Raw genomic sequence first — 141,819 nt, 5'->3', positions numbered from 1 at the left:
ATAACTATATGGCCTTGATCAAGTAAAGATACCCAATAAATTCTAGAGTTTGTACTAGACTATGGGTAGGAAACACTATATTAATGTGCACCCTAGAAACAAACTTGACAGGAAATCAAATTACTTATTGCCACTATCACTCTTAATTTTGGGTGGCAAATTGTCCTTTTATCATCTGCGATATGGAAAAAAAAGTAAAATTACTTGTCTAATGCAACAGTTATTTTTACAGGATGGAGTTACAACATTGCGTCAGTTAACTGAGGTTTGTGGGCATTTGTTTACAGTATGTACCGGTCCCTTTAGATCCCACCACGGCATTTCAATTTGGTTGAGGTCTGGACTTTTAATGGGCCACTGCAACACCTTGATTCTCTTTTTTTTTTTTTTTAACCATTCTGTTGTAGATTTTGTGCTGTGCTCCTCTTCCTGTTGCACGATCCAATTTGACTAAGTTGTAGTTGTGGGACAGATGGCCTCATGTTTCATTCTAGAATACTTTGCTATACAGAGGAGTTCATGGTCAACCCACTGATTGCAAGGTGCCCAAGGCCCTGTGGCTGAAAAACAAGCCCAAAAGATCATCTCCCCTCCACCTACTGACAGTTGAAATGAGGTATGTTTGCTAATCTCTTGTGGTTTGGTTTATAAAAGAGAGGTGCAGCCAAACATCTCTTGCACGTCCACAGGACATTTTGTTCTCACCACCATGGGTATGTTAGCAAATCTGAATTGTTGGAACCAATAACCTGTGGAATTTCCATACAATTTGCTAACTATCCGCATGCTGGCCTTACCCAATTTCTCTATATAAGGAAATGCATACATGCATACCTCCTGGTAAAGCTGAGAAACTGGTGATGATGTTGTAAGAAAGAAGACTGCACATCTAAGGCTAGTAATAAGGAGACAGTCTGGCGGTAGAAAATGCAATAATATTGTCTGAGGTCCAAGGAGGAAGTCAGAAGAGGCACAAGTTTCCAAAGTATCTCCACAGGAATGGAAACAAAACAAAATGAATAAATAGAAACTTTCAGGCTAAAATAACAGGAGTTCTGAATATCATTTCCCCTTAGACACTCAATCTCAAGTTTTAAAAAATTGAATCAAAGATGATATGAAAAACACTAACAGACTAAAAGAAAAAGAAGAATATATGTATATAATATATATATGTAGTCTGTTATCTCTGTTAGCTCCACATGAGAAACTACATGCAATTAAAAAAAAAAAGAAAAACGAAAAAAAAATAATCCAGATTCTCAAGCATCAATGCGATGAAGCCAAAAAATTATACCACAGATAACAACATCTAGCAATGACAGTCATTTTTACATGTAAGATACAATGATATGAGATATGGAATAACAGAATATGTTTAAACTGACTGGGGCTGCAATGTAAACGCTGCACACTAGTCAAACAAGATAAAGAGATGGTAAAGAGAGAGTTTATCGTTAAACAGAAGTGTTTGATGTTCCACCAGATAAGCTTCAGGAAGTTGCTGGGGAGAGGGTCATTTGGGCTTCTGGGCTTATGCTGCTGCCCTCACAACCTGGTCCCGGATAAGCGGATAAAAATGGACAGAGGGAGGTTAAAGCCTACTCCTTTCCGTTTAGTATTTTGTTTTCCCTACGTGCATTTTTTATCGTAATTCTGAGCATTTCGTGTGTTATGATGCCTTGCAAAACTGTAAATGATGACCAAAAAGCAAAATTAAGCATAATTACGCAAAAATATTTAAAAACACATTTTTCTGTGAAACACTCGTGCGGACAATTTACGCATAGAGTTGTGCATACCCACCGTTAGTAATTCCTAAAGTTTTGTGGTTTGTTCAAATGCAACTTTGAAAACTGAAGTTATCGTTCAGTTTTCCAGAGAAAAGGCTGAGAAAAAGCACCTGAATATTCCAGACAATTAAACTGTTTTTATAACAGACACACATTTTAAATGTGTTTAGTCAGTTATTAAAGACTAAATCAAGTGCATTTAATTAACAGTATCTGACAGCTACTTAACCTCCTAATTCCTATAGAAGCTTAAAGGGTGTATTTAGTTTTCCTGTTACTGCACAGAGTCAAAAGCTAACGAAAAATGATCATTCCTACAACTGCTCCATCTGGTGAAAGAGAAATACCAAACAGATGGATATAATTTCATTATGTAATGCACTTGACAATAATTGATCAGCACACCCAGGCTAAAGACAGAAAGTTACCATTTTCATCACATTACCTGACTGATAATTGGAATATCTTCCAATGTGAATTTAAAATGTGGCATGACCGAGCAAGGCAGAGGAGTGCAGAATCATTGCGGAGGCAATTTTTGAAAGCCAGTTGAAAGAAGAAAAAAAAGACAGAGAGAAATGATTGTGGCTGAAAAACTAAGAGTCCTCAAATTGAACCACCATAGAAATATAACCTTGTTGCATACTGCATTAAATTGCACACAAATGATGTGTGTAATGACATGCTCAGCTGAGCGAGGAATACATCAAGAGACAATTGAATTGGTCCAGAAAAATACGTAATTACAGGAAACATTACTGACACACTGCGGGAATGGGAGGTTGCAGGGAACCCCATGAACACAAAACAGATATTACCAAGTTCTTACTAAACTACGGGAAGGAAAGAATAATTTAGAGAAATCCATTGTTAATTGAGTGTCAGTCTGAAATACTACCTAAGTGCAGGTCTGTGCATATAGATCTAATTCTGACAGCGCATGGAAGTCAAGTAAAAGCAGCAGCAGCCTTTTCTAGACAGCTCTGGTTTGGCAGTCTGTCAGCATTTCCATGAGATCTTACAGGTAAAGGCCAAGAAGGCAGGGAATTGCTGACAGTTTAGCACTGCAAGACCAACAAATAAGAGTTAAATGATGATAAGACAGGTGCAATGTATATGGCAAGTCCCCAAGTGCCCCTTATTTCACCTTACAAAGGGCTTTCCCAGTCTCTCATATTTAGTACTTTCTCCACAGTCCACACCCTATACTCTCTCTCCTTCTCTCTCACACTAACACACGCAATTACGTCCCTCTGTTCATTCTCTCCGCTATCCTCCACTCCTCTGGCTGTAATGAGCTCTCCACTCTAGCCCAGGAGGCTCTAACTGAGGTCTTCATCAAAAACGCAGATATTTTAAAGGTGGCAAGGACAGGTAAGAGTCATTCTTTTGCAGTTCCATTGTGGAGCAGAAGGGAGGGGGAGAAAGCTACAGTTCAGCTGTGCTACAAGACCATGTACCATAGACTGATTCCTGCATTCTGTTTGCAAAAATGAGAGTGGACCTTGTAAAAAGGCTCTGATTGCAATAATTACAACTGTACTTAATGAGAAGAATCTTTTAGCATTTTAACAGCTTCCCCTTTACTCAAACTATAAAGTGGGTCACCAGACGGAGAGAAGTGCCTGCATGTTGTGTTACGCTGCTGTGCATTTCCAATACATTATAGCAGTGATCACTCTGAAATGACTGCAATTAGTCAAATGTCAGGCTTGGTTTGTCAGTGAGCCACCATGAGTGCACAAAGTAGCTCAGAGGTATGTCAAAAGATTAATAGCTGAGGGATTTTATTAAATAAGGTGCTAGAAGGAAACTGAAGGAATAAACAAAATTAATTACAACTTCAGTGCTTTCGTGTAAGTTTAGTCCATAATTAAGCACACAGATTTTTTTTTTTGATTTTTTTTTTAGGCTTAGCCAATTATTTTGTTGGCCTGCCATACTTTACAGTCATAACTCATTAAAGCTCATTACTACTCTTATAATACCATGCAATTATTGTTATATTTACTGGACAAAAAAGCTAGTTACTGTTAGATTACAAAGGTGAATAAAACACACAAAACAGTAAAAATGTTTTTACCAACGTTTCTTGAGCTGTAAAATTGGATGGGTCTTAGCATTCATCGGGCTACTTCTATCAGCAAGTCACATCATCAGATTGCTGATTTAGCCAGTCCTAATGTTTTTGCTATAGCTCTGATAAGTTTCATTTTAATTTTAGACCAGTGATAACCACTTGCAATCATTTGCATTAGCATGTTTTTTGGATGTCATTTTCAGAATTCCAGTCAACAGCTACCATGTGCAAGTTCAAAACTTAGAATGAACTCTGAATTATAATAGAATATGATTCACCTGGCCATAAAATTGCTTGTCAGTCAAATGTCCTATTATTTTTGAGCCTTGTTAAATGGCTCCAATTCCAAAGCAGTTAATGCAAATCTTTAGTTAAACCTGCTGAATTAAAGAGCAAAGTCTGCATTTCAATCAAACCTGATTGTATGATTGCTAATGTACAGAGTCAAAATCAATACAAAAATTAGTTATGTTGAAAATACATCTGGCCCTCTTTATAGATACTAATTTGAAATTATTAAATAATTTAAATTTTATACATTTAAAAAAAATGTTAAATGAAGCGGAATAAGTGATGTAGCACAACTGGTGACCTGCCAAAGATCTACTGCTTTTCTATTAAAATTGATCCTAAGGAAGCAATAGGCTTGTAATGCAACTTGGATAAAAATCAATCAGTCGGAAGTTTGAAGTTATGGCATCTTGGCCTTGTCCAGCTGGCCAATCAATGTTCTCTTTTGCTTGTGTCCTCAGTGCATCACCATGGACTATAAAGCCTAGAAGGCCAGCTGTAAAATAGCTGTGTGGGCCCTTTGCTGGCCTGGTGTTTGGCAATCTGGCAAGAGTTTCTGGCATCCTTGCAGTCAAACCAGGACATTAAGAGCATGTAAAATGTAAATCTTGCAGCTGACAGACTTATCTCTGCTGTCTCCAGACTGAATTTACCACCTTGCACAGAGCTATAAAAAGCTAGCTGTATCAACATCTTATTCCCAAGGGAAATGTACAAATTATGAATACCTTTTTGCATACGCTAGTAGTGGGTGCTCTGTAAGTTTGAGCACTATCTATATTTTTCATACATTCATATCTAAATGACATTTCACCAGGGTATATAGTGGCAAAAAATAAATAAATAAATAAGTAAAGAGTAAAGAGAAAAAGTAAAAGCTAAGATACTGATTGGTTTTATGCACTGCTCAGCTGATATTAGTTCACGTATGTTCACTCGTTGCTATAGATGAACAAGGTAAAGCCTTATTTGATGATCCCTTGGCTAGTATAGCCTAATTTGTGTTCCAGCTTCATCCAAGGTGGTTTAACATTAATTAAAGAATCTGATTTACAGAGTCTCCTGATCTGAAATGTGTTGTTATCATGCAATTCCTGCTGAGTATAGCAACTTTTGTAGCACAAATCCTGACATAATAAGCATCCTGAGACTACTGAAGGAACTACTACACTTCCTACTGCAATACATAGGGCATAAGTGGCCTGGCCAGATATGATATGCAAATGATGGTGCTAACAAATAGTTTTTACATTGACCCTAATTTACTCCAAAACCGGTTCAGAGGTCTTTTTTTCTGTTCCATGAGTCCTGTTATCTTGTCCATACCATTCACAGTTGAATACGTGCATTGCACTATAATAAATCACTTCAATACAGCTCCTTAGCTAATCAGTTTCAACTATAAGCTTAATTAACTAAATAGTCAGTTATGCAGTAATAACTGTCAAAGATTTCTACCCCCAATACTACAGCTCAGCAAGTGTGCATAAGAAAAGTCTTCCATGAAGACAAAAGTTCTAGTCTGAAGGGTAATGTTGCCTCTGTACACGACTACACTGGATTTTATGTGGTGGCGTACAGTCTGTAGATGTCCAAATACTTATGGACCTTATTATACTGTTTCATTGATAACTGAAAACTTCCAAATAGCAAACAGCTATCAAATGAGTTTTGCTCTTGTGTGGAGAGTTTAATCAACGCCTGTACCAGATCAATGTTATGTTGTCTTAATATGCACAGGATGGAATAGAAGCGCTGTTTAACTGGTAATTCACTCCACACTGAATTATCGTCAAGCAAACATTAAACTGTATACTATATATAGCTATAACTTATGTTGTCATCATAATAGGCACAGGAAGACATACTCCTGAACAAGAAATTTAAGGCGCATCCAGCTACAGCTCATTTTCATACAAACAAAAACTGAACCAATAACAATGGAGAACTAGATCAAAATCTAACTCAGCTATGCCACCGAGTGCATAATATCTTTCCTCATACAAAGCAGATTACAGCCACTAAACTTTACATGCTAAATATGTAGCTATTCTGGGAAACAACACTGACCAAAATTTGTACTTTTTATGTTACATGACTTTTAAAAGCAACAACTTTCTTTAATTACAGGATTTATATGACAGCCGATTGTGTTGATAATGTTGCACCACATCATGTTTGTCACAGCCATTGGCCTATTAGTATTGCAATTAAAAACACAATGCTCCAGGCACTGTATGAGAAACTGTCAAATAATGAATGTGGTAGCTGCTAACTTTTAATGAGGGGCAGACAAATTATTCACAGTATGATACACACACAACACTCATCTTGATTTTGTTTCTTACACACATACTGGCATACTTCAGTGTTAACGCGGTTAGCCAATACAGACCTTGAACATCTAGATATTCTACTCGTTATCAACTTATTAGATAGAAATCTTTAGGGGAAAATATATTCCCACTGCTCTGACTTATGGTAAAAGTTTTGAAAAAGAGCAGTGAAAGCTGAACTCTTTTTTTTTCTTCGCTAGCAGCTGTTTTAGACATTTCGAAACAAACAAATAAACAAAAAAAAAATAAACTGCTTGAAAAACTCCAAAGAAGTTTTTAAAGTAGTTTTAAAAAGGTGTCAAGTATTGTACCTTCATACTTTTTTCACCCGTTCAGCTGATATTGGTCTTCTTATTTCCACTACAGATTCCATTATAGATTATGGTAGGCTGGGTAATTCTTTACCATACGGTAAGAACATTTCCCACAGTTTTGTTACAATTAGCATTATAGTGGGTAGAGTTACATTAATTTAGTGCAACACTTAACTGTCACACTAACCTTTGCCACAAATAAGGCGTAAATAACATGAACTCATCCAGACTGACAGGTAACTCACTAACTGGGCTCTTGGTGATCAGAGCATCTTAAGGAAACATATGTAGCTTATTTCTTCACAATTCTTTTAGTTGAATTTATAAATTGATAAACTACACAAAGGTTACACCATACAATATGGTCTTGTGTACGTATGTGTGTGTTTAACCTCCTAGGACCTGGCGTCCACATATGTGGACATCACATTCTGGGTTATTTAGACCACAATACTCAATTTTGCTCTACAAGGGCCTGATATCCACTTACAAGGACATTATAATGCTACTGTTCTAACGCAATTTCAAACGAATATCCTTATATGTTGCTCTCATTTCTCTTAGAAACAGAAAATCAGGTTAAAAAAAAAAAAATCTGGTAATTCTTTGTTTTTACATTCATCAGGCCCTAATGTGCCCAATAATCAAAGAGAAATTAAAAATGCATGCTGTGGAAGAGTTTGGGTCTTAGGAGGTTAAATAACCTTTTTAGGCTATATCATTCAAACAGTATAAATAACTGAGAACCCCAGTAGCCTCAAGTTCAAACACTATTTAGGTGTTAAATGCATTTTAAACAAGCATCTGTAGTGTTTCATAATTCACCCTAAAATAGGGGTGATGGTGCATCTAGTGCTGTGGTTATGAAATGCTTGCTGTTGGTATGAAGCGTGAATACCACTCACTCATGTGACAGTATGTGGCCGTCATGTGACTAGACAGGTTCAGTTCAATTCAATTTTATTTATGTATGTAAATCAAAACAACAGTGGCCTCGAAGCACTTTATATTGTGAGGTAAAATAATGCAGAAGGACCCCATGTGTATTATTATATTATAACAGCACACTGTTTTGTTTTATTTTGTTGGGTTTTTTTTTTAAACAATTTGTATTATTTCAGTGCCCTAATCATTTATATGTCTAGTACACTATATATAATGATATAATACATTATAAGCCATTATGGATTTTTTATTCAGTAGTCATAGATTTGAGGGGAACAGTTGTGCAGTCATAAATCCTATGCCTTCGAAACTTAATTTTTTTCCCCTATGCCCTCCATTTTATAGAGGCAGCTGCTCATGCACTTATTCATTCATTCAGTCACCCAAAAAAAAAAGTACTGAATTGAGAAAAGGAGATCCCTTTCTCAGGCCATTACCAGCTATTTCCCTGAGGTGCAAACCCCATCACATAGTGTTTTTACAGACTGTGAGAAAGAGACTTGGCAGAGTAGAAGAATACATTTCTGCTTAATTAATCCCATTCCTTACTTTAGGTATTAAAAGGCAATGGTCTGTTTAACAACTTTCGGCGACACTAAACGGGTAATTAGTCACAGCCTAATCATTTTTCATACATTTTATGGGCATGTCCGGGATGGGGTGTGCTCCCTGAAGTGTCATACCACTAGCCACCTTCCCTATCCCACGCCCTCTTCACAGCTCCCTACCTCACTAGATTAAGTCATTTTGTTTCTTCTCAGCCAGTCTGTCATTAAGCAAGTCTTGCTCTCTGATGAGATGAACACACCAAGGTAGTCCTTTCCTGCAGATCCAAACACCTGCTCCTGATAGCACTGGAGATCAGCTTGCATTTCCTCAATGGAAGGCTGCTAGAGGGAAGTGGTATAATGTAGAAACAATTTTCCTCAATATGAAAAGGAGAATAAAAAAAAAGGAGTAGGAGCCCGGGCACAATCAGCTATGGCACACAGACTACCAGCTCGTGCCAGCTGTTGCAGGCAGCCAATCCCAAAGCTGAATACCATATTTGTGACATTCGAATGGTTGGGAAATTAAAATAATTTAAATGGCGACAGCCACCCGCTGCCCAGGTGGAAATATAACTTCAATAATGGTTCTGTTAAGATTTACAAAAAAATGTTTTCAGGAGCAGGACAAAATATTATTTTTCTTAAAGAACAGACTAATACTTTAATACCCCATTAAAGAGCCCTGATAATAAGCTTTAGCAGCTAAATAATTAAAAGACCACATCTTCACAGCCATCTCTAAAAATAGGAGATTTACAGATTATGTGCACACATTTAGAATACTGATAAAGGTTATAAAATATTCCATAGAGCAGAACCGTTCATATGTGATTTTTACGTTATCCACCCAGAAGCAAAACTTGGTAACCTCGGTAAAGACCATGCAAGCCAGGCAGTTTCATTATGTTAGGAAATGAAAAATAAATACACAACATACAACTTTTAACTTAGACCATAAATTATTAACCCCTCAAACACTGAGATAATCTGTGAGCCAATCATACATTCATGTATGATTCATACATTTCACACTACCTGTACTTTTCCAGCAACTAGGTTTTCATTTGTCCACAGCTCTCCATGACATTTGTCTACAAATCAGTGACCATGACGAACCGTGTACAGCAGTAAAAGCTACAGGGTGGTGTGTCCACAAAAGCATCTATGGCGCTATACTCATCGTTAACCTTTAAACACCCAATAGACCACTTTCTCATGGCAGACAGGAAAAGCACAACGAACAACATTAATGCTGACCGTGCATTTCGGTGTGTGAGTAAACATAACCATGAACCAGGATTCCCATACTTCACTGAATCTATCAAACCCTTTTTGACATGTCTCTTAACCAGTGCTGGTCAAGTTACTTGAAAAAAGTAATCAGTAACTAATTACTTGTTTTATTAGTTTTAATCTTGTAACTTTATGCATCAAGCAAACATTAAATTATATGCAACATTCTCTGACTGGAAGAAATTTGTTTAACATTTAAACCCTATTTTCTGCATGTTCCAGCATATAAAATAAAATAGTTTTTTGTGTTTACACTCACTCTTTCAAATAGATGCAAGTAAAACACAGCAGAAAAATAAATAAAACCAAAGACTCAGTGGTCCTGTTGCTCTGTTTTCACCTGTATAGCAGGAGTGGGGCAGGCGGAGATTTGCCCTGGTGCAGGTGTGTCGTAGTGGTCAGTGGAAGGATCTGGGAGTATCTCTGTGAATTTCACATCCCCGTGGTAGGGTACTCGTTGCTTGCTGGGAAGTTTAGGGGATTTTTTCGCTGTAAAAAGAAGTTTTCTTCCCGCGCAGTGAAGAGCGGACGCTAATGATTTTGTCACTTTTTACGGAATCAAACTCAAAGTAAAGTCAGTACTTCCACACTAAAAAACGCTGCATGGTCATACTCTCTCCCGCACTCGATATATTATCCATTGTTGATCTGCACACAGCTGTTGCCACGAAAGTCGCACTTGCTTATGTCATTGTCATGAGAAACTCTCACAAAAAAAAAAATCAAAAAAAAAAATCACGGTTTTAGTAACGCATTAATGCAGCATGATTACGGGAAAGTAACAGTAATCACATTACCTTTTGTATATGTATATGGCCAAAAATATTTATCACGATATACATTTGAAAATTTGCGAAAACGATATAACTGACAATATAATTGACACTAGACAAAATACTTTACAACTCCTCAACTTTATTAGTGCAAAAAAAAAAAAAAAAAAACATCAATGTATTTTCACTTAAACAAGCAGCTGTTTTTTATGTGCATTAAAGTTATATAAAAATTTAACAGTGCAAATGCAAATTCCTTGTTGACAGTTTAACCAAAAGGCATTTTACAGTAGAAATTGGCCGACATATCCTCAGCATAACCATGTATAATATCCACAAAACTTAAAAAGAGGTTATACACACACAATACGGTAATATTATGTTGAAGCACAGTACGTAACACTCCGCCAGGCTCCTGCCTATGATGCTCCGACAATCAAGCGGTGCGGGTTCGTAGCTTAGCAAAGTCGTACTAAAACATTTGACAGATTTTTCGAGCGCCGTGTACATAAAATCGTTTCGAGATCAGTAGTCAACCAGAATTCAAACATAAGGCACACGGCATTATAGGAGGCACTGTCAATTTTCAGAAAAATCAAAGGATTGATTTTAAGTGTGCAGTATTTTCCCAAAAACATGGTAATAACGACGGTCCGCTAGCATGCGTTACCAAAAATAGTGCTTTGTTGTGTATCTGATGGACAAAAGCTAAACCAGTGAACCGCTGAAGTTGCAGCATTTTTACAAACCAATTCTGGTTCATCCGTTTCCTTCAACGATCCGTTTTCGCCCTTTTCATTCTCCGTTGCCGCCATGCTTTTTCCACCATGTGCGTATGAAAACAAAGGCACTGCGCATGCGCGTTTTACCCATATTCTATCACGATATTTCATTTTCTTATCGTTGCCCAACATTATACCAGTATTACCGTGAACGGTATGATATGGCCCAGCCCTACCCTCAACAGACTGGTTCAAACAAATACTGACCTTCTATATGAATAAAAAGCTGTTAAAGGTCAAAGCAACACAGTTTTTAAACTATTATTTACCTTTAATAACACTTAAAAAAAGTGAAATTATATTTAAAAAATGATGTCACAAATTACAAGGAAAAAATAGCACATTTGCCACAGCTGCAAATCTGAATTTTAAGAAGGAGAGCACTGTGAGAGCAATCTCAGGTAGTTATGATAATTATGTTTAGTTTGCGTGCTCTAGGTGTTAAAGGTGTTCATTTACAAAAGTAGAGGGGTAAGAAGAAGAATGTTGGTATGCCATTTTTTTTTTAAACAGCAAGAGTATTGCTGAAGTTTTATTGCATTAAAATGTTTAAAATGTGTGTGGACAGTCATATTTAAATTTTATAGGAGATTACACTGTATACATAGCAGGTCACAGGGATAAATATGGGATAAATATATTAATACCAATAATCTTCTCATTAAGACATCCAGGACAAACATAAATAATGAAACATAGTGTTGACAGTGCTATATTTTTCCACAGTAGAAATGGTGTATGTATAAACCTGAATGGGGAAACGGTTTGAATGGCAAAGAGCAAAGAGCAGCTCAGACAGGCTGGCACAGCTGCAGGTTACAGTAGTGGGCTGATTAGCAGCCTCACTAATGGGTTGTAATCATTTTCTTACTTAATGAACATAATTTATTTCAGAGTCCCAAACTATATGTGATCGGGGACTGCAGTTTCCTCTTTGACACTTGAAAACAAACAAATTACACTACTTCTATTGAATAAATTAAGCAAACTATTGGTTTTCCTTAATGCAACATTAAGAATTCAACTTTATTTATTGTAATTGCATATGTCACAAGTACGAGGCAATGAAATGCAGTTTGCATCCATCCAGAAAGTGCTTTAGCAATTGATATATTACAAAAGAATATATTAGCAATGCACAGATACATACAGTTATTGTTTCACAAAAATGCATTTCATGGCCAGGTTTTTTTTTTTTCCAGATAATCATCTTGGAAACAAAAAATATCTATGAACTTAATATTCTTAATCTAATGGCAGCATTGTATTTATTTTCATATTTTAAATAACAAACAATGAGTAAATAAATGAAAAAGAAAACATAAAAGTTGAATGAGGTGTTTGAGATTAGTTGAGACTGTTAAGAATCTCTTCAGGAGAGACAAGTAGAACTTTTTTTTTTATTTAAACCTCTAAAAGTGTATGTGGTTCCGTTTTCCACTGTATAGTGTTCTCCAAGTTCTCTGAGGCCTTGCATAACAAATACGTTGGGTACTATGAGTCTTCCAAAGGAGTTAAAAAGATCTTCAGACAATTTGAGATCAGTCATATTAGTATAAGAGATATCATCAGGGGGTGGTGTACATTTCAAGCAGTCAGTAAATTCAGAAAAGAACATCCGATGCAGCAAAAAGGTTCAAGGCACCTACAATTGTCATCACAGGATCTGCAGTTATGTATGCGTTCTTATGGAAATATATACTTATAACTGATTATTTTGTCCAAACTTGAGATTACAAATATGTAATCCTGTTACTTGCTGACTTTGGAAAATCAGGCATGCACTGAATGTAAAAATAACATTTTGAGACATCTGGTAATCCAAACCATTTGTCCTTCCTAGTTAAACTCCTTTAAAACAACATGTTTCTTAACACCTTAATTGGTTTACCTCTCTTGCTAACATTGAGTTGAACTACACAGCAAACAGCTAGATCGAGAGCAATGGCTCTGAGCTTTTTTGGAAGAGAAAAAGCGCACTGCAGTAAAGGAAAGGGGGCGCTGAAATTATGAATAAACAAGGGCACCATTGATTGCAAAATGGAATTGGGTAAGTGAATAAAGAAAGCTTCAACAGACTACATTTTTCAAAGAAGACACTTGACAGTGTATATAGATAAAAAACAAGTACATTAATTAATATCACAAGTCAAAATGTCTGCTCTACACCTACTTAACAAAGATAAATGTTAGCACACGTTACATTTAATTTTGTTGTTTAGTGCATTTCACTAAATTTTATCATATATTTTCATACTGCAATGATGCTAAAAACAAAAATAATCAGTTGAGTAGTATTAATATCGTTCTTCATATACAGGGGTGAGCGTGGCATATGGATGCTTGGGTCACCTCACAACAGGAAAGCTCCAGCTAGAGCTTCTTAGTCAACTTTGCATGTTCTCCCTGTGCATACTCTTATGATGGTTCTCTGATGAAAGTCTACTGCACTTGCAACATCAGCACACTATTGCATGGTGGCACCAGGCTCAACACCTTCCACTTCTACTGCCTCTGTTGCATCTCGGCCTCTGTCCCACACCAGCCTGTACACGCTGCTCAGGCAATACAGATGCTGGCTTAGTCATGTCCACCACATGGACAACAGTCACATCCCCAAAGATTTCCTCTATAGCCACCTGGCACTGTGCAAGAACAGCAAGCTGCACATAGCTATTGTACCGGCACATATGCAAGAGGGACATGGAGGCCCTGGAGATCAACTCTGAGTCCTTAAAGACCTCACCATTAATTGTCCAAAGAGGAGGAACACCTTGAAGCAACACCTCAAGTTCAGACACATTCCAGAAAGCAGCAGAAGACAACCAAGCCTACAGAAAGCAATGCAGCTCCATAGACAAAGCCTAGACCTCACAAGTACAAACACTGCAAAACAGATTATCTTCTCTGCCAACAAATGACAATTTTTTTTGTTTTCTTGTTATTATTTTAAATCAAAATTTGCTCTCATCAGTTGTACATTTACAGCACTTACAGCCTTGAAGACTATTTTCTGTCAGTTGTTTAAAGTAAATGAAGACATTTCCCCCATGTTTCCTTCAAAAGCTTCCTGGCAATGAAAGTTGGTTTCATTGCCATTTTTTTTGCATATCATACGATCAAGCTCTTCCCACAAGCGGGACAACATTAGGACTGTGATTTGGTGACTGCTTTGGCCACACCATTATAGACAAAATACAAGCTGTTAGCAGTTTGTCTTATCAGTTTACAGCAGAGTATGGAGATGTGAGATGTGGGTCATTGTAGAAGGAAATTGCCTCCAGTAAAGTGACATCCAAAGGCTTTGACACAGCAATGCAAATTGGAATGATGGCCTTCTTTGATCAAAATTAATTTTATCCTGTAGAAATCTTCATTTTTACAACCAATAAAACGTATCTGCCATGCTTGACAGATGGCATTAAGAACTCTGTATCTTCATTTGTTCTGTCTTAAGTTCTTTATTTTTACTGAAAAAATCCCAAGGTTTAAGATGTGTATATTGGGAATGCAGAGACTGGTGTAATTATGAATCCAACAATATTTAGATTTAGATCTTTTTGGATCATTTTCAAAATCCACATAGTCTGATGCTCCAGATACCTAAACAGCCAAATCTATTGCATTACAATATTGCATTACAACAGGTTTCAGATGTATAAGAAAGTCTTTAACAATATCTTTAAACATTAAAAAAAAAGTGGTTACAGAAAGCGAGTATCTGAATGTTTTCTGTATAGACAGGGCAATATTATTTATTATTAATCTTTAACTGTAATTTATAACATTTCTCATCAATTTCTTAATTTTTATTAAAATTAATGTTTTTCTTTACAAATTAACAACTTATCTCAGTAGCTGCTGACTTTTGACCAGCAGTGCACACTACTAATGCTACACTTTTACACACCACAGAATTCAAACTCCAACTGCCCCTCAAGACAAGTGAGAAGTGTTATTTATTTATTTAATTTTTTCATGTTTTATCCCCCCAATTCCCCTACAGTTTGTTTGATCACAGCATGGACCAAATTCATTTATTATTATAAATGTTTTTGGAAAAATGTCAGAGTCCCTGTCTGTTTATTTCTTTACAAGGCTCCTGTGTTGTTGCTAATCCTCTTGCCTTTAATTAACATAACAAAATCATTAATGTTTCCTTTTTATCTTTATTATCGTGTCTTAAATCCCTTTAGTGGCTGAGAAGCATGGCTAATCGCAAAGAAATGGGTTGTGATATGTGTTATTTCAGCTTGTTTTCTGACTTCCAGCTGCAGATGAATAAAATAAACCCGTATTTACCTACCGTCTTAGAGTAGGGAATTATTCCTAACTGGCAAAAAACCCCACTGTGGTCACATATTTGCCCTTACCTTTAGACATCTGAATAAAAGGATTTTAGATACTTTTCCCCTAATAACTTCAATCTTTTCCAGGATTTAGGACAGAACATTTAAAGATAACAATCTCGGCATATTCTTAGGTGTATGGTTATGAGTTTTGTTGTAACCAGCTTTGTCTAGAATAACTGCTTCATCTACTGCATTATACATTCAAGGTCAACTTGTCAGTTGCTGGGTGCACTCTGAAAAATATGAGGAAAACATTTATTGCACTGTATTGCTACAGTATGATGCCATCTTCAACAATACAAGAGGTACAACTATTGTTCCATGAAAAACATAACAAATTACAATGAAATGCACATCTAGCTACGTTATTTAAATGTTCCTTTTGACGTGTGTTTCTTTTTCAAGACAGCTGAACTGAAGTTTTTCAACAAGGCCCAAATCACAGCTAACTATAACTGCAAGGTTGAATACAATTAAGTGAAAATGAAACAATACAACCAGCTAGTGAGTTGCCCGAACATCTATGGAGCTTAAAAATGTGTGGTCACATGTGAGATTTGTTCAAGTAGGACACACAAATGTAATTATTTTCAGTATCATTTTCTCTATATTCATAACAGTACTTAATCTCCTGTTATTTTAATATACATGGTGTTCTATCAAATTACCAATGAGGATGTATCAACATGCTTTTACTTTATTTATTGAGAAATATTTGTTGTATTTTTTAAAGACGTGCTTTTTGAGATGTATGCTTCTGCCACTTTTTTTTTTTTTTATTCTTCTCAAAATATTGAGCTTCCTAAGCTTGTTTTACTAACTGAGCCTTTGTCACACTCAGCCATATTCATATCCAACTGACGCACAAACGTTCAAACCTTCTGTTTATATCACTCAGGGTACTAGCGATAAAGATCAATAAAAGAATGTTTAAAAAGGAAACGGGGGGATCTAGGGATCTGCAAGGCAGTAATACAGTGGAGGAGAAACTTGTGAAAATAAAGCCAATATTGTAGTTGCTTTAAAATGATTTTCGTGTAAAGATAAGGATGAGGTGAGGACTTGCAGTTTAAAAAGCATGCAAGTGTGTGTGTGCATCCGTGACTCAGATATGTAAGCCTGATGAGAGAAAGTTACATACAGGGCGGTATACCCGCTACTGATAAGAAAATTTAATGATAACCTATAGTGTGCACTGCACCGCTATTTCTAAATCTTATAGTTAAAGCCTGGGGGAACAGCTTTAAAATTTGGTTCTAAGACTTTGGTCTTTATGTATCATTTGAAAAGACAAAAAAATGTTAACAAATGAATAAGAAACTAGTGTAGTCCCTGCTTTTAATTGTTTTTGCAGAACCTAGAGAATGCACACAGAGGATGAAGGCAGCCATCCTGTCTAAGTGCCTTATAAATAACCTCAAAATCTACTGATGCATGCCCTTGTTATTTATTTTTCTTTTCTTACAGATACAGTTACAGGATAATTTGCTCATAATAATTTCTTCAGTAGGTCTTGCACTCAAAGGTTTTGAAAAACTCACATTTTGAATACAGAGGATATTCCACAGGTTACAGTCACCGAGCCCGTGGAGTTACTGACAGAGTGTGGTTATAAGCACTTTTATACAGTTTTACATCGGCTCCAGAAATACTACTTTATTCGTAAGCAGTCTTCATGCAGCTTTGCAACCTGCATATATCATAGGGTTACAACCCAACTATAACTTTACACTGGGTCTATTCATCAGGTGCTGTGATGCATAGTGTGATTTTCAGTATCAGCACAATGTGTACAAAGCAGTAAATCAGAAAGGCTTTATGCATACGTACGTGTGTGTGTGTGTGTGTGTGTGTCTGAAGAGTATCTTGTTACTTTGCACCAATAGGACCCACTACTGACATTAAGTTGAAAGCGACAGTGCAATTACAGTTGATTAAAAGTTCCCTTACTTCATTCTCTGCTGCATGTTAATTGGATTTGGTTGGAAATAACGTGCACTTAAAAGTTTTTTTTAATGCAGGCCCATAAGAACTAGATTTTTTTGTGTCCACTATTTTGATAGTACATTTTTTGTTTCTTTTTTTGTTGCAGTGACATTGTTACAAAAAATAAAAAATAGAACTATTTCTTACGTTACGCTAAAATCATTAACACCATTTTCACACATTTTATGTTTGTGAAACCTTTTAATTACATTTTAAACAAGTACTTGAGATTTTTAAAGCCTAAAGCTGTATTACCTTATGCTTGGCTCTATATATGTTTAGCTTCATAATAGCCTTTTACTGAATTAAAAATAATGATGATTAGCTCTTTTGAAGCAGTCCTGTGTTGATGGAAAATAGTGATTTATAGCAGTGCTGCCCTCAGCAGTTCAGGTGCTGAAATGCTGATCTATCAGTTTGCTAGGTTTATCTTAAATATCAGTCCTCCAAGTTAATTCCATAAACCTGAAGTCCAATACTTTACATTCTCAGTATTTTGCTAAATTAGACTCTTCCGAGTTATTTAAAAACAAAAAATTACTATGTACTTTACTGATGATAATGCATAAATATATATACCACAGAACTTTGGGAGAACATGCTGTACTACTACTAAATACTCAGCGCTTTACAAGGACTCTGTGGGTCCTTGTAAAGCAATACTATGCATACCCAAAGACAGTCAATACTGGAAAAACAGCAAATGATAAAAAAGCGCCTTGGTATATGGTGATACATACTGATGCAATATTATCATATCGAAAGTAGCTTCACTTAACATTTACTCATGCACCATTGAGTAAAATTAGCCTACTTTAGGTCACAGCAACACAGTCAATTCACTGCGAAAGCTGCTTCCCAAGAAGTCAATAGAAAGTATTGTATTACATGCTGGCAATGATGAGAGGAGCAGTCCAGAGGGATAATACAGACTGAAATGCTGCATACATAGAGGGTTGCACTGAAATCTGAAGTATAATATGGGCAAGCAGAAAAATAACAGCCCCACTCTGTGGAGTGGAACCAGAGGATTCAGAGATCAAATAGATAAGCCACTTCAGACCTTTCCATTTTAGTGCATGATAGAGCTCACATCACTAAATTCTTGCTTGGCACATCATCCCTTCCCTATTTGATCTCTGCTACTTATGCTTAGACTACAAGACTTGACTGTGTTAGAAAATAGGGATCCAAACTGAAGTTTAATTAAATTCTTAATTATTCAATTGACCCAGCAGCTGGTGATCAGTGGAAATGAGGCATGAATAGGGTGTTTTATTAAAACCCGTAATCTCAAATTATAAAAGCAATGTCAATTCAAATTTGTCAATTCAAGTTTGCATTAGTCGGTTTCTGCGTGATGCTAATTGGAACAGTACACATCTTATTCAAAATCAGAGTCAACTTCTCAAACGTGTATGGCGAGTAAACTCCAGCACTGATATCACTAAACAAACAGATGCGCTAAAGACTGGTAATGAAATCAGAGAAAAGATTATATGTGGTAGAGATCCAGCGTAAACTCACGGAGGGGAAAAAAGAATATCAGCCTTTCACAGCGGTCCATACACTTCACCCTTCATCATTTGGCAACACAGTACCTTAGCTACACAACCATTAAGAATATGACATGAAAGGAGGAAACACTTAAGTTGATACTTACTCCTTTTTAAAATCTTCATCGTACATTACACTCCCTGCCAGTGTCCCCATTTAGTGGCCTCTCTTCTGTTTGTCGGCACATATTTTGAGAGCTGTTGAGAGAAAAACCTGATTACAGAAACCCAAATTGTGCTTTCACAGTAAGGACACTGTTTTGATTTTGCTGTATCATTTCACAGTAGAGGTAACACATGGAACACACGAAAGGCCAAGAGCATTCCTCAGCTGTCAAACGAAAATTTCCCTCCTAATTCTTGAGGACTTAAAGCCCTTAGATTCTAAACACACTAGTAAAAGTCATCCCACTCCCAGCTTAGTTTTACTTTACGAGGTTCTCTCGGTTTAACACATTTACAACAGCTCTCACTTTAGTTCTGGGCCTTTGGGGGTATTTGATCCAGTCATCCACAACTCACTTTTGTAAAAATAAAAAAAAACATAATATTACTCTTTAGTGCTAAATTTTTGCAAGTATAAAATGGATTTTGACAGACTTCTTGCACTGAAATGGGACTTTGAGAAATGACGCAGGTTTCACAAAAAACCTGATCAATGAAAAAGGCCAGATGTTTACTTCAGCAGAGCGTGGTGAAAATCCCTCTAAAATAACACTGCTCATTATCCTGTCTGATTGGACGCTATTGTGACACAGAAGTCCATAAGTGGCACATTTTATTTGTATCATCAACAGTAATTACGTTCCCACCAGCATGGTAAGAAGAGATGAACAGATTGCAAGTATTGTCCCCATACCCACTCACAGATAAGTTTACAAAGTGAACCTATGTCCTCTCTTGGCATTCTGAACTTCATGTCCAACTCATCAACGGAATGCCGCTCACTTTGATGTGTTTTCAGTCAAACACTTGTAATTATCTTGTTTGTGAAGTATTACAGTTTGTTATCTTGAAAAAGCCCCTTGATCATCCTAAGCCATTATACAGCAGGTCTGCATGCCAGTACTAACATGTAATAATGACACATATTGTTAGATTTCCTGCATTTCAGTTACTCGTGTTTCGAAGACAAACTTGCAGCATTTTACAAAGGTCTGCAGCCTGCATGTTTCCTCAAGCTTGGGTGTCAAATAATATCTTAAGCCCCTCACTGAGTGGTAACAGATGGAACCAAATCAAAACAGTGGAAAATAAAGGCAATGCATTTGAGTCGCATGGGCTGACAGAACTGGATGTGAGCCATACAAGCTACAATACAGTGGAAGCTGTGTGAGACATATGTGCTGCTATTTCAGTGTTCCAGAAGGGTGCATTTGTCATGACCCACATGGCCCAATATCCCACACGCAGATTGGAATTTTAGAAACCTTGTGGCATTTGACAGGAGACTTAAGAGCAACCAAAGTACCATCAATTCTCTGTAATCAAAGCTTTAAAAAAATCACATGAAATGAAAAAATAATAAGGCCTGTCTGAGGCATTTCTATACTCCTCTGTTATTAAATTTGATTACCTCGTCATGCAAATATTAGGTGGTAAACAAAGCTATGTCTGCAATCAAACCTTAGTTGACTGTAATCAAACAAAAGCTAGAGCCAGTAATTGGTGTTTACCAAGAGAGAACCAACATATCAGTTATGCTTTTTTTTAATCTTTCACTAATTCCAACCGGTAAACAGCTATAATCAATGGAATGCAATGTTTTATATAAGTACCAGTTTGTTCATGCCAAGCACCCAAAGACCAGAATAGACAGAAAACTCTATCAGTAAACACATGCATGGACTCAAAATCCTTCCAGAGTTTATTATAGAGTCAAAAACAAAAATGTCCTTCACTTTTTGCTTTTGTTCACTTAAAGATGCACTCTAATATTTTAAGTTAATAGAAAAATATTAGGTCATAGACCACTAATAGACTAAAATAGACCACTTCTGGGTAGGAAAACTTAAGTAAATAGAGAAGTGTCATTAACCTGCTTTGTTTGATAATGATTTATAGATAAAGATTTACAGAAAAACACTCTCAGTTCCTTTGACCTTAGACCCTTTCCTGATGAGTTTTTGGTCTCAATTGCTTGTTTCAAAATGTAATCATTCTAAAATGATGTTTATATGGCTCCTATTATAGTAGAAAAGAATAAAGCAGGGAATGCGTTTGAGGGGGTGGGGTGCTGTCTATCTTGTCGTTGATCATACGAGCATGCATTGCGCCTCTTAATAAGATCAACCACTCACTTATCCCATCCAGTTATCCAAACAGCAACAAAGAGCTAAAATGCTCAGCTCAAGGAACACAACAGAACCTCACTAACCAAGCACAAGGCAATATATTAATAAATAAATTTGGGGCATCACCAATTTATTGTGAATGGTGATGACTTTGTGGAGCCAGAAATTACAATATTTGGATATATTTGCAGTTAAAGTACCAAGTCACCAGCTAACTCTGGAAAGCACATAGCTGCTAATTAGTACTAAGTAACACTGGAGTTTAACACACCAAAGTTGGAGCAGGTGTTAATACAAGTTAGAATTCCATAAATAATAGTGTAAAAGAAAAAGAGAAAGTTTTAACAACACCCCTTTTAAACCTTAATGTAATTAAAGACTTGATTTATATATTGAAAAAACAAAAAAACATTTGGAGTCAATAAGTGTTTTTTACACCACAGGCTACACATTTATGGGGACTATGAGTCTATTCAAGGAAACTTGGTTTTGGCACTTCTATGTCGGCACGCTTAAATTTCTCAATAATTTATTTTTGCCCTTAAAAACAGCATTTTTCTGTAAGTATTTGTATTTTCAGGCAAATCTGGAAAGAATGGACTGCCTTTACTGAAATGTTACTAAATATACTACAGAACCTTTAAAGGAACAATAAACATATATTTCTTTTTTAACGCGCCAGAAGGGCTTGCTCATAGGGGGTCATATGATTGTTGGGTTTATCTTTGTAACTATTATTGTACGATCTACTGTGCAATATAAAGCGCCTTGAGGCGACTGTTGTTGTGATTTGGCGCTTTATAAATAAAACTGAATTGAATTGAATATTTCTCAAATATTTCTATTATGGAAATTCTGCTCATCATACAATTTTAAAGTGCCCATTTTTGTATGAAGATAATGTCATAGATACGAATGTGTAGACATCCCTCAGGTGGATTTAAAGTAAAGCACTCTTGACAGTACAGGAGGAGAGGCCACAGCTTGACCCCTACTACTGTAGACCCACTCCTTCTCCTAAAGGCTTTTAGTTTGGTTAAGTGGGCTGGGCTGTGGGGCAGATGGTTGTAGGTAAGTGGGGGATGCACAGAAAACAACTGCGAATTCGCTGACCTCTGTCTCTCTCTTTCTAACGGCTGATTTGAGAGAGATCTGAGATTTCCCTCAGAGCCATGCCTTGGTCTCAGAGTGACATATTTATTGGCTGCTATCTCAGAAAGGAGGCCAGAGGAGGTAAGACTTTGGACACACACACACACACACACACACACACACACACACACACACACACACACACAGCAATTTTAGAAAAGCTATAGTAAATCTGGCAACATATACTTTATATATCTGCACAAAAGCTTCATCTACTTGCAGCCAGACCAAAGACAGTTATGATAGCAATTCATATTTCTGCAATTTCTACAAGAGTAAAATAAATGTAATCAGTTAAACACCACCCAACTCCAGAAGCTATGCAGTTGATATTAAATAACAGCAGGTTGTAGGTGCAGGAACTAACAGAGGAGAACTAGCAGTTGTGTTATTTGGAAGAGGAGAAAACTTGGCTTAATGTAAAAAATGAGGATTAGGCTGAGTTTTGCTTTTTTTGGCCTTATCATTACATTTTTAGGCACAGCTATTACAGTCCTCCTGGACAAGGTAATAAGGACATTAGACCTCTGTTGACACTGGGCTCCCACAACAAAGTCAGGATAAACACAGAATCTCATTAATAAAACAAAAGGTGGTTCTCATGCTTAAAATCTCATTAACCATAATCATGTCTCCTGTTCTTCACACATAGGGTACATTAAAAAAAACACTATATATTCAACAGTTCTCTTGAGTCATAAAATTTATTCTGTTATTAAAAAATAAAGCCTTACAACCAAGAGTGACTACTTAAGCAGTTTTTAGATAGTAGTCACTTTAGTCTCTTCACGGTATTTGTTGTTCATGGTATGTTCTATGAACTAAATGTGTGGATAAACAACATTGAGCAGGGAAGTGTGCACACTTGTCTTAGCTTAAGGGAGTTATCATAACAGCACTAGAGTGATGTTTATTGCATGAAACAATTATTACTCCCAACAATATCCAAGGTGTACTCTCAGTGGCAGGTGAACAATATAAGAACAACCCCACCAAGGCTGGAGATGGAGCAATACTGGAAAAGTGTATGGGAAAAGGATGCAACCCATAGCAACAATGCTCAGTGGCTAGTGGAGCCAAGATCAGTCACAGTCCAGTAACCATCACAGTGGCAGACATCCAAGGAAGGGTCTCAAACATGAAGGGCTGGACAGCACCAGACCCCGACATGATTCACACAGAAACTAAATGCTTCTTGAGCCAAAAAAGAAGCTACTGGTGGACAGAGTGGTAGACTGAACAGACTAACCAATCTGTGCATTGCCTGGATTGATTACGAGAAAGCCTATGGCTTAATGCCCCCTGGAATCCCTAGAACTGTACAAGATCAACAGGACCCTAACAGCCTTCATCATGAATTGGATGGCGATGTGCCAAACACTTGAGGCCAGCTTCAAGCCAGTTGCACAAATCATCAAGTGCAGGATCTACCAAGGAGATGCCCTGTCCACACTACACACCTGTTTCTGCATAGGCCTGTACCTACTCAGTCAGATCATCAACAAGATTGGCAACAGGTACCAACTACAAAATGGAGCAATCGTTAGCCACTTCCCCTACATTGAGCTGTATGCCAAGAGTAAACGAGACATCAGTTCACTGATTGATACTACTAGGATCTACACCAATGACATCAGAATGTCATTCAGAATTGCAGAAGTGTAGTCGGATGATAAGAAAGAGAAGGAAATTAGTCAGAACTGAGGGGAATGCGCTACCATCATGCTTTTTATTTGTTCTTGTTTCTAATGTCTCTGTAAAGCACTTTGAATCACCTTGTTGTTGAATTGTGCTATACAAATAAACTTGCCTTGCCTATACAAATAAACTTGCCTACCATTGCAGATATCGAGGAAAGCTAAAAGCACAAGAGGAGCAAGGAGAGGAACCATCATGGAATGACACGCTCCTGTACAGCATATACCACCAGCAGATAGAAGTAGTTGATACTGAGAGTTCAGCTTTGTCCAACCACTGAAAGACACTACAGAGGTACTAATCATGGCAACACAGGAACAAACTTTAAGCACAAGATTCATAAAGGCCGGGGTCAACACCAGGCAAGATGCACCTGAGACAATCCAGCACATAACAGCAGGGTGCTGTTACAAGATGCCAGCAGGCAGGGCATACATGGAATACCATAACTAAGTGGATGGCAAATATACAGGAACATCTGTGCCGAATATGGCATGGCAGTCCGAAAGTCAAAATGGGATATGCCCCCTAGGGTGGTTGAGAATAACCATGGTAAGATCATGTGGGACTTCCAGATACAGACAGAAAAGCTGGTGATAGCCAACCATCCAAACATAGTATTGGTGGAGAAGCAGAGGAAGATGGCCGTAGTGATACATGTATCTCTACCAAGTGATAGCAACGTCAGGAGGAAGGAACACGAGAATACTCAGGGCAGAGAGAGCTGCTCTGGGGTCCTCTTGGTAATCGGAGCACACGAGGGGGGTGACCCTCAAACTGGGCGAGTGGCTCTAGCAGATCCCAGGAATCTGCAGTCCTATGAACAGCAAAGATACTACACGGGATACATATACATACACACAAACTGATCCCAGTAAAGTAGGTTAAAAGCTGAAGCTTATTCAGAGAGCTAAACTGCTTGGCTGATCAACACAGATGTTACTAGGAGTGTTTTTTTCTTATTTTTTTTCCTTTATCAGCAACTGTCTTTCATGCAGAACTGATGTGTGGAGATTGCTGAGTTGTCTTGTGCATTTGTAGTCAGTCATATATCAAATGGTTGTCATGGAAAAGTACTTTTCCATGACCATGACTTGTACCAATTAACTGTAAATTGACCTTCAAAACTGAGACTGAAAGGAAAAATGGTTAATGAACGACATGCCAAAACATTTTTAGATATTTATTTTAAAAAAAAAAACAACAAGGCCCCAGAAAGGGAAAAGACCCTCACATTCAGGTTTGTCATCTTAAAAATGGATGTGAAATATGAAAGAGATGAAGGATGACAAGGTTAACTGAGGCTTCTCGCACTGCTGTGAAGTTGTAGCACATTTTTTGGACAAAGAACCATAACGTGTAGTCTTGCAAAATCAAAGACAAAGCTCAAAACTTGCCTGAAGGAATTTTGTTATGAGATCCCTAAGAAATGTATTTGATACTTTAAGATGCTCTTTTATGAGGTCCCCATTAGAAGATAAGACACGAATAAGGCACACTTGCTTACAGTGGTCATTTAAAGTAAAATACATAAATTAGAAATGCAAAACTAATTCCACACGTGAATCATTACTCTGCTCGTTAAAATTTAACTACTGAAAGAGCACCGGGACTTCAGAAGGAGAATAATACATAAATACTGCAAAAACGCAACCCTTCAACATAAGAAAATGGCCATTAATGTGCTCACTGTACAGTAAAATCATAATTGCATCACTTCACTATTTAACACATTCAGGCTCCAACACATAAAATCCTGGACAGGAATGTGCACATGCATTTTTGCTTTGGCTTTAAAAAGCCATGAGTAAAAATAAGCACCCTTTATAAAACCCAATCATTGTGAAATGTTACACATGTGCAAGAGCTTGATTTTCAATCCCATCTTTACCCATGGATGCCGATTTTCCTCACTTTATTCTTCATTTGCATTTAAAAATTGCTCTTTATGCCACAAATCATTTCAAGCAGCAATTAATACAGCAGCAAAGAATCAGCATATTTTCAGTGAATATTAAACCGTGACACTGTTTGAAGAGGTGGTGAAAAATAAATGATGGTTTCGGGTCTACATTTTTGATCACAAACATTTTTTTTAAAAAAGCAGCGAATGAGAGCCAGTAAAACTACATCCACACACGGAACATATCATTAGCCACTGCTGGAGCCACTTAGAGCACCCCCAATTACAAAAAAAGCAATATTAACAGGGGAAAAAAAGAGGCCTGAGAAAATTTAGACTAATTTAGATTTGGATTGAACATATTCCTGTTTGCGCAAAGAGAAAGAAAAATATTTTAATATATGTTGTTAAATGTGAACTCTGAAACTGGCTTTCAGTGAACAGGGCTTGGAATTCATTTCATTTTTCAAAATCGAAATGGGTACACTTCAAGAGCTGGGTTTTTTCTAGCCTGTGATGCAATGGTGGGCAGCTAAGTTTCAGTTGCACATTAGCAACCCTGTAGGTCGCTGGTTTGAGTCCCTGTTCATATAGCAGCATCCCCGCAAATTGCCTGCGTGGTGTGTAAAGGCCTTTAGATGATTCATTTTGTAAATGACCTAGAGGAAGAAGGGGAGAGGGAAAAAACACAAAACAAACAAAAAAAGAAAACCATAATGCGCAAAAACCTCACCAAACCAATATTAAGAACCAGGTGTTCCACACCGGTGCTACCACTGGGCTTAATTAGATTGGTATAACTGTGTGTGGAAATTTATGGGAATTTAGGTACTTAATTTGTGGGCATCAGTTGAGTTTTACACAATCCTACACTGAATTTTACGCACTGATTAAATACCATGTTGTTTAATTTCTTCCACTTCATCATATCAGACTTGACTAGACAAAAACAGGTGTATGCATGGTGTGATGCATCCGTGTGTGTGATAGCGAGACAGCAACATTCTCACCAGACATCTCTATAAGTAACAGTTTTTGTAAATGGTAAATGGACTGGTTCTCATATGGTGCTTTTCTACTCTGAGCACTCAAAGTGTTTTACAGAATTTGCCTCACTCACCCATTCACACAAGAAGCAGGTCATTTTTTTGTATACACATTGTTTATACGTTCGGCCTTTGGTTTTGAGGATTGAGGTGTTAACTGATAATGCATCTGAAAGAATGGCTTTTGTATTTCATGTACAAGAATAATGACTTTAATACAAGAACTGATCATTTAGTATAAAGCACTTGCCATTACACAGTGGATATCCTCATTCCATTGTTTGAAAACTCTCCTCAGCAGAGTGCAACAACAGTTGTTGTACATCACCAAGAAAAATTGCAGATTACAACTTTCACAAGATTTTCTTTTTAAACTGATGAGGCAACATGTTGGTAAGTCTGACAAACTGACCATAGGCCCTCCATAAAGAAACACGTGGTGAGAGCTGAGAATTGTTAAATAGACCTCACATATATTGAAAAAAAATGTTGCTTACGGAGAAATGTGCTAGATTATAAATTATATTGTGCTCTACACAGAGTGTGGGTTAGGAGTGATTATTCTACATTTTCCCAGCGATTCCATCTATGCAATGCATAAAAAACGTAGACGTATTAGTAGACAATTTGCATTCTGGAATGAGGAGCTATAGGGCAGCAATCTCTGCCTGCTCTCTTAATTTGTCTCACTGTCATTTCTCCTCTCAATCACAGAGATGCTACAAACATTACAGGCAGGCCATGGACCCTGCTGGGAGTGCAAACAGTGATGGGTATCAGTATTGACATTGGTCTAAAAGGATCAGTTAGTCTTCTCTTTACCCTGCAGGCCTCATGATTCCCTATTCATACAAAAACAGCCTGCAAATGCACTCCTCCCCCAATGCTTTCTCTCCAGGGCGCTCTGAGAAAACACAAGGAGCACTACTGCCTAATGCCCCATAAAATTCTGACATCACCTTTCCACAGGAGAGGAGGACACACTCGATTTGATAGGCTAATTGTGTGTGGCATAATTAATCAATGTCTCCTGAACGAAAAATTCCCACAAGTAGACTCCCAATGTCGCATGAATGCCGACAAAAGCATAGAGGGTAATTAAATTTACATTTATTTTTTCTCCTTTATCATGTGATTTAGCTGTTAATGGAAAATATTTGTCATTTCCCCTCACAGGAATCTAAATGTGGCTGACAGCTGTGCAAGATGGGTTAACATTACGTCAGCAGGGCAAGACTTGATTGCAGAGATAGCCTTTGCATTAGGGTAGTTTTTTTATACATATAAAGTAATTTTTGCTCTGTTTCTCACACAGGAAATTGCCATACTTAGAAACGTATGCCGCTGATGTTGCTGCTGAATAACTGGTGATGTCAACATAAGAACTGCTGCAACATAACAAAAAAGGATTTAAATAATGCACAACTGTTTTAAGAAATTGAGATCTTTATAAATGTGTTGAGGGGCAGCACAGATGTACAGTGGTTAGCACTGCTGCCTCACAGCAAGAACGCCCTGAGTTTGCCTCCACCATCTGGAGAACATGCAAACTCCTTTCTGCGTGGAGTTTGCATGTTCTCCCTCTTTGCGTGAGTTCTCTCTGGGTACTCTGGCTTCTGCCCCCAGTCCAGAGACATGGGGTTTGGTTAACTGGTAACCCTGAAATGCGAGTGAATGTAAAGACGCTACTGTGGTCTCTGGTGGGTCTTCAGAAGTCTGTAAATGTGAATCTGCCCATTCACATTTTAGCCCATTCTTCAAAAGGAGAAGTATGACAGCTACTACATTTTGTAGCTTTACCATCAGGAATTGTGACCAAAACAATCAAAACAATAACCTGAAAATTACATTACGTAAAAAGCAATAAATAAGTATTTAAATAAGTCAAAATGACATATAGGTGATGGTGAATGGTAAAAGCTTAGCTTAACTATCAACACATTAACAAAGTTAACAAATTGAATCCTGCAGTGGCTCTGCAAACAGATCAATTGTAAATGTCTCTTCACTTCGTTGTCTCTTCCCGGTTATGAAACAAACAAGTAATCAGTGTCTACAATTCATACTGTGTACAATTACCAGCCGCCTGTAGCAAATATCTTGAGAAAGCTGCAAAACAACATTTGAATAAATCTCACAAACAGAAGACAGGTCGGTGGTTGTTGTGGGTGCGCAGAGATTGTATTGTGGATGTTGAACTTCACTGTGTTAAATTACAAATCTTGGTTGAGCTAAAGGGTTACCCATTGTCTTCAGAATTTCAATGACTGCCTGCAAATCAGCTAAATGAAGAGCAACGCAGGGGATGAAAAAATACTAATTTTAAACTCGCTCTTCAAACGCCCCACATTAAATAAGCTGCAGAGACAAATTAAGAAGAAGTTGCATAAATCCCACACACAGTATCTAAAGGCATAATAACTTTTAAGTTTATGTTTAGAGATACTGCTCCTCTGAGTGAATCACTGTATGGGAAACAGTCAAATAAGCTTAATTTCCTGGAGCAATCGCAGGGAAGGAGTCATTTCAGCAGCAAGGAGTGCAAGCCACAGATTAACAGCTCCCTGGTGGCAAAAGTGTAAATATTGTTCTGACCCTAAAAAGCTTATGTGTGGAAAAATATGCTCGGGTGAAGGTAAAGAAAAGTTTAAATACTTTTGTCACTTTGACAAGACAAAAATAACTTACAACCACCAGCCTCCAGTCCAGCAAATTAGTAGTGGGGAAAATAACAATTTAATAGTGCACATGCCTGTTTAATGCATTTTTATTTTGGGAAAGGCATGTTTAATTAAAAGCCATTGCTATTAGAGCATAATGAAAAATTGGTTAATTTAGGATTGAGACCTTTTTTTCCCCGACTATTTACAGAACGTGTTTGAAGGAACAGCTTTTCAATTTGCTTGGCAAAGGCAAACAGCACACCACATTAATGCAAATGAAGTTTAAATGGATAAGGAAAACTTATCTTTACCTACAGTGAAGAGACTTATCTTTATCATACATTTAATTGTATTCCTACTTGAAAATTGTGTGCACAAATATTTGTGATTGGTGCAGCATATGTACAGAAATCATATTTGAGTGATTGTTTTAGGAGGTTACTTTGTCTGTTTTGGTCGAGACCTGCACCACAGAAAAGCAGAACAAGTGTGGATATTGCATAAATCTAACAAGTTAGACATACACTAGAAAATCATACACCAGGACACAACACATTGGCTAAGTTTGGCAGGATATTTACACAATATGATGAAGTATAATCGTCATGGTCTCCACTGGGAAAATACGGTGTTCCAGCAGTAACTTGTAAAAATAATGTGTGACCAAAGAGTTACAAGAATTAGCCAATAAAAATGAAACGTATACTTGGATTTAAATTTGGTCCATCTACCTTTGAAGTTCATCTTCATGAGCACGTTCAGAGAGGGTTTCCAGCACAGTGGCTATATTTAGATCACTCAGAGTAGGTCTTGTTCTGTCCCCTTGCACTTGTGCCTCTGTTGTGTGCACTAGATTTCCTCCAGTGTGTCAAAACAGTGAACCATCAGCTTGACTTTTATTCTGGAGAAGTGAAAGAACTTGCTAACAGCCAAGTGGGCTGGTGGTTAGCAAAGATTGTGTTGGTATGACCAAAAAAAACATTGTTCTTCTAATGCACAGTGTGCTGGCACACAATAGCATGTGTCACAGATAAGGTCTTTCCTCAGATACGTTAGGATGTTACGTGTTTAAGTAGACAGTTTTACCTCGGAGGATGAAATAAAGTTGCACATCCTTGTGAATGTTTTTGAGAACTGAAGCTGAAAACTGCTGGACCACAGCCAAAGACCTCACTTTTACCACCAGTGGTGATTTACCAAATGAAAATGGATTGAGTTTCCGAGACAGTTGATGACTACTATCTATGTTTAGTTTGATTAAAATATAGACATGATCACAATACTTTATAATTTAGCATTCTAAAAACTGAATTTGCACTGGAAGCCACCCAGATATGCACAAGAAGAGTACCCTAAAACAGCGGTCCCCAACGTTTTTTGCACCATGGACCGGTTCATGCCCGACAATATTTTCAAGGACCCGCCTTTAAGGTGTCCCGGATAAATACAACAAAATAAAACTAGTACCGGTACCAATTCATAACACAAGTGAAAAGACCCAGGAAAACCGAGTTAACGATAAAAACGATAACAAAATAACGCTAAAGCCGATAAAAATCCTGAAAACCATACATTTCACACCTGAGCCTCAAGTCTCGCGGCCCGGTACCAAACGACTCACAGGACCGGTACCAGTCCGAGGCCCAGTGGTTGGGGACCGCTGCCCTAAAAGGAAGATTGTATATAGTTTTTGATTTTTAAGTGCCTAATTCTTAGCACACCTTGTCAGACAACACCAAAGAAAAAACACAAATCTAACCATCTCAATCCCAGAGATTTAAAAGCAGTAATTACTAATGTGAAGCAAAAAGCTACGGTAGTTTGATCAAGCATTCCATTCTACTCCATTCAATTAAAGCAAATGGGTATTTTTACTACAAAGGATTACTGTCATAAGAGTGTAAGAAAAGATCAAACTGGGCCATACAATAACTGAATTGGTTTTTTTGTTTGTTTTTTTACACTCACTGCTACATGTAGTAGTTCGCCTTTACATTTGTTATTGTGCTAAGTATGTGCTAGCAGCTGGCAGTTTATTATCTATGCAGTCTCATAGTATTTCTTTTACAGAGATTACTGACCAGCAAGGGAGAAATGAAGAGATGCTGTTTGACGTTCTCTCAAAGCATATGAAATTCAGCACTGCATGTTGCTGGCTGTCTGACTTTGGGAGGTCGGATCTCTTTGATGGTTACAAAGATCAAAGGCAGAAGATTTGCTACTACTATCTGCAGTAATTTACACACACACACACACACACACACACACACTTAAACCAACTATTCAAAACAATTCATTATCATCAGAAGAATATCAGTATGGTTAACATGGCTCTTGTTTCTCAGTGACAGAAAAAAAAATGAAAGAGTTTCATTATTATATATGAATTTAAAAAAATATTACTAAAATCCATTCATTCATAGGGAACTGACTGTTTTTCATCTCTTTCTCTCAAAGAACACATAATAGCAGAGGTAGATACAGAACAGCTAGATCATGCACTGCTATAAAACATTTATGAGCCATTAGATTGCCGTGCCAGAGGATGCTGCTGCCGATTACGAGGTCTGAGAGACACAGGCAGGTGGAATGGGTGCACAAAGGTGAATTTAGACAGCCACCAAAGCCCGTCTGGTCCTTTTCCATCATTAGGCTTTTATAAATTTTGCTTTTTTCAAGAGCATATATTTACACAACTATGCACTGAATATAGTTTTTTTTTTTTTTTTTTTTTTTTAAGCGGCAACATTAAATTTCTCAGTGCTTTAAGAGATGAAAAATTTCTTCTCATCTGTAAGACTGCACTATAAGTAGATATCACACAGCCCTCTTCACTGCATCATGTCAGCTGAGAGACCAGTGTAGATATGGAAGCTAAAGCCCTTCTTCTAAGGGATTTCTCTGTAAGAAGGTGATTTTGTTCTCTTGGTGTCCGTTATATTACTTTCAGCATTTCTGCAGCTAAGACGAGATCTCATTTCAGCATCGTGCCTGAAAGAAGAGCCTTAGAGGAGATGACAGGCCTCTGTCAGAGCCTCCGTGCCAGGAAAATTAGGGTTACACAATTACATACAGTTCCACAAGCATCACCAAAAAGCCCTCTTCGTAATTGGATCCATTTTAGGGGGTTTAAAGCCCGCTTCTTTGAGATATACAGTCAGAGCAACCCTAAGAAGAGAATTCATCATCCTTTCTCAGTCTGCATCTCTTTTGCATTTAGACTGGCCTGGAAGAAAAACAAAACAGCATTGCAGTTAGTCCTGTCACATTGAGTTGTAGAGCACAGATGCAACATGTCATTCTAAATCTCAATAATTCTTTCAGCTTCTATTCATACTTTGGTTTTTTGGTTTGTTTTTTTACAGGAAACGAAAGGTAACTCATATTATTAGCCCCGTCTGGAGAATTTTGACTGATGGCACAATATGATGCAAAACACTGCATATGTTGTGAGTTTTATTTTTGAGCATTAATTGCTTCTCAAAAAAAGAATGGATAGATGGAGGTTGGATTACAACAGCAAGTTGTTCTTGTGCCAGGCCTGATCGGCAGCAATTTCAAAGACAGGGGTAGTATAGCATAAAAACTATATTTTCAGTCTCATAAATCTTATGTTTGTGATATTCTAATAATACTATCACTGAAAACAAGAGGAAAGGATGCAGTCAGATACATCATCGTCGTATTGAATCATACTGGACTGAGCCAAGCTGAGCACTGCACTGCCATTAGGCTTCTTGTATTCTTGAGTAAATGACAGATGAGCCAGAAATAGTAACTACACTATGAAAATCACTGTACATGAAATTTCATTTTACTACAGTTTATTTATATAAAAACAAGGAGGTGACATGTAGTCATCAGCTTTCAAAAGGGCAATTTAGTGGTTGAAAGAGCAGAAAAATTTGTATGTTTATATATACTGTACGAAAACTTAACCAGTACCCACTGCAGCTTACATACTAATTAGATCCTTCAATCTATCAATTGAAGGAAATACATTCATGGCAATGTAAGCTATCACTTCTCACTTATCACATAACGGCAACTGTGTTGTCACCTCATATTCCCATGGGTGTTTATTACAGCCCCTGAGGATCAAACTGTCTGGGGCAGACTATAAAGGTGATTGCAGTGTTTATGAGAACTGATGTTCAATCAGGCAAATGCAGTAGAGTGACTTTCCTCTTGAGCACAATTCAGCCCTTAACATGCTGAGTGATAATTGCAGCTCATCTGTAAAGGCTGTTTTAATGCTCTCTCTCAAGGTGTATCCTCACCATTTTGGATCGGTTTCGTAACTCTGCACGGTTTGAGGAAGTCGTGAAACAGAATAAGATAAAAGTTACTGGAGCACAATGTCATTCCCCTCAGGCAAGGGTAACTTAAACTTTATCAAAAGCTCAACTGTAAACTGTAGTTTTGTTCTTGGCAAGGTTAAATGATTTGTACACTTGTAAGGAGAAGAATGAATGCCTGTTACTGTTGAGTTTTACAAAATATGGAAAAGGGAGAAGATAAAAAAAAGGATCATCATGCATAAGCACGCACACAAGACCATTTACTTAGGTATACTCCTGTATATGAACACATGCAATCAAAAGGACACTTTGTCCTTACCATACAACCCTCCATCCCCCAAAAACATGAACACACACAACTGTCACTTGCACACAAAACAACCCTACTTCCTCTCTTCATTTTCATCAAAATATTGCAGATGAGGTCTTGAGCTCAATTAATCATGCTTCAGCCCTCCTGCACTCCGTTCCCCCCCCCATTAATCACAAAGCCCACCATACTGCAGGGTCAGTCCTCTCTTTCTGGGAGGGGTTGTGTTGTCACCTGTTCTGTATACATAACTACACCCCCACTGCACTAATACACACACCTGCAAGCAGGTATGCACAAAATCACATTTAATGCCATTTTTGTGATTTATTTCATTCAGGCAAAAAGGTTTGGCTCATGTACAGAGATTATGTCATAAAAAAATTAAGTTGATGTCAAATTTCTAAAAACAAGCCATGTACTGTTTCTATAGTATCAAAGATGATGTAGCTACCACAGAAACTGAACAGTAACAACATGTAAAATGCTGGAGGCAAGTGCAGATACATGAACCAGTCTACTCAGGAAAAAAAAAAAAAAAAAAAAAAAAAAAAAAAAACACACAGTTGTACACAGATTTATTTATTTTTTTCAATAAAGATGATATGGAATGTTCTGGCTGAAAAGTACACTGCTGTTACGATGGAAACAGAAATACAAGCAATGTTTTGAAGGGTTAGTGAAGCTGGATTTGTTTATATGAGCTGCAATTCCTTGGCTAGCTACAGAGGTTAGGCTACAAAAAAAAGCATCACTGGCATTATCCTTAGGTGTTAGGGTATGGGTTTGCTTTCAATATATGTGCTCGTAAGCATCAGTGAGCAACCTTGTCCCTATACATACTAAAAAGATAGTATAGTATAGCTGTCAAACAAGTAATCTTTCCATTGTATTTCAAGTAAAATTTAAACTCAAACTGCTAGGATTCACCATGGCACATTCCTCTTATTTAGATTCAGCAGTGAATAACTGATCAATATTTATTTATCTCTCCTTACTCTTCTCTGCTCTTCATGTCTGCTATTTTGTTAATGGAAGTAGAGAGTACAACAGCTTGAGAGGCAGGGGCAGCCTACTTAATTATAATAAATTTGTGACTCTTATCTGTCCTTAGTCAACCTTGGCAATTTTTACTGCATTCCTTTTACTGCTCACTCCTCAGTGGGCACAGAAAACACCCATCTTTCGTCAAATATCTGCTTAAAAACACAAGACAAACCCTTATCTACAAGCAGCTGTGAGCGTGTTAAGAGAGCAAATGATTTAGTTCCTCAGTACACTGCAACTTGGCCTGTGATGCATTGAATTTCTCAGCACTGAGGAGACAGTGCACTCTCCTGCTTTGAATGGAAATACTAGATAAATCTTGATAAGAGACATGTGCAACTTTAAAATGAATACAGATTTCAACATACCAAAACTACCAAAACATTAAATTTTTTTTCTTTATAGGCTTGTAGGCTAATAAACAATACCTTAATCTATCATCAAATCTGACAACAAAGCAAATAAGCATGCAATGTTACAAGAACAGAGTTGGTGTCTTCAACATATTGCCAGTAAACAGTCTCAATGCAGCAAGAAAGTAAATCACAGTGGGGCTGGAGCAATGGACCAACAGCACAGTGCAAGAACATCATTGAGAATTCACAAGTTGCCTGTTTTCCTATCTGACAATCTGCTGTTGGGGCACTCTCACTCAAAATAAATCAGTTTTTCCAGACATAAAAAATTGAACAATTAGAACAATATGACAGTGGTTATGTACTGTATGATTCAAGACTGCGTGCGAGTTCATATGCAGTACTCTTGGGTGTTACTTACACAGTAAATTCCTAAAAATATTGATTTAAAGTAATAATTAAACAAGAACTTCAGAATATACTATATCTAGAGCTGCTCTTGGGCTTGAGCAAAATTCATAATCACAATTATTTTGATCATAACTGAAATCATGAATATTTAACACAATTGCTCCTAGAAATGCATTATTGAACTTAAAATAAATAAAATTCACCCAGTCGTCCAAATATCCATTCATCCATTTTCTGCCTCTTATTTGAGCCTTAATAGAAATTGAAACATTAATTAATTGCCAGATTCTTTATTGCACTTTTGGTAAATAAATAGACGTAAACAACATCAATCTAATATTTTCTGTGTCCACCCTTTGACTTTAAAAATGGCACCATTTTATATCAGTTGGTATACTTGACCAGACAGTACCCTTTTAGACGAGGAGCTTTTAATACTTTTTATATCTCTTCCAAAGACGCCCTTTTTGATTCCTCACTGTAGGACAAGAGCGCAATTATCAGTTTTAGGTTTTATTTCTCACTAAGTCAGAGAGGAAACGTTGGGTGAACCAAGTATATGTTGATTGATACCCTACATAATGCTGCATAATGATTCCCTTTTGAAGAAAAAAAAAAAAAACCTCTATAAACATAAGTAAAACCTTAGCCAAGCAACAGCTCTTGACATCGGTCTTAAAATGGAACAGACTAAAGACTATTGGACTGACTGTGAAAGCCAGCTTTATCAAGCCTATATACTCCTGTACCAACTCCTGGCTGCATGTTAAATCATTTTGACACTCCATTGGTGGTGCAAATGTGAACCAAAAAAAGCCCCTGAAGCATGATTTCTCTGAGCAGCCCACAGCTGGGTAGTTACCCTCAGCATGTTCTCAGAACTATTTGGTTCTAGAAGAAACTAAATACAAACAGACCACTGTAAATGCTTGCTACAAGCCAAACTGTGGAATAATTTTGGCAGGATAATTAACTTTTTTGGGAAAACTAAACTTGTTCAAGTGGATGTCTGTCAACCTATACACTACCTGCAAAAAAAGGAACCAAAAAGTAACAAAATAGAAACCCCTCTGCAAGCAACTCAGCATAAACAGTCAAGCGTGCTGAGTGATGGACTGAATACCTTTTTTGGTTTTGACCTTTTCACTGGATTTTCTTTTTTAATTTATTTATTTTTTGTTAAATACCAAAAATAAAATATAATCCTAAATGAATCCTTTAAAAAGTGCGTAATCTCTTGTATACCCTGAATTTTAGAAATTATACAGATCAATTCTTTGTTCTAAATATATTGTAACAAGATTAACTTTCTTGATCATTCATCCTTTAAAATGTGGTTAAAACCCACCTATACAAAAGTCCAATAAAATTAAATGTAAAAAAAATCCATGCTTCAGCAAAATTCACTGCTACTAATGTTGCATGTAGCGAGAAAAGAAAAGTGAAAGAAAGAAAATAGCATGAATGCTGTCTCAGCTCCACGCAAGTGCTCCAGTGAGACAGCATTCAGGGCCCTGGCACCAGGAATAGAAAATGGAATATAGCTACTATTAATGCTGTTAGTTACAGTTGTGTTTGACTAATCGAACCATCTTTTTATTAGACATGACTATAAAAAAGGCACACAATAGTCCATATACATTTTCGTTTCACTATACATGTCATATTGGATTAAAGCAAACCCTGATGTCAAAGAAAATTTTATGCTTTCAGCTCAGAACAATTGCTGATAGCTCTAAGGATCTCAATCATCAGTGAACGCTATGATTTTTTTCTTTTTTTTTGGAGGAGGGGGGAAAAAAACCGCACACACACATACACACACACACACACACGCACGCACTGAAAGACTTACTTTACTCAACGAATAAAAGATGGTGCTATAATTTTCTGGTTATCTAGTTGCAATTCTATTTGGGCCTGACTTTGTGTGACATCCACCACTTACTGTTTAATGCTAATAGATCAAACATTTTAACACTGCGAAGTTTCAAATGAACTTGTCTCTTGTGCACAGGTTGAATATATCGATTTGTAGATATCTGTTTATAGAGTTTAGCTACCAATCAAGAGGTCCTGGGCAAACCTAGGAGAGGCAGGAACGATATACATTTATCTGCTGGATTGGGAATACCTACGTGTCCCCAAATGATTTGGGGGAGGTGACTGGAGACAGGGAGGTCTGGGCTTCTGTTTAGACTGCTGCCCCCATGACTATCACCCAGGCTCAGATAAGAAGCAGCAGAAAATAAATAAAGCAATGGATGAATCGATCCATTTCTATGCATTGGAAGCCATGTTCTTTTGCCTTCAAAGTAATATCAAAAAGGATTTGCATAGAGGCCTGTAAGCAGACCTCTATGCAACCCGTTTGATGTGCTTTAGTTGACTTAAACAGAACAATGGATAATGTATTATGCAAGTCATATGCATGTCTTTGATCACACACACCATCTATAACTGATCAAAGCTTGGTTAGGTATGTGCATTTCGACTGGTACTGACAGTAAGTAGACTGAACTATTGGTTTTTTGTTTGTTTCTTTCGGAGTGTAGGGTATTAGGCTGTGGTGATAACTGACATGGACAGAAAGTGCAATTAGATCAAGTTATTACACTTTTATGTATGGTGAGAATCAATTAAAGTGAGATAATGTATCTGATTTTGTGGCTCTCACTGCAGTTTGAACCAGTACAAGAAACAAACTTGTTTCTTTTAACACTGGCTACATTTACTGTAACAGTACAAAAAGGGCTAAAAGCCTTCCCCCTATATGACTGTAAGACATGGACTCTGGTTGACCAAAAAAAAAAAAAAAAAGAAAGAAATTACAGCGTATGATTTTATTCAGAGTTGTGATATTGAATAAACTACATCCTTCACTGGTTTAAGGTGTGATATCCAAAAACTGTTCTCTGTATGCTAACATTCATTCTTTTTCTAATAAACTTTCAGGACTCCACAGGGAAGGCAATTAACAGAAAAGCAGTGGTATGCACATTTTCAGTGCCCCAAATTCATCATTTGCACATCAAACAGCCTCCGCCTTTATCCCAGTCAATTTGCATATAATACCACAAAGGTGCATCAATGTCAAATAGAAGTCTTCATTCCAATGCAGCAACTATGTCTCCTCTGCTGGGATGCTGAGAGAGGTAGCTGCACCTGAGAAACACAAAGAAGCAGGTAAAATGAGGGGCAGGTAAAGAACAGATACTGAAATCACAAGGGAAGTTGTTTTGCAGTTAGAGATTAAAAGGCAAAGAAAGGCAAAGAAACCTTCATCCTTACAGATGAAGGTTTCTTTTGTAGTGCTTTTGCCAATGTCCAGATTAAACAGATATATATTAAAGCTAAAACAAAAAACAAAAAAACAGTAAGGAATTTTAAAATGTAAAAGTATTTTTTCAAATTCAATCACAATAAAAAGGGAATGCATAGCAAATATTTACATTAAAAAATTATAAAGCATGCTTTTTTTCTTTTTTCTTTTTTACCTGTTGTGAGCTGGCAACTTGTCCCAGGTGCACCCTGCCTCTTACCCTGTGACAGGTGTGATAGACTCCAGCCCTAATGAAATGTTGCTAGTACAGTAAATGCAAACTATGCTGAAAAGCAGGGAAATGAAAATTTTGAAACATTTCAAACTGACAATACATCAACTCTCAAGTAAACTGAGAAAAAAATATAATAGTAAAAAAAAAAAAAAAAACTAAAACAACAACACACAATTACAATGTTTTATTTGAACAAAATTAAACAATTATCTTGTTTCCATTATCAGTGTTCAAATTTGCCTTTGCAATGCAAAAATTATGCAGGAACACACCATGACCAAAGGACCACCAGTAATGCTATTGGCCCAAAGCATACTAGTAGTAATAGTGGTGACATAAAGCTAAAATTCTTAGTCAAGATTTGATTGACAAGATTTGGGCCCCACTCAGTGGATTTTTAGTGCATACAGGCCCTTACATTAATGCTGACAAGCCGGTTATAAAACACCTATTTTCACACATTCCAAAGAGATGTATCCCTCACATCTGAGAGAAAAGGTTTGATCATTTCAAGCACTGACTAAAGTCCTACTTTAAATATCTAGCTAGCAAAACACAGTAGTTTGGATCCATGTATTATTCATATATTTTCTCTCCTCACAATGGCATATTAAATTTTTGTTAACTGGTAAAAGCATCATGGAACACACTGCACCTCAGAACTATCAATTTTCCAGAAACGCAGGATTCTAAGGTACATGTGTTACATCACTGATCCTATTAAGGCCAAGATGGAGGGCTTGAATATTGGAGAGGAGCAGTTAAAGCTAAAAGACAGGAGAAATCACAACGGAGGCTCTAAGTCCACAAATAAATATAGCAAACATACACTCACTGTGAAACAGCTATTGCAACATATGAAATCCCAGCGATGCTATGCACTGACACAGTGACACTGATGAGTGATTTTTATACTCTGAGCTATTCCTATGTCATAGAAACCTTTTGTAGATGGACCAATAGTGAAAAAAATATTACAATTATAATTAATACTGAAGTAGGAAAGAGTGTTACAGCTGAACATTTTTCTTTCATCAGCTTTTAAAAACAGTCTCTGTAATAACTTTCAATGTTCTTGGGATGAAAAAGTAGGATGTTCTGTACATTAGTTATTGTTTTAGTTTACTTATTAAACAGTCCCAATAAATCATCTGTAATCACTAAACAGCCAATGTAAGTAACCTTAATTTCATTCTGTGCATGCAGACAAGCCAATTACATTACACTATATATACGATCGGGTTCTTTTCTGCAATGATTTATTAGGGCCTATGTTGCTTAAATAATATTATTGTATTACAGATTCAAACATGTACGTGTTTGCATCTTTGTCCTTAGATAAATTAGACCAGAGAACTTTAAGCAAAACACTTGAAAAACTTTTCACTGATGTTTAGGTGGCCCGACCTAATTACCCATCTCCTCAAACTTGTAAGCCAGGTTTTATGCTTTTCACAACTCGACACAGAGGTTTTCCTTCATACAAGAATTTTTAGCAGACCTTAAAGAGGGTTAGGTTGGACTCAAATGCAGACAACATCGCTGTAATTGTCTAATACACATTTTTTAATCAATTTTTATTTCAACACAGTTGAAATTCAAAATTAATGTAATGCAGAACAAATAAAGAGGAACTACGTAACATGTGGCTTTAAATAATCATTCAGGGTTTATTAATTCATCATAGTTCACTAAAGGTACGTCTTGTCAATTCAATTCAATTTTATTTATATAGCGCCAAATCACAACAACAGTCGCCTCAAGGCGCTTTATATTGCACAGCAGATTTATATCTACTTTATTATCCAGGGCATTGGCTTTTTCCTTGTCTCTTTCGCTGACTTTTTGACCCATGTTTGCCAAAAATAAAAATAAAAAATCCTAGGCTTGAATTGTTCAGAATAAACACTTCTGGTTCAGTGTGCCAGTGTGCAACAACAAATCTTCAACGCAGACTGTCAGAAGCAACTGTAGCTCCACACAGAGACAGACACCATTGTGAAAGTTGTCTCACCTGTCTCATGCCTTACCTACTACCACATACCAGCCTGTATCTTATATGCAACTGTTCACTTATCAGCTGTGTAATTCCTGTCCTTACCAAGTGAAGATTGTCTCCCGTCCCTGAATAAAAATTCTAGACTGTATATCGAGTTAAATCTGTAATTATTTACGTATTTTTTTCTATTTATTTCTTTATTCATTTTATTTTTTAAAAGACAAAGCTAGAGGCAACATCATTTGTCTTGTGTGGCACTGAAAAAATGTCCATATTTTAACAAAGAACTTGCAAAGTAAAACAACTTTCATCAAGGTCAATGCAAGAAAATTGGTGATTAGGAGGTAATTTACTAAATGTAATTGTTCTAAAGGGAATGTAAAATACTACCAATAGATTTTTAACAAAGAGTTTTGATTACGTAATATATATCAAAAGTTTATCTGCTTTGTAGAATAAATTCTTTATTATGTGTTTTTTTTAGTAGGCGGACTTAAGTAGTTTCTTAACGGGTAATGTTTTATAGCCAACATTGATAAGGATATCCCAAGAGTAGAAAAAGCTGCTCTTCCTCTCTGCAGTTTCACCTCCAGATACAATCAAAGCCACTGTAATTCAACTTCTCTTTGAACTCTTGCGATTACATTTCAAACCTTGAAAAGGGTGCTTGTTTTTTGTAGATGAGCCATTGCATTGTGATTTAATTTAACATCCCAGTTCCTTTCCTCTTGGCATAATTAATATATCCAGTGTGTCTCTAATTAAGCAATGTGGATTTAAAAAAAAAAAAAAAAAAAAAAAAAACAGAAGAACATTGTTGCTTGTTTTTTTTTTTTAATCAAATTTGATGGAGTATCAATTTCCCATCTCCCTATTAATTGAAAATGTGTTTTAGAGATAAAATGCAATACATTATATGCCCCCAAGACATGATTATCTTTGCTACTGTGCATATCAGAAGTACAGATCAAGACAGAGAATCTGGTATTAAAAAAAAAAAAAAAAAAAAAAAAAAAAAAAAAAAAGATGATGATCTTCCTGCATGCCGTCAGGACAGAAAAGGGACACACAGAATTTCAACAACCTATTAATTCAATATCTGGTCTATCATCCTGCTATGAAAGTCCACAGCAGACAAAAAATAAAGGCCACTAAACAAACAGGCAGAGTTTAGAGGGCTGGCTGTGGTTGCCCAGAGGCTCATTAAAGCAGCCGGCCTCTCTTCTTGAAAGCATTTCTATTGGCAGAGTCACCGATAGAAACTCCAAACTGACAGAATATTTCATTACAAGTCTTGAATATTTCATTTGAATGCACATCTTCGTATGCAATTCCTCTTTGCATTAGAAATTAGGTGCAACAATTAAAGTCACCCATCTGCATATGGGGAAAAGTATGTTGAATCAGCGCTCACTCCATGCAAACCTTGTCCCTGTTCTGAAATATCCTTTCCAAAAGATTAATGAGATAAAGGGTGCTGTAGAGTAAGTTCCCACACCTACCTTACTGAGGCCTATCAGCAGGTTTGTCAACATACCTAACAACACTCATTACAGCTCTAGCCACTCCACACCCCATCTGAAGTCTTGTGGCCCATAGAAACCAAAATCCAGCTCTCCTGACCCATCTGCCACTGCGTCACCATGGCAACTGTTCTTTTTTTTTTCTTTTTTCTTTTTTTTAACCACAGCTACATTTCCTGAAGGCTGGTTTTAAGCAAGCCATCCAACTGATGTTAAAGCACTTGAAGGTGAAGTTATGGCACAGTGCCATGTCCCCCACCCCCACCCCCTACAAAAAGTACAAAGCTAGATGAAAATAATTCAGGACAGCTGTGTAATAATCCTTCTACGATTCATATAATTAGTAAACAAAAAGCACTGGAGCTATTGTTCTGAGATGTGCCAATTATTGTAGCATCAGTCTTTTTGTTTTATGCACCTAGAGCTTATTTGAGACACATCAACTACCTTAGCACTTAACGTCACCATACTAGATATTCCTTATAAGGGAAAAACAAAGACTTGTAGAGTTTATTTTCCATCAAGATATATCTATCGTTGCAGCTCTACAGCTCTGCTCCTATTTTCCATCGAGGGTCCAAGGAATTACAGAATCGACTCAGATAATACCATAAAATCAATTATTGACTTGTGGTCTGGTAACAAGTACACGTGAGCCACCTTGTACTTGAACATGGTTTGATTCAAGTCAGCCTATGTCTAGCACAGAAGTCAACCAACAAAACACCACTGTTTTTTCTCTCAGTTACCAGGCGTCTACAGCATTGCCAAAATGAGCGTTCAAGTTTTCCGGGAAAACTATGGAGTCCCAAGGCAAAACCCCTTCCAAGAGTCCACCCATCGAATCCAGGAACACTGAGTATTTTAAACGGCCATTTAGCACACATGCACAGACAGCAATCTGAGCCCTACCCTCCACAACTTGAAGTTTCACAGTGACGACCCTCTCACTTTTTTGAAAAAAAAAAAACTGCCATACTGCTCTCACCATGCTCCACTCCAGAACCCTTGCAACATTTGGAGGTGAGCCTTACTATATCTAGTCAATAACAGTCCATCTCCTACACTAGCTCTAGTTTCCTCCCCACCAGCAAGGTGACATTCAATGTCCCAAAACCCAGTCTACGATGCTGAGGTTCCACTTGTCCAAGCCCCTGCCTACCGCCCAGCTAGTACTACACCTGACCCACTTGCCCCCACTGGTGGTGGGCCCACAAACTGAGGATCCATGTTATTTTTGGGGGCTGGGCCCAACTAAGCCCCATGGACACAGGCTTGGCCACCAGAAGCTCATTTGTAAGTTTCTCACTTCTAGGGGAAATTAACAAGCTCCGAAATCTCCAATTCACTGGGGTTTTCTGAGTCTCTTTGTCACTCTAGCTATTCCAAAAACATTTTACTAGGATGTTTGCAGTAGTTTAACTGCAAGCTGACACTACTGAAAAGCTCTGATCCTCCTTCCCCCTTTTTTTGCTTCTTTGACTTTGCAAGATTTTGGTGAGATTTATCTCTGTATACCCAATGAGGTTGTAAAAACATCTAAAAATGTATTTAAGATCACTCTCATATTTTTTTTAAAATTCAGAGTCTTCACTATTTATCTACTTTATCATATCTCTCTTGCTCAGTTAATTAAATGTATTCTATTATTTTAGTTGCCCATTGCTATAACTCTTGTATTCACTGTTCAGGCTGCAAATGACAATTAAACTGACATGATAACAAGGGTATACTTTGAACTTAACAACTGCTGACACTTCAATCCTTATCAGCATTATATCAAAGCAAGTTACAATGACAAATGTCAACTAAAAGCGCCTAATTAATATTTAAATCACATTCAAACAGCAGTGTAGACACAGTTTTACTTGTTTTATTTATCTTTCCAACATCACATCCCAGTGATGTCTCTTCACACCAGTCACACTAATCATTATCCCCTCATTACATGTGCTACCTGTCTAAATTTATCTAAAATAGCCTTGGATTCATGCTATTGCATTCTAACCATTACTTTACACATTTTTACCTGCCTGTTTACGACCCTCCTTTTTGTCTTCTCTCCCCTTCCACAAAAATCAGCTGTGATTTTTTTTTTTTAAAATCAGAAATGGTTAGTGTAAACTAAAAAGCTGTAAGAAAAAGCTTCAAGTAATTTTAGCCAAGGGCTTATGAAGGAAACAGTTACTTGTCACACCACTAGTAAATCGGCACAGAAGCATAAGTAAAGAGCCATCCATTATCAAATTGTGATTTAAACTTTACTTTTCTTGTTAATGCTTGGTAGTACATGTGTCATATTTCTACTGTAGCTCTATCCCTTTAAACCAGTGAGACAAGGGCACTCAGTTGGGTATAACAACGTCTGTTAGAAATGGCTTAGGGTTATTGTGAAAGCGTAAGTGCTATTTGCAACAGTTGCGTCTTTGGAAGCCCCTCTGTGGATATTGCAATAAATATTGCATGCTTCAGATGTGTTTTTTTGAACTTCATATGACAGCCGTCCGCAGCGTGTGAAACTGCAGTGCATCTGGATGATGCTTTTGGGTCAAAGACAGATCATGACGTCTCTGAGCAGAGAGGAATCTGTTATCAAAGAGCTGCCTTGGAGAGGCGACACAGAGGAAGAGGGCCTTATCATGTTGAAGCTTGAAATATTTATTTGATACAATAGACACTTACAGTTGCTGTAGTTCAGTGTGATATGACTGAAAACCACAGCAAGACAATGTTTCACATGGGGCTACAAGTAATAGATGATCCTTTTTAAACTCTCAATTTTTATGTAGTAAAAAAAAAAAAAAAAATTATAATAATTTATAATTTTACTGAGCACTGCTGCCTCACAGCAACAAGGTCCTGAGTTCAATTCCATTATCAGGCCAGGGTTTTTTGTTTTGGAGTTTACATGTTCTTGCGAATGGTTGTCTGTCTCTATGTGTTACTGCGACAGACTGGCAACCTGTCCAGGGTGTACCCCACCTCTCGCACTAAGGCTACGTTCACACTGCAGGCGAAAGCGCATCAAATCCGACTTTTTTGACCCTATGCGACCCATATCCGATGATGGTATGACAGTGTGAACGGCACAAATCCGATATTTTCAAATCCAGTCTGGGTCACTTTCGTATGTGGTACTGAATCCGATACATATCCGATATTTTAGAAAGCGACTGCTGTTTGAACGGTCATGTCGCATTAAATCTGTCTTTTACGTCACAGACACAAGACCGACGCCAATTATCAGCTCTGGAGAAGTGCCCGAGAAGACATCGTGAACGCTTCCTGGCCATCCAGTGTAGATGTCAGTGAAACTGTTGGGAAGACAACGTTGGAGAAACGTGAACATTTTATTTATACTGTATAATCTGCAGATTCTGACAGAAATCTGCAACTATCCTTTGAAGCACCGCTCCTCTAAAACAGCAATAAGGATAATTATTAGGTTATTTACATTATTATGTTAATAAAAAAATAACTTAAAACGAAAACTGGGAAACGTAAAGTCCGAAGTCTTTATATTAAGGGCCATCAGTCAAACAATATTGTTTGCTCTGGGTCTAAATAGAGCGCGTTGTGTGTGACGTCTTCTTTTGCACATGCGGGCCGCTTTGAGGGTTCACACTAGAGCGCGTTTGCTGTCGCATTTTATTTGTAGTGTGAACAAGCAGACACAAAAATCAGAATTGAGCATTGAGTCCTGCAGTGTGAACGTAGCGCAAGACAGCTGGGATAGCCAGCCCCCCCTCCGCAGAATTGATGGATGAATGGATAACATTTTGCTCATGTTTCTCAGTAATCTTCTTTCCTGAAGGTACTTTTCACTTGACATATTGTTTCAGTTGAAGGCACCGTTTTAAATTAATTCTTTTCATCTTTCTGAAACTATTCTCCCATCTACAGGGTGTATCCTGTCTGTAATCTGGCAAGCACAGAGCAAGTGTCATGACCAGCCACCTGCCAGAGCTTCACTGAAAATCATTAGGAATAAGGGCATTAAATTATAACTCTTCTATGGAATATCAGAAGTTGTTAGGAAAAATTTCTTGGTGATCGTTAACACTGCCAGAACAAAATGAGAAGACCTCCACAGCTTGTCTCATGTCACACTTTATATAACCACAGTACTGCTTTCCTAACTGTTTTTTCAAGACAAATGCTTGAAATCATTTGCCATTTCTCAGAAACTTATGAGATCACATTGCTGTACATTTACAGTTGGCCTCCAGATATAGCTTCCTTTTTTCATTTATATTCACTTTGTGGTCTCTCTTTAAAAAACCAAAAAAAAAAACCAAAACAACATTTGTCTTTTGTTATTGCACTCTTTGTATCAATGTTCATTGGTGCCCTTTATAAAACCCAGCCTTTATCCACTCATTATTCTTACAGAAATGTTGTTACTGTTATGTTAAGAACAGCAGTTCACATGTATTATAAACAGTCATTATGAGAATTAATAACTTTGAATATTAAAACTTTAAAATTATCAATTCATCAGTTAACATCAAATCATTGCTGACACATTTTCTGACAGTTGTACTCTGCAAAACAATGGCTTTGAGCTAAATTAGTGGAGCGTTGGCACGCTTGAGTCAGTGTTTTTCTCTGGCTCAGAAAGGGTGCAGAGAATAAAGGCAGTCTTTAAATGAGTCTTTGTTATGTTATTTGACAGTAAAGCATTTGATACTTATTTCTAGCCACGATAAACAAAAATGTCTATTATTTGAGTGCAGGAAACTAACAAAAATAGTTACACATACACTTTATTATGATATTGGGGATTTTATCTTGGCTCTGACAAAAACCTCAGTTTTTACAAGTAAGAGGGATCTTATCGACTGAATCCCTAATCAGTAGTGGCAATACTCTGAAAATAGCCTCTTGTCTGGTGACAGCCTATTCCAGCTGTCATTGGGTGAGAAGCAGGGTACACCCTGGACAGGTCACCAGGGCTATTGCAGGGCTAAAGCATAAAGACTGATAAATGTTAACACTTATGGCATATTTAGAATCACCAGTCATCCTAATAACCATGTCCTTGGACTGTGGAAGAACTTCCACAGAGTATTCAACATAGAAAGACATCAGCCGGCAGGTGGATTTGAACACAGGGCATTCCTGCAGTGACGGTGCCAACCACTGCTCTACTGTAATATCTGTTTTTAAAATAACAAAAGGATTTCTCATTCTAAAGAAAGTCATCACATTTGTGAAATCATATAATATCTATATAATATCATATAATAGGGACATACACTCATACTGATGAGAACCACGATAATTAGAAAAATTCAAAGCTTGTTAAAAATAAGACTATGACAATATTATCAACAGTCTCTACTTAGTAATAAATATACTGCAGCCTCAGCTTATCCACAAAATTTATGGATGGCTAAGGGAAAGGTGATGACTGCTAAAAACTCACTTTTCTGTTGCACAAGCAGTTTATTTTTCAAATAATCGTGCATATAATTATTGTTTAGAGAGCCAGCAGTCTGGTGCACAAGTCTATTGTGAAGGTGTCAGAGTCCAAACTGCAATTGCTAAGAGAAAATATTTCAGATGTAGAAAGTAGGGTTGTAGTCACAGCCATGCAAACATAAGTCAATCTGACTCCTTGGTTGATTGTTCCACTCTGAAAGCAATTGACCAAAGAAGAAAAAGTCAAAACTCACAGACACAGCAGGTCCTGGTATTATTTGATAATAGGCAAGTAATTATAATGAGAACAAACTCAAAAAGTGTGGGATCGTTTCAAAAACACAGCTTATCATGTAAAAAGCTTAATCTTTTTCACTTACACGGTACCTAAAAACTTAAGAAAACCCGCATGGGAAAGCTGAATAGTCTGGTCAGAATGATTATCTATCCAATTAAACTGTTTCAGACATTGTCAGGCATCAACCAGTGCTGCTGTGGCAGCAGAGAGGGGCAAGATTGGGTCAGGAAGAGATAGTTGCAGCTAATCAAAAGAAAGATGAAGGAGAGGAGGACAGAAACACTTCAGTATATAAATTGTTCATGAAACTGTTACTAGATCATTTAAATAATGGTTTTAAAAAAAATAATCCAACAGTGATGCGATCAGCACATAGAGAAGATATATGGTGAATTCAAAACAAACAACTGCTTTGGGAATATCAGTGACTTTCAGTATAATCTGCCTTCTTGTTTTTCCTTCAGCCAGTATGTGCAAGTTTCAGTGTCTGCAGTGCAACGACCTGGAATCCAATCCACTGGGAAGAAGGTGGGGAAGCAGGATAACAAACTTCACAAGGGACCTTAGGAAGGTTTGGCTTTAACACATGCACCAATTACAGTGAGCACAGCGTGTATCCCATTCCAAACACTGCTGAGAGTGCCACACACCCCCTGAGAAAACATCTGCTTCTGTACACCGATCCCATTTCTACTCCCACATACACATGTACTCTGGTGCAAACGCACACACACACAAAACAATAAATAAATTCCAAATAACAATAAATGAACTTTTTTAAAATAAGAAAGCACATTTAATTTCTTTCCGTCAGAATAAAATATAATTGTAATTCATATCTGTTTTGCCATTATCCAAATGCTCACTGACTGTGAAATTAAAATTTGTTTCAAAAGTACTAAAATAATAATTCTTTAATCTTTCTCATCATTTTTCTTTTCATAAAAATGAACAAACCATTTTCTAAAATTTTTCACAACTTTTCTGTCCATGATTTAAGATTAGACTCACATGTGACCAACATGCATCACTCTCCTCAGAAATTAAAGTCCGTAGATAGAAGCTGTTAACATTAAGTTCAATCAAGATTTTAAGCAGTAAATCAAATACTAAATACATCAATAAAACACAGCACAGATATACTGTATTAACTAGATTAAAGAAGATGCACACATATATATACATATATTTAGCTGTGTGTGTGTGTTTGTGTGTTTATGAGAGTCAGTTCACCATAAAGGATGATGTGGCCAGACCTCAGGTTTTTATCAAAATACTACTAATACTAAAATCAGATATTACTGTAAATAAGAAATTATTTATGGAAGAATATCAAAAGGTTATAAGGCCAAGGATCAATGTATGTGGGCATAACAGGCTCAATTTTTGTACAGCTACTGGAGGTACACACACAAGCTCATTCAGCTGTCTTAGTAAGGACCTTCATTGACATAATGCTTTCCCTAGCCCCTTACCCTAACCATCAAAAATGAATGCCTAACCCTAACCCTTACCCTAAACCTAACCATAACCTAATTGTAAGCCTGACTCTAAAACCACATTTTGAGCCTCAAAAATGCCTTCAAACTTGTGAGGACCGGTGAGTGACTGTTGATTCTCACAAGTATAGTAGAATGCAGATTTCGGTCCTCACAAAGATAGCTAGACAGGAACACATGCACACGTAGCATTTAAAGAATATTATCATGCTTTAATGGCCACCTAAATAGCACTGACTGACTGTCTTATACTTAAATGCCTCAAAAACATACACTTTCACTATCCTGATACGCATTAAGCAATATGTAATCTATACCAATCAAGAACTGTCTCCTTACACAAGATGAACCACACCTGTGTGTTTTCGTAGATATGATTTCACATTGGGCCTCAGGTGTCCCAGGCAGGGATACTGATAATCTGTTCTTCGCCATTTCCCAGGAGATGTATTAGGGGTCGTTCATTTAAGTTGGTTAAAGCAGGAATAATATATGTGATCCATCTGCACGGTCTAATTTGAGGTTTGTGCTTCAAGTTTTCCAATCTCAACTCACAAAGAAAGTAGCCTCAATTAAAACTTTCAACTCTGCAACAAGTTCTGGTAGAATAACAAGATGACCTCCTGTACTGTGCTGTACATCAAACTGTTGGGCTATTCTAGGCAGTTTGTACTCCAAAATCACAGTCTCTCAGATAACGTAAAGGATCAATGCACACTGAGCCCCCTTTAAGCTCTCACACCAATTCCCCTGAAACAAAATTCCAGACATATTCTCTGGTTAATGAAAATCACATTTTAAATTTTGCAAATGAGTTTATGCCAGACGTTTTTCAGTTTCTGGAACCATGTACTGTAAATTCTTTGCCTGGCTCTATTTCAATTTTAAAGAATTTGCAACACTGGCATTATTTCACTCAGTTATAATTACCCAAGTACGATCAAGAGAACAATGTCTTGTACTCGTAGATAACAATATTGCAGATATGCTGCTACTCAACGTTGCCTACAGAGTTTATAAATAAAGGGAAATATTTGCAGTGATGGTCATTTATATTATAGTTTTGCAGTGTTTGTGCTTTAGGACTTCCTATATCCCACCAAACAACAGAGAATATTATATTTCCTATCATTGAAACTTGAAGGGGTGCAGTGGAATTGCAAACGATTGCAATATAATAAATATAACTTGCATACTAAATGAACAGTTGTTTGTCTTAGCTAAAATCTTTTGATTGTCATCACTCACTGCTAACTCTGTTCTGTCTGAACTCATAATGGCTTATATAATATGTGTGGGCAAACAAAGGATGATGGAAATGATGATGATGTAATTTCTGACTGCCTCTGTAACAAGTTTAACAGATTTCATTACTCCCTTACACAGCACACTGACGGCCACCCAGAATGGGCAACAATTTCTTGCCAACCAAAACTATGCAAGGTTGTCAAAACCAACCTCTGCATCCATGACTCAACAGTGACTATGTAGGTCAGCACCGTCTGACAAGCTCTAATGCTTGCGGGGTGTTACTGCACATTACAGAAGCAGACACACACACACCTCAACTATTAAAGGCGAAACCCAGTCAGTAAATGTACAGAAAGAGGTCATGAACGTCTAAGAACTAATCCAGTAATACAGCAACATCGACGAGGAGGACGCAACAACATCATACAACTTACTTCATCTCAACTGACAACAATAAGATTAAGTGAGGAGTAAGAATCCAGAAATCTCCTGAGATAGTAATCAAGCAGAACATTAGAGTTTTATTCAAAGATAAGAACAAAATCCTGATTAAAATAATCAGTGATACTGGATTTTCATGGCCAAAAGCCATTTTTAAGGAGTTTGTAAAAAAAAACAACTGATATATATTTATTCATTAATTGTTTTTTTTATCATTTCAGTGTCCAACTTACATACAATTTAGACACCGCATGGCTCTCCACCACCAGCTACAATGATGCAAACTGGAACGTAAAGCAGATAGTGCTAAGGGTATAACAGCAGAATCAGAGCAACACTACTCTTAAAACATTGACAACATTTTTCATTCAGCCCAACGATCTTTTCTGCCTTTTGTTCTGCCAGATGATATGAAGAAACATATCTAACACATACACTGTATAATATATCAGTGCTGCCATTCTTAAAAAAATAAATAAATAAAAACCCTCACAACCCACACATAGACAAATTTATGCATCTGGGTACCTTGGATAGTAACATGTAGTCATTCAGAGGCACAAGAAGCAACCCAACAGTTTCACTCCTCAGTATAGTAACTATAGACAGGTGGGCTCATCATTGTAAGATAAATTATTATTTTGTAAGAGAAAGCACAACAGTGCACTGGCCACAAGGAGTCCATAACTACTGCCTTGTGGGGCCCTGCTTATCATCAGCAGCAATTTTTGTGTCGCAAATATTCCCTCAACAGCCTTTGATGTAATTACTTTCCAAACAGCTACCCTCGAGCCCATATCCTGTTCTAAATTCATGGCTTGACTTGCTCACAACGTCACTGGAACACACACGTTTTTCATTTGTTGCCTTCTAAAAAACACTTCCACTAGGGAGAGGACCCGCAAATATTTAATAGTACTATGACAGAAAGTAAACAGGTGAATTGCAGAGTCTGATGGTGCACCAGAAAACAGCTACATATAATTAAAAAGTGGGAGAAAAGTGTTGTGGCCAAGTTTGTGAGGGTGAAATGTAAAGGAAGGGAAGGTAGGGATGCAGCTCATCTCACAAAAAGGAACAACTACCTAACTTGGTCTTTAAAAGAATGAATGAAGCTCATTTAATAAATGAGCTTCATAAAGAGACTACAAAGCAAACAGAGACTAGATCTACAGGTACAGACTGCCATCTGCCCTTTTTCACAGTGCTTCAGAATTGCTCTAGTCGCTTTGCAATGTACTGTTTTCATTGTGTTTTGGAGAATGAAGCGTTTCAAAGAGTGAAATGTTCTTTCTTTTATTCGTGTACTCTCTTCTTAGATTAAAACAAAGACAAAGTCGTTTTGGAAGCCTTACATCAGATTCTGTGACAATTGGAACTTCATTGGGAACAAAGTGCCTGGCCATCAACCTTGACTAAATTGCACAATACAATTCCACTTCTAGGCTTCCAAACAGGCAGAATTATCATTTTGAACAGCCACAGATAATTTGGCCTAATGGAACACATTATCACACTACAATGACCAGAGTTTATTTCATCTTATAAAAGATTGTTTCAAGTCACCCAATGTGCCAAGGATCACAAAATAAAGGTTATGAAATGAATGTGACCTTTAACAAGATATTTGTCAATGCTTTCACAGATACATCAATATTTTCATTACGACTTGATGAAATCTGCTTCAAAGGGTGCGTACATATTTTGGGTGGTGCAGAAAGGGGAATGCATTTCTGCTCATGTAACTTGACAAATTGTGCTTCAAGGTTTCTATTTATATCTTTCTCATCTCACAGGAAGGGTAGAATCTTCCCAATTCCCTTGCTGTTTGCCAGAGGCTTAGTGTGACATATTGCTAATCTGGTTATTATGCAATTTATCAGCCGTCTCTCTTTTACAGCCGTGCATGAATATTATGCAGGTTTCTCATGAGCCAAACTGCAATAACACTGCAAGGAGCTAATGAGCAACCACTACTACTGTGGTAATATATCTCAAGTCACTTCAGGGTACTCTTGTTGCAACAACTTGTTAGTCTAAGTCACTCCATTAAACTAACTAAATTATTTTTTTGCTAATGATATAGAAAGCCTCTCAGGCTGGAGCCAATGGATTGTGACCAAAACAAGGAGCGAAGAACTCATCAGTGTCCTCTGTTTGACAGCAGATACTTCAGGAAAGAGAAGTTAGAGACCTTGCTGCAGACCAAAAGCCTTGCATAACTGGCACTCTGAATTGATGCAAGGGAAGGAGGAATCTCAGCAAGGATTCATTATTGCCTCTGGCATCTCTCAACATATGAGGTATGGCCACAGTCACCAGTGGAAGCTGTTTTTGCAAAGTGAGCACGATTTGATACGGATGACAGATTGAGTGTGGCCTGAAGCAAACATCTTCCAGAGCCTTAGATGGTCATCCTTTTCAGAAGCGGCTGCGTTTTTGTGCCACCAGCTAATTAAGAGTGGCCCATCATTAAAGACGCGTAAATCAGACCTTAATGTGACTCAAGAGCCTTGGTGAGACACCGGGCAGAAAAATGTGGTCCTCTGATTTAATGGGCCCTGAACTGAAGGAGATATAAGTCTTGATAATGATAGTCAAGTACAGTGTATTGATCACATCTCCCACTGGAGTCTATGTGGGTTAAAACAGCCAGCTCGGAAATTGAACAGGGATTTCTCGACTGTGTAGAGCAATCTTACAGAGAGGCGGGATGGTCAAAATAACCTGACTAATGCATTTCTACAAGACAACTGTGGTTCACTTTGTCACTTCTACAATATACTACAATAGACAAAGTGCTATCTTTCCAGCAGGCTAAGTTGCAGATGACAAGAAACATATATACACAAAGGAGAGCATGCTGTAAAAAGATCTATTATTTTTAACTGTTTAATTGTTAAAAGGATTAAGATTCACACAGTGGACACAAACGCTAAATTACTGTTAGACTCTGCAACTGGCTATGCTCTCCATACAATTCCCTTCCCTGTCACCACGTATTCATGAGTGCGCTAAATGCTGGCTGAGGCTGCTCTGGGAAATTGTTAAGACAGTTGGAGCTTTCTCTAATTACAAGACAACAGTGACAAAAGTTTGACATTCAGTGGTTTGGCATTTTGCATTCCCATCATTATTGTAATGAAACATTAAACATTTATCATATACGAGCTGGGGAGGAATCATTTTTCCCGATGTCATTAAGATTTTGGTTAATTATCATGGCCCATTGGGTCCAGCACCGCCTGCAATGTGCTACTATCCTCTGTCCATTATCCACAATGTAATTATCAACACATGCTGTCTAGCCACCATTACAGCATTTTCTCTTGGAAACATGTTTATAATTATACCTCAAGATGTTGATTTGCCAAATGCTGTTAATGGAAAGCTCCTGTTTGCCTGGAGTTGAAATCAAAAGCCATTTATGGAGGCATTTGAGAGTGCTATCTGCAATTACCTGTTCAGTGTTTTCAAAACCACTTTTCTAACACTTTTTTTTTTTTAAATCTCAGAAGACTTTGACTTAAAAGTACAATGACAATATCCCATCTTGGCGTAATGGTTGGCAATATTGTATCTGTCACACTAAAAACAGGATCTTTCAAAAATGTGTTTGTCTACCATCCATCACGAGTCTGATTGATGCACACATTACAACAGATATGGTTATCGTGTTACAAAATATACACAATAGTGTCAGAAAATCAATCAATTTCTCAGACACAATATTCACAGAAAGATGCAAGAAATAAGTGCCTACCTGACCAGACTAGACCGGACTGAACCAAACCTCAGAAAAGTCTTACAGAATGAGATCCCACATCCTGTGTGTATTTCCTGTTTACAAAAATTAAAAAATAATGTAGAAGAATATGGATTTTACTTAACCAAAAAGTTGCAAGAACACTGTCCTAAATGGTTTCAAATACAAACAAAAAGAAAAAAAATTGACAAGTGTCCCTTTCATGAGTTAGTTTACTTTTTTTGACCTCTGGTGTCATTCTGGACCATCGTCTACTGGCAAATGATATACAAAAAAGGTCTTCAATACACTAATGCAAGCTAATTTTTAAGTATAATTTTAGTGTTTTCTTTATTAATTTAATAATCTAGTTCTCTTTTTAGCTAGGATTAATTATATTTTACAGTGTGCTGCTGGTGCGTGCTAACTCATTTGGTCAGCAAGCTGCATCGATAAATGCACAGGTGCACCGAGATACATAATTAGACAGCTGAAAGCTTACCTCTCGCTTACAGCAACATACAGAAAGCCATAATGTAAATGTCAGATGATTTCATGAAAATCCTCCAAAAACGCCACAAAAGTCAAACTAGCGAGGTAAGCCATAACAGACTTCAACAGCAGGTGTAAGGAAAGTTGCCCAATTTTTTTTTACTAGTCTGTAAAAGTACGCTTTCAAAAACTGAGAATTTTAACACGTGAATCTGCTGAGACTGACTCGCTTTTAGAGCCAGCCTCAAGTGGTCATTACAGGAACTTCATTTCTTTTTCGGGGCTTCATGCCGAGAGGTGAAAACACGAAAAATCTAGAGAAAAGTAAGAGGACATAAAAAGGCTTTGCAAGGGTATAAGATTTATTGCCAAGAAGCATTGTTACAACAAAGAAACAAATAGACCAAGCACAAATCTGTCTTTTTGTGCTCACCTGTGCTAACCTTTCACCTTTCAGACTAGATTGCTAGCAGTGGCGGCTCCTGAAAAAAATCTCAGGGGGGGCAATTTTTATGATATCGACTAAAATGACCCATTTAATGAGTACATCAAACAACACAATTTTAATTTGTTGCTAGGTGATTAACTCATACAGTGATACCTCATGCCCACTAGATGGCAACACACAACAGAAAGCTTTCCTCTAGCTACATAAGTTACAGGTAGAAAGCGAAAGAAATTAGCATCCAGTAGCCTTTAAGCAAAAATGAATGTGTCCACTTACTCATTACTTAGGCTACATCAATCCAATGTTGTGTGGTGTAATCAAGCAACAATATAAAGCCGGCTGCATCATAATAAATCAATATGCACAGCCTGTCAGCCACGACTTGCGCTGGAACCAACTCCGACAAAAGTCTGTTGTATGCTTTTGACTTCTCCTTCGTTGCCTGGGTTAGTTGAATTTCGGCTTGTCAGGTCCCCAACTCTTTAACTTGCAGTTTTTCTGCCATTGTCCTTCTGGCCAAAGGGTAGGTTAGAAGCGATCTAACCGAATTTGGGGGAGGCTGTGCCTCAACCGTTAACAATACCGCTGCCATCTGTCTCTCTCTGACCTTATAGCTCACTTAGGCTACTGACTGAGGGTAAAATTCTAGAACAGCAAATCTTCGCGCGTTTTCTGCAGGGGCGCAATTTTAAGCGCCCCCAAACCATTTAATTCAGCGACGCTGATAGGTCAAATATTATTATTTCCCCTGGCAACCATTTAATGATAGGCTATTTCGCTGCATATCAAGGGCGCTTTGACGAGCGCCCCAGAAGAAGAAAAACACCGTTTGTTGGTTGAACTTTAATGAGTCAGCTGGTGAAAATGTTAAAATACGCCTGGCTGTATATGGGCACACACATAGTAAAACTATCATTGATGAATTTTTTAAAAATATATATTTTTACTCCTCCACATTTGGGGGGGCGGAGCCCGAGCGCCCCCTATGGGCCAGCCGCCACTGGTTGCTAGTCTGAAAGGTGAAGCCAAATCAACCTCATATCTGCATGCTTTTTAGTGGCCACCAGGAGGCAACCCCAGTGTGTGCAAACAGGCTTCCTATCCTATAGAACTCTATGGGAAAATGCATCAATGCTGACCTTATTAAAACACTTTCCTGGCCAGTTGATGGGCTCAGTCACTCCTTTTAAATGTTAAGTAGAATATGAACTCTCTTTTGTAAACTTTGGTTATTCCAAGTGTCTTAAATGATATGTTCATTTACTAATGCTTCTTGATTGATTCATTTAAAAGAACACCTAGGTAGCAGCAGCAAAAACACTTATCTCAGCATGTCATAAAGAACCTAAAAATCAGCAGGTTGCTTCAGTATTTAGTTTCATACACATATATTTTTTCACCACTTCAGCTACTGGCTGGAATGTTGTTTTTGTTGTTTTAAAAAGAGCCGAAACCTTAAAAGTAGCTTAAGTTTTTAGTTATCTGTGTGTTCTTTCACATGGTGTTGTAAATTTAAGAGCATTAATGAATATTTAAAGGCAAACAAGGAACACCTGTTGGCTTTGAGTGGTACTCACTCAAGAAACCAATCAGTGTTACTGCACATTTGTATTCATCACAAAAATATGGAACTCACAAATTAATAATATAAATAACATGTAAAAATAGGATCCTAACTTTGGCTGTAAACATGCAAGTTTAGATAAAAGGGAAAAAAAATTATTTGGTCAGATATGACAGCGCGAAAAAATTAATGAGCATATTTCGACATCACAGAGGTACATGCTGTCATATGGCTGGGAAGCATTTCTTTCACGCTCCCAGTGTGTCCGGTGATGACAAACAGTAGGAAGAAGGACTGAACGCAGCAGTGCTTTTCCATTGCCTCATGTCTCTTCTCCTGCTGAGATGCAAGTACAAGTGTGCTAGTCTACGTATAACACGGTGCCTTTCAGGTGCAGGCATTAATTACTTGTTTTGTTTGTGAGTCCTTCCATTGCGTCTCATTTTTTGTGGCACCTGACAGTGGATCGTTGCCCAATCAGTCGTGAGCAGTCCTTTGGTCTCTTTTTTTAAAATCTGATGTTCAATTACCAAAAATTCAAAGTCACATGATGCACACTACTCACAAATGGCAAATCTAGCCATCTGTCTGTGGCTTGTTGCAGTTGGCTAGTGGGAGTAATACATGAACTCTGTGGGCAAGAAATTACATTTCCTGTTTAAAGTACTGAGCATTATGTGTGTTGTATTAAGAATTATGAAAATCAAATGTCATTTCCTTTAACAGATGCACTTCTTGACGTCAAATTTGATGCCTTTAACCTATTTATCATTTATGATAAAAATAAAATAAAATAAGAATATGCTGCTTTTAGGACTTGAGGAAAACTCGCAAATGAAATCCACATAGTTCTGCTGATGCATGATATATAACTTCACTTATCATTCTAGATGACAAAAGAAGACTTCTGGCATTAAATCTGGATTTAGTCAGGCTTAATATAGATATAATTGAAGGAAAAAGTGTCCAGCTAATGTGCTAGACTTGCTCAGAGGAAAAATGAGCCCCCCCCTCCACCCCCCAGCACACACACAGTTATTAAATAGTTATTTTGTTTTGTTTTTTTGTGCAAAAGTTAAATCAGTACCAATCTCAGGCATGTGTATATGCTGTTTCCAGTAAATACATACCCTAAAGCTTCCCATGAGGATTGCAGAAAGTATTTCTTATACTACAGTAATATATGACCACATAGAGTAAAAACACATTTTGATGTTTCCTTTACATCTGTACTCTTAAATCTGTCGCATTTAGCCACCATATTTTGTGCTGGACAATACATGACTGAGCAGTGGAAGAAAATGCACTGTATCAACCAAAGCACAGTTCATCATACTAACTGGTTTGTAAATGCAACAAAGGCCGTGAAACTGAGATAAAAAGTTCCATTCTTAAGCACTATTTTTTATTTTATTTTTTTTCCTTGACAAACAGTTTCTCCTCTAGTTAATCAAGACAATGACAGGGATGTTTGATTCAAAATAAAATGAGCCCCTGAGACACGTTGAGAGCCATGTTGACTGATCACAAATTAAGTGTATGCTTACTGAAGATTTCCCAGTTGCCTTTGACTTTGGGGGATTTCATAACTTTCACAAAGAGGCTGTCTTGAAGTTTGGGCATCAGTTGGAAATTTATATTTTTTTTTATGTATTTTGTTGCTTTATGCCAACTCCACACTGAGTACTCCTGCTTTCTCCCAATATCCAGAGGCATACAATAAGTGGGGTTGGGTTAACTGGTGATTCTAAATTGCCCATGAGTGTGAAAGTGATTGTGAACGGTTGTCCATCTCTCTGTCTTAGCCCTCCGTTAGAATGGTACATTGTCCAGAGTGTATCTTGCCTCTCACCCTATGGTAGCTGGGATAGGCTCCAGCCCTCCTGCAACCTGATTAGCAGAAGAGGATGGATGGATGGATGGATGGTGGATGGATGGATGGATGGATGGATGCTCAACATCTAGGGTTCCCCTAAGCAGCTGAGCAGAATCTGAGAACTGAGCTAAATGATGCCTTCAAAGCAGGGTCTAGAAGTCTATAAAAAACATTACACATCAAAACTACAGTATATCAGTTTAGACCATGCTTAGAAAATGTCAACCTTGCAAAGAGCTGTCACGGGATTGGTGGATTTTCAACTTTGCAGTATTGATGTAAAAACAACCCTAAATGTGACCTCACACAAAAGTCTTCTTTTCAATTCAAAGAAAAAACATCCGGGTATATAAGAGATTATAACAGAAGAATAAAGTGATTGCATTAAAACATCTATCCAAACACCTTAAATTCGTTCTGGTTACTTCTTTAAGGAGTAGAGTATGCCACACCTTTTTTGTGTATAGAAACATGCTCCATATGATCCTTATGTTTAGTCTGCCAATTGTTGTTGTGTAGCTCAAACTGCCAGCTTTCATTTATAAGCAAATAAAACATGAATAAAAAAAACATGTAGTGGCTTCACTGTGATATGCCACACTTTCATATTTAAAGCAGGGTCATGAGGAGTTTTAACAATCCTCCTGAGGGAAACTGAACTAATTTTCATGACCAAACACAGCTGTCAACTTCCAATAAAAAAAAGTAGAGGAAAGAGATACAGTGCCCAATATAAAAGCCAAATGACCTCACTTTTATTTTCCTCCAGCTATTTAAAGCATAGCGGGTCATGAAAATGAATGCCAATGAACAGCAGTGTTCATTCATTATTCTTATCAAGTGTGACAATCCAAAGTTTATCAGATATGGATTCCTGAGAGCAAAGACAACAGAGGAAAGCTTGGATAATTTGGCTGAAATAGCAAGTAGCTCCAACACCCCCACCACAGCTTCCACTCCCCCACACTGAGCTTAATCTTTTATTGAACAACCTGAATAACACAAATGAGTTCGTGCATCTTTATTTGTAACATTCAAAGGGACCAATCATTATCTTTTAATTACTAGTACCCAGTAGTGGGGCCCATTAAAGCAAAGTAATTAATCTAACACTTTGGCAAGGGAGGGGATCTGCTGTACAAACAGCAAGTTCATTGAAACTGGTTTTGAGCTATAATATTTATACATGAAGAGGCAGTGAACAACAAATTAATGGTCCAAACAAGGACTAAACTGAGGCAGTACAAAGAAGTGAAAATACTCATGTGATGTATAGAACACAATAGTTTATCAGAAGCCTTCTTCAGACAGTTCTTTTTATTTTCTGGTCCCATTGGTCAACAGAGCACTCCTGGCACAACAGATAAAAAGAGCAATAAACAAAGTGCAAGTATGTTATGATCATACATAATCCCTTGTGTAATATACACATTTGCCTGCTTTTAGTATGAATGTTATATCCCTTGTTAACATATAAGTGTTTGTCCTAGCTATATTGATGCCTGATTAGCATATCGGATTAAATCACTGTGAAAGCAATGCTAGCTGTGACGATAGTCCAGTTATAGCCATTAACTGGGCGAACCTAGCCAGTTCTCAAGGACAACAGTCAATCCCAAGATGCAGTATGACTAAAGATCCATATTTGTTAATCATTAGTTATTAGAGGCTGAAAATTAATAATTGCAATATATTTGCCACTGAGGAAAAATGTTTTTGGTTGTACCTGATATTGTTGGTCATACAGCACCCATGGTACATCAAGAACTGTGCATTCAAAAGTATCCTATAACAACAGAGTCAGGCTCAGTCTCTTCTCTGTTAAAAATAGTACGGGAGTTGTCGGGTGGCATGCAAAGGAAAAGGGGACTTAACTGTATTGTGGCTGGATCTGGCAAACCCGTATAGATCCATACCCTGCAAACGTCTTGAGCTAGCTCCACACTGACACCATATTCCCAGTGAAATCAAAAACCTCATCCTTGATTATTATAACAACTTCAGACAAACAGTCACTGCTGGGTCAGGGACATCAGACTACCATCAGCTTGAAAAGGGCATGAATGCAGACTGCAACTCTCTCTCTCTCAAGGTAGGCCATGACAGCCTTCATGGCCTACCTTATGTTCATCAGATCAATCCCAAGCAGCAGATGGATCCTTCAAGGACTAGTGAAGCTCATAACCTGGGCTAGGGTAAGTTTAAGTTAAGTTGAAGAATAACTTGGGGCCTGGTTCACCAAGACGGACAAATCAGACCTTCCCAGGAGATTCAAGACCTGAATTTACCAGCACTTCATACTACCCTAGATCTTGTGGCCTCTGTAAGTGTTTGAGGTGCTTATTACCACAGTCTTTGTGGAGAGCAAGATCAGCATCTACATCTTGAAGGTTTTAGTGGCTTTACCACAGAGTTCATGGTGTCACAGATGTAGGAAGCCTTATAGTGCAGGGAACCCAGAAACCTAAAAATGGCAACCACGGGTATCCACATTTAAACAGGCAGGAAGTGGAACACAAGCAAATCTCTGGAGGTGGCAGAGTCATGGCTGAGACAGAAGGTTTGGGTGGGGTCAATTGTAATGTGCTACTTCACTAAAACCAGAAGTACCTATGGGCAAAAACCAGTGACAACTTTTTCAGGGCAAAGAGTGACTCAGCATAGATAAAGGTCAAACAAACAAGATGATCGGGGTGGGACAACAATGAGCTTGGACAAGATGGAAAGGTGCAGCAGAAAATCTCATGTTCTAACATCCAACTACTGCTGTATAAGTTTCCTGATCCAGCATATATGATGCACTATCAAATCCTCCAGACCAATCAGTCTGGGGCAGGAGTGAGACACCTTCCTCCCATCGGCTCTGGAAAGAGCTCCTCAGAACCCCCTCTGAGCAGCTGCCCAGAAGGCCTTAGAGACAGTTGTTATCATTTGTTTCAAGATTAGGTCCTCAGTGCAGTGACCCTAGGGAAGCAGCTGAAGTTAATCCAGTTATGATCATTGTATCTGAATCCACCAAAGAATGGAATTAACAGTACCCCAGAAAATGTGTCAGGAACTTGTTGATGCATTGTTAAGGAAAGGGTGGTGAACCCCTGCAAGAATGTGGCAATGGGCTGTCAAGCATTTGCACATTTGCTCTGCAAGGTGATTCTATAGGCATCACTGGTCAAGATAAAAGGAGGGTCATTAAATCATGTACTGAAGCTGCAGAGAAAGCTACTAGATGGCTATGGATCAAGAGGGCACATCTGTGAACAACTGTTACTGGGTAGTAAGCTGGGGTAGGATGATTCTCGTCTGGGTTACCTGGGAGAGAATGTATGATGCTGAAAAAACATTTGCTGACTCCAGGTTACATCACTGATAATTCATGCCAGATCATCAACACTCCATGGTTTTTGTTTGGTTTTTTTTAATCATCATCATCATCTATCTGATATATGTAATGCACGAGTGAAAGATGCAAAAATATCTATTGGAGGTATTTGGCATTTTCTAAAATTGCAGCAGGATCTAAAAAAAAAAAAAAATCCAATAAGATACTGCTGTTGCAGTATCGTTTTTCCCGTATTGGAAGTAGATATTACAGTATCAATTTTCCATTTTGATACTGCACATTGATTTTCGATATCAGTAATGGAAATCTCAGTGTCTGTTGACCCAAAGGTATGTTTTTCTGATAAATCTGTTGTAATATATACCCATGCAGTGCATATTTCAAAAAGAGCAAGTGGCATTCCATACTAAAAACAAATGCTGCACCGTGCTGGGTGTTTTGTTTGTTGATATGCATTCAACTCACAGTTTAAACTGATTATTGTTATCCTCCATCATTTCTATCTCAGTAAAATCACAAAATTCTTAGAACTAAGATTGCCCCTCAAAACAATATATAAAAAAACATCCTTTCACTCTCTCAGGGGGAAAAACCCCCATGAATGAGCACAACTAATTGCACTTTGCAAAGATTTTATTCCTGCCTCAGGAAAAGAGAAGCCATCATGACTACTACTGGAAGAACACAACAAGGTACAACTCCAGAGGAAAATGGTTTGGAAATTTGACAGCACTGTGGTAGTTTGTCAGGGTCATTCTCCAAGATCGTCTCAACATCGTCCCCGCACTTCATATGATGATTCATCTGCATCCAGAAGAGAAGCTAAGCGCTCTTTCTAAATTACCTATGAGTTATCTCCCCAATAACTTCTAATCAGACAGCTGCCGTTTCCTCCACTGTAAACAAAAGTAATTACAGTAGATGTGATGGATGGAAAGAATAAGACAGCTTCTGCATGCTCAGGACCAGTATGGGGCTCTACAGAGCAGAACACTTTAATTAGGGACGGCCTAGCCCAGCACAACAGAATGAGTCTGACAAAGCACACGTTCCAGTTACTAAAATAAGCCTCTGCCTATGCAGTGTCTTTTGTTTTCCCAAGTTTGGGCAAGTGATTTACTTCAGCACATTTGAAGAAGTTGTTTTAGAAAGGGAATAGAATCTAGCATGATATCACTTCATTCTTATTAAAGGTAATGAAATTCTAAATAGAATTTAGGAGGGAAATCAAATATGCAATATGGAGTCAGTCAAAGCTGCAGTTTCAATAGGCCGACCACAAGGGTGTCATTACTTATTTGCTGTTCAGCACACTTGATGATTGATCATTATTTATTAAATACTTTTACCCAGAGGAGACACAGTAGAGTACAACTGAAATACAACTAAAATCTGAATTGTTTATATTCAATTCTGCACACAGTAGAGAAAAGGAAACACTGACTGAGTGCATTTATTGTACAATACTGACAAAGGTTATTCAGTAAAGGATCTCCATTTATGTTAATTAGTAAGTTATAGAAGTTAGTGGGGACACTCTTTAGAGCCACATTTGCAGACCCTCATGAAAAAAAAATCGGAATGCCAGTATTCACAAGAGAGATGTTAGACAAATGTGAAGAGGCTTTTGCAATGACACAAATACCATATGTAAAACAGACTCTGATTTGCAACATTTGAACCTGACAAAGTTTAGGCAACAGCTGAAGCTACCTCAGCCTATCTTACAGATACCCTTAAAAGTGATGTCATTATTTTAATCAACAATTCATTTATATTTACATGTGCTTTGGTACACTGCTAAACCAAATTATAAACAGGACCTTACAGTAAACTCATGAAACCCTGAAGTAAACCTAATGAAAGATTTTTCTTTTATAGCTCCAAATCTTTCTCTATATATCTCCAAACACTCACCTCCCTTGATTACCACAGTATACGCATATTCTGAAAGCTGTGTCTAGCAGGATAATGCACCATGTCACAAACATCTTGATTTGTAGTTTTTAATATAAGTTCAGTGTACTCAAACGATCCCCAGATCTGAATCCAGTAGAGCATCTTTGGTTCGAGATGTGGTGGAAAGTGAAATTAGCATCGTGACAAAGCTGATACATCTGCAGTAACTGTGTGATACTATCCATTCTGTTCATGCTATTGATTATGGACCAACATCTCTGAGGAATGTTTTTAGGACCTTGTTGAATCTATGCCACAAAGAATTGAGGTAGTTTTGAACGAAAAGGGAATCCACCCGAGTACTAGAAAGGTATAGAAAGGTGTCAGAGTCAGTCATGGGTATAGTAAAATGTCTGTTGTTTTGTGATTATGTATAAAATGTATGTTCTATCTCTCTGTGGTCACTGTATTACCGCCTTTACTAACAGATTATTAGCATATTTTTAATGTGTAGTGTATTATGTAATGTATAAAGGACTGAAAACCAAAATAAAAACAAACAAACAAACAATAACAAAACTCATCTTTTCTTTTTATTGGTTGCTTCAGAGACCCAGGCTGCATTGCTTAAACCACAGTACATTTTCACTGATCAGCAGCTTGTGAGTGGGGAAAAAAAGGCACATTCATGTTGGTGTAGACGGCATGTTTCCCTGACTCACACATTCGTTTGGCAAATGACAGCATTTTGATGAACTGGCATGTCGAGTTCAGTTAGCAGGGGGGGATTTAGCCATTTCATTCTGTTTTGGAGGATCCAAAGGTTGGCTCGCTTCCAGATTCAGTGGCCAAGATTTCAAACAAACAAGTACCAAACATGAAATATGGTCAGGTGCAGTTTGCACCTGTTATATGTGTCTATACGCTGACCTGTCTAAGTATTTACTTCAACAAAAAATAACTTGGATGTGAAAGTTTGTTTCAGGGAAGTAGAGGTTCAGTCAAATACTATTAATTGCATGCAGAAAATGGGGCACACAGTGCTTCTTGGAAGAGCAAAAACATCAAAACTCACCATCATGTCAGGTATTAGACTTTTGACATTTGCTGATTATGTGAAAAAAAAAAAAAAAAAAAAAAAAATCACAAAAATGTTCTTTGATGTCAGTTTTGCAGCTTTGTATGTTTGCTTGTTCAAAGCAATCTCGTGTTTGATACTGCAAAACTCCTTACAAAAATATCTGTCATGTCACTGATAAAGACAATGAACTTGTCAAGAGCCATGTTATGGAAATAACTGAGCAAAAGATTAACATACACTACATCACAGCGGGGAAAAATACACTGCTCAAAATAAATAAATAAAAGAAACGCTTTAAACACTTTGAGATGTCAGTGCGGGTGGGGGACCATACTTGATATATATCGATATGGACTGGGTAATGTTCAATTTAAAATTCAAATTCAAAAAACACTTTTGTTTGTTTTAGGAACCATGGAAATGAAAATGACCAACCTACACAGGGCTCCTCCCACATCTGGAACAGGGCATGACTGAGCTCCCCGCACAGTCTCAGGTGCAACCTGATGGTGTCAGATGAACATAATGTCTTAGAGGTGTTCTACTGGATTCAGGTCAGGCAAGTCTGGGGACCAGTCAACAAGATCACTTCCTTCATCCTCAAGTTGGGGTCCCCAACTCCAGGCCTTGAGGGCCGGTGTCCTGCAGTTTTTAGATGTGTCCTTGATCCAACACAGCTGATTCAAATGGCTAAATTACCTCCTTAACATGTCTTGCAGTTCTCCAGAGGCCTGGTAATGAACTAATCATTTGATTCAGGTGTGTGGACCCAGGGTGAGATCTAAAACCTGCAGGACACCGGCCCTCAAGGCCTGGAGTTGGGGACCCCTGCTCTAGGAACTGCCTGCATATTGTGCATCAGGGGGAACCCTGGACCCACTGCTCCAGTATTGGTTCTGACAGTGGGTCCAGTGATTTCATCCTGATACCTAATGAAAGTCAGGATTGGATTGGCTAGCTTGTAGATGTCTTTGCATGTGAATCAGCGATGGTGTGGGTATGCCTCCCACGTCATCGCTGATCCACCACTAACCTGGTCATGCAAAGGCTCAGGGTGAACCTGCTCTCATCTTTGAAAAGCACAGGTCTCCAGTGGTGGACCTGCCAATTCTGGTATTCTATGTCAAAAGCCAGTTGGGCTCCACAGTGCTGGGCAACTGGCCCTAATGAGGCCACCCTAATGAAGTTTCTGATTATTTGGTCAGAAATATTCATACCAGGCCATTTGTAGGATCCTTGCCGTGCTCGTCCTGTTCCTCCTCGCACAAAGAAGCAGATACCAGTCCTACAACAAACCTTCTGGCACCAGCACATATTAATGTGCCATCCTGCAGGTCAGTCAGAGAAGATAAGTAGGGAAAAACTGCCAGTGGCCTTCACCTGCAAAACCTTTTCTATTTTGGGGGTTTTCTTATTGTTGCCCCTCTAATGCACATGTTGTTAATTTTATTAATGCCAAAAGTATTCCCTTATTTATTTTTGAGCAGTGTACATATGCAGCCAATAACACAATTCTGACAACCGAGGATAACACAAAGGCTTGAGTGTGTGGCTCCAATGATTTATCCATTTTTACTGATTATCTACTTCTAGTAGTTAAGTGGTGTTTATCCTCAGCTACGTACCCCAGAACCTAGGGAGATCCAAAGACCATCCCAGGTTAACATGCTCTTGGTCTGCCCAGGTGGGTTTCCTCCCAGCTGGATATCCTCAGGATGACTCCACGGGGAAGAATTCAGTAGAGGCCACTGACTGAAGGCCTCAATTGGCTCATTTTAAAACAAAAGCCCAGTGGTGCAACTCAAATCCGATATCCTCAGCCTATCCCCCCTTATACCTTTTCTTTCTTTTGGTCTTGAATCTTCAAATTTATTTTCTATCCAAGTTAAATCAAGAGCTTTGCCTTCAGGCTCATTTCAATCTTACCACAGATCCCTGGTACAAAGAACACAATAAGTGCTGTATAAATCCCTGATTTGATTCCTTTCTGTAAATATTAGTCATATTTTGAACAGTAAAGCTACGAAAACTATGAAAAGCTGTGTAAAAATCCCTTCAAAGATTTTACAGTACATATTCACAGCTCGTATTCTTGAAAAATTCGGAATACGGCTTTACTTCTAACAACCCAAGCTTCTTTTTGTTCTCCTTCATTGTAGCTTGGCTTTTCTGCCCCCCCAATAGAAAACCTTGATTTTCTGACTCCATTAAATCCTTGCACCGGCATTTCATGCCCAGTAAGGTTGCTTGTCATTCACGGAGAAGTGTTATTCAGCTACTTTCAAGTAATTTATTTTGTTTGCGTGTTTCCTCTTCCACTTTCACATAATGATCCATTCAAGGAATTTTGATCTAACCTCAAAACCTCAACTCAAAACTCTTTTGTCCTTGAGGACGCAGCTGGGTATGCATCCTTGAAAATCCACAACACAAACTATGACCTGAAGAGTTTGTTTTTTAACAAATATCTAACAAGATGGTTCAGCTGGGTTTGTGTACACAGCATCCTGACTTATATAATAAAAATGTCAGTATTTTACATTCAAATTCTCTAAAATCCATTGATGTTATTAATTTAAAAAAAAAAAAACACCTATCTGTTGTACCAGTTTTTAAAGCTGCAGTAACATGTTGAGCCTTTTGACAGAACATTACACTTACACTACACATTATATATTATGCATTATGCTCAGGTTAACTTCAAGTACTTTCTAGGTCTGGTCTGGTTGTGCAATGTATTGGATTTCGATTACTATTTAACATAAACACAAAGCCTCTTTTAATAGAAGTTGACACAATACTAAGCCTGCTTTTGTGGATTTTGATGGAGGCCGATGGTTTGAATGGCGTCTCAAAAATTCATCAAACATCACAGCCATTAGCAGCTTTGTTCCTGAAGTGCTGGTCTTAGCTTACAAGAGTGCATATTGGTAAAACACCACAGCAGTTGCCTGTTTAATGTTTTGCTCCAACCTCTGCATACAAAATGCACTGCTGAACCTCCTCAGGAGAAATAAAACACAGTGTAAAATGCTGGCAGTGTTTTCTTCTTAAGTGGTGAACAAACCAAGCAGATCGTAAAAATGATGCAAGGACGCTCGCAGTGAGCTGAATTCTTAGTAGGCGTTTACACGCTATGCTTAAATTCTGGGTAGCTGACCGATGGCTAGAGCACAAATTATTTACATGCATCTTGATAACTTGTGATGAAGTGGCCTGTCCCATGGTTCCATGAATAAACCAATTAAACAGCAGTCTTCAATCTTGGTTACAGAGCTGGTTTTCTTTACTACAGCCAACTTAATTGCAGTCACTTGCAGTCCCTGGTGTGAATCAGTCCATGATTAGACTGAAATCAGCCGAACTCTAGATCCAGAGTACTTGGACTGGGAGTCACTGGCCTCAGGTGTTTCATCACAAACAGAATACAAATCACCAGTAACTATGAAAGGGTGAATTTGCCATTTGCCTCTTCCTATTAGACTCATTACTTTTAATAGATGTGACAGAAATTATTCATGTTGTAATGAAAGGATGCTTACACAGAAGAATCTGTTAAACAAAAGGGATAGAAAGTACATTTCCAAAAGAGCATTTACCATGTACTAAAATTTAAAGAGCACAGCTGTCCCCATTTAAATGACTACTTTCCTAGAACCTCATGTTCAAATTAAGTTAAATGCTGAGTAGCAGAAGTGCTTACATAAATATATTGTGGGGTTGGACCACAATCTGAGGCACGCTGTGCTCTGGAAAGTAAAAGAGGGAGAGCTTTTTGAAAAATAGATACTATTTTAAATAAGTTACGGTTTCATCTTGTCTGCACTGACAGCAACATTTTTACATTTTTCACTGAATTTTCATTGTGAAGTTTTCTTTTCCTTTTTGACTTGACAAACAGCCAACATATAAGTATATACAAGGTGTGAAATGTGCCTGTGTCACAACTATTTAAACCTTATGTACTAGAACTTCAGCTGTTTCTCCTGCGCCTTTGCAGATTGACAAAGTAGAAACGTAGAATACCTGCAACTGTTAGGTCATCTAAAAGTATGCTGAATTTGTCCCAATTCAGAATTCGTCTAAATCAGTGTGCCTCATTTCGTGTTTGAGTGACTTTATAAACACTCGTGTCACCTCTGAAGTATTCCAAGCATGGTAACTGTAACATGTAGTCATCACCACAGATGAAAGGGAGCGTTCAACTCTTTAAAAAAAGATTATATTTCAAAGGAAAAAACAAGTACAAAGAATTTTAAAATGACTGAGTATGCCAACTGGACTGCACTGCCAAATGAGAAGCTGGCACGAGCAGGGATGCTTTGCTTGAAATCACAGATGCTACTTACTATACAAAGGTTCCATATTATTATTATTGGTCATATTCATGAGTCTATGCACCAGAAGAGATTTAGGTCTCACAGTTTGGCTTTAGATTGAAAAAGAGTTCAAACAAGTCAAAATTTTGATGTGATGCATCATTGGTTTATCATCTTTTTGTATTAAGTATTAGCACTACTGCAACAGTACTAGAAGTACTAGAAGATGGGGGCAAAAATCAGTTTTGTGTAAGTAAAGCTAATATAGAGCATCGGTCATCTAATTTAGCCAGATGAGGCAGTTTTCTAATAAAATAAATACATTAATTAATTAAAATAATTAACACACTTTCTTTTTCTGCCTTCAAACAAACTGTATGTGAATGCAGTTGGAAGTGAATATAATTTTTAATTAGTGTAACATTTGCCTTTCTTGTTTTCCCTAAAATAATAATATTTTTTTTTAAATCCTATTCAGGACGGTCAAAAAGTAACTATGACCTACTGAGACGACGCTTCATCAGAGTTCAGCTGAGCCTCTGTCACTTCCTCCTATAATGTAAGATTTAGAAATCTTTGCAGACAATTCAATTTTATGTGACCACTGGCTGCAGCACTCGCTGTCACAAGAAAGAAAATATCTTCAAGACTGGAATTTTCTCCCTTAAATCCCACAACATCTTTTACAGTTTGTGAATGAGAAAATGAGCGCTTCACTGAAGGGCCAACCAAATAAACCCCTCTTTGGGCCTGGAGCCACTAATCTGTAATTTAATTTCAGGCGGGTGTCTGGGCTATAAGGACACACAGCAAGGTCAAGGGCTACTGTACAGAGAGATCTGCGCATTTGGGCACAACCTGGGGTTTGGTCAACAGTCTCAGCCAGCTTAAGCAAAGGACACAGTGTGTGCGCGCATGTTCCTGTGAATGCCGTATGGGTATCAGTATGGTTAGGTGTGCTGGGAAGGTATTTCTGCAACACTTCTACAAGTCAGACTTGATACAAGGTAGCTATTTTATATATGACAGGAACAAACAATCACAGAGAAAATCCATTATTCAAAACAAGTAAAATGTTTGGGATGACTGAGCATCTGCAAACAGAGAGGGATTAGGCCCAAAATAGGACTGCGTCTAACTGGGAACAATTCAACATGTCAGTGTTGATCTGCATGTAAATGAAATATTTGTGTTACTTTGACCATAATTCATGTTTTACTCATTATGTAGAATAGGGTAGTCGGCAGACATATCAACTAATAGAAAAGTGGAAGGACAAATTTGAACTGCGTGGCTAATCCTGTGAGTGAAGAGAAGAAATGTCTGTAATAAACGCGACCTTGCTCTGCCTGAACGAACACACAGTGGCCCTGGGAACTGGACCAATAATTACCAATGACCAGCCAGTTTCACCTTGTCTCTTTAATGTAAATAGGCATTCGGTTATCAAACACAAATGGCTTTGACATTCATACATGGACATACCTGTACTGCACAGGAATCTACTTAAGTACTTTTAAAAAAAAAACTGCAATAAAACAACCTGCACAACCCCTGGCCTGGGCGAGATAAAACTTTCAACACCAGCTGTAGAAGCTAGCTGTGATAGTCTGACTTCATTAAAAAAAAATTCTTACATACAAGGCAGTCAGGTCAGTGAGGAAATCAGGGTGTATCCCATGCACCATTTGCAGTTTGTTGGAGCTTAGCTGGCATTCAATTTCAATTCCCTCAACTTACTGAACATAGGAGAGCAGCACACACTGACAGGTACAAGTTACTCCAGTGACAGACGCTAATTAGCAAGTGCAGGAGTAATGGGAGAGCCAAGTTCTCTCCCTGGCCAAGAGACAGTGATAGCAACTGAGGCAGGGTCATCTCTTTAAGTGTCTCACTTCCTATTAGACAGGAGATCTCTGGCACATGCCCCATCACTACCCATACAGAGTGATCTCAGCGACAGAGAAAGGATCCTGTCACATCCTGTAGTTCTCAAATAGAGCTTCTCTTTTGCATAGAACACAACCCACTCAACTGCATTCACTCACTCGCGTGGCCCTCCGTCGACAGAAAGGGAGGACGGGCAATAGAAAATAATGGCACATGATGTGTTTATGTGTTTTGATGGAAACTCGAGGGAAAGTCTTCGAAAGAAGATGATGGACTCGTCTTCTGCTCAGCGAGGCTTTGACATTCTGTAGGGGATGCTGGAAATAGTCTCCAGGTTGATGGATAGGTGGAGTGGGATCACCCGCCAGACTCATCTCCTCCCCCCCATCTGGCCCTGACTCCTGAAAAAAAGGCACAAAAAGAAAATCGGCATCAGCCTGCTCAGTGTGGAAAAGGTGACGATCACAGCAGAACACGGAAACGAAATAACTAATGCAAATAGTGATGAGTCAGCTTCACACCAAGTAAATAACAATTTTCAAAGCACTATTGTCATTATTATTATTAGTGGTAGTAATAATTTAAAAATTGCAAAGAAAGAGTCAAAAGAACCCAAGTGGATTTCACATTATTAAATAAACAGTTACACCAGTAAGAATTAGTCTTTTCAACACTGTTACAACCTACAAGTCTCTCTCTATCCTGCTCTCTGTGTCTTTCTGAACTTCCCCTTACTCGTGGCCCCCGTGGACCATCCCACTGCTAGCGCAGCGAAAGAAATTGTTCTCCCTGCATCATTAAACAGTATGAATTAACTTGGGAGGAATTTAATTATGTCACACATGACGCTCTTCTACTTGAAGCTTTTAAAGGCAGTATAGTTGCCTACACACTTAGAGGTTCAGTTTTTAGATGCAATAGTCAATTTAGCCACATCTGCTGGACTCCTAAATAAACATATTGAAGACAGATATTTTCATTTATGTTTCCTGCTAAGATGAATGTACTCTGAGAGGGTCTAATAATCTGACTTGTGTGCTCTCTGTACCACTAAGACTTTGGCTGTCTAAACCCGTCATGAATCTACTTTTGTTTCAGATAGAATATAACTTGAAAAGCTTTGACTCTGTGCACTCAATAAGCAGATGTATTGTGGTGTTTGAAGCCCTCACTATAAATTTCATCACAGGAAGTACAAAAATAGTCCTGTTAGCAAGCTGCTCCTACCTCCTAATTAATGGTTATTATCATCCTTTTATTATATTTTACACATGACAGCTGGTGTGATGTGGATAAATCCTAAATGAAAGCCCTAAGGGTATTGCTAACAGCTCCAAAATGTCAGAGCAACAACTGATACAGTTGTAGAGACTGTCATTATGAATGATAGGAATCTTTGCAAATTGTAAAGCTTGCCACAAGAATATCCATTTTATTTGCTCCCTGTCAGAGTGTAATCGGACTTCCTAACATATCCATCAACCAAATGAACAACAGATTTTTCAACTGATTCAAATCTGCCCTTAGAGTCAGACATACACATTCTCTGAAGATGTGTTTTTCAAAGTCATCAAAGCTTTTGAGCCCAGAGCTCAGAGGTGAAATAAAAGCACCCTTTGTTCAGTGAATATACAGCTACACCACAGTAATGTAGAATCTTGCAATATAACAAGCTGTCCACCGGTAATCTAAAAGTAAGATCCACTTTAAATGTTTAATTAACAGCTTCTGTCTGAGAATCCAGAGGGGCCCTGGCAAGGCAAAACCATTCCTGCAACCCAAACCCTGAGACACAAGGAACCACAGATTTACTGGGGCTACAGGAGGATATTCACTTGAATGATACAGCTGCAGAGGGGGTTCAATCTAATGATTGATTAAATCCACACTGTGCCCATTTCATTCCTCATTTACAGTAAAATAAGCTCCATTTCATTTTTGTCATTGGTAACTTCTCCCTAAAAGAATAACATGAAACTTCAAGTTAATAACAAGCAACACAAGAACAATCGGAATATCAATCAAAGACAAAGATCAGGCATAGCGCTGTGGAAGAAAACCACTGAGAATAACCTTGGAGACGAATTTAGAATAATGAGGAAGCAGCTAAACCTTGGTGATACTTAAAAGATGTTACCGGATGATAAACACATCATGACGCTTTCTTTGCACAAGAATGAATAATTATGATAGGTTAGACATCTCTGCCTTTAAAAGTACATTTATATTTATTTTTAAGTAGATACCCTAGAAGCTTATAATGTAAAGATGATGCCAGGGTTACGGCAGGACAAAAACTGTATGCTGTGAAATATATTTAAATAGCAGTTACTATCATCAGTGTGGGAAGACCCACAAAAGGCTGTTATTATTAGGCTTAACCATGCATGTAAATGCACTGCCTTCAAGTAAAGTATGAGGAATGTGACTCTAAATAAGGTACTAAAAAAGTTAAGTGTTTTATTACCTCTCTCTTTTTTTTTTGCAGCACCTTCTTTTAAAAATAAGCTGTAGAGTTCGTGACATAAGCATTACTTGAGGCAGAACTCTTAAGTCAGATTTCACCATTTATTTTAGAATGACATACGTTGTCATTGACTGTCCCTGAGATCACATCCCAGAGACTGAGATTTCAATCAATCAATCTTTATTTATAAAGCACTTTTCATACAGAAATGTAGAACAAAGTGCTTTACATGGTTAAAAGCAGCCCACCCCACCCCGCCCCGCCCTCCAACTCACTCCCCACACTCTCATTAAAATAAACGATCATGGATACATACACACACACACACTTAAAGAGTAAAATTGGGCTGGGCACACATGAGCCAGGTGAGGAAACACTATCACAGGGAGCCGTCTGCACCGGGAGCCAGTCACAGACCGCAGCCTCCAGGCTGGACACACAGCAGGAGGGAGGCAAAGAAGCCCCCCAGCCAGGCTGAGAAGACCCACATTTAAACCATTTGAATGAAAGAAATACAATATGTACAATGAGGAGGAAGGAGATGAGTTTCAGTGTATCTTGGCAATGTAGTGTGATGAGGTGAGCACAGAGCAGAAGGAATAAAGGACTTATAAAGCAAGCTACATGGTTGGGCTTATGAGTGTGGCCCTGTCTGAACTAAAAAGAAGCACCATTAACATTAAAAATTACTATTCTTAATTTAAAAATAATTACTAAATACTGTAAGTCCCGCATTAGAGCACCTTATAGGACAAGAAAATAAGAAAAAGGGTCAGAAAGAAAGAGTGGCAGTAACAAAATCTGCCTACTAGCATCTATTAACACCTTATGTGGTCTTTGGTAGACCTGCACAAAACCCATACTTTAAATATAAGTGCTCTAAAGTGAGCTCTAGAAGAACTGGGAAGCAAGCTGGCCATAGCTTCATACTTACAGATGAAAGAATGCTATCAATCTTCTCCTCTGGTTCTAGTCAAGAAAACAATAAGCGATAAAGGATTACATACGTGTCATATTCTCTGGAAATCGGCGCAGACAGTTACTTAACTGGAAACTGCTTAAAAAGAGTTGCGGGCACAGGCCTGTGCTGGGATTTAAGGGGGAGGGGGGCCCTGGCCCCGTGCAGAGATAATTCAATAGATCAGAACATATAACAATGATCACTATGAATGATGGAGTAATGCAGCAGCTCTTGCTATGGGCTTTTCCACTTTATCCCAATAACAATAAGCCAGAGTGAGGTGTCTGACAGGTCATTCTGTTACCACACTGTTGTTCCAAAGCAGCAGCATATATCACACTCTAAAAATCTTACACCTTTATCAGCTCTTTTTCCTATGGTCGCGGTACCCCACCCTTAACCTCTTTCCAAAAGCAGTCTGCAGCCCCCCTGGTGTTAATTATAAGACTTTTCCCCCCAGAGCCTGGGCAAGACGTGGAAGTGCATTAATCTTGATTCTTCACTTCAGTCTAAAGGATCATTTGAAGAGACTCCTGTGGTAAGCCCCAAAGGTGAGGTGACTCAGTACCAGGAGAAAGGTACAAAAAGGGGTAAAGAAACTGCCCTAGTTTATTCTGGGCGCACACTGGGACGCTGGCTACCTCAACAGGCAAGTCGATCATTTACCCTAACCACTTGTATTCTCAGTATGTTAACTTCGAGGAGTATTCAGTGTCATACAGGATGACATGCCAAGAGTCTCTTACCTGTGTTGTGATTCATTTGTTCCCTGATGCAGCATGAAGGTGACTGTCACCTTACAAGCTGAACTGAGGCGAGCTGAGAGACAGCTAAAGGGCTGTGACATGTTTACGTCAAAGATTTTAGATTCAGCTCCATTTCATTGCACACTTTAGTCCATTACAGTTGTGCATAAAGGTCAATTCCAAATGTTTTCATGGAAGATTCATATTTCCCATTTCAGTAGGTTTCCGGGTATCTTTTTGGCTCTTTAAATGACTTTTATTAACGTAGAATAAAAGTGTTTTGTGATGTGTAAAAATAGTTTGGTACTCATTTTATAGCAACAATCCATTGCTGCCTGATGCACAATTACTTATACGCCAGTGCATTCCTGCACTGTTTTGCTGGCTGTGTCACAGACTGTTAAGTGGAAGGATGGAAATGACACGGGTAATCGGGTAATTGCTTAAAAAAACAAGCAATAAAAAAGCCTGTACGTGATAAACAATGGTCTGAAAACACAGGTCATTTCTGAGGATAAGAGCAAAATGATCACTTCTAACTGACTGACAGATTGAATATTTACTCATGCACTACTATGCTGGATGCGATAGTAAAAGAATTAATGGTTCCATTAGAAGAAAAGAAAATCTAGAACATTCTTACAACCGTGTTAACAAGTGCATTTCAACAACATCTCTTCTGTGCACTTGATTCTGAATAGCTTGCTCTTCGCATTTGATCGTGGTCCTTCTTATCTCATTAACTACTCTTCTGCATTACTGAAGCAGTTAGCCTGCCGGGACGTGCATGTTTAAGCTTCCGCTGTCTAATCATGCGATTTCTCCTGTAGTTTCACAATAATGTGCACACTTCTGAAAGCTATCCATGAAAGTCATCTCGCCATCTCTCCGAGCAATATGGTTAACATATTCCCTTCACAGTGGGGGGTTTGTTCAGTGTTTAGGTTTATGCCATCTGTAAATTTTCTAGCGCTTAGCATATTCACTTTGATAACCAGCAGCATCATAAACAATACGCTGGGATCCATTTAAAAATACCAGTTTTTACAAGTGATGAGTAATCTATGTATAAAAAGTAGGTGCCAGCCAGTGTTGCTTGATATGAACTGAACATTTTCAATGTGAAAAGACAGTTGAGGAATATTAACCGATGCTATAGCTTATTATAATTGAGTTTTAGTCATTCTGTCCTTACCGTAGTGCACAGAGCCTAATAAAATAATCTCACAAGATACAAACATGTGCACACAACAGTGTCTATTATCATTATCAGCATAATAACTTTGTTGTTATTGTTGCTGCTATTTGTGTGGAGGCTTTTTTATAATCTATGCATTGATCCCATATCTCACAATCAGTGTCCATTTGGTCTGTATCCACGAATGCATCCACTTTGTGTTCGCACGTTTTTCCAACATCAACACGCTGTCGTATGCAGTCTTTCATCTGCATTATGAGTAATCTATGGTAGTTAATTGAGCCCAGAGGCAGTTGGTTTCAATGAAGGCTCCTGTGCTTTCCTGGCAAAAACAGTAGAGAAGTAACTCTCTGGAGAAGGCAGCTCTCTGTCGAGTGGCAAACAGAGCAGAACTCCTGCCGTGTTCATTAGCTGTCATTGATCAGTGATTCAGTTGCTGTGCAACTCCTACCATAGCTCACATATTACCAGTTTCATCTCCTAAAAATTAATATAAAGGTAAGAGAGCGAAGCCAGCACAGCATTTTCCTTCTTGTCTTTTATTTTTTTTTTATTTTTCACAGCACTATTTTGATGTGGATGGATGTTTGCCAAGGTTTTCAACAGCATGCAGAGATTGCTACGCAGCACACTTGTCCATTCCACAGTTTTCTGATATCAATATGAGCTACTATATTCAGTTATTGGCTTCCCTCAGAGGCTATCATCGCTGCAACCTACTCCATCACAGGAGATGTACTGTAGAATGAGGCTGCGAGGTATAAAAATGCTGATAAATGGCTGAGACAAAAGCATAAATAATGCAGAGATCAGAGATACTGGAATAGTGAGTCAAACTCTACTTCAAGATACCCCACACCTCCCTGGAGTGAGTCCAATGTAAGTGTCCTGTCTGACATGATCAGTGTCTGCTGGGCTTCACCTGCCACGTACAACACTGAATTCAAGAACCTCCTCTCTGGCTCCCCTTGCCCTTTACTACTCCTTGCTCCAAAAAACACAACATCAGAGAACTCACATCCCATCTTCTAGAGTACACCTGGCTGCAGCTAGCTTTTAAAATACACTCAGGCTAGTTTTCTGTTTTCAAATTTCACCACATCTCCCCCCTTTTCATCTTTTCATATCTTTGAAAAAGAACTCCCTATTTGCAGCACAGTATGTAGTTAAAAATCCATGATAGAGCCAAGCCGGAGCTACTACAGCATAGAAATACAACAATGAGATGTATTATTCGCATGACAGTGCAGAGTTTAAGTGAATATATAGGGGTGAATTAAATCAATATTTCACAACTCTGCTGAAGGAGCTGCAAAAGGGCCATTATGTAGCACTAATTGCACCTATAGGGCCTATCTTTAAAAAATGTAATCTGCACTCTCATTGGAATTCATCGAAAGTCCTCAGGTAGATGACCGGGATCGTCCGTGCTACTCCTTATTTCACTGAGTTTTCTTTATTCCCTTCATGTCTCCCTTTGAATATTTATTCTCATCTCATTTGCAGCTATCTCTGGCTAGGCCAAGGTTCTGCGCAGTACCAGTGCTCATCCCCCCCTTAACATGCACAAAGAATAAAAGACTTTAAATATCATTTCAAATTACGAACAGAGAGAGCAAGCAATGAAATGCAGAATTTCACCTGGGAAGCTCTAAGGTTTCTCTAGATAATGTTACTTCTAAGATATTCGCTGTTTTATGTCAGACGAGTCCATTGTACGATGTGATACAATAACTCCAGCTCTCTAAGAACAGTGCATCGATGTTCAACTTTTTCCTCGAAGCTTTGCTGGGAGCATCATTATTCAGTGAATATCCTTCCATAGGCAGAAATACAAAAGGGGGATTTTAAACTAAAACGACAATTATGAAAAACTGGACTCACGGTGTTCTGTGGACAACAAGGAGATTTTGTTAAACGTTTAATAACTTTAAGGAGCTCCTTGTTGAGGGAATAAATGAAAAAAACCTCTCTTTTAAATCTCACTTTAAAGAAAGAACTGTTGTTCCCCATCAATTCTATCTGACACCTTTCAATGCTGAAAATATCCCACATATAGAATTGAACTTTTATTAACAGAAATTTTCAAGGACTAATAAGTTACCATAATGATCAGCACCTTATATTTACGGTGTTTACAATCTACAAAATATTGAGTGTTCTACAGATAGTAATTATCTCTACAGTCTGTGTGTATTGCTGCTAGAAATAAAACAATAAAAGTTTGAGTTGATAAATAAAAGTCACAAATGAACACATGTAAGGCAAAGGTTTATGAAAACAAAGTGCCCCCTGACTCGAAAACGACTTAATTAAATCCAGAGCCTCGCTTTATTAAATAGAATATGCTGCACTCTGCATAAATGCATTAATCGATAGCAAAGCTGCCACACAAATATTAGAATAATTGATCCAGGATGATTCAGCAGTGGGGAGGTCTAGAGGTTTGCAGGATATTACCTTGCAATAACAGTCTTGATGAAAGTCAGTAGATGCTACAGTAATGACAAATGTCCTCTCTTTGACTCCTTCTGGCCAGACTTTATTTTGGCTAGTTACAGGAAATTACTTTCTGCACCCTCCATCATCTTCTACTCACTCTGCATGGTGCTGCTGCTTTATGGCAATGACCAATCAGGGTATAATAAAAACAAGCTGTAACTGTCCGGCTTTATAATAAAAGTATTCACACAATCGACACCAAACTGCTGGTTATTAAAGTACGAGCTAGAGGCCCAGCGAAGAACATTGTGAGCTATACTTGCTAATGTGTGATAGTAGTAAGTAAACGAGCCAACAAACTCCACTGGAACGGCTTGTCAGATGGTGGGATAGCTTAGAAAACATCCCGCCAACTGTTTGTCACACTTTTATGAGTACAACAGAGTACAACACTGTGAATGTCATCTTGTGGAGATGGTTTGAAAATTAGCCATTATCTGCATATTTAAATTATATTGCATCCTATCCCTACGCCTGCTGGTTTTTCACCCCATACTTCAGTGTGTCTGTACTGAACAATTATATACACTTAATGCAGGACAGGGTTGTTAACCTTTCACACTCATCTCTTTATTGCTAATGTAACTGCTCGAGGTCCATGTGCATACTGTATCTGTACAGAGACCTCCAGGTCTGTATGTATGCAAATCTGTACACACATACAGACCTGGATAACAATTAAATGCATTAGAACTTGAATTGTAGATAACGGCAAACTTACTGTGGAATACTCTGAAAAAACAACAGCAAAAGTATCAGAAATTCTAAATAAAACAAGCTGTGTTTCATTTTCTGGCAAAAGACAGACTCTTATCTCTCCAGCACCTCAGTGACAAAATACTTCAGTATTTGTCAAATCAAAATGAATGGACTACCTTCTAAAATGTCTCCCAACATATCAGCACCTAATATCAAAAGATCTATGTCAAACCAAAGGGGAAAATATATCTTTTCACTTACAAAAGAAAGCTTTGAAGACAAAAATATATTTTTTCCTCATAACAACTTCTGTCCTTTGTTGGTTACAGTACTGAAGCTTTCCCAAAATAGCTCTAAGGTTCTGGGCTTTCCTGGCCATGTGCTGGGTTCGGGGGGAGAAGGCTAACATAGCCATATGGAGAAGTGCCTAGTTACCCAGCAATTTAAACACTGCAATTCAAGTACTGAGGAAAAAGATATACAAGAACAATGCCCTTGTGATAATACCCAGATGACAAACAACTGCCAAAGTCCCTCAGGCTAGAGAGAGAACATGAATGGATTCAGTCCAAAAGTATAAATATCCAGAGAGCATCTTTTGGGTTGGAGAATGGCAGCTAAAACAGGGAGGACAGCCCAGCTAGAAGGTGCTCATAGGGGAACGTATCTACAATGCAGCAAAAAAAAAAGAAAGAAAAAAAAGGCAGTTTCCTGCATTCCAGACAATATGGATATCATACAGACAGCCAGAGAACTCCGTGAGTTATCTGCTTACTTGTTGGGCCACTTCTTTGTGACTCTGTATAATGTGTCTGTACTGATGAGGTTCCTCTCAGTATGGTCACAATATTCCCTTGACAGTTATGTAACAATTCTCCACACGCTCTCCAGGGAGAATCCCCTCAATAATCTAGTTCACTACTCTGCTTTTATGTTCACCAACTCTTGGGGTATATCTGAGTCATTCACTAATTCACAAGAGACCACAGTTCAGACTGGCCAGGTACATCACCACTATTAAGGAAGCAATCCCATTCAGAAAGCAATACCAAGATATGCAGATCTTCAGCCATCTGCTCCGTCTTCATTTGGGGGTAAAAGTGTTGCTGTCCATGGTGCTGAAAGCCTTTTCTCCTCTTCCTTGCATAAATAGTGGCCTTTGGTTATGCATCACTTAATAAACTTCTAGTTTATTTCTTTTATATAAGCTTTAAGAAATTGAAAGACAACTGTCTATTATTCCATGCTATAAATGTTTTCTTTTATATTGCTACTTGGGGATAAATTGTTGCACTTTATTTTTAGACTTTTAATTTTCATATTATGGATGAAATCTATTTTCTAATGTGAAGACTAAATTCTCACGAGCCCTGCTGTACTTAGTATATCATGAATCCTGTGCCTTTTTACTGATTCTTCATTTTCTGTAAATACACTAATGTTGTCAGATCTACCAATCCCAAGTCAAGTCAGCTTTATTTGTATAACACATTTAAAAGACAACAAGTGTCGGCCAAAGTGCCAACACTTGAAAAACAGAGAAAGTGACTAGTAATCATGTGTATCTTTAATGGTGACAAGGATGTCCAGATAGCCAGCATGATGGTACCAATGTGTCCACTGTATGCTGATTAAAGTAGATGTGGCTAGTTTGGGTTTGTAAGAAAAGAAGCTTCTTTTATCCTGCAACACTGGGTGCACTCTTCTAAACACATTACATTCTAGATTATCCAAATATCTATAAAGAAAGCATCAACATTTTAAAATGGTCTTATTAACCTTAAGGCTCTGATTTAAAAAAAAAAAAATCAGTGCTGTTATAGCTATGTTCAGGGTGTAGCTAGCAGTTTAAATGCTTTATAAGGATGACACTGAGCACATGTTTCAGATGACATCAAAAAGGAAGAGACCCTGCATAGCTCACAGCTTAATTGTTTACCATTATTAAGACTTTCACTGTGGTTTTAACGAGTCCAGGAAATCTGTCTGCATGGCAGATGAAATTAAATAGATTCATCACATCAATCAGTGACCCCGTGATTCCAAAAATCAAAATGTCAAGACTTGTCATATTCCAGACTTTCTGCTGAATTAATACATCCTAGCCTCATTACAGCTGCACTTACCCGTATCCTCCAGAGCATTACTACTGAGTAAGACTACCAGACAATTGTGATAAGGAGAAAAAAAAAAAGTGCGACAACTGAGCAACACATAAAAAAAAACAGATCTACTTAAAGACATATATACTCACCTTTATTCGCTCGACCTTAGCTTTTCAGTGATATCATTCCTGAAGGTAAGAGAAGGAAACAGTTAACAATTCTGCTCAAAATATGAAACAACTGTATGACAACTGTACAGTGGTCACTTTAGTTACTTTCTTGTCCATTGTCTTATAGACCAAAGCATTATCATAGGCTTAGTAGTTGTTATCCTGTTCCCTTCTTCAGTAGCACCCCTCTGCTCCATCTTTGTGCACCAACCTTGCCATGGCTAACAGGAAGCAGAGGGCACAGCGCTTTATTTAATTAGTCACAGCAGCTGAGTGCTCATGTGGAACCAAACAGGGGAGGCAGATTGGGGTAGTGAGATGGATAGGCACTCTCCCACTGGGTCTTGGCTGTGCTGTCAGAAGAACGCAGATTACATGACAGAAGAGGGATTGGTATAAGGTGGGTGGGTATGGCAGGAGGATGTAAATGGCACTTGTACAGGGGGATTCATCCCAGAAAAAAAGAAGAAGATTGCTGTCACTCCTAAAGCAGTCTTATTCTTTCACAAAAAACCCAAAACATAAACTCTTACTTACATGTACTGTTACATTTATCTAAGCCGTGGAACTAGGGATCTGTTTTTGTGATGCGCAACAGTGAGCAGTTTGGCTGCTTTTATTAACTGTGACAACGCTCATTATTCCAAATGATTTAGGACCTGTTCTTTCTTACTCTTCTGACAATGTTCAGGTGGCCTTTTCCTTACAGACCAACAGATAACCTCTAAGACACTGCAGAAGTTGTTTGTTGTGAAACACATTCTTGATGAATTTCTAAACTCAAACAACTTGCAATTCACTTTTGTAAATGCTGATTTTTCGACTTACGTGTACTGAATATATAAAATAATGAGTAAGCATACAGGAAATAATGCAACCATTTGTATATAATTAGAAGATTATATGTGATGTGAGGACTACATGATTCATGTGGTGTGAGGTTTATAATTCCATTATCATCGAATCAGTGTTACTTGGCCTTTAACCCTGAAGAGCTGCCTCAGGGTTTACCCTTGCTGAAAACACAACTGTAAACATGTAGGTTACTGTATGTTGCTGAAACAGCAAAGAACATGAATGCAGTACTTGTATAATTGTGCGCAACTACTAAGCAGTGGTGTGCAGGGAGCTCTTTTAATTAGCGCTCTTGAAGACATTCAGTGACCCACATCTAATAATGAAGGCAACATGAATGTTCTATTTACATATCTTTACTCAGTAATGTGTGACCGTTGGGAGAGCTCAGTGGTGGAGATTCTGGTGCCAATGAAAAGGGAGGGCATGTCAAGCAGAGCTGCCTGAGGCTACCTTCCAAGGCCTTCTCAATCTGAACTGCAGCAATGTGAAATGGTATGTTAGCGGCCTGCAGGTCTGTCAAAGTGGGTTATGTTATAAGGAAACTGTGTGCAACTTTTAAATAAGGCTTCGACTTGTAATACCATGTAGTCCAAGAAGTCACTTCCAAAAGCCCCCCCCCACCTCAATATGCAGTTCTGGTTAGGGCTTATTGATTTAGACCATTACAATTATTGTATCACAATACACACACTGGCAAAACTACTGAGGCCCATCAGATCTTTTACTTCTTCATAAAACATTGAAAAGCCCATATCTCAGAAAACACCTAAAATATTTATTTTTGTTTACATCAATATTTTCTTGCAACTAGCCTTCCACTAAACCTCTTGTTGGTGTTGCTGGTCGGTTAATATCACAGAGAGCAGCTCAACAGAATAGCATGGGGCGATCGTGGCTCAAGAGTTGGGAGTTCGCCTTGTAATTGGAAGGTTGCCGGTTCGAGCCTTGGCTCGAACAGTCTCGGTCGTTGTGTCCTTGGGCAAGACACTTCACCTACCGCCTACTGGTGTTGGCCAGAAGGGCCGATGGCGCGATATGGCAGCCTCGCTTCTGTCAGTCTGCCCCAGGGCAGCTGTGGCTACAACTGTAGCTTGCCTCCACCAGTGTGTGAATGTGTGTGTGAATGGGTGGATGACTGGGTGTGTAAAGCGCTTTGGGGTCCCTAGGGGGGGGCAAGTAAAAGCGCTATACAAATACAGGCCGTTTACCATCAAACAAATAAGAACACCTGATTATTTATTTATTTTTATCTGCCCCAAAAAACAACCAATCAAAAAAAATATTACTGCTTGGGGTTATCTAATTTTTTACATTGCAAATTAAGATTGATTAAAAACTACTTGTTTACTCAATAGACAAGACGTTAAGGTAATCCATAAAGCGTGGCTGTCCTTGTTTCTGTTTGGAGTCACCATCTTGAAGCCTTTAGTCAGTCAGCTGTTTCAAATTATCACAATATCTCAGGTGACAAAGTGCTGGGATTGAATCTTTAACATGAGTTCAGTAACTGTCATTCTTCTTTCAGTGGTGGTCTTGGCACAAAGTTGCTAAGAGAAGAGTGAGTGAGAAAAGATGGTGGGACTTCCCTCTGTCATCACCTTTACAGGGCTTGCTATTCCCTAACCTTACACCTTCACAGAACCTTGCCTCAGTTAAAAGGGGTCAATAAAACCCTTTTTCAAATTCTGCTTCCTTTTAAAGGAGTATGTCAAATTGTTATTTTCCAATGATTCTTTGTCCGTGAAAGAACTGGGTCACTGACTGGCACTCTCTTTCAGGGCCTTGTTGCTAAGGCCTAACTCCTTGGAGTCCAGGCTTATGGAGACAGGGTAGTGCACACAAACTGAAGTCAGGTTCTGACAGGAGTTGCACTTGCATGACTGCGGCCTTCTCTAAATAGCACATCATGCTCAGATTACTGAACACATTTCTGAGCGGAGGTAAGGGATGAAGGCAGCTAGAACTGTATGCACTGCACGTATCTGCATGTGAATGGGCACTGGTGTAAACCACTGCTTCTGTCTGTGTGCTGCGGGTGTGTTCCTTTGCTTCTGACTGTGTGTTTGTGTGTGAAAAGGTTGCTGCTGGCTTTAGCCCCTAGAAATACATCCAGAATTTGAGCTCCACTGTTTGTTAAACATTATTTGCCTCTGCTGTAAAGGCAACAAAGGGATTCTATCCCACTGCAAATGAATGAGTCCAGGTCTCTAGTTATCGCTGGTTATTGTTCCAATCAGGCTGGCTTTGAAAGGGGAGGCGCGCTTTCCTTTGGACAGCTCATTAAGATAACACACAAACGTGGCTCCCCATCATCCTGGGTTTATTAAAGTGGGCCTCATTTCAGCTCCTTTGTCTCATGCAAGAACCTCTGCCTTTGTCAGCGCAATTGGAGCCAGATGGCAAAACAAAGCTGGCTGTCTGGATTGCTTAGAGAGCTATCTCTGAAGACAGAGCCATTAGCTTGACTTCACAAGCTCACCGCCTACTATGTCCACCTGGATCAACCAGGTGTGCAGACGATGACGAGAAGCAGTAAGACCAAGGGTGGCCTCAAGTTGTGCTCTTGTCACTGCAATACATGCATGCATACTACAGTCTCTCGACTCTGCTATCCTTTACTCAGGCCCTTTGGCTAAAGCTGAGCTATTAAGTCTCGCTAGTTGCGGGATGGCTGACCCTGCTCCTGGCTGCACAGATCTCTGAAACATTCATGAGAGAGGCAGTAGAGAATAAAAGCCATTGTCCCTCTTCACTCAAAGACTCTCCTTCACCTCTCAGCTTATTAAAATCACATGGTATTAGACTTGGGTGTTCACAGAAAGGCTAAATAATTCAATCAGAATAAAGAAGGAGTCAAATGAATAACTCTAATGACATTAACGCTTGAGGGAGAACTGCTCAGGGCTGTGAGGGGTAGTTACTGAGGCTAGGCAGCCAGAAGAAACTTGCTCTGCTTGCTAATGGCAAAATTAATTCTGAACTCAGAAGGTCATATTAATACTAAGCAAAATATCACAGCACTCCATTCAAGGGGAAAAAAAAGCAAACATGACAGTATTTTATTTTCGTTCACTAGCACACTAGAAAAGGCAAGGATAAATACTGAAGAAACCTGCAGCTCTGGTTCAATGTGATGGTACATCTCGAAAGTTTACTAATTAACACGACATGTAAACAAGTCTGAAGTTTTACAGTGTTTGTGCCACTACTTCTTCCTGCTTCTCAGACTAACTTCAACGGTACTTTACATTTACTGCTAATGAGCAAATATTAACATAACATGCTAATATGCTAAACTAAGACAGTGAAGATCCTCAATACAAGGAGGAAAGAAAGAAAGTGCAGCAACAACCATGTCACAGTGGTCTCTAGAAATAGTAGAAGATGACTCTTGTACCGCTCTGGATTTTCACTGCTGTCAGTGCTGAACTTTACATGATTTGTATAGAAAGCATTGAGTGCAAAAAAAGAAGAAAGAAAAGATTCTGTGGACACAGACAGTGTTACGTTGCAAATATGCACAAGTCTTTTTTTTTTAATTGTCTAATTTTTGTCACTGTTTCTGGTTTTGATTGGTGCTTACTGTCCTGCATTGTTAGTTAATATATTTGAGTTTTCATAAGAATTTCTATTGTCCAAAGTTTTGAATTTCTGATTTGATCTTTTTATAAGTTTTATAAGTGTTTTGAATCCTTTTTTCATTGGTATTCTAGTATACTGACCTTTAGTTACCATGGTATATTGCCATGGCGTCACCATTCCTGGAAGATCCCTTGAACCTCTGCGGGGTGAGAAGGTTTTTGCATTTCCCTCATGAGTATCATTCGTGAATATCAGGAATGGTTTATAAAATTTGAAGATTTAGAAAATGTATAAATTCTGTTCTACTTGATATTAATCTGCTGCTAAATCTCTTTTAAACTGCTGGAGTTGTACCTACTAGAAAACAGGACACGTGCCAAGAATCCCCGTTCGAAATTCATTTTATTTTGACCTGTATTTAAATTAAAGTGATTTCCACATTTCCTTACTTAGGGCTAGTAATCTTTAATGTTTAAAATGTATCTCGTTTAAAGTTTCAAAGCTCTAATGTGCAGATGTCATGCTAGAAATAAACAGTAACATAGAGAGCGCACTCAGCAATAAAATAATTACGTTGAATTATCGAGTCAACTGAGTTGATAGCTAGCTTCGTGTGACTGCTTACCCCGACTGCAAATGTTAGCATAAGTACATTTGGATAATGTAAAGATACCCTGAATTTGTTGAACTTGCTTTATAGTACAGGGACTCGGTCCTCCCTGTATCCTATGTCATATTTGTTTAATCCTTCTGTGTAACCCGTAAGCTTAATTTAGGCTTCTGCTGGATATCTATGTGCTAATTTATGTAGTATCTGGAAACTCCTTTTATCGGTACACTGCAGCCTTCGTGGTATGTGTCGACCCAACTTGTAGAATAATTCCTGCATTAGTGTGCGTTGTCCTGCCGTTTATCCCCCGTGTTTTCTGGTACCTCCCAGCTCTTCAGTTTTTGGTTTTGTTTTGATTTTCTCTGCCATGTTTCTAATTTTGATAAACCTCGATAAAGCTTGTCCTTCCTATTCTGCCTTGTTCTGCATTTGAGTCCTCCGCTTCCACACTACAATCCACACAGCTACATTGTGACATTTTTAGTATATTGGCATCAGTGCTGTGCAAGAACACACTATTCACATTTTCAGTAAAAAGGTGTTCGCAGTTAAAGAATGTGACATGAGTTTCAGAATACACGGGTGCTCTGAAGTGCCTGCGCCGCCTGTGATGGACTGTAAACAATAATAGAGAAATGCATGACTACTGCTGGCTTCAGTTCCAACAACATAGCTACCGGCAGTAGTGCTGAGGCCAATCTATGTGAAGATTTGAGGGCAAAAAATTCTGACTGAAAACTCTCACATTTCAGTCAGATCATCAGCTAAACCCTGGCAATCACTTTGAAACAACACTGATGAGCCTGTATTGGGTGACTGATGACAACAGGAAATAATTACCAATGAAAATGAGCCAGCAGCTATACAGCTGTTTTACATTTGTAATCTTTTACTTTATGACGCAATGCGGTAAAGTCGTAAAACACACAAATGCATGTTTTCTCTAGACTTGTGAAAGTAAGGTGTGTGTGATTCTATAGTGGTAAACAGTAACTGTTTTTATTTGGTAAATGGTAGTGTAAGACGATGTTCTACTGGAAAAGAAGACCTCAGAGCACCTTATTTAAACAAGTGCAAGAAGTTTGTTTTTTTATTCTTTTGACACATCCGCTTGCAAGCTGATTAGCATTTCAATTGCAAGCATGTTATTATTATATTAGCATGCATCTTTCTCTGCCTTAGTACTACCCAAAAGAACTGCTAGTGTGTGTGTAGATGGTACAGCTCTGACCAGCTCCTATTCCATGAAAAATTCTAAATAATAAGTAAACGTCTTTAGGCTATTGGCCCATTGGATACATTTAAAGAAATAGTGGCGTGGAGACTGCTAGAAGTGTGTATTTATTTTGCTAGACATCATAAAATTCAAGGCAACTTATTTCAAGTGACAACAATATGCCCAACACATTTCAGCCAGGATTCAATTGCAAAATCAATTTGCCTTGATAAAAAGGATAATTTAAATGCAGGACACGGCAGCACTATTGTTGGCATTTTGAGAAACTTGAAACTTGTGGAACTTGTTACCATTAAATTTACAGACAAGATAAATTTTACTTTTATAGCTGTAGCTTTGGGGGGTATGTATAATGTAAAACAGCTTGTTGGCATCACTAAATTAGTGTGCCCGTCTCCCTCTCCCTGCCTCAAACACTTACACACACAGACGTACACACACACAGACGTACACACACACACACACACACAGTGGAAGAGTTATGCCACCGGGTTGCTGTGTTGAATGGATTTGATGCTTGGAGCTGGTCTTGTTTCTCACACGCACTCATGCTTCATCAGCGCTCACTCACACTTCAGTAAACAAACTTAACATTCAGTTACTTGTGCTGTTCAGTCCCTACAAACCTGACACCTGCACTTCGTGTTAAAGAAGCTAGACTAAACTGTGGGGGATTTTTGCATTATTTAATATTTTTGCAACTTGAAAGCCCTGCACTGTAAGTAAAGAAACCCATATGTCAGGAAAACATACACTTCTAGATCAAACCACATATCCAAAGTGTTGCATTTGTAAAGAATTGATTGCCTTGTTTACCAGCTTGGCTGGGTTGACTAATCCAATTAATACGGAACTAATTTTTTCTTTTTTTTTTGCTACCTTGCCTGGTACTGACAGTGTTTGCATGCATGCATGCATGCATGCATGATTACATTTAAAGTATTTAAACATATTTAAACATTTTTGATACAAGCCAAAAGATGTCAAGCTTTAAAAAAAAAAAAGCTATTTTCAACCACATCTCTTCTCTGACCATTTGAAAAGCTGAAACTTGACCAGGTGTGTATTTGGCTGACCTGTCTTTGACTCCTCTTCTTCTTCCAGCACCTTGGCTTCTTCAGCTGTGGGAAGACAGAGGAGCCATTATCAGTGGAAGCAACAGTACAAAGGCAGGCACACAATGTAGTCACTTCATCATAAGCCTGTGGTGAGCTGATCCTTCCCAGCTCAAAGGACACGCTGTGATGACAGAGCTATATGACGATGACGCTCCAAACAATAGTACCCCCACTACATCACACGCAAGCGCGCACACAGACACACACACACAAAGAGTCATATCTACCCCTTAACCTCCTATCCAGCTCTCTCACAAAGACAGTAATCACATTAGGCTTTAGCTGTGGGCTCTCTGAAAACCACTGTCAACGGAGTTAGGGAGCCCAGTGATGACTGTCACACTTTATACACATGTGGCATACGTGTACACACACACACACACACACACACACACAACAGGCTAAAAATAGCCTGGGACAGAGCATCCGAGCACCAGATATGCATTCTGTGACACCATTCTCACTGCAATCAGACTCAAGATCCACTCTTTAGCGTATGATACATGAGATTAAACTGCTGGTTGAACAAAACTAAATGTCAAGGAAACACAATTCAGATGTTTATATTCCAGCACATTTGCCTGACTTTCCTGGACTCTGACAGCAGGGACTATAATCCTCTAGGGAAATTAAGCAAAATCCGTATTATTACAGCAGCAGAACGTGTTGAGTTTCCAGATTCAAACAGCCTGTATCTAAGTCTTCCCACACCATATTCCTTAGTTTATCCTCCACTGTGTTATGATGTATTTGGAAACGTATTACACTCATTGACACATGTGTCATATATTATCACATATTTTCGTTAATCGGACCAGGTTTGGGCTTAAAGCTGAGTTGAAGATTTTGGGAAGGGTTTAGTGCCCTCAGCAGACATATTTTTAGCAACTTTAAACTAAAAAAGCAATATAATCCATAATGTTACCACATGAGCCTGTTTGAATTCATGTCTTTATTCAGCACCTCCAAGTTTGACCAGTCCTAAAAAATGGAAGCAGTCGAAATACCTTGAGGGACAAGACTTTGATAGGAGAGTAAGGTCCGTTTAAAAGCCACCTTAAAGTCAGGGTGAAGACGAGGCCAACCACAGAGAAGGGGTGAAAGCTGTCTCCCTTGGACACTGAATGTTACAATTTTATACCCCTACTGGCAGTATTCCAAATGCGTGGGGGTAACAAAGAGGGCGGCTATGGCTTAAGTGCAAAAGCTGTCCGAAAACACATAAAAGTAGAAAGAGTCAGGGGACAGAGATTGCTGTTCATTGAAGCTAGTAGAATGTTAATGTTCCTCTTCAACCTGCCATCTGTCCCTGTGCTTCTGAATTTCTTTAAATACTGCTGTGCCATCATGAATGATTCACATGTAAGCAAAAGAGAAAGGCCACAGTTAGAAACCTATAGTACTAGAAATACACTCATTAGTGCCTTAATTCATTCATTCTTGGACCCTAGAAGCAGCAGAGGCTTATTCTTATAAACCCTTTGTGCATATTAAAACACACGAGACTTAATGGCAGCTGCGTTTTGTGCTGGTAGGGTTTTAAATCTCCCTTTGAAAATGAGTGCCGGATGACAAAAATCAAGCTATTTTGCCCATTTAAAAAAAAATAACCATTTTGCTAGTATTTTGGTAAGAGATTTAACGAACGCCTGTTTTAATGTGCTTTTTACATACACCTGGAACAAAATAATTTTGTTATTTCAAAAGCTTGAAAGCTTTTTGGCATGGGGTATTCCTGTTTTTTGTGCCTAACCGTTAACCCCAGTAAAACATGTGCACCACTGTGCTACAGCCCCACAGGGAAAACACTGACTCCCTTCTGACTTTCATCTCTCACACGGGGGAGCTCTGTCCTGTGTCCCTTACAGATGATCCCAAGTGTAGGCTTGATTAAATCACACGCTTATGTGAATGTAAATTATGCTTTAGAGAAATGGATCAGTGGCCCCTGCTAGCATATCTCAGACACATAGTCATAGTAATTATGTAAAGAGGCCAAAGAGAAGTATGAATGAAAAATACAATATGGGAGAGGGCCGAGCCGTGCTGGCGTTGAGGCAACTCTGCCTCTGGAAGGGAGCTTTCACTTCCAGCTGCAATACCACAAGCAGCTCAGCTCTGTTATGATACATATTCTAGTGCCCCACATACATTATGACAGGGAAGAAAAATGACTTGCTCACTTCTCCACTTTTACTGACCCTTCCACCCTCGATACCCAGACACAGTGAAAAGGAGTGTCAACTTCAATCTGACCATATCCGGGAATACCATTAAAAGATAAGACAACCACAATTAAGTTGCATATCCCTGCTTCCTATTCTCCCCACAGCTCTGGATATATGCGTACCAATCCTATTTTAAGCCACTCAACATCTGTATTCACAGAGTATCACTTTATCAGGAGTATAAAACTTTGCATGATATGTGAATAAGTCAGCATTCCCACTTTTCAGATCGGTGCTCGGAAAAATACATTTTAATAAGGTGGGCAGTGGATGACCACATAATCAATCCTGCCTTCAGTGGTAGGGCTGCAGGCGAGACAAGCAGATCATCTTCCAGCCCACTGAAGAAAGGGGTCCCACAACCCCTAGGAGGCCTTTGCCCGTGGGAGGAACTGCATTATATTTTTCTCTTTCCATTTCATTTGATTTCATATGTTCCATGGAGCTATTTACTCTGAGTCTGTGTCACTTCCATATTTATTTTTAAACCTCTGGGCCTTGGTGCAGACACTGGCTGACCTTTATTTAAATGTCTCCTCCACTCTGAGCAGATCTCATTACAGCAGAGCTGGTGGCTTTGCACTATCTATCTCATTTCAAAACTTTTTCTCTGTGCACTTGCGGCGATCCTTGGCTATTCCGCAACGCTAATTACCAGAGCCTAGTAATGATGTTCCTCTCAGCTGAAGATATGTGTCCCACCATCCGAGATCCTGCCTATATGCATTAACCAGAACTCCCTCTGGATTCTCACAGTTCCTTGAGCAGTTAACATCTCATCTCTGCTTTCTCCTCTATCTCTCTCACTATCATTGTGCCTCCCACGTGATCTAGGCGACACATTGGAGTACTGCATCATCCACCGGGCCAATATGTGAAGAGTTTAATGAATCATCCAACATTTTAATGAAGGCCCTGAGAAGGCTTGAAAATGCTTGAGAGCACCACTGGTTAACATCCATTATTCAGTAAGCCCTTGGATTATGTATGTAATAGGCAAACATAGTCCAAAAACTAAAATATCAAAATAGATGACATAATATCATGACTTTATTTTATTTTTTGTGGGGGATAAAAGCTGCCACTGCTCTAAGATTAATATTTCATATTTCCTAATGAAAGCAAGGCAGCCCTAAAACATTCTTTTATCCGACCTTGAGGACTCAACACAGAATTTGAAGAGGTCATCACCCATGAAATGTGAGAATATACACTGGTGTTGCATGTGCACAGCCACCTCTCCATTTCCCCCCACCTTCTCTCTTGGCCTCCTCGCAGCTCTCCTTGATCTTCCTGCGGCAGACAGCAGCCAGGGCAATGAGCAGCACCAGCAGACATACAGCCAGGCCAACAGTTACCCACAGAGCCACCGGAGGGAACGCAATGTTCTGACCTGAAGCAGAAAGGGCAGAGGGAGAAAGAGCCTCATTATTCACTCTTGCAGTGCTAAAATAAGAGTGCAACTGTCACTGCTGTATCCATCACCATTATCGTGCTATTTGACAATTTTGCTGTTAGAGTTCCTTGCCATAAAGAATCTGAATTACCAAGCCTGCAGAAGTACTAAAGCAAAACATGATGACACAGGTGATGATTATTGCCATCATCATCATCATCATCATCATCAACACTGTCACATTGACTCCATATTAGGTTTGACTTTCAGAAACACTGGGACTGTCAGAGAAAATAGATATTAGTGGGAAAATTTGCTTGATGTGAACAGTAAGAGCTTCTTTACTACTGTCCAATTAAGACACTTGAGCCTTTCAATTGAGCCCAGATGGCAGATAGTTTACCAGTCACACAAGACTGTGTTGTCGTTTCAAACAGCACTGGCACCGCTTTCATAGGTTGCTGGCACTAACTATCCCACTCCCTACCTTCTGCTACACATTGGTCAGATGTGACAAGTTTTGATGATTGTAATACTCTATAACTTCCTGATGTACCCAGTCAATGACTAGTTCTGAGTTTTGAGATGTACAACAAGCCAGAAGATTCTCAATTGTAGTTGCCAAAATTTAGTTCATGTTTGTTTTGTTGTTTTTTTGCTATACATATGCCCATACGTTAAATACAGGTTTGTAACCATAAAATGCTTTCACTTCACATCACTTTTCAGAAATTATCCATCAAAATTGGTGACAGTATCCTGGCTAACTGGAAACTGATGAGGGCAAATAAAAAACTGGTCAACGGGACGACAAAAAGATATCAGACACAGCCAAATTTCCCTGGGGTATTCAAACTGAACAGAGGGAGAAGGAAACAGCAGAGCCACTAAATAGCTGCGAGCCTGGCTGTAGCACAAACAAGCCTCCTTCAGAGAATGCCCACTCGGGGCTAAAAAAAAAAAAAAAAGAAAAGAAAGAAAGAAAACAAATGCTGAAAAAATGACTGGCATTGGACAAACGCAATGGTGAAGCATGTGTAAAGACTTGGCATCAGAAATGAAGACAGGCAAGCTAAAATATAAACCAGCCAAGATGGAAGGCTAATACCGGCATTTAATCTCTGAAGGAAATCCATTAAAAAAGTAAACACCACAACAAAACAAAACAAAAAAACATTATCCTGTAAAACAAGTGTACTTGATATTAAAAAATAGATTTATTTGATATGGCAACATTATTTGGTCAGTTTGTTGGCTTACCATATTATTAGATGGAGTGGTGTGGCATTTATTGTACAAACATGACTCCTAATGGCTTCAGGAAAGATGCCAGTTAACGTTTTACAACACTAACTGGAGAGATTTCTTTAAGTCTGTACACATATTCATCCTTGAACTCTTTTGTGAATGCCACGATCACATCAAATTCTCAGTTTGTACAACATTTTGGTTTATTGACAAAAAAAAAAACCCTGCAAAATGACTATTCACCTTCACTGTGAACATATTAGCATGCTGATGTTAGCATCTAACACGATGCACCGTTTGACTTACACCCTGCTTTGTTATTTCTGCTCGACGAAGATTCATGCTTTGATATCACTCTAAATTAAGAGAGCAGAATTGCATACAAAAACGTATGTTACGATTATACTGTAATTTTAAGGTTGCCATGGCCTGTTTAGCTGTTTATATCCATTTCAAGAGTATCTCTCAATACAAAAGGCATTATAAAGACTCCTTGGTGCTGCAACTGCAGAGCAGAATAAAGAACGAAATGTCAGAGAAAGGATAAAATCTGGAAAGTCAATCTTGTCATTATGATGAAGCTGTGTAAGCCTCCCCAGGCTAGCCATGAGTGATGATGCTGTGGACCGCTGTCCACTGAGCCCTTCGCTCTGCTATATTTAAAGAATGACCATCTGAAAGCCACTTCGTACCAGGAACGAACACATGTATGAAAGAACTAATCGTACAAGAGCTGTTCACGTGTCGTGATTGCAAAAAAGGGTAACAAATATGTCTAGCTTTTTGTGGCGAGTAAAGAAGGTGCAGTGCTCTTTGTTTCCATGGTCTCTCATTCTCTTTTTATTCTCATACCTTCCCCACCATGCTTTTCCTCCCTCTAGGCAGGCTGATAAAGACAAATGCCATAGTCGGCTATCATTGCAACGCTGGGGCCCAAAGGGCTGCAGGATCATATTTTTCTTTTTCTCTTGTTTGATGATGTGATTTTGTTTTCTTCAGAAATAGATTTGTCTCTAATGGCTCTGTTTACCTATCCTCTCTTTCCCCTTTTTCCCTACTCCCTCTGTGCAAGGGTAAGGATGGAGTGCTCTGGGCTGCACTGTCACATTACCTGGAGCCTGCAGACAGAGGACAAACTTAACTGACACACTTGGCATTTTCTCAATGCTGTTAATGTGTAGCACTAATCAGAATACACACTTAAAATGTTGTCTGTTAGAAAAATCAATTATAAATTTCAAGCCAACTTTGTACTCAACACTGTTGGAAGTGTAATGTGTGCCTAACATTAAGCTGATTTGATTTGATAGAGACAGACAATGATAATAACAGACCTAAATGCCAAACTCTCATCAGGGTTCCTTGTCTGTATTTATTATCCTTCCACGTTTGCTGATGCCAACACAAAGTGTTGTGTTACCAGTAAACATGAAATGAATATTATGTGCACTGTGGGCACAAATGAAATCATGTTATCTACATAGTAGATCTTTTATTGTTGTCATATTGGCACATAAAGAACTGGAAGCACAGTAACGATCTAGATACTTTTAGCGTATTTAAACTTTAGAGCATTTATGAGTTTAGTCTTGCGTAACAGTAATACATTTTATCCTGAAATAATATTTGGTCTTCTAAAAATTACATTTAGTATACTTCATATATGAAAGAAGATCAACAGAAATCTCAATTTGAATTCTGAGGAATTTTCTTACTTACTAATAAACAAGCAGCCTCTGGTTACTCGTTTATTAGATATTTCTGTCTTGTGATGTGGCCACTAAGAAGGGACATAATCCACAGCTCATGTAGAGATCACATATTTTGTGTACATTACTGAAACAGATTGTGAGGACATGGCAGTAGTAACACCAGTGCAATATCATAGCTTACTGATTATGTTGTGACTTTACTCAAAGTGTTGGTGTGATGCTATATATATGTAAAATATAAGGTAGAGATGGCACGATACCACTTTTTTATGTCCGATACCGATATAAATTTGGATATCGGCCGATACCGATATGAATCCGATATAGTGCGTTTTTTAATCAATAAAACTGTTTTTTAATATTTTGCTGCTTTTTCTATAAGTTCATACTCAAGTTAAAAAAAAAAACAACAAAAAAAAAACAAACAAAAACAAAACACTAAAGCTATTCTGTTATACCTGTATGCAAAAAATGCACTGCACCCAAAATATTTCATAGTTCAGCAATACTGATCAATCTAATAAACTTAAACCTGCTCCATCCTCCCTATTCTGGTATTTTAAGTAAGCAACCTAACTAATAGGGCTCTAAAACTCCCAGCAACAAAAAAAGAAAAAAAAGAAAAAAGAAAAAAAAGAATAGGGAACCACCCCCCACCCTCCACCTCATGATGCTTAATCGACGTAATCAACTTTAATTTGATGCAGTGTGAAAAAAAATGCACAGAAATAAATTATTTTTCAAGAATAATTAAATAGATTCAACATCTTTCTTCAACAGAACTGCAGACTGCACAGATGGTACCTTCCCAAAGGAAAAAGTACTATAGCTTACTAGGGTATATTAGACTTAATAGTTACTATATACAGTAATGGACTTCTATTCATTTTACATCAGATTAAAACTTTGGGTGTAAGATTCAGATAATTATTTATTAAAAGCTAGACATTTTAAATGAGAATAAGAAAGAAAAGTATGTCTTTGTGCCCCCTTCTCCCTGTTCATGCCCTATCGGCCCCCCTGGCTAAACTTTGCTAGATCCGCCCCTACACAGTTACCAGCGTCAGCTACGTAGAAAAGGATCCTGGTGTACAAAGTAATATTAAATAAATTTTAACAACAGCTTATCAAGCTTAAACGTGCTGCTGTTATTCAGCCGCTGGTTTCCTCTTTCTGGTGCAAAGTGGGAGATAAACAAGAGAGACGGACTCGCGACAGAAAAGCCGATCAGCTGATCACTGATCAGTTTCATGATTGAAGTAGCAGCAGGAGAGGGAGGGGGAGAGAAGAGGCAGTCGCTCCATATATCGGTTGTTAAGCTTAACGTGGGAATGCTTTACAAACATTCAGAGATGAACTTACACACTTGCTTTACTTCTCTCTGGGATCACTTCCTCGGAGATGAAATGCTGGTTTGGTAGCGAAGCTACAAATACACACAGCCGCTCTATGTGAGCACACTGCTTCGACGTGCTACGGTTATGAGGAGAGTTATGCCGTGTCGCAAGTTTTGTGAGGTGCTTTTTTGATATTTAATGGATCGGATTACATTTTGTATTTTTCCCCTGATATCCGATCCAGTAATTTACGTCAGTATCGGACCGATACCGATACGTAATATTGGATCGGTCCATCTCTAATATAAGGCAGGTGCAGAAGCTATAAAGCGGTCATTTTCTATTACGCTGCACATGGATATAACACACTATGTTGTTTCCTTGCAGATTTTTTATGAGCATAATCAAATTTCTCAAAAACAAGTGCCATATGGAAGGTTGCTACAATTATACCATCAATCAATTTTTGTAGCATTTTTATATGTGATAACAACCACACCTAACCCAGGGCTTATCCTGAAGTAATACTTATTATACAAGGGGGTGCATCACCGTAGGTGTTTTGTGGACTGTAGAAGACCACAGGAGCCTACTAAGATAAAAATAGATATTTAATGGGGGCAGGTAAGAGAATGATAAAATACCACCTCCATATGGAGCCTCTAACATAGGGCGCAACGCCAGGGAGAAAAGAGGCTCCCTTAGTCTCTAGAAGACACTATAGAGGACTTGCAAGGGCCCAGCTTAGGTATTGTTTGGGCTTCAGTAAAAGATTTGCAGGCATTTTTACAAGCCTGAGTGTTTTCTCTCCAGCACCTCTGGAGGAATAAAGTGCTCCTAAGACTCCCTTGCCTGTCATCTTGGTTCTGCAACGTGAAGGCGGTCGAGATCAAAGCTGCTTTCTCTCCAACTGTCACCCCAGTTTTACCTTCCTAGAAGACACCTTGCCTCTTAAGCTGGGACCAAAGGAGAATAATGTCTCTTGACGGAAGGATGGCTTCAGGCTAAAAAGAGCCTCAAGGCTCATTGTAGACAAGCTGGACGGATGAGGAAGAGGAGAGGAAGAGTCAATTAGGTTTTTCTTTCATTGTCAGGATGAACAACTTGGCCTTTTCCTGGCTGGTTGTGAAGATGGAGGTAGAGAGAAAGGGCACCTGTTACAGAGGAGAATTGATCACAGAAGAGCAAGCTGGACTAGGGGCTAGCCCAAGGGTTGAGCAGCAGCAGAGCCCAGCCCTGCTAGAGGGCCTATACAGCCCTGGAGATCACAGAGGCACAGCTAGAAACAGGCTTATATAGCTTTCTAACAATGAGTCATAAGGTAGAGATAAAGACATTTATTCTGACAATACAGTAAGCGCGGGAAGACAAAGTAAAGTGAATGAGATATAAAACTCAATGAGACAAAACAGGAGCTCAGAATTAAATCATACTCACCGTAAACTAGTGAAGTGATTGATATATATACACACACTACCTCAGAAAGTGCAAATAGATGCACAGGCATCGATGATTTCAACTTTTTTCATGCACTTTCTGTGTAACACAACCTGACCACGGAAGAAAAGATTGGCAGAAACAATAACAACTGTGCTAATGGAAAGATGGCCTCAGTGTCAGAGGACACGGATTAATCAGAATGAAAAACATGAGCATGAATATTAGGATTACATTGAACGAATGACTTTGAATTTGTTTCAGCTTCAGTTTCAATTATGAGCCTTTATTATCAACCTCGAAGGTGTCCATCAAAACCCCAGAACCCTCCCCATTCAGCCCCAGCTTGAAAAGCTTGTGACCGCACAGGCACACCAGCTGTTCTTGCAATATTTCTAGGAACACCTCTCCTCACCAAGAGAGGACAAGGAGCTGACTTGTAGAGGGAAAACTTGGCAAACTGAGATGGATGGCGACAGGTTTTTGTCCTGTCAGCATCTTCGCTTGGAGCCTTTGCTCTTTTTTGCATTTCAATAAATAGCTTTTCAGTGAGATACTACCTCACTGTCATATTGGCATGCAGAGAGGCAATGTGCTCATCTCTAGGACGACCTAGCGCCCATTTACTTACACAATTTGTCTGACATTATTGCCCTTCCCCTGACGCTATGGGTTTGAGGCAAGCAGGAGTGTATGATGTGCAGACGTGCACATTAAAACAAAATAATGGCTCTGCATTTATAGGAATAAAGATTCTAACAGCCCTCTTTTTTTTCTCAGCGGGAGAACTATAAAAGCCATCTGGTGGTGGTGCAGAAAGTAGTGGAAAGTATGCAGGAGAGCAAGGTGGATGAGTTAGTGAGTCAGTGAAGGTTGAAGCGATGGGGGTAAGCGGGGGAGTGACCAAGTGACCTGAGTAGGTGAAAAAACAATTGGATGAATTAGTTTTTGCTTCATAAGCAAGCAGAGACTGAGGCTGTGACTGCGTGAATGCTGGACTGGGCTTGAATCACAATGAACTCTGTGGTATTAGTCTACTCTCAACTCGTAAGCTATCTCTCAGACATGTCAGGCTGCTTCTGACCTTTCTCCAGTGGAAGGTTGGCTCAAAGTGTGGAGGTAGTCTGCCTATAATGCAGTGCTATGGATTTAGAATGATGAGATGGTGTGCTAAGGTTACCACCCTCATAAAATGAGTCAGACTTTAATCTGATTGATCCACAGGTGAATATTCCCTGCCACTCAACAGTCGCACAGCACAGAGAGGTTACAATGAGACATGGAGATGGAGTGTACTTGAGTTTCATTTGGCAGGTCAAAGCCAGAGATGGATTTCGATGATCGCAGCTTTTGCATATGAAACAAAACAGTGTAGCAGTATGAATGAAAAACTAAATTAATAGTATGAATTCACCTTTTTTCCCCTCTCTTTGTGTTTATACACCACTCTGCATTTCCACAGTGTGTCTTTTGTTTCATCTCCTTCCCCTCGCCCCCTACTTGCCACAGCAGATGGCTGCCCCTCCCTCAGCCTGGTTCTGCCAGAGATTTCTTCCTGTTAAAAGGGAATTTTTCCTTCCTACTGTTACCAAGTGCTTCCTCGTGGGGGGTTGTCTGATTCTTGGGGTTTTCTCTGTATTAATATAGGGTCTTTACCTTACAATTAAAGGTGCCTTGCAGCAACTTGTTGTGATTTGGTGCTATATAAATAAAACTGAACTGAATACAGAGTATAAAAGATGGATATAGCAACTGTAACATGACCCATTGGTTTCTGAAGTCATGTTTTGAAGCCTCAAACAATTCTGTATCAACATCTCTGTTGCAAAAGGGTGGAGCTGATAACGAAGAGGGGGCTCTGATTGTAAATCTGCATGCTGATTGGCTAATAGGTTTTGGCAGACAACTTATTAGCCAATGCACATAAAACCATTCAATTTGAAGCACAGTGTGAGACAGATTTATTAAAAATGCTTAGCGTTTTTATTCAATGTGACCACGAAAGATTGACTAACCCATAAACTCAGGACTAAAGTGTTTGCAGAAAGCTGTTTTCTGAAAGACTTCCATAATACCAGAAGTCTTTTTGCAACCATAGCTAGCGCCATCTGGTGGCCTTCAGACAAAATGAAAATTGTTAGGCTGAACTGGCTTCATTTTTGTGACCCAGAAGCAGTGTTGGTCAAGTTACTTGAAAAAAGTAATCAGTAACTAATTACCGATTACTTCCCTAAAAAAGTAATCCCGTTACTTACTGATTACTTATTTTCAAAAGTAATTAATTACTTAGTTACTTTTTAAAAACACGATTTACAACCTGAGTAGGTGATAAAGCGATAGATCTTTCAGCCCAATTCTACTTTTTCTGCATAATCCATCATACAAAATGTAATCAAATGGAAAAGTCTGTTTTTAAAACTTGTTTTATTAGTTTTAACCTTTTAACTTTATGCATCAAGCAAAAATTTAATTATATGCAACATTCTCTGACTGGAAGAAATTTGTTTAACATTTAAACTTATTTTCTGCACATTCCAGCACATAAAATTTTTTTTGTGTGTGTGTTTACACTCACTCTTTCAAATAGATGCAAGTAAAACACAGCAGAAAATAAATAAAGTCAAAGACTAGCGGTCCTGTTGCTCTATTTTCACCTGTAAAGCAGGAGTGGCGTAGGCGGAGGTTTACCCTGGTGCAGGTGTGCCACAGCGGTCAGTGGAAGAATCCGCGAGTTTCTCTGTGAGTTTCCCATTACGTCGTAGCGCACTCTGTGCTTGCTCGGAAGTTTAGGGGGGTTTTTTCGCTGTAAAAAGAAGTTTTCTTCCCACGCACAACGGACGCTAATGTTTTTGTCACTTTTTATGGAATCAAACTTAAAGTAAGGTCAGTACTTCCACGCTTTAAACGCTGCAAGCTCATACTCTCTCCCGCACTCATTGTTGATCTGCACACAGCTGTTGTCACGAACGTCGCACTTGCTTACCTCACTGTCATGAGACGTTCTCGCAATAAAAAAAAAAAAAAAAAAAAAAAAAAAAAAATCACGGTTTTAATAACGCAGTAGCGCAGCGTTCCTACGGAAAAGTAACGGTAATCTAATTACAGTTTTTGCAATAGTAATCCCTTACTTTACTCGTTACAAGTAACGCGTTACTGCCCATCTCTGCCCAGAAGTGATATCCATGTTTTATACTGTTGGTCTGTGGGTTGTGTGTGAAACAAGGTTAGCCAAAGAATCAAAATGAACTTAGTCAGCATCTTGGCAACATTGTAATTGCTGTAGTAAACACTTAAGCTTGCGCAGGCGACTTAAGTCTTTAGTTAGATGGGCTAACTTTATACAGTTCTGTTTTTAAGTAAGAAAAACAAAAAACAAAACAAACAACTGTAAGCACAGAGCAAAATGACATGCATTTAAAAAAATGGCAATAACATATGAACAAACGGGGAAAAAGGTAGATTCATAACTGTTAGAATTTTTTTGAGTTTTACCACAGTACACATAGCCAAAAGTACAATGAATGTTACTGAACTGTCTGATGGGAAAAGCATAGGGAAACTAAGTCACAAGTATTTACAAAGAAATGATTTCAAGTCTTGCTCATATATGCCAGGGGCAAGGTTAGCGTGAATTTTCTCATCTTTACAGCTGAAGGTAATCCCATACCCAGTAGAGGGGCTAATTAACTGAATATACAGCTCAGAGCCAACTGCACGGCTGTCGTGTTAGTAATGCAGAGGGTACGTTACAGACAGAGAGGTGCGAGGATGCGTAATAGCTCTGTGCTGGCATATATAAACAATGGCCTGGGGTAGAGGTGCGCAGTATAACCAGAATAAACTTCAGAACGGTAAAGACACTATCTGATGTGGATTTGGATACACTTATTTGTTCTGGTGCAGAATGGAATTTAAATGTCACATCAAAGAGCACAGTGAGCATCTTAAATGGCTTACTGGATGTTAACCAGTAAGCATACACTTGCATTTTACAATAAAAAAAAATGAACATTTGCATGCAAAGAAAATGGTGGGTGAAGAAACAGATTCAGACGGCTTAACAGAGAGACGCAAACCATGAGGTAGCATGTCAGTAAGTGTGTGGGATGTTTGAGAATGTGACCCAGCTGTGACATGAACAACCCTTGCACTGGTGTAAAAAGAAAAACCACAAGGCACAAGACACTGCTGACCGAGTCCCTGTCCTAATGATAAGACAAGTCAGCCATGGAAGGACATGGTGAAAAAACAGGATTCATAGTACATGAAACACACTTCCAAGCCTTTTACCCAAAATGAAATCCCAAACCAGAGGTTTTGTGAAGCACACTGCATGGATATAAACGCACGCACACACTCTACTGGCTACAGGACGCGATGAGCTCTTAATTTTAACCAGCATGGCGCTAACCTCCACAACTACTGTAAACTAGAACAATGTTTAATGTGATGATAAGTTAAACTTTAGCTAAAAAATGTATACAAACAATTCTGTGCACATTGTTTACCCTGCATTTGAAACCTATTCAATTAAAAACATGAACTATTAAAAAGGTACACAGTTCTGATGTTTGCACAGAGACCACAGCTGCTTCAATAATGTTGAGGTTCAGGTTCTGGGGAGGAAAATCTATGACAGTGCTCCATTGTGTGTTTTTCTGTCCAGATATGCTTTTACTGCAGTTTGAGTGTTGAGATCACTGTCACTCTGAAAAATGACGTTGTCGCTGATTAGATGTTTTCCACATGGTATTGCAAAGTCGAACAAAAATCTAAGGGCACTTTTTTATCAATTTTAATAAAATCCCAAACACAAAAATCAGCCCTGAACTGTCACAGCCCCTGCACCATGTTATACAAATGGCTGTAGGCACTCACTGTTTTGCCTCTCTCCTGACCGATTCTTGACAGCAATCTTTCCACCGAGACCATTTCGGATGAGGCTTCAGCAAAAAGTAGATGGATCAAGTGAAAAGTTAACTGCATCTTTCAGGTCCATGGCTATATTTACCTAGTGTCCAGCTAACAGTTCTTAAGGGATTACCTCATTAATACTATTTTATGTCTATCAAACTGAGTTATCTTTGGCATTTTGGTAGAGTTGACTATGAAAATGGGAACAAATGTGTTTTTTGACATGCTCCCAGTAACAAAAGTTCCTAGAAATATAATTTAAAATAAGTTTGTTATCCGTTACGTGTAAACATAACAGTGTTAAGTTAGGTGCATTTTGTATGCTTGAACAATTACCCTATGGATCATTAAGTCCTTTAACAAACAAACAAAAACAAATTCCTTTGAAAATGGTCAAGTTCAAGGACTGGACTAAAAATCTGTGAAAAAGCAGCCAATGCCCTTGAGAGCAAGAAATGAGAGGGGGCTCAAGACTTTTGCACATTGCTGTACTATAATAAAAATTGTAATATAGTGTGCAGCCTTAGCATAGCAGAGGAACAAAAGCGTGTGAACACTGTCTCACAAACGGCCTTCCCATGTCATCTAATACGGGCCAGGCTAACGCTCTTCTCAGCATTTCCTGTCTCCCTGTCTGCCCCGCTGGGGCCTCAATTAAAAACTCCTCTGATGTCTAGTAACTGACAGAGAGTCCATCACTTCCGCACATCCCTCTCCTCTGAGAGTGGCATTAAGATGTTGGAGGCAGAGTGGACTATTGATTTCTTTTTTTTTTTTTCTTTTTTTTTTTTTTCGGGGGGGGGTGGGGGGCTTCATTTCTTCACAAGGCCATCTTCACGATTCAGTCCCTGAGTGTCAGTGCAATAATCAGGTTACAATGTTGCCTTGTCTAAATTTTTAATTAGCTATAAAACAATCACTGTCTCTGAAGATGGTGAGAATGTGTAGGAGATAATCACTAGTGACAACTATCTGTACCAAAGCAGCATATCTGGCTGGTTGATAATGGAATAGTAGAAAAGCTATGTTACAAAAATACAAAAAAAACACGAGCAAATAGGTTTAAAACACTAAGACAAACAAGAGCTGAATCTTGTTTCTTTGGTAGCAATATTATTTTATTAGCTATATGGTGGCAGGTCAACAAGCTGTAGCCACTTATATTATACAGTTAGGTCCATAAATCATTGGTCAGTGACAAGGTTTATTAAATTTTGCCTCTGTGCACCCACAACAGTACATTTAAATCAAACAATCAAGATGTGTTTGAGGTGCAGGCATTGAGCTTTACTTCAAGGGATTTAATGAAAATTATTTGGGCAGTTCACTGGCATGTGAGACCAATTCCCTCCTTATTTCATGAGAAATCAAGCAAATAAAGGTTTTGAGGTTGAGTCCAAGTGCTGAACTTGCATTTGGCAGCTTTTCACTGGCTTTCTTAATATGAAGCACAAAGAGATGTTAATGCAAGTGAAGGATGTCATCATTAGCCTAAAAAATGAAAACAAATCTGAGCGAGAACAAAAGCTGACTGAACGAATCATCACTTTGGTACATTCTTAAAAACAATGAATGCACCGGTCAGCTCACTGATACAAAAAGGCCACAAAAGACAACGATAGAGTATGACTGCAGATTCTTTCTTTTGCCAAGGCAAGAGCACTTTGTTGGAGGTATGTATTTTTGAATTGAAATGCAGAGAGTCTATAACAAAGTAGGGTTATACCAAAACAACAGGAAGCAGAAAGTAGGAGAAGGAGAAAAGGAATAGCTACCGCCATGTTTAATAGAACTATCATACATAGTGGAAGCAACTCTACGGCATGGGCACATGTCCACCAATGAAACCAAATCGGTAGTGTTTGATGATGATGTGAATGCTGATAGAAGTAAGAGGACAAACATTTTCTCTCTGCACAGTGTTTCACAGCACAAATAGATAACAACCCAAAGCATACTGCAAAAACAACTCAAGAGTTTCTCAAAGCAAAGAAATGCCACATTCTTCATCAGCCAAGTCACCTGATCTCAACCCAACAAAGGGTACACTTTAGTTACTGAAGATGAAGCCAGAGAGACCGGCACATGAAAGAATAAAGTTGCGTTGAAACCAAGCACACCATTGTTATTCTTGTGACATTACCAATAAGTTTGATGTGTCACATGGCCGTCTTCCTATTGAAAAAACAAAAGTTGTATCCAAGATGGCCGACTTCTAAATGGCCACCACCTATCTTGAGGAGTTTGCCCCCTCACATATACTAATGTGCCACAAACAGGACTTTAATATCACCAACCATTCCCATTTTATTACGGTGTATCCATATAAATGGCCCACCCTGTACAATGGAGTCATGTTGATGTATTGCTTGCAGAATATGATTTTAGCGTTTTCTTACTGAAATGAGCACAGCCTTCTCTAGTTGTTGCTACCTGTGCATAACGTTCAGTCTTAATGTTCCCACTCAAGCATAAGACACTTTTCCCATTCCGTGTCTACTGATGAAAACAGATACCTTTATAGAGGCTGTCTTTGGGACCAACATAGACCCTCTCTTTTTTTTTTTTTTTATAATAAACTTTGTTTGTTTAAAAAGAAATCCAAATGATTATAAGTATTTTGAAAAGTGATAAAAATCATCATGTTTTCTTTGTATGATTTTCAATTATATGAATAAGGAAATAAATGTAAATGTAAAATTATTACATTACATTTCTAGGGATATTTTATGCATATTTTATGTTTTGGAAATGGCGTTTTAGGACACATCAGAATGAGTGATTTTTTTTAACTATTTTTTTTTTTTTTAAATCGCCAGCTAAAATTTTAATGGCAGTTATGACATTAAGCTAAAACAGACCATAAAACCAAATCAAACATGCCTTGTTATCACATGGTACCTTTTCCCATAATTAAATGTAATCCACTATCACTATGAAAACATGTTTTACTGCAGCTTTAGACATACATAACTTACTGAAATGTTTTTCTCTGCATTTTCTCTGTATATACACTGAGAAAAACAAACAAACACTTAAAGTGATGATTAAGTGAACAGATGGAACCATAACAAGAACGTCTGCATGCATAATACGTGACACATAGACAAAAATTAAATATTCCATTTCAAAATACTGAAATGTCAAAGTTCCATGGTGGATGAGCCATATTTCCAGATTCCTGATGCTCATTCCTGCGGCTCACTGCTCCGAGAACAAGCTGCAGCCTGAAACCCTCTGCAGACACTCTGTAAAGTGCACACCTATTGCTGAAACAACTCCTGTGTTGCATCAGTATAGTGCAAAGTGGGAGAGAAATATAATTCAGTATATGAACCTCAACATGACACTTATTGAACCATCCATTCGAAGTGTTCATGCCAGAAACATACCCAGTAGCTGCACTAGTTTTGTAATGGTTTTTCACATTTGATTTTCATCTCTTTAGACTGTTAAGAAGCTGTAGAACACTACATCCTGTATCTAGTGTGCTTAAGTTCTAAAAACGAAAGAAAAAAAACAAAAAACGCCATATCACTTGGAAAACTTTCACTCAGTCATCATTGATTCTGTCTAGCATCCTCTGGTTAGACTTTGAAAAAGTGAGGCAGAGATTTTAAAGTATCAATGTTTGTTTATGATGAAACAAAGCCATAGTTCAAACCATCAGGAACGGTTTCTGCTTACATGACAACATCTCTGAATAAAAAATGACAGGATGTAAGCTTAACCCTGTATCACAAAGCAACGTAAGCTCTATCCAAAACATTAAAGCACTGCCTGGACCTCTTCAAAGAGCACAACTTCTTAGTATGCTTCTCCCACTGCAGTATTACTAGGAGAATATATAATGATAGATTTTTTTAAAGACATGTCTCTGTATGTCTCTGCCTAGGGCTCTCATTATAAAACAGCATTTCTCATTTTCCTCTGCTGCAGTCTTTGGTGGTTACTGAAGAGACAGATGAATATTCTCAAAGCACTCGAGCTAGGCTGGACTCGGATGCTGATGCAGGTCAGCTTATTTGTGTTATTCATTTATCTCATGAAAACAACCAAAATTCCTTCAGTGATTAAACTACATTTTACCTAGTCTAGAAAAAATATAACAAATCTTGTTGCTTTTAGGCAAGTCAAAGATCAGATTTAGCTACTGAGTACTATATATATATATGACACCACTGGTGCTATAAGGGATAGCACATTTTAAACATTAACATATTTTTTTAAACCCATGTGTCCTCAAAGGAACAACAACATATTTATTTATTCAACATCCACTAGTTAAAGCAGACAGCAAAGAGGACACCTAGTCTTGGAGGGAGCACGTGGCCTCTATGTAATACTATTACAGAGGGTTTGAATGCAGCCCAGGTCCTTTGCTGCGCATCTTCCCGTTGCTCAGCTGCTCATTCAGCCTCATAATAGATGCACCTATAAATTTAAAATTTCCTCTGTGATTTCTGTCAAACTTGACCTCTGACCTTGACCTTGATGTTGACGTCACTGGGATTTAAACTTGTTTGAGATTATTACACATGCACCTATGACCTATGGCAACTTGTTTCATGAGTTATCACGTTCATAGGATTTTCAGAAAACCCGACCTTGGTGAAGGTCAGAGGTTTAAGGTCACTGAGATTGTCCAAGAGCTTTCAAAATCCTGTGTCCTTTGTTGTGAGTTATCGCATTCACAGTCTTGGGTGTTCGTGACGCTCGCCCGCCATACCAACAGGGTGATGATAATACCTCGCCAACTCAACACTAACTCAGCAATAAATAGCTTAAATAATAAATAATAAAGCAGTGTGGAAGCTGGCAGGAAATGATTAAAAGAAAACAATTCAAATATTTTAGGCTGTTAAACAGTAAAACAGCTTCACCATGTCCATTAAGAGCTCTTCTAAATCAATATAGTTCGTCTTAGAAAATCTAGCCATTTATTGAGTCTAAAACATAAAACAGTCCCTTCATTCACTTTTCATTGACTGTGTTTGAAGTTCTTGTAAAATACTTTGTAGCCAAAAGTCGGCACTGACATTGGTAAGAGTGTCATTATTGATGACTAAAATCACATTAAAATATAACATTTTGGCACACTTACATTCTTTCTTTACTGCAGTCATTTGACAAAAGCAAAAAGCTACTCCAGGCTTTGCTTTGACAGTTCTTTTAGAAGAGTCTCTAACAATGCCTTTAAGCTGTTCCAAAATCACTGTCAAGTTCAGCTTCTCATGGCTTATTGCTTAAATATACTTTGTCTCCTTCCAGCACTTTTAAAATACGGTATCTTGGACAGACTGAAAAAATGGCTCTGTAAATCTGTCTCTCTCAGTGGAATTTAGCTAATCACAGTCTCACAACTTGTGTGTAGCTAAGTTATTTAGCCTGAGAAAATGCTCAGCCTCTGGCTGAGAAACGAGTCAGGGACAATATGTTCATACTAATGTCCCACAAGGGTGGCCTTTCTTCAAAACGAATATATTATAACTAAACAATGCCTTCTTATGCACAAATGAGGACAATTATTCTCTCATTCACCTTAGAATATCTACACTGGGGGCACAAAACAACTGAAGTAAGTTCTGAAAAAGTCAGAGTCAAACCAGATTAAATCTGAAACTGACTGATCATAATTAACATGTCGATAAATCCCTTTTTTCTATCAACAGATAGAAAAGAAGACAAGGAAAAGCGCGACAATGATGAAAGAAACAATGAAAATGAATAAACACCAAGTTTTGCTCATTTTTTAAAAGTTAGAAAACAGAAAAGTATGTTTAACTGTCCTTGAGCACTGTATTATCTCCTAAAGCTCACCCCAGCTCAGTTACTGGCATATGAGAACACTGGTCATTCCCAGGTGTGACTATGTGAACCAGGTCACTGCTATAAACAGCAGCTATGCTAAGCAAGCATTTTCTTAATAAATAAAAACAAACTCAGTTGGGGCATGACTTTGAGACAATGTTCTTTCTGTAGAACAATGAATGTCTTGAGAACCATAGGTGCAAGTTTTCAAACAGTCTGACAAGATGCACTTACACTAGGGCTTAATTATAATTACAGGTGAACCTTCATATGTAATTTGCTCAGGGATGTGCAAAAACACTGAGAAAGGATTGAGTCACAACTACTATATGAGGCCGGTAATGTGTCAGTGCATCCAATGTATTCTGTATACCTGGTTTGATGGCACATGTACTACAGAATGGATGATGATTACTTCTACCAGGACTTAGTTTTTGATTGTGTTCTTCTTTTTTCAGTTACAGAATACATCTTTATAGGTCAAGGTCAAGATAATCTTTTTAACCCTCTTTAAGCAATTTGTTGAACAGCCAGCAGCAAATACAATCATCGTCAACCGTCTACACACAAACAATTTATGCAAAAAAAAAAAAACCCAAAACAAAATAAAAAATGAATTTAAAAAAATTGCATCATGTTATTCAGAAGCATGATCGTAACAGGAACGAATTAGTTTCTTATCTATTAGTCTCGCTACTTGACAGATTATATCAGCAAACCGAATGGATGTAATCTGAACTCAGTGAACAAGGCTCCCACCATCACTGCACCTAAACGACAGAAAGACCTTGAAGCAAATGTTAAAATGAGTTTGTCCTTTGTTTTCCCCTTTTTTTAAAATCATATTTGAATCCATTACAAAGCACACCACTGTCGTCTTTGAGGTTGTCTGTCCCTCGCTTTGAAGCACATGATAAATAACAAGGAAATACAGGGAAAACATTTTAAGACACTGTTGAAGAATCAATGGCAGGTTTACAATGTTCAGGATTACAACTTGAATCCTATTTTACTCTGTAACCTTGACAGCTTCTTTTCCTGCTTTGGAGTACCGGCACTAATTCTTCTCATGGTTCACAATACAAAACAGGACACACTTACTTTCATCTCTGGAAGTAAGTCATAGTTGGTGAAGCAGCACATATTTCATACCTATAAACACTTACATTATCTGGTCAACGGTGTCATCACTTTGTGTCAAATAACTTTACACAGAATTGGCGGAATAAAGAATTCCAAGGACATCAGTCATCAGCGTGCTTGTAATGTATTTTAGCAGGTATATAAACAACATCCTATAATATGAAATGTAATATCACTGATACAAAATCTCTGCACACCTGAATGTGATATAGGTGAGTTGATGAAAGAAAACTTCATAAAAACAATTGTCTCAGTTACTGCTGGTGTATATATTTACATATTTATTAAATTGTGTTTCCGTGCATTTGACTTTCATCAGATTTACGGGCATAGGGCAAAATAATAAAAGTTTATACACACACGTTCCAACATATATGTTGCAAGGTCTGTATGTTTTATAAATATACAAAAGGCTCAAAAATAATTGGAAAAAAATCACATCATGCCCAGGTGTTTTTTTCAATCACAAATGATGCACATATAAGATCTGCAGCTTATTGTATTTAAGTGTTGCAGCATTTGGTGCTGACTGACAAGCTTTTTATTTAGTGGTAAATCCTTGTATACAAAATTATGTTCATTTGTCAAAATTACTTTTGAGCTGAAATATATAAATATGAAATATATAAAAATGGTTATAATGAACAAACAGTTAACCCTTTAAAGCCGGCACGCTCTGTTTTGCGTAACTATTTTTAAATCCCGGTAGCGCAATAGTTTTTTTTTTTGCATATGAAACCAGAGGAGTTGTACTTACATCTTATGCCATCAGCTTGTCCTAGGTCACAGTTTCCTTCCACATATAGCTTTGCAAAAACTGCATAAAAAGCACTTGCAGCAACAAAAACATAATATTCCAGAAACACGCTTTGCCGATCCGATCAGCTGTTCATAACACTTCCTACGTTGGAATAGACGTCAGCGCGAACTTTTGCATGTCCGCCATTACCTACCCGAAACCGGAAGTGACGTCTTTTTCGCGGAAATGTAGTTGTTTTTTTTTTACCATCAGGGCCTATACTGGTGTTTTTAAAAGTTATCTTTGACTTTATGACTTTCTGTGTCGTTTCTGGGATGCTTAGGACTCATATTGCACTGCTGGAAATAGTTTATTTTGATGCACATGCTGCTTTTTTGCAAATTTGCAGTATAATATTTATTTTCGTTTTTTCCTGCAATATATAAAAATTGGTGTATTTCAAAAATAAAACTATGAAGACACTCAAAATAAATTTCCTGTGGTGGGAAACTATTTTGTGCAACTTTTTTGTATTTACAGTTTTGAGGGATAAGCCTCTTAAATTTCTCTAACTAGAAATATATATGTTAAAAAAAGCAAAAACGATTTTCAATTTTTTTGTAGTTTATTGCACTTTTTTGCAATTTATGTAATTACTATGCACTTAATGAATACATATTATTAAAATCTGGGCTATAATTGTTGTATTGATGTATAGCAACTTGAAATGCTCCCAAAAATGGCACCACACCATGTAAAAATATAATATAAGCTCTGGCGGACTTGGTTCTATGGTAGGTCTTAAAGGGTTAATGCATTAGTATTCTTTGAACTGCTTGCTTGAAATAAAGTAGATGGCTGTAACCCTATCAAATCTTGAATAGATAAAAAAGACACAAAAGATAATCATGGTAATAATAATAATCATAATAATCACAAAACAAAGTGGAAATGTTTCTAGGGACACAATAACGCGATGCACCGGGTACATTTGTGAAAGAAACCAAAACATGCATGGATTTAACTTAGACACGTTTAAAAGAAGCAGAGGGTTCATCAGTGCTGATGCAAGTTAATGTGTTCTGATTATATGATTTATACTATACTGTAGATACACATTTGAATTAGCTGTTTACTGTTAGCTTGTCACTTTCGCAGCGATTCTGCGATTTTATTGTGTCCCCAGAAGCACTTCCAATTTGTTTTGTAATTTTCTTTTTTTGTTTTTTAGCTTGTGCTGTGCATTTGTCTATTTCAGTTGTGTTTTATTCAACTTCCACTGAGTTTTTTGCAGCACTTTTTGCATTTGCTGTTTTTTCCTCAAGTTACAATGTATTTTACCTCTAAGGGCTACCATCAAAATCCATGTTTTTGACATGTGGTGGAGGACAGAGAAAAGGAAAATGTAACTGTCCAAAAGCTTAAGCCTCTAACTGTATATGAGAAAATGAGAAGTTGCCCACAGAGGTTGGAAGGACTGGAACATGATTAATTAACTGTACCAGTAGTAAGCAAAACAGCATGCTAGAGTTCTGTTTAATTTTTTTTATATAAAGATAGTACACTGAAAATGTATGCAGTGCTTATTTATTTTGTTTTTGTTTGTTTTCATTTCACAAGCCAAATTAAATAAAATGAAAAACTTGAAAATTTGGCATTCCAAATGTTTACAGTAATGTATATTACTATTGTTATGATACAGATAGCTTAGATGTATTAAATTAATCTTGCCTAGACACCACTCTCATATCTGAACTGTAAAATAAAAATCAGATATGGCTGCAGTTTTGTCCATTCTGCTTGTCTTTGTACAAAGCCTTATCCTAGCTATGTCCAATCAGAAAATCACTTTTAAAGCTAAATAACTATCAAACAATATTTTAGTTGTAAGTGGATTTTGCTACCTTTGGACATAGCTTGGAAGTTCCTGGTTCCACAACACACTCATAGTACAGTGAATGATCCAAACCCTGTCTGGTTTCACTTGACCCCTCTAACAGCCACATTTGGAAAATAACCCAACAAATAGCATCACTCTTATTCCGGGAGAGTCACTGACTGAAAGTGTGGAGACAGATACATTATAGATATGACAGACTCTTGTGGTGTGGGTCACTGAGCTGTCTGTGCCACTGACAAAGAGTTGCACTTACTGCGGCATCACACATGAGAAGGCCAAGTGATGAAATTAAACACAGTTGACAATATTAATAAGGTAAGTGGAGCGAGTTTGCTTCCTTGTGGACAGTTTGTCTGTAATGAGCTGCAAGTTGTCAGGCAATTGGGAGACAGGCATGGCTACAAACTCCAAGCCAGCAGGAAGATATTAATGCGACGTGAAGGGGATGTAAGTCATGCTGAACTACTGTCCATTCAAACTGGTATCATAAGGAGCACGGCCACAGCATGGCTTAATCACAGTTATTACTGTGATATTTGACACTAGGGGTTGAAATAAAGGGCTCTGTAATAGGTGCGTTTCTTTTCATGCAGTGAGTCAGCGGGTGCTTACGTAGTTTCAAGTCGAGCTGTCAGTACAAAGAGAGGTGAGCGAGTCCAGCATATGCTTGCTCAAAACCACTCTCCTTTGGGACACAGCCACACTCAGTCCATTCTTAACTTCCATTTCACACTTGGCAATCAATTACTGCTCTCTAGAGCTATTGAAGAAAAGAGTCACCTATCCCGAGAATAAGCTAAATCTCTCAACGACTCCTAATTGAAAACACATTATAGCGCTAGACAATGGTTTTTGTGTGTTGCCAGGCACTAATTTGGACTGCTTGCATGCACAGAACAAAGCAATTTACTGAGGTTGCAAACATCCTTTGCAGGACAATAATTCATAGTGTTATCAGGTACAGAGTTTAAACATCAAATAAATGGGCTGAATAATTAAATAACCAAACTTTGAAGGTGTGCCCAGTCATTCGTTGGTGGTTATTCTCCCAGCAACTCTAAAAAGCTGAAACTAATATGATTTCATATCGTGAAGCCAAGACAGATGCCAGACCTCCCGAAACCAATCCCTCTTACAGGATTTACAGGGAGCTGTGTGAAATGTACACTGCAGGGCCCGACTGGTCCCAATGATAGTCCATGCTATGAGTCCGAATCAAAATGAAATCGATCAATAACAAAAGAGGACTTTTGTGTGTTTACTACCATCATAAATACAGTGTCCTGAAAAGAAAAGCGAGGGTAGACATAGAGAGACAGGTTTCCACCAGGCTGGGAACAGACATAAAGATGTCAACCTCTACTTTGTGGGAAGGCAGCAGAGGCTAACGTCATACTGTGTTGGTACAATGCCAAAGCTGGACCCCGTTTTGATTAAATACAGAAGACCAAAATAAAAACTGAGAGGTGTAGCCTTGTAGAAACTAGACACATTCATTCACTAATGTAGTCTGTGTGTAAATGCACATAGACAGAAACTGTTCTTAGAAGATAAAATACTGAACATAAAAGAGGGAAAATTCCCTATGTAGTAAGAAATGCTCTAGCCAGGGTCCTAAGCTTTTTGGACAGTTTACAATTTTCAGAATTTTGCCTTTCTATATCACCACTATAAAAAAGGGAAGTAATATACATAATGAATTGCTGGTCTATTAGCTTAGTAACATTTAACCCAAGAAGCAAAAATGCTTCAGCTTCTATCAACAGTTAACACCGCTGAGCCATTTACGTTTGCAGACATACAAAGCCAAGTCTACCTTTACCATGTTTGTTAGGTGATTTGATATGTTCTGAATTATGAATGCTTCCTTCCCATCCCCATAATATTCTCATGTGATCACGGTGGTACAAGTTCATCTTGGCTTCATTTGTCTAGTCTACTTCCTGTTCTTGAGTGCTACCACTGACAGGTAAACCCTCATTACATTCATGAATGCACTGTTTGTGGACTTGACAATGACATGCCTAAACAAGTGTCCTTACTTGTCTGTAAAGGGGTATTTCTTGATCAAATAGAAAAAGAGTATTTCTTCTTTTTGTAAGACTGTGCCAAATTGTTGATTTGGCCTCTCCTAAAGTTTTTGCCATCTCTCTAAATTGGTCTGTTTTCTTTTCGCCACAATGACAGCTTTTTTTGTAGCACCTCTCTGGCCAACATACTGAGAGTTTATAGAAAGCCCTATCAAAGGTAAATTGAACAATTGGAAATAATTTCACATCAGTTTATTTCCTTAATTTGTCATTAAATAACAAAAAGCCAGGTCACACATGGCCACGGTACTGCATATCAGTCAAGTTTCCAATTATTTTTCAGCCTATGAAAAATGTAAAAATGGGTAACTGTTATATCACCTCGACTGCTTCATTTCAAATCAGTTGTGGTGATGACCAGAGTCACAATTACAACAAATGTGTTATTGCCCAAAAGCTCAGAAACCTGACTGTAGGTCAGTGTTGCTTTTAATTGTAGCAAAGAAAAACATTCTGACAACGCCAAAAGCTTTGCAAAACCACACAGATCAGCAACTGCCCACAACGGAATATAACCCAACAATCCCTCAGAGCTGCTAACAGTACTGGGACCATGACAAATAACATTGCCTGGGCCATAATACAGGGATAAAATTTCCTATACTGAAGGCCCAGAAGAGGACGTCTTAGAGCACTGACAGCAGCAAGTGGCCTGGAGTTAATAATCCTGATAGGAATTAATGTGCTTACAATGGCGCATTGCTGCCTACCTGAATTTATTTTAGATTGCCTACATTACTTCATCTGTCTATTGGGTTGTTTTCCCTAGCTGGGCTGCAGATAACACAGAGCATACATTCAGCAAGCGGAAGAAGGCCTGTTTGTGCACTGGACACTAATTAATACAGTCGAGAAACTTGCTTGCTTGCTGCTCTGCTGACAACAGATTCATTTATACTGGTTTTTTTTTCTGTTTCTCTGACGGCTCTGTTAATTGCATTTAAATTAGACTTTGTTCAACAGAGAACCAGGGCCAACACAGTGGTTTGTTGTGGAATCTAGAAGCAAAACCTTGATTTGGGGCGAAATATTCCCCCAACGTTGACGGACAGAGCTTTTGATAAGAGATCCTACTGAAGTAAGATGCAAACATGCTTGTAAAATATGTCATGAATAATTGCAATTACTACATTTCACCACAACAGCTACTCTAATGAGAGAAACTTTAAAGCAGCAGATACTGCATCTTTCTGTTTAGCCCTTTAGCAACTGGAGTACAGCAATGCTTTTACTTCAATTTAAGATACATTAATGTTTCAAACTGCTGCACAATTTTTTCTTCAGGGATTCTAGGAGAAAAAAATAACGTATATGACAACATTCCAAGAAAACAGTCATTGAAAGTCTTAGAAACAGCAGAGAGCTGGGTGTTTTATGGGTTGAATGAGTGGCAGGTGGCTATTTAGATGGCAATATGATGCCAGGATTAAGCTTTGAAAACGTAATGACACAGACTGAAAAAAGTTGTAAGAAGCAAGCTGGCACACATCTAATGATGTAAAATAATACTTCTAAGTGGAATGAATACAGAATATTTTCACAAACCCCACTTACCATTAGCACCTGTGTTAGAATCCGTCTGCCTGACAAAGGTCAATGTTTGTATAGCAATTAAAAATACATTTTAACCTTGATTTACCCAGCGAAGGTTGAATATGAATGCATTTGTTTCACAATTATACAGTAACAAAATCTCCTTGGGGATACACCGCAGGCAAAAGTTTGTGGTGTACCTTTAGAATGGGCTGCCCAGAAAAGACTCTCAGAAAGAAACTGTTAAGGCATAAAACATTAATGTTCACCATCAGGCATGTATTTGCATAAGAGTCTTTCATAAAGCCAAATGAGTTGAGCAATCCTTTAGATATTATGAGCTGGTCAGTATTAGTTAGAGTTAGGGTTAGGGTTCATGCATGGTAAAAAATGTCATGTACTGCTTACGAGCAAGAAGATTGGTGATTGTTGCAAAGCAAGCAAAACACACAGAAACAAAGCCAATCCCAACCATTTGTGCCATCAGCACATTGTCTCACACCAAGAAGATTCTGGGTTTCCACCCCTGTTAGGGCAGAGAAGTTAAAATGTTCGCTGTGCTTGTGTGGGTTTTCTCTTGAGCTCCGAAGGAACCACAGAGGAATCGAGTTTCTCCTACCATCAAAGACACACTAGGTCTTTCATCAAAGTGATCAAGTACCACCAAGCTGCTCCTAATATTAAGGATTATTTAAATACCAATAAAGAATTACCCTACACGGATCAGTATAAAATAACTTAAGAAACTGTAAATTGCCATTTTACCTAGCTTCCTTAGCTAGGGTCTACAAAGCACTACACAGTGCCTTTGAGCACTTGACAGAGGACATTCTAGAAAAGGGTTTTTCTTTAATACTTTTGCTCCACAGCAAAACTTTAGATTTTTTTAGGGTCACACCAACATTTTCACAATAATGTAGTAGGGTGCTGGAATTGAGGCAATTTTAGTTGAGCCGGTGAAGCTGCCTAATGATCATGGAAGTCTTAACATAAGGTGGTAATCACCTTAGAGGCTGCTCCATTCCTCTTTACACAAATAAGGGTACTTACTGAATTAAATCTGAAAAAGACCCAATCATGGCTAAAATATTAAGAGTTGGAAAATGTAAAAAAAGAAAAGAAAAAAAAAAAAAGATGAGGTTAAAAATAGCCATTTTCCCAATGATTGTTCAGGCAGTGTACAAAACAACAGTGCTAACCTTTAACTAACTCTGCTACCCAATGAAACCTCGAAAAATGTGTAAAGATAGTAAAATCCAGCAGGAAATTTTCCGTGCTGGGTGGGATGGCCTCACATTCCATCTGCAAGTCTATCTCCAGTGTGTCAGGTCATAAATGCCACAGCTCTGGGCTCAGCAAACATTGTTGTTTCCATCTTACTTTCTGTCATCTACTTCATACCCCTCCTAACTCTGCCTCCCTTGCTCCCTCTATCTCCCTACATCATCTCTCTATCTCCTTCCTTTCCTCACTCGATCTCCATCGGCACACTTTTCACTGTAAATGCTGTGCCAGCAGAGCAATGCCGGGGAAATGGTGCCTTTCACATTGAGAGAGCAAGCAGACGGAGTGGGGGTGGTGCTGGAGGGGGTGTTCAGTGACAGTCCTGAAACCCAGCCATCAGACAACACACTGCAGCAATCACACAGCTCCAGAAGATGGGATACACTGCTAAAGCTCTACATTCAGAAAAGGATCTGGAAATCAGAAAAAAAAAAAAATGATAGGAGACAAACTGCTGATCCCCAAAACATAATTGTTTTTGACAAGAACAAAGTGGTCAGAATAGGTTGCGAGTGTGAGACAGTGAACGGCATCAAGAAAAGAGAAGGGGGAAGGGAGGGAGGTTCACAGGCACACTGTCCAGGCAAACAAATAGGCAACGGTTCATTTGAGGACAGAGGCTGCGCCTTTCCATCATTCAACTGTTCATTAATACCAACTATTCCTGTGGGTCTCCCCACACCTAATCTGTGCTTCACTCTGCAAATTTATCAATATCCCAGCAACACAAAAAACATTCTCTACTCCAGGACCTCAGCTTAAAAGCTGACCAACACTCTGCAGGGCATTGCTAAAACAGTCTCAGAGATGTCTGATGATATCTGCATATGCTGTGTGAATGTTTTGTTGGAAGTTAAGATGTTTATGGTGCAGAAGTTTAAATAGTACTAACAGGAAAAGAGGTATGAGTATGTGTTAAGGAACACTTTACACAGACTGTCAACATGTAGCTCATGCCAGACTACATAGTGCTTGGCTCAGTTTGGGTAAAGGGTTCATTTTCTCAAAATTAACCTTGTCAAACTTGTGTTCTGCCTGGGGGAGATTTGTATTACTATTGTAATTTTTCAATCAAAGACTGGGGAGAGTGTGAAATTTGAACATGCTTGTTCACACTTTACCTCTTCTCATCTCTCTCACGCTCTCTCTTTACTCTCTTATTTCTTACTCTTTTTCTTTTTCCACATTCATAGTCCATTTAGAATTTTAAGCAGATTTCACCCATTCTTATAATAGGATTCATCCCTGCCTGAGTGTGGTGTGCTGCTCCTAAGTGTATACAGCAAGCGCATTCGCAATATCAACTCAAGCTCGGCACACTCTGCTACTCCAGCAGAAGAGTTCTGCTAGGTCAGAATTAATTACACAAACTGTTAAGTACACACCAGCTGTTGTAAACAAATGCAAATACATTTTCATTTCAAACAAGCCCTCTTGTATCGTGACACACAAAATACTATAAATCTTCTGTGTGTTTACTTACAACTTGGGCCATCATCAAGCTGTGCTGCCGCTCCTACTGAGAAATTACTCTTATTCATGTGCACCCAGTTGCTGAAAATTGCAATCACCACTGCTTTAATTAAGGGTTCCCCAAGTTTATTTGTGGATTTGCTTCTTTTGTTGTCTCCCTTTGTTACAACAAGTTTCAACGCGGTCTTTAGCCAGACACGTTTTTGGACTATTTTGGTTTTTGTTGTCTTCTTTGATTGGGTTTCTTGACACAGGTTTTCTTTGATGTTTAGTTTGGGGAAAAAACCAAAACCGTAGAATGATATATAAGAATAGCTTTACCATCAGGGAACAAATCTGTAACGTTTAAATGTCTGGATTCCCATGTACAGGCTGCATTACTAATAAAAGCTATGCAAATAAATAAGAAAAATATTGTTGTAGTATTGACTTGCCTCTCCTAGAAAAGAAAAAAAAAAAAAAAAAAAGACCAACTGCATGACCTTTTAAATCACTAGCCCAGAAGGCTTCATCAACATTTTTCAAAATGGGAGAGTTTTGTTTGTAGAGAGGAAACAGAAGAGTGAAAGAAAATAACACTATTATATCTATCTCAGCAAAACCAGAAATAGTCCATCAATCCAGCAAATGGAGAAGGGTAATAGCCACCACAGACTATTTTAACAATTACTTTACTTCCCTTCAGTCGTATTTCATTCACACCGTGTTTTTAATACCTTTCTACTCCCCCAATGGTACTTCTGACTGGTTATCTGTGCTGTTTTAAAAGAGGCCAACCAAATTGTTAGAAAGGCCACCTTCCCTCAGCCATCCAGTCCTGCCAATCGGCCATCCTGTTTCCAGACAGCACAGTCATTTCCCAGCCCAGTGGAGCAGCACTCCCTGACCTCTGCCTCGACCTCCGCCTCAACAACCCAAGCTCCAGCACCAGCTTCAGCCCAGAGAGCAGGCTCAGGCCACCTCTACTTATTTATGAGCCATTTCACACAGTGCTGCTCCCATTAGAGACCCAGCCTTGGCCCACCTTACACGGTACTCTCCTTGCACTTAACACACAGAATACACCAGCAGCGCAGGGGGGACATGGATGGTAGGTGGTGGTGGGTGGGTGTAGGAGACTATTAGACCTGTCATACAGGTACTGTCACACATATTGCTAAAGATTACATAAAACAATGAAAGAGAGGACAGCACATCATCCTGATCCCTGGTTAGCAAATGCTTCCTGCAGACAGCTGCTGGGAGGCCAATTGCTTCTTACTGCACATTCTTTCATTATCTGCTGAATAGCTATTTGACTATGCTTAGGGAAATAATAACTCACTGATCTAATTTAACAATGCACAAGAACTGATAGGTTATGCTTATTGGACCATAATTGGACATTTCATTATTTCTCATTCATTTCTTTATATCATTACTGTGACTTAGAAAGGGAGAAAAAAGTTAAGCATCCACAGCAGAAAATTCAACTCATTGATTGATTAACAAAAGCGTACAAGACTTTAATAAGAAATGCTACATATTTATGAATGAACAAAAAAAATGCAGTGTAAGCTGGTTACGTTAAAAAACGTTGGAAACCAATGAGAATTTGCTTGTTCGCTCCCCACATGAATGAGAAAACTTTTATAAATCCCACCTGTGACTGTAACGGAGATGTAGCCCTCCTCTCCAAGTATTGGGTTGATCAGTCGGCAGCTGTAGGTACTGTTGGGCTCCAGCACCACTGTTAATACACTGGTCACGGTAAACAGCCCTTCTCCATTGGCCACAACTGAAGTGGTGATATTCTCTGTCAGGTTGCGCCCGCCCGCGTCCTGCCATATGACATCACCCTCAGGATAACCACCATAGGAAACACAAGTCAGGGCAACCTCATCACCTGGCCGCAGGTTGGATTGAGGCTCTAAAGTCACCACGGGCTTGGAATAGGGTGCTGGGGAAAAAAATGTGCACACAAAGAAAGATAAGAGATGGGTTAGGACTGAAGGAGGGAGTGAAGAAAAAAAAGAGGACTAGGATGAGTAAAGACAGGTGAGAATAGGGATAAGAGAGCAGCGGAGCCATACTGAATTCACTAGTTTTAGATTCTCTGCAGTGAGTGTCACCCTGGGAACTGTTTGACATGATTCCCATTAAATTCTTAATTATATTTAGGGAGCTTAGCATAACACAGTGCTTAAGATCCCACAGACAGCATCTGCGGCACATCCTGATGCTGCATCTCTACACTCTAACGCCACTCTCTCTGGAGACCCAAAGCACTGAGCCACTCCCAGAAAGAAAAATATAGTGCAAGCGAGTGAGGAGGAGGCCTGGGAGAAAACTGCCATGCTGAGAGATTTGGGACGACTCAGCCTATGGCACAGAAAAGAGTGTAGAGGGGTGGAGGTGAGGGGTGAGTCGTCAGCCTCGGCTAGAATCACGCTTTTCCAATCCCTTGAGCTGAAGCATGAGTACAGAGGTGGCGAAGAAAGAGGCTGCTGTATTCCCAGAACCAATCATTGCACAACAAACAATGGGGTGGAGCTGAGGGCGAGATGAAATAAGTTTGTGCTGCTTTTTGAAAAGTGGACTCTCAATACAAAGACGGATATAGTGTGGCACACACTAACTTCCTCAGCTGTCCATTTGACTGACAGATTTCCGTTGAGAGTTCCATTCATTTTCTTTCAGCGCAGCTGAAGGAAATCTGCAGTGTTACTTTAAATGCTGGCTAAAAATAGAATACCTATCATTCTAATGCATAAAATGAAACCAATTTGTCACCGTTGGAGGCAGTGCTGTCCCTTTCCCTGGCAGAGGGGAAAAAAAGAATACATATGAAACATTCATTAGCACTGCCTGATGCATAAAACAGAAACAAACTCACCCATATGGAAAATATATATATAAATCTTATAAAGTTTTTATCTGTCTTGTATGAAACTTGTATGAAAAGCATACAAGAGTGAAAACACATATAAGATCCCTTGAAAAATTATATAATGAAACTTGTATGTTTGTAACTACTAAAAAAATATATATAAAAGTAATGAGAAAGTGGCCACTTTCATGAGTAAATCATGTAAGCCTTATATGATTTATATATGATTTACTCATGAAAGTGGCCACTTTCATGAGTAAATCATATATGTTTTTACTATTTCTTTTCCATATGGGCACAACGGATACAGAAATGTGAGAAGGGATGAAAGGCACAAAGTACCACTACAAATAAAAAGAAGAATCCCTGCTGTCAAAGTGGGATGTGTAGTTACCCAGAAGAGAAGATGTTAGCGATGGCTGATTGACCATAACAACAGCTAATAATCAATGTCATCAGATAATGATGACAGAATCAATGTTTGACCAAAATCAATGCTTAACAGCCCAGAGGAAACTGTTTACATCTTGAGAAAGGAATTTATCCCAAAGAAGTTAATTGTACGAAAGTTAAATTGATTATATTTAACTAGTGCATAAATGCTCATTATGTAGTTGTTGTTAGCGATACTAGATCAAGGTGAATTCATAAAAATGTGCAACTCTATTTCTTTAGCCTAATTCCAGAATCAGAATGAGAATACTTCTTTAATCCCTACGGAAATTATGATTCCATTACACCACGAATGTAGAATATAGCATTTATCGATCTTGAAAAACACTTTTCATATTTTGTGCACTTTAATGTGTCACAGACATCACAGCTTGACTTACCAGCCACCTGCAGCAGCAAAGCAGCGCTGCCAAAGTCCTGCACCCTCACAAAGCAGGTATAGCTGCCTTCATCAGCCACCACCACCCTGCTTAGTAGGAGTGAAGCATTGCCCAGGCCCAGCTGGTTGGGAAACAGTCTGGTACGGTTGGCGAATCTCTCTGCCTGTTCTGCCAGCTGGTCGTGTCCCTCCAAGTACCTATGCACACTGCGTTGTGTGTCTGTCAACTGCCAGAAGACACTCAGATCGGACAGGTTGAAGGGGTTGGTGTGGTTAAAGGAGCAGTTGAGTACCACATCACTGGAGTGCAACGCCACAACTGGCTGCTCTGGGACATTCAGTTCCAACACAGCTATAAGAAAGAACAAGCATTACATGAGTATAAATAAAAAGAAAACACTGGGAAAAAAATACCAGTATTGTAAAGAAATGTTGTATTCTGTCAGCAACAGAAAAAAATTAATTTATTAAATATACTTTTGGACATTTTTCCAGCAGACATCTGTAGTCAGAAGACTTTACTATGCCAATCATGCATGCCAAGCATCATCTCTTTGTCCCTTGGCTAGCCTAAAATAAACAATAAATAGTATTATTAAAGACTATTTGGCTCATGTGTAGTATAAATATAAAGTATTCACTGAATCACAGTATTAATTCAGTGTTCAAATGTGAAAGACTGACACCTACTCAAATGTGAATGTCTTTGAAAATGAAATCAATGCTGCATTTTGAAATGTATGCTGTGACTGAAACATCCACTTTGGGCAGCACAGTAGCATAGAATAGGCGAGACGAGATGAAGGCGAGAGGGGGATGAAGAGTGGAGATCTGGAGGTAAGCATTAGGACTTTGTTTGTGTTCCTATAGGCCTTGCCTCCTGGCGATGGCTCAGTGTGCTGTAACTCAGCAACGGAAGCAACAACATCAGTATAGCTTTAGGTTAAATGTTAGTTAAATCTAAAAAGACTTTGGTGGTGATAGTGGTGGAACATAAATGCAGAAAAACTATTGAACGTGTGTTTTCGGAGACTAAAAAGTGACTGTGCTTCGTACTCAGAGGCTGTGCATCTGTATGTAAGCATTTTGTCTGTCTAGACTAGGCCAAGCGCAAAGACACAGCATAATCATTGTGGATTAGTAGCCATTGCAGGCAGTCTAAAGTACATCCATGGTATTCTCAAGAGTCAGCATTCTCCATTGATCCCTGTCTGCTGTTATACAACTCTGAGACACTCATCAGCATCATAGGAGAGAAAAAAGCCAGTCGGCCCCTGGAGCAATACACTCTATGCTCAGGCTCTCTAATTGTTATAATCACAGCGTCATTTTAGCCTCAGCACCCCTTTTTGAGCTCTGTCTATCTCACAGCCAATGTCAATGTTGAATCACTTTGCTATGAAGGATATTTGACTGCTGCAGAGGTGCAGTAATTACTTTGCCTATTAACAACAAACAAGTCTTTCATCTGAGAGGGTTCATATATGGATGGATATTGCTAAGTCAAGGCAGACCTATTTTCAATCACATTCAGCCAATCCCAGCAAGGTGGCCTCCACATTACACCCCCCAATACCCTGCTCCTCTGCAGGAACAGTGCCACCTACTGGATTACCTCTCAACTGCAGATGAGGACAGGAAAAAAGCGTCAATTTATGCTAGTAGAATCTCTTGTATGCAGAATACAACTGCATATAAATGGCTAAAACTGAAAACACAATGAGGTTTCTGTGTTTTTACTTAAGTAAAAAAGTTACAGTGAAGGACACGCTGCATGAAGCAAAAACAGTAACATAAAAGCAAAAGCACAAAACTGTTTCTCTTACAGAAGACCATCATATCTGTGTCATAGGTTAATGAGTTGGTATTACCTCAGAGTGTCTGCACCAACAAAGTGTCAGTCACAACAATTCTCTTATCCTCAAGGTGAAAATGGCAGGAGGCTTTTTTTCTGTGATTACAAAAGCTCTACTGTTGTTGTGGGTGTTTTCTATCTCCCTATACTGTGCACACATTCACTCAGCATGGCTACACAATACAGAAGAGTTATCACACCAAAGCGTGGCAGAAGCAGGTGGCATTCTATTGCCACCAATGGGGATAACTGAGCAAATTTCTAGAGTTTGTATTGGCACTGTCTTAGAAGACAGTCCAACCTTTGTGGCAATGAACAGGTTGATGGTATTTTTTGTATAAGTAGAGGGTCAGTGACGGCCTCTACGAGACATGCATGTTGAGGGAGGAGGAGAGAGAGCAATTAAATCACTCCCCGAGCAGCCTGGGATGACTCACACCACTGAGTTCGTACACGAAGGGGGAAGGGAAGAGGGGAATAAGAAAGAGAGGCTGGTGTTGAGCTCACACTTAAAGATAATATCTGGAAACAAGCCAAGGAAGAGGCTGTGGTGGAGCCTCACACACTAATCCCTCAACCCGGACCAGAGCCATGTCAGAGAAGAGAGAGAGAGAGAGAGAGAGAAACTCCCCTCTCTCATTCTACATCTTCACCTCTTCCCACCTCTTTCATTCACTGCTTCTTTAAGCAGTGACCTACCACTCACTCCAAGGCCCTGTGAGGACACAGCTCTACACAGGGACCTTGTGTAGAGACACCGACTTGGGTTTGGAAAGAGAACACAAGGGGGGAATTTTGCATTGCATCAAGGGGAGGGGATTGGACAGGAGAGGAGGGCAAGCTAGGCCGGCTGACGTCATGGAAAATGCACATCTGATGTCCTATTCGTCAGAGGTGAAGCACCACAAGCCAAAGCGAATGAGCACACGCGGTTTTTGATCTGCTGCTGCTTTCAACCAAAATCATTTATACGTTTAAGTAAAAACAGCAGAAACACAACATATATTTAAATAGGAAAAAAGAGATATTGGATCGCCCCCTAAAAAAATCATTTGGAATATAATGGTAGCAATGCATGTAAAACATATACAAAAGCACAAAATTGTTGTTTTGTTATGGGGGTTTTTATTCACCTGTGGCTACATAATCTTTGGTTTATAAAGCTGTATGCATTAAATGAAATCAACTCATATAGCATAAAGACAACATCCCCAAGAGAATGCAACTTTACACTAGCATGCTGTACCTTTTTGGAACACTGCTGCACAACAAACATCATCTTCTGTACAACAGTTGACTTTTTGATATGTTTCCACAGAGGTCTGCTACCGACACAAAAAAAAAAAAAAAAACACGCTTTCTGAGCAGAGACAAGCATAAGCAGGAGAAGATAAAGAGTGCAGTGCTTGTGGTCTTCCATGAGGAAGCTGCCCTGCACATTGTCTCCAGGCTATTCATGTCTTCTCAGAGGGTAAGTGAGGATCTCACCTCTCCCTTCTCTCTCTCGATAAAGAGATGCTCAGAAGCCATAGAGGGCAGGCTGGGAGATGTCAGGCTGTGGGGATTTACACACTGCACTTTGTGTTTATGGGTCTCAGCTCTGTTTGAGTGCCTGCGAGACAGAGACGGGCACTTTCACAGCCGACATGAAATAAACTCATTACAGCCTTTGCGAGCACTGGCAACGGGCCCCGCTTAGCAGCAAGGCACAGGGCTGGCTAGAAAAGGCTGCAAGTGATCTTAACACTGCTCTCCACTCTACTTTCAAGACTACCCACTACCTTGTCACTATCAACACCTCCTTCCATCCTGCTTTCCTGAGACATGCAAGGTATGGGTGCTACTGGGGTTTCTTCTACCCAGAGTTTTTCATATAGTGAACAGCATGCTCACTAGGCACATGAGATGATCTTGGAGGCTGACTGTGAGACTGAGAGACAGTGTGATATGCAAGAAGACAGCAAAGGTGAATCTGAACTGTTATACTGGGGCTGCTCACAGGGTAAAGCACAAGTCTGTTGGTAAATAAAACCCACAGATGCCTCGCATCAAACTGACAGATACCGACAGGTGAGTGTGCATGTGTTCACCCACATGCATTTACAGATGCAGTATGTGTTCGCGTTGGATTACCGAGCTGTGACTGTAGGCCTTCAACAGTCAATCTAGTTATTACGATAGGCTTTCATTTCGACAAGTCTGATGTGCACACCTCAATTACTGTGTTATGTTATGTGCTGGATTTACAGTTAAACAAAATCAGTCGCTGAGTTTGTGTAATTTTCAACAAATTATTTTTAACCTTGATGTACTTACGTACTTCTGTATATGTAACTGTACAAACAACACCTGGATTAAATGATTAACGTTAGAAATAACCAGATATATGAAGATTAGATAAGAAGAAACAAGAAAGAGCCTCTTAACCAAGTATACTTAAACGGTGGAATGAGTAACTAGTATTGGAAAGCCATGTTTCCAGGGCACTGATATAGTAATAGAGTCTGCTGTGCCATTAGTGAAACCAGAAAATACTCCTTACTCCTTGTATAGAGTGAATAAAAAAAAACTGACTATGTACAATTTATACTACCAGCTTTATATATCATGAAAGAAGGGAAAGTATAGTGCCATTGAGCTTGAGTTAGCTTTATACTTGTGGCAGCTTTGTACTGTGGCAAGCTGTCCAGCCCAAACAGCAGACAAAAAAAGTTGTATTAGAGACAATTTGCAATATTTAAAGTAAAACTCTCAAAACCAAATATATTAAAAAAAAAAAAAAAAAAAAAAAAAACTGGAAAGATGTCCTGTCACTCACTCACATGCTTCACATGCGTCATGCAATTTACTAATTTCAACATCAACTTTTTTTTTTATCCCACAGCTCCAAAAGTGAGTCAACAAAAGGGATAAAATGTACAAGCACATTCAGCTGCAAACAAGACCATGCACATACACTATACAGCAAGAGAGAAAAGGATAAGACAGACTTACAAATGAGCTTGGACATGTGTGTGGGACAAGGACAGTTTAAAAAGGTGCAAAAATGAGAAGAATATCCTGTTGCAGACAAGCATGCACCAATACAGAATACAACCAGGGAGAAGGAAGAAGAGGCAAGTTAGGTAGTGGTTACTGGTCTAAAGCGAAGCATCCATTAGTTTTCTGCTGCTAGATCATAGTACTGCAGAATTAAAATAAAAACCAAGCCTTTTTCAACAAACAAAGGTAAACAAAAATTTAAGTAGAGCAAGAGTGCAAGGGACAAGCTACTACCATATGTTCTTTCTGGAACATACTGAAGTACAGATGAAGACCTGGACAATAACACTCTTATCTTGCATTGTTGTTGATTGTTATTACCTGCTGTGAATCACATCACAACTGTAATCTAACTGACATGAAATCTCTTTACAACTAGATTTCAAATCTACAAATGGAGGAATTTTTGATACTTAAATAAACTAATATATTAGTGAAAACTTGAGAAAAGTCTCCAATAGCAACAATACACTATGTCTCAAAGGCTGCATTCACTCTTTTGATCAGCTTTAAGTATTCTTTGGGGTGTTTTAGCTTTTATTATGAGCAGAAAGCTTAGAAAGAGAGCAAAGGAAAGACACAGAAAATGGCTCTTGACAGATTCAAACCCAGGCATCTGCAACAGCCTTACGGCATATGAGCCACCTGCTCAGCCTCCACGCCACCTAGCTTTAATCTCTAGCCTTCTCAGAGTCACATCATGTTCCAGTGGTCCTAAGTTTAATCAAACTGTTGATCGTTGCAAAATCTGATCCCTTCTGGAAAAAAATGCTTGGAAAAACAAACTGTGCTGATGCCAAAAAGGGTCAGTTCTGCATGGATGTTACTACAAGATTTTCTTTTATTTTTTTAAAAAGATGGTTATGTCATTCCTGCTGTCTTTCAAAGAGCTGAAAGGTTTTGCACAAACAGTATTGTGCAGTAGGAGTAACAAGTGCTGTACAAATGTGTATATTGCAGTAGATCACTACTATGCTTTGTTGGAAAAGGGAAAGGCTACATAAAGTGTTAGTATTGATGAAAAGTATCAGTGTTATCTGTATGAATGCAATTTTAAACAAAATCCAGGTCCATAAACACAATCCTACTGACATATACACATATAGAGACAGAGACACAACTTCATGCAGAAACAGACACCCAAAGGCCAGACAGCACATTGATATTCCACACCTGTATGACTGCTGACAGCTCCACAGCATCACACTGTCAGAGGATTTGGACATGAGGTACCCTGACACTACAATGGAGACACTGTTACAAAGTTGCTCTGGAGCAGAGAGGTTCCATCAGCCACAGACACAAACACACACATGTATACACAGTGCTACATCACTACCTGGGCCCCTTGCACTGTCCTTGACACACACACACACACACACACACACACACACACACACACACACACACACACACACACACTCAATCAGGAGTTTCTGCAGTAATCTACAAAGATACCTCCAGTCTTTATCATCAATGTCCACTACAAAAAAAAAAAAAAAATTTTAACACTCAGTTCAATAATCATTTTTTAGCACTACAAAAAAGTGTCTTTACTCCAATTAGAGTTAATTTCATTCCATTCTGTCTCACTTCATAAAGCTAATAATGGCATCAATTCACTAACAGGGAATGGAGCTATTTGCACAATGAGTGTTTAACACAGTAAGTGCATGTTTAAAACGTACAGCCCTGCTGAAACATAATACAACAAGTGCTAATATGATTTAATACATAAGGAACATCAAGCACAAGCACTGGAGGGGAAATTGCTGGGGCAATATTGACACAGCAAAGCAAACCGGTACGTAAGGTGCAATACTAACAGACTGCACCGACAGTGGGTTTTGGTTGGGCAGGGAGAGACGCAGGAGAAAAATGCTTTTACAACAGTGCCCCCCTCTGTTGATGAATGTAACTGTAGCTCAGCACATTTCTATTCTACACATTACGCTCTACCTGAACATCAAAGGATTTTGCTCAAAGGATCTGCAAGCCCTTTCATACCGATTACTCTTATGATATTACCAATCCCTGTATAAGTCTGAGGGGAACACTAGCTTTTGATTTCATGGTGTCAGAGCAGATGTGCATGTCCATAACACTCCTATTTGAAAAAAAAAAAAAAAAATGCATTTGGAAAACATTAACTGAGTGATGGGAGCATGTGCATAGTAAGTATGATATGGATAGGAATCACTGAGGACCGAGAGCTTATTCTCAAAAAAAATATCATAAATCACAACAGGAATTATCATTGCTCTATTTTCCTTTTTCTCATTCATCTCTTGTTCTCTACCTGTGTTTTTTCTGCCTTTCTTTCTTCATAGAAGTATGTCATCTCATATCCCGTCAATAACTCGTTAACGGATTTCGGCAGTCAGATGGTGTTGGCTAAAGAACAGTGGACAGATAAAGGCAAGCCTCTGGCTTACAAGCTGGAGGGACAGAGAGCCTTTGATGAACAGGAGACAGAAAAACTAGTGAAGAGATGGTGTACATGAGAGCGCCTGAAGGTAGCAGTAGGGTCATGGGGTCAGATATTAGTAAAGTGAACATGATTTCTAATATTTAAAGCCTAACAAAAACAAGTGCTGCAGTTTGTTTCCAATTACAAAAGGTGAAAAACTAATTCATTTACTTGTTAATGCTCCACTAGGTCACAAATTGTTAGTAAGAACTGTTATTTGATGATGAATCTAGAGCTGATAATTTCTCATACTCTTCAAATGTTTTAGTAACGCCAACAGTGGCTGAAGAAGCTGAAAATTAATCTAAAGTAGGGGAAGGCTATAATTTCAAATATTTGTCACTACGAGGTATCTGAAAGGGATTCAAATGTCACGAAGTTAGCCAAGAAACTGAAACTCAAAATTGGCTCCTCATTACAATAATTGTAATGAGACCTTAAAATGTACTATGAAGTAGATTTTGCTGTAGTATTTATAATGTGCAACATCTACCAAAGAAGAAGTTTCTTGTACATATCTCACAATTGTGGTTGGGTTTTTTTTTTTTCAGACCAAAAAATGTAACTAAACAATGCAGATCATGCATGCAAATTCAGTTTGATGGGTGTTTGTTGTTGGAGTTGAACATGAAACAACCCGACACATCACGACAAAAGACAGAGGCAGAGTTTTATCCCCACAGCACCCGACGTCACCACCGCCGTGTGTCAGACGCAACACCAGGCAAGCAGGGGTCTCCCTCTGTCAGCTGCTGGGATGCTTTCGCAGCAAGCCAGTAGTAGCTGTGACACTTCCCAAGCACAGATCAGCATCCGTTCAACACATTCATCAAAGCCTACTAGACACACAGCAGGCCCACATATGGCTTCAGGCCTCTCTTCCCCTCCAGAACTGCAATCTCGGCATATTACCTGTATCAATTTTTTAACGATCCACAAGCCAGCATTTTTAAGACTTGTTGAAATAATCATGAGGTGCTTGTTGGGTAATGCACTCTGTTTCAATAAGTGCACTGTAAGAAAAGAAGAGCTGGGAAACAGTGAGACAGAGGCAAGCCAACAGAGACTCGTCATTATGTATGCACTGCAGCGAAACCAATCTTTGTTGAGCCTGTCCTCGATTGTTTTTAAAAGGATACTTTACTGGACACAATCAAATTAGCAAAAACATCACTGATACAGGGTAATAACCCTAAATTGAATTTGTGCACAGGCTAAAGTGTCCCCTCTCTGCAGAATCAATTGCTGTGAAGAGAAAAGGAGGGAAGGAAGAGGGTATTCATAGTTAGCAGACCTTTAAAAAGTACACTAGAGATGAAGGCATGAGCGGGCTATTTTCACGCTCTGGGGCCCTGCCATAATCTGTGCCTGGTGACTACTTTACCAGATGCAATCTATCCAATTATGCTAGTTAATTTGAATTACCTTACAGTTGCCATCACTGAGAGTAAAAATCGTGTCTGGTTTTCAATTCTACATTTGCATGGATGCGATTCTCTTTCATTGTTTGGTTTCTAAGAGCTGCCCACAGCGAGCTCTGGCAGCCCAGTGACTGTGCTAACTGAACACAGAGTATGACAACAACAAGCAATTAGCTAGACAGCCCCCTGTTAGCTCTGCAACAGGCTGACACTGCGGTGTGCTGCAAGCCAAGACTGTTACTGTACTCAGCTAACTGTTGTGGCTCAGGCATTACTGTACACAGATCTGCAATTTATTTTGCATTTTGCAGACACCTGTAACCACAATACATTATAATGAGTGTGTTAAAAAAAATTAAGTAACACTTAAGGTCAGGGGTCAAAGCCAATTCTGAGCAGGGTGGCAATCTTTTCTCTCTCCTGCTTCCTAAATAGAGAAAAACAACATCCACCTACAGACAAGGCTCATCCTAGCTCTGGAGGCAACAGCTGTGCAGTGCTGTATGAGTAACATCAGGGAGAGATTTTACTGAGAATAATCCATCATCTGACTCCTGAGTCAGGATACAGCTGGGAGCTACAGAGACAAAGTTACTATGCTGGGATGACAGTGCTGTCATATGCCTTATTTCTTTTTCTTTTTTTTTACCCCAAAACATACCATTCTCACAAAGTGTTTTGGCAAAGCCCACAAAGTAAAATCACGTCTGCTGATATGGGAACTTGCAGGAATTATCAAGAAATGACATGGTTGAGTACAACAAAGATTACAGCAAGTAATCCCAGCGAGGGAGTTAGAGACCTCGGAGACCCTGGATCATATCAGCACAGCCGTCCACACATATAAATAGATGCTCAGTTAAATGCACAAGTCTGTAGGTTTCTGTGTGTGCCAGCAGAAGCTCTCTAAAGCTACAGGAAGTGGTGATAATAATAGTTTAAATAATGTCCACAAAATATGAGACTTTTGTAATATGATACGGTGTTACATAGGCAGACTGTAGTATCAAACTAGACTCCAACTAATTCACTTAGTGCTCCAGTTAGCAGAAAGTGAATCATTGTGTGAGCTACAATATAGCCCATTACCCGTGAGTTAAAGAGCTCCATCAGTCCCTGACACCTCCTCCTCCTCCCTCCCACTGAGGGAAGCGAGTTAGGCAGTGGATGCTACACAGCCAGTAATGAGCAGGCCGCAGGCCCATTTGTGCTGGGAGAGAATGGGTCCCTAATGAACCACTGAAGACACTTAGGTCCACTGAGTCAAAATTGTAATGTGCCACTGATGGCCGATAGGAGGTTGTGTCAGCTCAACCGGAGAGCAGAAAAGGCAAAAAAAGCTCTTTAAATGATGGCGTTTTGGACGATAAAAGTTCTTTGTGAACTTTGAGGATTTGCGAACTGATTTTGTCCTTCTTCTTCAGGCTATATATTAATATAGAAGAATGGTACTCAATATGTGATTTAAATTTACATGGCATCAGCCACACACCAACTGAGAAAGGGCTGATGTTGAAATATATGCACTGTTGATACTTCTTTCGGCATATGCCATTCCCTTCTTTTATTTACTGTCATGAGATACCATCACGTCAGCCCAGGCTATTTGTTTCTTTTTTATGATGACAAGTTTTCTTTGAGCGTCATTTCTACTGAAGTGAAACTTTTGAGTATGCGAGTCATGCATCCTCAGTTGCAACATCAACCACCAGCACCCTGCTTCCCAGTGTTATAAATATAATACGATGACTTCCTCATCACCCTTCTTGAGTCAAGGCAGGAAAACTCAACTTCTAGCATTTTTCACAGCGCACCTTACCTATGCCCAGAGCTCTCGCCACTCCTCACATGCGTGGAAAAGGTCAAAGCTGTTCTCTTTTACAAGCTGAATTATAAAGAAAATACAAAACACCCTCATATGATGAAGTTGTAACCCTTTAAAACTAAACTCAAAAGAATTACTGTGAAAAACATCCCTTTTCTCCTTTAGCCAGACATCTGTTTAAATAGGAATTTGCTCTCTGACAACTCATTTCAGTTGATGTGGGTTTAAACAGGGACAGTTTATAACTTTTAAACTATTGGCACATTATTTTTTGGGAGTAGCCTCATTTGAACGGTTGTTTTTTCCCCAGTGAAGCTTTTGAAGGCAAAAGACTAATAGGCCCTGCAGGGTGTATTGTTTAACAAGCGATGACATTTCCCACCGCAGTCACTCAAATCTAATAGCAGGGCAGAGGGAGCAGCAACACCCACCCATCGCTTGGACAGCCAGCACTGCGGACAGCAGGAGGGACAGCATGGTCTTTAGGGATGGATTCAAAGTGCAGGTCAACTTCTTCAGACACAGCGCTGCGGAGGAAAGAAAACACAGACATAACAACAACACAATAGTATAGCAACATAAGGTGATGAGCTGATTGGAGGATTACTGAAACCAGACGGGTTGCCTTATACTAATGTGTCTTGGCGTTCTTTAGCTTGTTCTCCCAAGTGGAGAGAATTTGAGATGAGAAGACAATATGTGCTATATGAAAATCTCAAATTAATTTTGTCATTTACAAACTTTACTGACAAACTAAGTTACACGTGAAGGTGACTAAGACAGTCCTTTCTCTGGCCTGCTGAAAGCTTCTTTCTTTTCAGAGCGAGTAAAGCTGTGATGACAAATGGGGACTTTCAAAGTTGACAGGAAACAGCCAAATCATTCTCTCCACTCCCCAGAGGGAAACACTTTGTGAGGACTAAGTACAGCCAGACAAAACTATCTCCTCCTTGTCTACCTCCACTCTCCCATGCATGAAATATTTATAAGATACTTATCTCAGCTAGATTGGTAAAGGTCATTATTTGTATCTGTATTTGCTGAGACAAAACCCTGATTTTGCATCTTGGATAAAACTGAAGACTATTGTTTTTTCCCCAAAGAAAGAAAGTCACTGTGATACAACCACAGAATATGAACTAGTGGTGTAAAACAGTGTAAAAAACACACAAACACACAGATGTTAGAAAGCAACACTTTGTTACATTTTTTGTTACATTTTGCAACTATTGTACACACAATCTCTAGGTAATGCTTTCTTGAGATAAACAATATTGATGAACAATATTTTGGCTATTAAAGAAGAAAGAAAACTGGTATTTTGTGGATTATAATACTACATGCGTGAGTAATTCTCACATTGTTAACAATGTTAATAACAAAAAACGGTCAATTATTTAAAAAAATATATAACTTAATTGGACAAGGAAAACTGAACTTTTCATATATGTTTGTGGTCAGAAGTTGACATGTGCTTATCATGGGCATGAATATAAGGGTTATTTGGGGCTTTTAATGATTTTGTTGAACCAATTCTTTTTCCAGAGTGAAATGATTGCACAGCATGCATCTTTAATTACTTAAAAAAATGTGTGCCCATGATAAGTATACGTAAACTTCTAACCACAACTGTACATTCTGTAGATAACTCCCATTGCTTCGAGTTAAAAACATCTAGGTAGAAGGAGCAAAAGTCACAAAAGGCTTCTGTAGGTGAAACTGTGGAAGGATCCTTAACGGTTGCCTGCAGCTGCTTTCGTCTCCCATGGTCTCTCATTTGGTCTGGTTTTGGAGGCGTACGACCACAGCATCAGTTGTTGACCTCAGCTCTCCATCTCTTTCTCTCTGGCTATCGTGTAGCTCTCCTGAGCAATGCGAATCTGCCTTTTGTTGCCCCTTTCTGCACCCGCTGACATCCCAGTAGAGACTGTGGGCTGGCAGGGGCCAAATGACTCTGTTTCCCGCAGTATCCCTCGCTTTTTTCATTAAAAGTTCACTCCAAAGTTTTTAAAGATCGAAAAAATCACTTGTAAAAAGACACCCTTTAAAGTTAACGTTGGTGTATTTAAATAACCTAGATAATTACTGACCAAAATAATCCTCACTGTTTTTGCCACATCCGGGTAGTCCTACCTCGATGCAACTTCTTTGAAAACACAGAAAATTAGCTCAGGGCTTTGTTTTTTTCTTTTATACCACATGAATGAGGATTATCCAGGATTTATAGCAATCACTGAGTGTGATTCACTGCTTTGATGAAAACCCTGAAAATGCAGGTATGACTGTAAGCTGGGCAACGCCCTACCACTCACCACAAGTGATAAAAGTTTCTGGTGGATCATACAAATCTACAAGTTCTGGAAATTTTGCGTTATGTTTTGCATGTGCAAACACATCTCAAAATGGGAAAACAGCTGATGGATCAAATGTTTTGTTTTAGTGCTATGAATCATTTCATCATGTAGCTCCACCTCATGGCTTAGCCAAAGCTTTTTCCATGAGTTTCCATTTATGGCTTCAGCAGAGAGGATGTGGGCCGGAGTGCCGTTTCATCGCATTTTCCACAACAGCTCTGCTCTCCACTCTAGACTTTCTGTATCACAATGTGAATTTCTCTAACCTTAGAGACACTGAATTCTTCACAGCAGCGAGACTCAACAATGAGAACAAATATTCATTGAATAAAAGAGCAGATGTGTATTGTAGCCAGCATTTTTCCAGCTTTACCTAAATATATTCTTAATGGTAGCATGAACTGTAGTCTGCCAACACACCAAACCACAGTCTGACTCAGTCTGTGCAGCCCAGACATCAGGAAGCCATCAAACAGATTTTACTGAATGAGTCACATTGCTGACCCCTTACCAGCTTTTATTTCTTTCCTTTTTCAATTTAAGATTTAGTTAACTAAACTTGCATGTCACAAACTTTATATAAGAATACAATAAAGCTTAACTGTAGGAAGTTGCAGTTGAATATTATCCATTACCATCTTACATCAATATATAAAAAGTACTGCCAGCTTTTTATTCAGGTTTTGACATTTAAATTATTTTCATGGTATTATAATGGTTAATTGACAGCACTGTCATAAGACCATATAAATGAAAAAAAGAAAGGGGTTCAAAAGCTTGCTTGACAGCGAAAAAAAGCTCAAATTTCTCTTAGTGATTAGTTGTAAGCTTTTGAGTCATAATTGCCCTTTTATATCATTTTGACACTATATGTTAAGGACTATTAAAGTTCTTATTGAGGTCAGGGGAAAGGGAAATGATTCTTGAGATGTCACAGAACATTAAGATGAACAATTTTGCCCTGCTCATTGTACCATCACTCTATTCTTTCAAGTAATCTCAGTTATAGTGGTCCTCTTTCTTTACAACTACACTCTTGAATCCAAGATATTAAATCTTGACTCACCTTTCTGACTCAAATGTCTGATTGGCATAAAGCATCGTTACCAAGCTCCTCAAATCATCTGGACCATCATTCACCTCACTCACAATACTGACATTTTTTTTTAACCTTAAAGACAAAAAGAGAGCCCCTGAAATTTATATAGAGGCAGTAGCTAGATTTTACCTGAGTCCTCTTAGGAATGACTGGATTCCTTTAGTCAAATCATTCACAGCATTACTTAATAAAAGTATAATATAATATATAATTCGCTCATCGAACTGAAAAGCATATCTTAAACTTTAAAAAAGGGCTTATGGCTAAGGAGCTGTATAAAAGTTTGACTTTTACTACTGAATGCCGAATTTACAGTTTTCACTACAGCGCCACCTTGAGTCTCATACTAGTGTTCAACATGTAATTTAGTGACGGCTATGAGGCAGGGGTATACATCTGTATGAATCAATATTTGGCTCTTGGTAATCTGCAAAGTTTAGAGTAACTTTTATCTTATGGCATTCTTGATATATGCTGCATGTGGATTGGCATGGGGAAGCAAAACAAGAACTAAAAGAAGGTAGCGCACCTGTAAAAAAAGACTAAATAAGCTCATCCCCTAGCCAGCTCTTCGCTTTTTTTTCCAGTGATCAGTTTTCATAGAGAAATATCCTGAATGATAAATTCTACATCTTCCTGCTTCCTACGGGTAGATCTACCTGCCTGCTAAGCGCAGCTGCACAATCAAGTGACAATTGCAGGATGACGGCAGGCAACATCGTCTTTGCACCATTCCTGTGGCTTCCAACCTTCTAAGCTTGTTTTCTTTAAAGAGCAAATATGCCGACTTGCAACCTCACTTTCCTGACTGTCATCCTGCTGTGACATCCAAGAAGTTCACTCTAGAGAAAAACTTATCCTTCAAGTTTTGCATTAAGAAGCAAAGATTAGGAGAAAGCCTTGTCTTTCTATGGTAGAAATATGAAGCCCCAATATGTCTTAGAGTACAGATTGGTGACCAATGTAATCTAGGATAACCTGGTTTGCCACTTTATGCGTGCAAGCATTTTTATCCCCCACATATTGAGATTTGATTTGTCTGATTTGGTTCTAGTTTACAAAAGTAAACACATACAAGTCTCATAAAAATCACATAAGAGATCTGTACTGAAGCAGAACAGCGGCTGAAACAGCAGTTAACAGTTATAACAGTTAATGGAGGAAATATTTGAGTGTAAAGAGACCTCACACAAAAAAACTTTAGCCTTTATTTAAATTTATAACAGGGGTGTTAAACTGTATTCAAAGTAAATAAAGTATATGTGTTCTTAATATTCAAACCTTTAGCCTGCATAGCTTGTTTGTGTGATTTTTTTTAGGTTAGATATATCAAATTATCAGTCTGGTAGGACTTTTTAGTACTACCAGGGTACTATTTACCCCACATGTAGTTTGTTTGAATCTAGTAACTGTAATATAACACGGGCCTCCATCGCCACAGCTCAATCAAAAACACAAAGAAAGAAAATATGAGGAAACTGGAGGAAGATATTGCAGTAGTAAGCAGCTTCTTTATGAATGTTACTTTATTTGGAACTACCGTTAAATGCAATGCTCACTTTCTATCAAACGAGGGCGCAGTCCGTTTAATTCATAAATATGAGCTTTTTAGCTCCATTTTTGATAGAGTATACTGTCTAGCTTAGTAGGCCCACGACTTGTTTAAAAGGTAAGCTACAAACATCTGTACCAGACGTGTTTCTAGATCCGGTGAACAGAGCAGACTAAGCCTGTTTAAGTCAGCCATAGCGCCTCCCTGGTCCGACTTCGTGGAGTTTCCCTTCTCCCCAGCTGTTGCTCGTCTTTTAAAATAACCTAAGTTTCCCGTTAGCTTTTTCACTATGATACAAACAAAACATGCCGGTTAGCTGGTGCCTTTGCCCCCAAACACTATGTATAAATGCTTACCATGACAAGAGGGAGAAACTTGAAAACCACCAACCCTCCAGCGGAGGCGACTCTTTTCTCTGTTCAGCGCTGGCGGCGTGATTTTCCAGAGCAGTTCATTCCTCTTAGAGCAAAGCACGGCTATAACACTTTGTTTTGACGCTGGATAAAACTAGAGGGCGTTTTTCCTGAGTGTTTGGGTATGTTCCATTGATTTGGGACGGGGAGCTCTTCACAGAAACCACTCCTTGCTGCTTCGTCCAGCAGTGATGTCATGCTGACCCCCATCCCCCAGTTAACCATTTAGTGTCGTACCTTTTTTCCGTGAACTCATCGACTTTTCTTGCCACGTTACAGTATTTCAGGATAAATACATGGTTTGACTGAGTACTTCCAAGTCCAAGTGTGTGCAGATCGTATGGTCCTAAAAGGTATGGTGGCCCTAATGTGGTAAAATGTACAATTTTTTAATTAATAGGTTAATAAATAAATAAAATAAAAACACACACACAAATAACGAAAGAATGAATTGTATTGTGCTTGGCAAATTTTTGTTTTCACCCGGGGATAACACAAATTATTGTAAATCATTTTTTGGATGCTTGCAATTTGATTGCAATTTCAAAACAACGCCACTGAAAAAAGCCCCCCACACACTGGCACCATCCGTGTGCCGCCTAAACAGGAAATTATGGTTCAGCAGTGCTAGTGCACTGGGCGTCTGTGGCAGAATGTGAAGAGCTACAAACAGTGTCTGTTGTCAGATAGGGGTTGTGTCAAAAGTATGA

At 38.6% G+C, this 141,819-nt stretch overlaps 1 protein-coding gene and 1 long non-coding RNA gene across 3 annotated transcripts; both read right to left on the bottom strand.

Annotated features, from left to right (window-relative positions):
- Positions 1 to 31,415: 31,415 nt before the first annotated feature.
- LOC120721454 lies at positions 31,416 to 56,926 on the bottom strand. Of its 2 annotated transcripts, XR_005693167.1 has the most exons (4): positions 56,473 to 56,926; positions 55,989 to 56,065; positions 39,731 to 39,803; positions 31,416 to 39,398 (listed from the first exon to the last, which is right to left on the bottom strand). It is a non-coding gene; the product is annotated as an uncharacterized LOC120721454 (long non-coding RNA). The 2 variants fall into 2 exon arrangements; XR_005693166.1 differs by having other exon boundaries at positions 55,989 to 56,926.
- Positions 56,927 to 72,393: 15,467 nt separating this feature from the next.
- On the bottom strand, positions 72,394 to 141,320 carry cd276 (CD276 molecule). Its single transcript, XM_040011243.1, has 8 exons — positions 141,053 to 141,320; positions 136,123 to 136,218; positions 125,080 to 125,430; positions 123,020 to 123,316; positions 94,616 to 94,753; positions 91,091 to 91,135; positions 83,707 to 83,745; positions 72,394 to 73,280 (listed from the first exon to the last, which is right to left on the bottom strand). The coding sequence occupies exons 2-7, from the start codon at positions 136,166 to 136,168 to the stop codon at positions 83,723 to 83,725; spliced, it is 900 nt and encodes a 299-aa protein (XP_039867177.1). The 5' UTR covers positions 136,169 to 136,218; positions 141,053 to 141,320; the 3' UTR covers positions 72,394 to 73,280; positions 83,707 to 83,722.
- Between the last annotated feature and the right edge of the window lie 499 nt (positions 141,321 to 141,819).

The sequence above is a fragment of the Simochromis diagramma genome, unplaced genomic scaffold (assembly GCF_900408965.1).
Source record: "Simochromis diagramma unplaced genomic scaffold, fSimDia1.1 OVJJ01000603.1, whole genome shotgun sequence".
Taxonomy (NCBI): domain Eukaryota; kingdom Metazoa; phylum Chordata; class Actinopteri; order Cichliformes; family Cichlidae; genus Simochromis; species Simochromis diagramma.
This window is presented reverse-complemented; position numbering and strand designations above follow the sequence as displayed.

Excerpts from the sequence above, each read along its gene's own strand:
- cd276 (XM_040011243.1), bottom strand. The coding sequence starts at position 136,168 with ATGCTGTCCCTCCTGCTGTCCGCAGTGCTGGCTGTCCAAGCGATGG. Across the intron at positions 94,754-123,019 it reads CATCTCCGTTACAGTCACAG|GTCAGAACATTGCGTTCCCT; the intron begins GTGGGATTTATA and ends TTTCTGCTTCAG. Across the intron at positions 83,746-91,090 it reads AGAAGAGGAGTCAAAGACAG|GAATGATATCACTGAAAAGC; the intron begins GTCAGCCAAATA and ends TCTTACCTTCAG.